This window comes from Danaus plexippus, chromosome 23, assembly GCF_018135715.1.
Source record: "Danaus plexippus chromosome 23, MEX_DaPlex, whole genome shotgun sequence".
In the NCBI taxonomy this organism is placed as follows: Eukaryota; Metazoa; Arthropoda; class Insecta; order Lepidoptera; family Nymphalidae; genus Danaus; species Danaus plexippus.
Window position 1 is genome coordinate 4,496,411 of NC_083551.1, and position 111,090 is coordinate 4,607,500.

A 111,090-nucleotide genomic window follows, 5' to 3' on the forward strand; every position below is an offset into this window, starting at 1 on the left:
TTTTAAATTAAAAGAAATTTATACAATCGGACTAGTGGTACTTGTCGCTTTGTAATCCATAAATTAATGTCAATTCCGTTTTAAAATGAGGTTTTAATGCGTTCTTGGCAGTATGCATTAAATCCTATTTCATTTGTTTTTTTTTATAACAAAAAAAAATATTTAGGCACATTGATTTATTTTTGAAGAATGTTTACTTTAGACAGGAACATCGAGTTAAGATATCATTTACAGCCAAAGAACATACAGATTACTTCTGGAGGAGAATACAAAAAAGTTGAGGCTATGTCTTAATTCGAGATGTAATTATATATTATTTTATGAAGGGCTCTTTAGAATATTACCTTTTAAAACTGTAATCACTTCTTAAATGATATGTATAATAATATTAAATAGCTTTCTATATAATATGTTATATTTATATAATGTATAAAACGCTATCAATGTAGGTTATTTTTCTCTTTGTAACTTCACCGTATCAGATAATCAGACCTTCAAATGATCAAGAACTTCTTAATTTTGCTTCTATGTAAAGAGCAATTACTTATTTTTTCAAACTAACAACTTTTCGTTCGATTACTACATTTTTCATGTGATTAAGATTTAATAGTGATGGATTTAGTTATTGTAAATAAAAATAACGTAAAAATTAAATGATTTGAAGCGACTTTTCTATTTCAGACTATCCATATTATTCCAGAACTTCTTATTTTTATGTAATGTATGTATAATTGTAATATTTATCGCCAGAAATAAGTTATTTTTTAAATCAACAAAAAAAAAAATAAAGTATTTATCTCATGTAACGTTTTTCCAAATTTACAAAGTGTCTTATTTTAAATTTCATCACACTTTCCCTGACAGTGTTTCCCTGACAAAGCCATATTTTGTGATGTTAGTGTATCACAGTACTAAAAAACTTAAATCTAGAGTCCCCAATCCCTTTCAAACATCTGACTCTTCATTTTACGAGTTAAAAATAGGTAAAAACTTATTTTTATATTAAATATTTAGTCCATTTACAGTAAAAAATATATACAGTACATAATATCCACAGCAAATAATATATCACAACCCTAGATTCAAGCTTTCAATATTAATTATTCCAATTAATTACTTATCTAAACATCACGCTAAACGACGACACCGCAAGCTCCCGCCATACGATACGAACACTGATGACAGAGTTCCCGCGCGCAATATGTCATGTTTTTTTTTCAGGCGGGGTTCGATACAAACAGCCAATGTTGGACACAAACAGCCAATTAACGTGGGGGCGGGTGCACTAACAGATAGTCAGTCACCAGCATTAGTCTGTAAGGGCTCGACGAAAATGCATTAAAATATAACCAGTGTTGCCATTCTTTGAACGTTTAATTTAATTAGTGAACAAATGTATTGTGATACAGTGATTTTGTGATGTGTTTTATTATATTCTTAGTTAAAAACTGTCGGATTATATTGGATTGTTTTTTAAGGAAGGTTAGTCTTTTATGTTTATATTAATATATAATACGTTTGGTGAACATACAACGTAAATAAATAATCAATACGACATTGGCTGATCATCGCTACATAGTTAAAAATAAAACTGAATTAAAGTATTCCATACAAAATTACAGATAATTTTTCTTGTTTTTATTTCAATAAAAAGTATTTTTTTATAAATTTTGTGGAGTGAAACTAAAAATTATTAGGATTAAAAATAAAGATAACTTCAAAAAAACATCTAAGATATTTATTATTTATTTTAAAACGATGGATCACTATCACTTTCAACACCTCTCTAACTTAATTTATGAAAATAAAGTAAAATAACAAAACCCTTAAAAACTGTTTTGCTAAGAAATTGAACAGATTATATTTATACATTAAATACTATATGAAAGTTAAATAAAAATAAAAAAATTATTCGAAAATTTTCCATATACTTATATTAAGAATATTAGAACTGATATATATTACATATCAGTAACGCCGAACTCTTTTTATAATTAATAATACAAATTTTACTTTATTACCTACAACATTTTTAATTTTTTAACATTACTAACACAACTTTTAAATCTTTTGTTTTTATTTTATTTATTATTATTATAATTTAACTCAAAGATACCGAAATATATACATATATAAATAATGTTGTGAAAAACTCTAAATGTGACATACTAAATATTAATTGCAAATTTTTAACACATTAATAAATATAATTTTATAATATATTATTAACATTTTATTATTATTATTTAATATTAACAATACCATTTTAGTTCTTATTGGTATCGTCTTAGTAAAATCAATCTGAATGACAGTTTGAAATAATATCGTAAAGTTTTTTCTTTTTGATTGATTTAATTGCAATTTAAAAAATGTAAAGACAAATATTTTTACAGTCTGTATCGATTTATGACGACACAGAGTATAAAATACTAGAGAATATGCCACAGAGGTACATAATCTAGTTAACAATCAGCTGATTACTGTTTTAAGCGATATTAATCAGGTCACCAAGGGGATTACAGACTGGAACTATGACTGTGTGTGAAATAATAATTTGAAAAACATAATCCGCCTTTACGCTCTTCGGCAAAAGTCGATGAATATGAACAGTCATAAGATAATATGAGAAGAGATAATTACTTAGAATATGATGTTACTAACGTTTTTAAAAATTCAAGTATGGCTGACAATAAGGAAATAGATTCTACTTTTAGTTTTTCTAATTATATAACAACCAAATAACTGTCGACATTAAATTTATAATGACTAGTAGGTAATGTATCAAATTGTTATATAATATTAAATCTGGTAAAGGGTTCTAGTACACAATATAAATGATTTGGTGATACGTCAATAAAACCTCTTTTATTACCTTTTAACATTTTTCTTTTTCATAATTTGATACATCACATCATAGTTTTACCTTGTCTTCAATTCCAGTGCGTACTTTTTTCATTTAGATGTATAAATTCTTTTTCAGACAAAATAATTTGGAGTACTGTAATACGCTTGTTTTGAATGATTTAAATAATAATGAGGTTTACTTATTGCATTCTAAAAAAAAAAAAAACAAAAATATAGATGGCTGTTGATGATTTATATCTGGCTTTCATTCGTGCAAAAAAATATTGATAAAAGTATATATCATTTTATTGCTTATGTTTATATATATGGAAATATTAATATCTAATGTCAAATTTTATTTTTAGTAACAAAGTAAATGTCGTTTCCGACATTTAATAACAAAAGGAAATAAAAGTGTTGTCTATGACAAAGAATAATAATAAACAAAGTTATAACACAAGTTATTGATTGGTTATCTTGAACGTATTTCTTCGTATAATAAAATTTTTGACGTTATAGCCAGGGATGATTCTTCTTGTTTGCATGAAATTTATATAGCAGTAGTAAGAGTATTATTCTGCAATAGTACTGCATTGCATTATTTCTAAGTATTTTTTCTCTGAGTATTAGTGAAAATACATCTGTTTTGTTAACTGTAACTTTTCCGGAAACAACTGTCGACTGTCATAAAATATTTTCTATATTTGTTAGTGATGGAACAAAAGTGATGGAAAAAAATAAATGGTTAAAAAGTTACTTATTCTCATATTAGGTTACGTGTTTCACTAAAGAGGTTTTAGTTAATTTAAACCGCATGTTTTCCGACAGGACATCCGCCGGAATCCATCCGACGGGAAGCGCTTTATCCTCAAAGCCTTTACAAATTTAATTTAATAATATAATGGGATAAATATATGTTAATTTTCTCTTATACAATATTTAGATTTTTTTTGTAAATAACTAACAATTTTATGGAGGATAGGTATTAGACGTATAATGTTACCATATGAGTTATTATTGAAACATATTTTAAACCACTATAAAGTCGAAATTTAAAATTGATTTTTCTTGTATTTGCTGTAGTTATTTAATATTAAGATACAATAAATTAGATATTTCCATAATTTAGGGTTAGGTGGATAAAGCTTACATAGCAATTTAAAAGGAATTTATGATCCGCATCAATAAACATATTTATTGATAGGATTTAACTTTGTAATAATTTTAAGAAAAAAAATATATAAACACACATACCCACACATTAAATCTTTTTTTTTTAACTGTTTTTTTTTTTATGTTAATTCATTAAATTTCTGAACACTAACTTCCTGATAGATAAATCACAAACATAATATACGACACAATATTTCAGTTATGATAACAAGCCAAGTTAAGTGTTCACTAGTACTGTATACAGTAGGAGGGGCTACAGATCTTTCGGTTGCTGTGATCCCGCCTACACGAGGGGCAATAGAAACATTATTTCCGCTTTATCATTTATAATGTAAAAAAAAAATGAATACTACATATAAGAATTGATCACTACATTCCTCGTTTTGCTGAAAGTCGGTTAAGAGGAACATTGATAATGGACAGCTTTTCTGCTTCATTGAATCACAGAATAGTGGACATTTCAACATGAATAGGTAGTATATATTTGTTGGCTATGGGAGTGGCTTCTAGAAACATCGGTACAACCCCGTCAAGGGGAGACGCTCAAACGATTTGCCTTGTGTTCATACATTATAAAATAACATAATACGTAACATCAGAATGCCTGAAAATTTCATATAAATCAAAGTATCATAACTAGATTCTTCACTTGACTCCGCTTGTCTTCTCCTGGATTTTGAGAACAATAACGATATTACGTAAATTTATTGTAAAGCCTTTGTCATTGAATAAATATTAGGTACATACAAACTGTCGCATCAATCATTATGATTATTAGAATGAGATTATTTTATGAAACGAAATTTATAAAAACCGATTAACCAACACGAAAATGCAAGCGATATTTGTTATATATGTATATTGTTCTGTTTGTGTGTCGGTAGGAGTGGCCAGCTATGACGAAACGTCGAAGGTGAGGCTGATCATGCGCCATGGATTGCTACGTGCCCAACAACCCTCAGTATCTCGGATGCTGTGGGTGCTGCGACCCGCTGCAGTGCGCCTGCCAGATACGACTACCGGAGGACTGCTGTCAGGTAAAATAGAGCATACAACACACAACATATACAAACTCTTTGCAAAGGATGACATCGCGTCAAGTTAATAGAAATAGACGAACTTTTTGGAGGTGAAAACTTTTTAATATTCATTCTATAAAACATATGTAGTATACCTCAAGGATTTATTTTCTTAGTGATGGTTCGCTTCATTCGTTCTTGGACTGAAGGTTTATTCAGGAACTACATCTTACTTAAAAATCTTAGAATTTAATCAAGTCAATCAAAGTCACACATCTATATTTGTTTTTGTTGTGTTGATAAGAATTATCGGGTATCTATTGTAATTGTATACGTACATATATATCTTTACGTTATGCAAACGATGTCTTACGTTTTTGCAATCACGTGGAAACTATCGATATTTTTCAATTCGTTTATAAAAATCTCCTATTTTTGGGAAACCGTATCGTATTATGTAAGCAGTTCAAAGTTCAAGTTAACACAATCCTGTAATCATTCTAATGATGCCGTTGTTTTACATCTATATCTCTTGAATAGATGACTCTGTGTTAGTTTCTCGTTAAAACAGTTTCCGTGGTTATATAAAGTGTCTCAGACGGCGTACAAACTTCAATCTTGGCAAATCAAACTGTAATCACATTCCATTAATTTTTTACAACAGTAGACAATATTTTAGTAAAATTTCTATATTCATGAGAAATTATTTAGTAGAGACTACAAGGAAGAATATGTATTTTTTTCTTTTTCATAAAATATAATGGAAGAAATAAATAAATAGGTATTGAGTTCTGAATTTAAAATATTATGAAAGTTTTCACATTTAAAACCTTCATGGAACTCGTGAGTAAGATTACGTCTGTTTTGATCGAAAAAATATATAATATGTTAGAATAATTTGTATTATTCTGAATTTTTTTTTCACTTCACAGCAGATAAACATTCAAATGTGGGCCGTTTTAGGAACGTTTCCACGCCTACATGGAGGTTCCATATCATCGTATAAACAGTTTAATTTATTTTTGTAATTGGAATTTAAGTTGTGAATATGTCAAAATATTCTCAAAGAAGTTCTATTTATAACGAGTCTAGAATTAAAGACAAGTCTTGGCTTAAAAAAAAAAAAAAGAAAATTTATGACAATTAACGTTAATGTTTATATTAAAAAGTACAAGACAAACTACATTATCAGTATCTACAGGATACTTTATTTTGTTATAAAGTTAAACTGTTCACATAACACTTGTTAATGTTTTTTAAGTATTGTTATTATCGATTTTATTTTCCGCTTTATTTTGGTGTGATGCGGAAATTTAAGTTATAATATTCTTGTATTGTTTTTGATTACAAATCATAGGAAAGTGGAGATTTATAGCGAATTAACTCTGAAACTACAATTCACTATTTTGTATGATATTCATATATTGATTTGTGTTTTTTATTAAGTTATATAAGCTGTCCTCCAAACATGTCTATTCATCAATGATCAATCTGCTACAACCGAAATTATATCCACTTTATACCAATTTTTATAATAAAAATTTAATAAATTTTCCTTTACTATGGGTAAGAGTTTTCAAATATAATGTTTGAGTAACATTATATATACAAACGAGTTACGTACCTATAACTTATTTAAGAAACCTTAATACATTTGTAAGTAATGTCTTTGTACAGTGTCTTTACTCAGATTATTTATCGATTATCAAATAGAGGTATCAACAAACTAACATTTTATAAAAGCAGCTACGCTTATTGCTTTTTTATATATTTGCATGGGCTCCCTTAAATAAATACTAAAAACTATTTCTAAAAGACCCAATAATAATAGTCAATTGATCTTTATTAAACCAAATTTCATGTTATCGGCACGAAATGTGGATTTCTGCTTATACATTTAGAATACCTACTTATTAGAAAATAAAGTAATGATATGTAAATATACGTTCCATTAATCTTATGTATGAAATGCTCCGAAACAGCTTGACCTATTTATATGAGATTTTATATTCATATTTAGTAGATCTGAGAATCGGCTAATATCTATTTTTCACATAAATGAAACTAGTATTATTCGGATTTACTACGCGGATTTTATTGTTTAAAAACTACATAATCCCCACACACATGAGACACACCTCGTCTGCCCGTGATCACGGTTGCTGCAAAGTAACCGAAACGTCGGGATTATGTAGTTTTTAAATAATAAAATCCGCGTAGTAAATCCGAATAATACTAGTTTCATTTAAATGAATACTCGCGAAAATCTTAGATCTCATTATATTTTTCACATACCCAAGTGATAAAGGTTGTCCATCCCTAGAAATTATTATTCCGATATTTTGATGAAAATTTATTTTTGTTGTATTTTATCATAATGAGGCATTAAAATACACGTACAGCCCTACTTTTTGACGATTCTATCACCGACTCCCTTTTCGTTTAAAAGTCATTCTAGTAATCAAGCATTTTTGACTCCGGCCAATAATCACGTGATAAGGTATCTCATAGAAACAGATGATTAAAACCAAATTGTCTTCTTTTTTTTAAGAATGTTTTTTGGATAATTTTTTTTTTGTTTACACTTATAAGAGCTCTAATTTCCATAGAATTTTTCCACAGGTTGAGATCTTACCACGTTTTTCACACGAACAATTATACGTGATATGCTCTCGGGAGGATAAACTATACAGTTTGTTTGTGTTAGTTAAAGGTCTCACAAAACACATTATTCACGCGGGCACTAAAGGATTGAAAGAGAGATAATTAATTAATGATATTAATTATACATTTAAGGAATAATTTAATAAAAAATAATTTAAAATGTGTGTTGTGTTGGAGTTGTTTTTTTTTTAATATTCGCTCATCTTTTGATGTTTCATTCCTTAACGTATCATACAGTAAACACTTAGAATATATTTTTTTTCTTGAATACAAATTCCCTACAAATAATTTATATGGTAAACCAAAGTTAGCCGGGTCAGCTAGTAGGAACATTAAAGGTTGCAACTTCCAGTTATTTTCAATATTAACAATTATTAATAACTATATGAGTACATTTTATTTCATAACGTATTTAGTATTTAATAATGCTCGGCTCTCTGTCTCTCATTTTTTGTTATAGAATAATTGAATACATCTCGTTCTTTAAAGGCTAATTTTTACAAATAAGTTTTTGTCTTCCAAATATTAAAGGATTTGAGCAATTAAAATTAATCTTAAAAAGGAGTTTTTATATGTCCACCCTCTTAGCAGAAGTTTTTAAGTCAGACTGTTTATGTTGTGTTCTATAAACATAATATAAAATGAAAATTTATGATTACAATTTGTGTCGAAGACTTCAACTTTACATTTTGCAACGTTTCCAAAAAATCTACATCGTTTAACACGATAGTATAATATTAACAAAAAAAACATTTATCCAAGAGAATATCAGATCCAGATATGAAAATAAAATTTAATTACAGTTTAGATTAATTTGGACTTAGAAGAAGACAATAGGTACTATTATTAATTGTATGTACAAGTGATTTTCACTTTACATACTGTCAATTGTCAAATATGCATGACGTCATTATAAACATCGTAATCGTCAGATAAATTAAAATTTAAATAAAAACCCCCAGATATATATATAAGTTATATATCTTACATTATTAAAAAAATACAGATTTTACTTAATAATTGATTTTCATATAAAGCCCGCCATGATATCGACGCGTTCAAGATAAAAAAAGTATATTGAAATGTTTTGACCGCGATTGCGGTATTCATTATGTTTCTTATTTTAAACTCAATTACCGGTAATCGATATTTCATGTAAACAAAGATCCGTCATGAGTTATTGAAAACATCTTTAAGAAATATAGAGAATAATTTGGTTCAAATAAATAAAACTAAATTCTTAAATGAATATGAGGTGTTGAGAGGAAATGAATCAACATGTTTCCAAAGAATATCAAATATTTGCATGTCCCTAAATATGTTGTCAAAAGTAGCTCATGAACACGTATGTTTCTGAAGGCATTTATTATAACCTCCAAGAAGAATTGGTCGATTGGCAACATTCCAGATTCTTCGACGACAATGTATGTCTTTGTCATCCTTATGAGCTCCAGATCCCGGTTATCTATTACCCAGAGAGGCTGGCTTTTTGTCGACAAAGATCGTTGTTTAACTTCCGATCCTCACTGCTACTGAACTAGAAGGAGGCAAGACATATTACATTCAAAAACAGTTCCAAAGCGAGTAATGGTTTAATCTGAATCCTGCCCCACTTGCCTGGTCTGCTAGTTTATAGATTTCTAGGGACGCGTTAAATATGCACCCTTGAGCTTAGTTTGTATACCTGGGACCTGCATGGGAGTGCAAAAACCATCGCTACTTAGATTTAGTGGATTTGGTCCTCAAAGAAACCTTTTGTAATTATTTTATTGAGGAGTAGAGAAGTCTTGAACAACAAACTATCTTTTGCACATCAGACATCAGTATTCGCAAATTAATTAAAGTATCTGAAACGTGATATTCTGCAGGTCGCGGGTTTGAATCCTGCAAGTGTCGATCAGTTTTCCATTGTATATTTTCTTGGCCTTTTTAACTTAAGTATAAACTCAATATTGTTTTAAAACTAAAAACGTATATATGCGAATACAATAAAATGAAACTAAGTTTTCCAGATTTTACGCGATTTTAATTATTTTTTAAACTACATAATCCCGACGTTTCGGTTACTTTAACCGTGTTCACGGTCAGACGAGATGAAAGCGTCTGTCAGTTAGTATTGTTATTTGTCATCTACCGCCAACGATTTCTTAATTTTCTCGCGTACCGCTCATGACGCACGCAGAATGCGCTCAGTGTTCTGTGATCTAAGTTTCTTTTAAAGATAAAATACACGCCTTAATCCTAGATATCATTAATATGATAAAACATTATCATCACAGCAAGAATCCGAGAACTGCTGTCCGGAAAATGGCGAGGAATTGAACACTCTAGGGGAGTCCATAGCGACCTGCGATGTGGGGCTCGATGTGAACGAGCCTGGCTGGCCGGCCGAGGACATGGGCTCCTTCTCCCTGCCGCCCCTCGACCTGGATCCCCTACCATCGTTATTCCCATTCTCACCCTGCTCCGGATACAAGTGAGTTTAATTCTAATATATCTAGTACACCGCGGTTATAAGTAATTATTTTAGCCACTGCAGTAAACTTTTCTGGTTAGGTATTCTGAGAAGTAAGTAGTAGTTATTTATGGTCATGGTCATGGTCATGGTATATTATATATGACCAAAAATATATCAACAATAACTGACCTAACGACATTCTCATACAGTTTTTTTTATGTTCCTTTCAAAGATTATATTATATAGTTTTGTTAGCATACGTTCAAACTGACAGGTTTTTAAATAATTATTATTCATACAAAAAGTATTCAAGTAAGACGGTATATTATACAAAATAAAATAATTAATAGGTACTAACATAATAAGATTCACTTATTTTGAAAAGGTATAAATAAGATTTTTTTTTATTTTTCTTTCACCAAAGTTTTTTGTACCCAGTGATCCTAATATATATAAATGTCAATGTTTAAAACACTTACATGCCATTACTCGTATGTTATTGTAAAGATTTAGTTTGTTCTAATAAAATTATTAAGTTATATGAAGTAACCAATTTTTAAAAACGTTATTCCTTTCTAAAAACCTTCCGAGAAAAGTAAATATTTTTTCCGTTGAAGTATTTTATAATTTTCTTTTATAATTAAAACACTTGATTTGAAATATTTAAAACTGATTACTCTTATTATAATTTTATAATAAATTTATTGAACTAATAATTTCTTCTATAACATTGTTTCCTGTTTCCGCTTGTCTACCTCGTATATTCTAAGGAGGTTATATATTTTCGGTTAAGGTGGACAAAACATAGCTATATTAAGAGGTCAAATTATACAAGATATACTTATACTAAATCCGTGTTTTTTATTTCTTCTGACAAGGTGTTTGGTGAATTTACTATTTACATATTTATTTACTATATACATATGTAAATAGAAAAACATCCTTTCAGCTGTCTTCGACAGGGGTGTGTGTAAATATTTCGTATAAAATAACAATGTGTATGTAAAAAATATCTATGTAAGTAGATACATATAGATGTAAAGTAGCTAGCATAAGTGTTAAGTTGAAAATAATAGATATATTTACCATATTCCTACATTATCAGATATGAATCGGAGGTTAACCGAACAACTTATATGCTGTGTAGTGGAGGCAAGGTATATAGGTACAAAAGTTCCCCATTAAAAAATATCGATTTAATTAAAGTTTGTCTGGTTGAGACAGACTTGATCTATGATCAATCAGAGACAGAAATATTAAATATAAGTTCCTTATAGGCACTTCTAATCCATAACTCAGGCAGACTCATTATAAGAGACGAGAACCAAAAATGGCTTCCGTGTACTAATAATTTCGTTTCTTACAGCCGGAACAATGGGGGGGAATGTCGGGAGAGGGGGGGAGGGGAGGCCGCGGATGTGCTGCTCTCTCTGAAACATGCCGTGGTTCATGGAGACTGCGCAGGGGACGCCGTACATCCTCAGGTATCCCTTTCACACATACACCATAAGTAATACGAAGAACAGAGACAGATGATACTTACATTACTGTTTAATAGAGGGGTAAGTGTATAAGGGCGGTTATGGTGTAGTAATTATTGTGAGGGATTAATAAGTTGTATAGGAATACTTAGATGTACAATCAGGTATTTTATAGTTCTTATTCTGAACGAAATAAGGTTTAGATTGAGTTGCTTTTCAACTGTCCTTTGATACGGACATCGAAAACGAGCGGCTTTAATTTCGATTGGCAGATTATTGATAATTAAAAAGAGAATTATAATCAAAGATAAAAGGACGTAATAAATTTTGTATCTATTTATTTAAACCAAAATAATTAATGATAATAATGATCATTTCATTAAAGGAATGTAGATATGAAACGAAAATATTTTTTTCCAAATCTCTTTAATGCTCCTTATACAACATTTAAGCATATATTATACGTTGGAATATTTAACTAGTATTAGTTAATTTTAACTTATAAGGATATATCTGTGTTCACTCGACTTAGACTCGAACTGAGCTTTTAATTATTTCAACAATAAGGAATGCTGATACTGTATAAGCCTTGTGTATACCGCACCGTTATACACAAATTTCAATCTTCGTGGATAAAATCGAGGGCGTTTCATGTATAATATTAATGTTTATATTAATTTGTCACTATAAACGTCATGTATTTATTTTGTTACATAGTGTTACCTGTATGAAAATTTTCGCGGTCTGAATGAATATTTCAGCTTTTTTTTTCTTTGATATTAAAATGAAAAAATTGTTGAAAATATCCTTCTTATTGGCAACATATTTAATCAATAATCCGCGGTGAAGTGGTTGCGTGTAGTCTGTATAATGGTACACAGACTATAAATTTACTAGATTAGTATGCTGTCTAACACCGAAAGGATTTATGAAGTGCGAGGAGCACATTCCTTTGATTACCGTTTTAAATGAAATATCAGTCTTATAAAATACTCACAAATATACAGTCCTATAAAATAATATGTAGTTTTTTACCGCCCAATATTATGTCAAGTAGACTATTCAACTAAATATAAGTTTTAAAATTTTTAATAAAACCTTAAATACTATTAATTCCCGGTATATACGTATGTGTGAAGAACGACATCATTTTACAAATATGTAGTAGATTTTTATTTAATAAAGAAGTAAATAGTCCTTTTTTCTTCTTCGTTTTAGTTGGTGGCCTTTTCTTATGGATATCGCCGATGTCATAAGCCGATATTATACTGAACTATAGTCCTTTTTAGTCCTACCTACTTAATATATTCTATCAATGTCAAACAAATCTCAATTTTTTTTTTTTTAAATAGCATTGACTGATAATACCGAGAGGTCACATAAGATGTTACTTATATAGATCTCCTCCCTTTAATTTCATTTTCAATTAAGAATGACTTTAAAATTATACGACTTAGATCTCCTTTATAAATATATTGATGTGAAAATATGCGAGTAAAAAGTTTCATAGGTCTGTCTGTAAGCTAAATGCTTAAAGAATAGCATTTCAAGTAATCTGGAAAACTCGTAACTTCATATTATAGGTTATTATTGGCAAACTAAGATCTTGTTGAAAAATAATACATATGTTTCGGTAACTAATTTCCATAGTGTAGATTATATCCGTATAAATATATAATACTTTGGCTAATCATTTAGAATTTCGTGTTTCGTGTTCGGGGGGTCATGGGTTCCAAATCTACTCGTTTGGGTAAACTCTTCATACTTTATTTTCCATTTGAATTTCGATTTAAGTATGAAACATTTATACCTTATAAAAATAATGGCTACTTTAATAAAAAAAAAGAAACATTATTCCCAATAGAATGAAAAATTTTACTAATATAGACTTGTATTGTAAATGGAACTAAGGTTTTTATTTCTATATTTTAAAACTACATAATCCTGACGTTTCTGTTACTTTGCATCAACCGTCGAGACGGGCAGACGAAATGAAAATGTCTGTCAGTCCGTCTTGTTGTTTGTCATCAACCGCCAACGATTTCTTAATTTCCTTGCTTACAGCTCTGGATGAGCTTTATTCTGAGGTGTTTATGACGTCACGGGTTAACAACCTAAACCTATTTTCTTCAGATGGTGGTGAACAGCGGCGGTGGCTATCCCTACTATGAGCACTACGGCACCGCTCCTCTCTTCCCCACTATGAGTGTCAACGTCTCCATGAACATGACCATGCACGGCTGTCCCTCAGACCAACTCTGTTCTCAGGTATTGGAATAAACACTGATATTCTCAACTATGGTTACCATGATACAGCATTATATTTTTCATTGATCATTGCACGTAAATCTAAATAATTCAAGCCAATAATAATATATTCGTCGTTTCAATGATTTCAAGTTCAACTCTTTTCGTACATTATAATCCTTGTGAGACGAAACCTCTTAGCTTTCAATGGATTCACCGTGCGGGTGCCGGGTCCATCGCGTTGCAGGGAGAGGAGCCGCAACAGTGCCTGGGACTTGCGACCAAGGTGTACGTTTAAGGGGCCTCTAACTAACGCGCGTTAAATGCTTACATCCACTGTCCAAGCTCCTCTCTCTACCTAACGAAATTTGAAATTAAGAACTTATACGGAAGTAACGTAAATAATAAGTTGAGTGATCTCCACCAGGTACAATGGAATCAAAACGCCTCGGCCCCTTCAGTGAACGTAGTGTACCCTCAAACACAGAGCGTCATACCGGTGTCCTATCCATCAGCGACGTACTCGTTCACAGCTGACTTCAGGGCACCGAATCAATCCGATCCTCTCATCACCGCGAGCTCAACCTTCAAACCATTACAACTCCAAAACACTCAGAAACCCAATCCGAACTACTTGTTCCAACAAAAGCCAAATTTTTCGAATCAAAAGAACTTGGGAACTGTGCTAAAACGATCCCCATCCAAAATATATATGCCAGAGAGTCCAAAGGAACAAATGGGGAACGGTTACGTTTTGAACCATCAAGGACAACTGCATCAGGACTTCGGATATACCACGTGCGTTAATTCTTCGGGAAAAGTGCAAGTAAGTTAACAAATTTAAAAATTCTGACATTTCATGTTTTATATGAATAACATAAGTAAATTAACAGATTTTTGAAATGTTTTATAACGCCACTTTTTTGCGTATCTATAATAAACAGCTCATTCAAAAATATTAAAGTTCCAAAATGTTTAAAAATTTCCAAGGTAATTCGTTAATATAAAGTACCATTTTCGTATTCTTACTCCTTAATTAGATTCCAATTACATTGACATAGGGCCATTGAGTGACATCTCTAAAAAGATTAAAAAACAAATAAAAATCCTTATATGCCAGTATCACTTACTGGAGTCAACAAGCATGAAGTTTCCACGAGAGACTAAAATCTTCATCATAATCTTCCCTCAGGTGGGTGCTCTAAGCGCGTGTTCCGAGGACGATGAACAGAAGCCCAACCTGTGTCGCATCTGTGGCAAGACGTACGCCAGACCAAGCACGTTAAAAACTCACCTCAGGACTCACTCTGGTGAACGACCGTACAGATGTGGAGACTGTAATAAAAGCTTCTCTCAAGCTGCCAACTTAACGGCACACGTTCGAACTCACACTGGCCAGAAACCATTTAGGTATGTAGAATTTAGAAATATAAAAACTATTACAAAGTTACTTTTTATATCCAAGAAAAATAGTAGACGTAGCAGGTTAATGTATTTGTATATTTAGAACTTATTATATATATAAGATGGGTTTTAGATGTTGTATTTATCTATATGTTATAGGCCTACATATATATACTTATTTGCGTCGATTTATATTGACTCTTATTAACAGTAATGTCAAGCAATACGAACTGACGCCTTTTTTATTTGACAGTAAGGTGTAGACTTGTGTAGTCTAAAATATTCAGCTTACCAAACAAAAAATCTTAGAATGATTATTAAAAATTATTCTATTTCTAGATGTCCAATTTGTGACCGACGATTCAGCCAGAGTTCCAGTGTTACCACACATATGAGAACACATTCGGGAGAAAGGCCTTACCAGTGGGTACCAGCATAATGAATAGTATATTCATAATTAAAAAGCATTTATTTGATATTTCACAAACAATTGAAATAAATCCCAAAAAAAAAATGTTACGATATGAAAACAAACAATAGCTATAGTTATAAAATTAAAAAATTCCTCATCTATAAACAGCAATTTAATCTCAATGATATTTAATAAGCAATAAATAATCTCAACTCTTAAACTAATTTTACGTTGGGGAGTTCATACAATTTTTATTTTACAGATGTCGATCCTGCAAAAAGGCATTTTCTGACAGCTCTACGTTGACAAAGCATCTGCGCATACATTCTGGCGAAAAACCATACCAGTGCAAACTATGCCTATTAAGGTAAAGAAAAATCATGACATAAAATATACTGTGAAATTATGCATAAATTAATATATTTTCATGTCATATAAATTTCACTAATCAAGTTATATTTCACACTAATATAATTTTTTAATTAGTTCGATAATTTTTACAAATTATTTAAGTTGTTTATATTATCCAACAGGTTTTCTCAATCCGGCAATTTGAATAGACATATGCGTGTACACGGCAACATGTCAGGCGGGATGCTTGGCTGACACACGAACTACGTTCCCGCCATTTTTGACTTTGGCATTTATTGAAGTCCGTAAAACGAACTTAGTGTACTGCAACAAAATGGAATTTAAATTAAAAAAATTGTGCTTAAGACGATAAAATTACACCAAATATTTAATTCGTAGGAAAAGTTACTGAAACTGGTAGCGTATTAAAATTTAATTTTCTGTGAAACTTTACATAGATCTCATGAATTAGCATTTACGAATATTATGTATCATCTTTTTTATTGTAAATATTTCTAGTAATAGTATTGTAAATATTTAATGTAAATTTATTTATTGCAATCTAGTCACTCTAATGAATTTTATCACGTTGCGATAAAATTCTCTCTATCACACATATGGATATTTATATTTGTAGAAATGAGAGAGATGTATATACAATATGAAGTAGCCGTTTTGATTTTATAGTGATGTAGTGTAAGAATGAAACAACATGTAGTTTACGAAATATTTTAAATATAAACGACGCTTTCAGTATTATTAAACATAGAATGTTTTAAGTAGAATAAATGTTAAATAATAATAAAAAATTGAAATGCGTACGTCTTAACTTTATTTTTGAACTTATAAACCTTGACAAATGCCTCAGAGATTAGTAATGGAACAGATTAAAATAATTTATTAAAAAAAGTATTTCAGATAAATATATATATTTTTTATTGTTCTGCCAGATTCTTAAAAATATACTTTATTATTATGAAGCATAAAATAAATTAGTTTACCATATTTTTAATGTCCAAGAATGTGAGTGTCAATGCCACGAGATAAAAGATAATTTGAAAAGACTACTAAATTTCATTCCACGTATTTTCACGTAACTACTTTCATTGCGATCACTCCTTTAATATGTTAACATATGTTTGTCTTGACAGCCATACTAAGTTTAATTGACTTTGTTTTTATTTAAATCATTAGCAGAAGCTGGGATTGTAGTAAAATATATTTTTTACAGTTTTCTAAAAAAAATTACCATGTATGCTACCTTATGGTTGTGAGGAAGGCGCATAAAAATTTTGGAAGAAAAGAAAGAAAGAAAAGAATTCATAGAAAAAATAATATATTTTTCAAGTCTCATTATGCAGAGGAATTACGTTCAAATACCCAACGGTTCTGAATCTCAGCTTTATGTTCATTACATTAGCCCTATACATAAAAATGGTTATTTTCAATTTTTGCCCCTATTTTTTATTGTTTTGCTCTTTATAATAGAACATTGCTATATTTACTACTGCTGAGCAGTCAACGTGAAAAAATTAACAGGGACAGTTGTTTTAGCCTCATAATATTTATAATACAAAAACGTGATAAGTAATTATTAAGTAAGTTTAAGTTGTAAAAACTATTTTTATAATGATACAAATTAATACATAGTTTATTTTAAAATATATATCATCAATTCCAAAATATCAAAAGGAAATACATAAGATAAATTATATTTTTGGAAGATTTTATTTTTTACTAGTCTCTGTCTTTTAAGAAAAACCGAAAGAAATTCGAATTATATTGTTTTTCAAATTATTATATTTTCGTTTACACAAATGTATTGAATTTGAGTTTTATAAATTATTTAATTAAATTACATACGAATCTTATTTAAATTTTGAACATAGGCGTTGAATTTCTTTTTTCAATATATAGACTATGGTATTCACTACATATGAACATATTATAAGACTCTATGGTTCTTCTATGTTTCAAGTTTGACACATCATAATCAATCTAATTCTTGGTTTTAAATTATAATAATGTCTAAGGATCAACTGGTCTATTAGCGGTATACGTCTTATTTCTGTTATTGACGTCTTCGCCGGCTGAACCGGTACCCATAACCGTAATATTAATCACATTGAACGTGTTTGTCATTCAGTTACGGACATTGTCTAGGCATTTGGTACAGATAGTGTTTGACGAAATATTCTTTTATTTTACACTTTCCTTTTCCGAGCAAATAATCTATTAAAATGTCTGAAAGTTCACCAGATGAGTTGAATTCCATGCGCAAGGATTTCATTTGCGGCGTCGTCGAAGGTATGTTTATTTTCGGAAAGACTTAGACATTTGCAGACTTAGTACTTAATTATATACAGTATCTAGGTATGTGTGATTAGAAGTGAATGACCTGATATCCATTACAGGCTTTTACGGCCGGCCTTGGACGACGGAGCAGAGGAAAGATTTATTTCAAAAGTAAGTATATTTTTAACTATCAATATTCTTATCAGATCTCTATATAAATAAATAAAACAAAGCTTAATCACCAATTGTTTACTTTACTTAGTAACGCAAAACAAATAGATTTCTTTCATTGAAAATACTTAACTAAACAACAGTTGTGTTCACTATCAAAGACATGCTGAATTATTTTGATGCAAATAAATTTTTAACCATAATATGCATTTTTAGATTGAAAAAATGGGGACTAGACATGTATGTTTACGCTCCCAAAGACGACTACAAGCACAGAGCCTACTGGAGGGAGCTGTACACAGTGGAAGAAGCAGAACATCTGACATCACTAATATCGGAAGCTAAGTCTCACGGTATTACTTTCTGTTACGCCTTGTCTCCCGGACTGGACATCACATACAGCAGCCAAAAGGAAATAACAACATTGAAACGGAAACTAGAGCAGGTAAGAATTATTATCATCGTTAGGTCAGCTAGGTTATATCAAACTGTGTCTCGTTATGTTAATAATAAGATAAAGAACATTTACTGTGTAATTGCTATACTGAAGTAGAAGTTTTTTTTAATGTTGGCTGATATTCATTGTACCCACTGTGACTTGTTTATCTTGTAAATTTCTCTATAACAATATATGTATATAGTAATTGCCTATATATTATATATATAAATAATATAGGTCATAACTATGTTACTTAAAAGGTATTCCTTATAATCCCGAAACAAAGTGAACTCACACAAGTCAAAAAATTATTCTTATATCATTACTGAGATGTAAGTAGTAGTTTGTGTAGTGAATTGTCTGATTTAAAGGCTATACTATGTAGAAATTTTAAAAATGTTATTTCTCTTAGTAATTATTTATAAAAATTTTGTCCATAGTTATGAATATAATGGATTCCACAATGGGCAAATGAATAAACAAATTTCTCAAATTGCTACTATCAAGTAAACCAAATTGATTACTTTAATGAGCACTAGCAATATTTATATCACATCATAATAAGAATAAAGAGGACTTGTGTACCTTGCCTTATAGAATAATTTTGAAAAGTAATAAATTGTCTCTGGTAAAGAATACATCTAATATATTTTACTCTGTATAAAACCTAATCAATGAAACGTAAATACTATCCACTTTTTTAAGGCCATAGTAAATTTAAATAAATAATTTTATGTACAACACATTTAGCTTATTACAAGTATTTTAAACATATTTATAGGTATCTCAATTTGGGTGTACATGTTTTGCTCTGCTGTTTGACGACATCGAGCCGGAAATGAGCGAAGCTGACAAGCAAATATTCCAGAGTTTTGCACATGCTCAGGTTTGTTTAGAAACTGAGTCTTTATAACTGTTTAACTGCTATACTCTTAATTACTCAGTGTACTTTTAATTACTTGACATACTCTTAATTACTCAGTGTGGTAACTAACAGTGACTGTATAACTCTTAATTGTTCAGTATAATTAAATATTTTTTTCAATACTCGTTTCATATTAAAGTACATTTGTTTTTTATTTTCTTGAATCAATACAAAGAATTTAGAATTTAACAGTTTTTTATTAAGTAGAATGAAAGAGTTATAACAAATTTTCTGACCTTAGTGATTATTGTTATATAATCTTTTTTTTTTTCAAATAATATAGTCTACATACTGAATGACACATATTTTAATTTTAATTCATAAATTATTGTACAAACTGAAGAAGGTTTTATATAATTACATGGAGTCTTATGGATTAAGGTGTATTAAGGAATTGTATTTTGTAACATCTCAGGTATCTGTTACAAATGAGATCCACCAGCATCTCGGCAGCCCCAAGTTCCTCCTTTGCCCGACTCAGTACTGTTCCACGAGGGCTGTACCAACTGTGCACACATCGGAGTATCTCAATACATTGGGCACTAAACTCTCCCAGGAAATTGACATCATGTGGACGGGTGAGTTAAATATATCTTTATAACAATGAAAACAATGTGAACCCACCAACCCATATCAGACAGGATCGTGGGTTATGCTCTAAAATCTATCTATATTTGTGAAATAACTGCTGAAACACTAAAGCAAGATATAACATCTGATTATGGCTGAATAGCTGATGGCGGATAAAAAAAAATAAATTGTGGATTTTTGTCTTTAAAATTAAGACTATCAGGCTATTTTCTCGTTTAAACTATAATTTTATTAATATTTTTATAGAAGTCCCTTACCTACGAACCTTTGCTTCGGTGAGGTTGTTATTTATACTTACATTATTTTCTTTACTTTTATGTACTTACTTATATATATGTAGATATAAAGTGTGTGTATGTCCATTGAAACTTTAATCCTAAACATTTGAGCTACTAATGTTGAATTTCGTGTATATATATCAAATAAATGCATATAACAACTCATGTATTAGGGTAGTAAATTTAATAGATATTTGTATGAAGATGTAACGTTATCTGTTATACTAATATATTAAAAGAAACCTTTCTTAATACAATTAAATAAAACATAATTATCAAAGTATTATGTGTTAGTATTTAATAAAAAAATGATAATTAATTGAGTATTTTTCTTGTTTTTTTTTATCTCTTATTAAAACGAAGTTGATTCAAATTACTTGTATGTGTTGTCTGAATGTAGATCAACCAACGGAATAAAAAATGATTCAATAATTCTCTTATGAAATTAATTAAAATACATAGATATTGGGTGTGTAAGAAAATAGTTGCTTGTTTCTAAGAGCACCGTGTGTATAAGGACTTCGTTACTCTTAATACGTTTTTACTGAAATAAATGACAGAAATAAACAGCCGTTGAAAATATAGAATATATATATTTATGCCAAAAAAAATATAATTTGCATAAAATTATTCTTTTTTTTTAAATAATTTAAAAGCTAAATTTGCTGAAAAACTTGTATAATTTTCAGGTAACCTACGTGATCCTTTAATTCTCATATGTGTATAGTCTCTCTACTAAATTCTCTTATAAGCGTCGTAAGCGCAGTCAATGACCTTGGCCGGATATAATTTTTCCGTCGTACATTTTACATGCCATTGTCTAAACGGTTGTTGCCATCGTAGTGTTAATTAAACTTATCACGTATAAATAAAAACCTATATGCGGTTTTTATGTTTATTTTAATTAATACAAGAGTATTTTTTAATATAACCGTTTTTTACTAGATACACACACACACACACACACACACACACACACACACACACACACACACACACACACACACACACACACACACACACACACACACACACACACACACACACACACACACGCATATATATATATATATATCTATGATTCTTCCCTTATATAATATATTAACTCTTATAGTAGGTTTGGTAACATTATTTCATTGATCAATTTTAATAAGTGTATTAGACATATTCTTTATACAACAAGAAACAAATAATATTTATATATTATAATATTTTTTTTCAGGACCCAAAGTTATAAGTAAGACTCTAACCACAGAGTGCATTGGAGAGATAACGCAAGTGCTACGAAGACCTCCTGTTATTTGGGACAATTTACACGCCAATGACTACGACCAGAAGAGGATATTCTTAGGTACACTAATATAACAATAATCTTATCAATGAAAAGGAAAAAATATTTATACAATGACATTAAATAGGAGAATCATATAGGATTATATACTATATATGTATATATGTTTAGGTGCTGATGTACAGAAAAGATATTAGATGTTTTTTTAAATAGAAATTTATATATTAAGTAGCTTGTATAAAACTAGAAATAATAAAGAGAAATTTAAATTTGTATATATGGACACTTACTATTCAATTTCACAATAAAATTAATAATTATGTACATCACAAATTCACGCGATTGTTTGTGATTATATATGAGTTTATGCTCTCTCTACCCCCCTCCCTCTCCCCTCCCCCTACCTCTCACCCTCTCTCATTAAATTTTACATATTAATATGATTAATATAACTCATAATAATTCTCAGGTCCATACTGCGGCCGCTCCCCCGAGCTGATCCCTCTCCTCCGGGGAGTGTTATCTAACCCCAACTGCGAGTACAACGCCAACATGATACCGATATGGACCCTCGCACACTGGGCCAGGTGCAGCCTGGATGCACCAGCACATAGTAATATATACATACTCGTTATGACTTTAATTTGCAAGAAAATGTTATTTCTAAGGGTGCATTCACACTATCATGAAACAAATCTCACGGCCTGTGTGAATTGATCCTATATGTGTATATTGTCAATATAGAAAACAGTCCAAGCAATGGCAAGGTTGAATTAGTTAAGATAAATATTCAATATTACAGCAAATATTATATATATTTATATATAAGTAACAGAAATACAATTAAATAGTCTATTATTTATTGTTGTATATATTAAAAGATTTTAATACAAGTTAAATATAATATAGAATAATGATTCTCAAACTTGTCAAAGTGGGATTTTAGGACATAGCAATGTGAGTGGTGCATTAGAAAACCAGCTAAATTTTGTATGTGACATAACAAAAGTTTGGGAATCTCTGATTTGTAAGTAATTTTACAGTGGAAGCTGTGTCGTGGGACATTAAGCTGGAACGTGAGAGCGAGCAAGGTATATGTGAAGATGAAGTGCCTCTCACTCTCGGTAAACACGTGTACCACCACAGACAAGCGCTGAGGTGAGTCATATTGTCTATGACTGTCGTCTTAGCCAAAGTTAATTTCATCAAATATTTTTATTAATTTTTGTATATTGTATAGCCTTTCCTGCTATTGTTCAGTTACAATAGATACAAAAATATAAGAAAATTTTCCTTTTTTTAGATAATATAAATTTAAAATACCCAATTAATCAATGACATTAATTTCAGACAAGCCATAAACGAGTGGCTCCCAGAGTTTTCTATACCCAAAACAGCCCAAGGTCCAGTCATTAAACCTCAACCGCAGGTGGCCGGTAAGATTAAGGAATTGTAAATATACTGCGTCCTACAAAATATACATATTAATACTATTAGTGAAGAAATAAAAAAAATCAAACGCATAGTACAGTAACTTATGGCTACTGAAATTATTAATGTTATTACGTCTATATGAAGCCGTGATTCATAAGGTTCAGCATAGCGAGGCATTTAGTCAATGCTGTGTAGTAGTTATACCTGCTCGGTGTGGGTAAATAATAATATGTGAACTTTAATGTGGGTAGATCGCTCTTATAATATGTTCTGTCTAATATAGTTATTAATATTCTCTCATATATTGTGCTCAGCTCCTCCGGTACCTATCCTGCCGATCCTGCCGTCGGTGAACACGTGTATGTCGCTGACGGCCACCACCACGACCAGCTCGCGCGCCCCGGACCTGCCCATACCCACCGTCACCACCAGTCAGCTGCAGGCGCTGGCTGACCGGCCAGCACTCGCCACCGCTGTCAGTACCACCTTAGAATAATATTATATACATTATAAGCATGTTATTTATCTTCATGACAAGGATACTAAAAATGTATGTCATATATATATGTATATGTATACATGCATTTATGTACGTATTAGTACCAAAACTCAAACATAGTCTTTGACTTCGTTTAATTTACAACAATAACTGTGAACACTAATAAGTTTTTATAACAATTGATGACAGCAACAAGTTATGTTATGTTGCGTCCATCACTGCAGCTGATAGCGCCGATATATATATATATATATATATATATATATATATATATATATATATATATATGTATATGTATATGTGTGTGTGCTTTTATATCAAATTTCGATAACTTCCAGGTGACGTCAATCGAGCCATTCAATCCTGTCCCCAACCCTGTGATGAATTCCTTAGTATCACCGACTAAGGTGATCCTCAACGAGTCCATCCCAAACCCCATCATACCCATGGCCAGTTCCATCGCTCTGCCGCCCGAGCTGCCGGTGTCCACGCTGCCGGTACCCATAATGGGCATCAAGGCGATCGATGGTGACAAAATCGATTCGGAAATGGATAAAATCGATATCAACGAATCGAATGATAGTCTACTGACGCAGAGCTTCATAGACGATATGAAAAAGGACAAAGAGGACGACGACACTATCATAGTTGATGATCTGGAGCAGTCTGAACAGCAGCGGAACGGTGACATGAGTGTTGGAGGTTAGACATTATATACATTCATTCGGTATTCGGTTTTGATTTTCATACTGAAAGAAAGCTTATATCTTATACGTATCAATTGTATACACTAGTTCTAAATTTCATTGTGTGTGTGTGTGTGTGTGTGTGTGGAGGGGTTTTACTCGTCTGTGGGCGTGTGTTTATAAATCGAAAATAGTAGGAAACCAGATCCAAGATTAGGATAATATATATTAAAAGTACATATGTATACAGATGTATATATATATATATATATATATATATATATAGATAGCTTATATTATATATAAGTGGTGTTAGTATAGCACTAGCTTTTAATCTTTCAAGGATATATCATTAAATTACAAATAAAAACTATTTCCACTTTTCAATTCACACAAGCCCAGATTATCCATGGTGTTATTAAATCATAAGTGAAGGACATGTGGCATTTAACTAATTTCCGTTCAACTCAGAAACTTAATGATTCCGGTGTCACGTCTGTACTCAGCCTAACCAATCTGTATCAGTAGTGTGTAGTGGGCCTCATTTCAAGTTATTTGCTCCCAGACACGCCCCAGACGTTGAGTCCGAGCCGCGTCCCCGAGGGTGTGGAACCCCTCGACGTGGACCCTCCATCAACCGCAGCTGATTCTGATGTTGTCATGAACGATCAGCTCAGCGAGGTAAACAAAGACATAGTAACATTAAGAATAAAATATATACATTATTGCTTATATCCTTCTCTACCGGCGTGAAAAGGTAGCAGACAGACAGACAGAGCTACTTTGGCATTTATAATATGAGTCAGAAAAAAACACTCTTCCATGATATTAAATCTATTGTTCTTGTTTCAAAAGTTATATCATAATTTGTTTAATCTCTAAAACCGCTTCAACCTAATATATATTTTTATATGTTATGTAATTTCAGAACGGTTCTATGCAAGTTGAGCCTAGCAGCAGTCCGTTGAGCGGGGACATGATAGTTGAACAAGCCGAGGCCATCGATGAGTGAGTTACTTAATACTTATAGCGTATGTTTGTAGCAGATATTTTATATATAAAAATTATTATTATTTTTATGAGAAAGATGGCAAAAGATAAGACGACCTACTTGATGGGCAGTAGTCACAGTCACCCATGGACATCAAGCTAGGTTATTTAGGGAGAGGGAGAAGTGGGAAAGAGAAAGGACAACCGGCTCTCTCTCTCTCATCGGATGAAACGCAGCCATTAAAGACTACCTCACGCCGATCTGCTGTGAGAGGGTGGTACTTAACCAATTGAACCAGCCCATGTTCGAGCTGTAGTCACTTTACCAAAGCTAGGCTCTACTGCCTAAAAAACATTTATAACTTCTCTATTTTGATACCAAACCAAATTATTTTATTTACTTTTTGTGTCATAAATCCTTAATTTTGTTTAATTTTCTTGTACACATATATATATATATTGCGCTATAAATCAACGAAAGTGCTTTCAAAACCTTTTGATAATTTACAGAACACATTGCCAGACATACCATAAAATAATAACATAATATGCTATTTTTAATATTAGTATTTAGGCAAACATCTTTAACCCAACATCAAAGACTTTGTATAGTCCTGAGAGAGTAAAGTAATTGGGGGTAGAAATAAATTTTTAAGGAATCTTTAGTGTTTCTTTAAGACAAAATTTATTAACATTGCTTGCAAGTCACAATTGATTGCCCGCATGCGTTCGAGCGCCATGTATCCTCTCTCGCTCTGTCTCTTATTATACCCCCCGCCCCTCCCCCTCCCCCAAGCGTTAAATGTTTAACGCAACCTTCTTGGATGACCCATACGAAGTTTCACTTACAAAAACCTTGTATATTTTGTTTATGAGTTTTAATTCAATATTTCTATATAAAAAACTTATTTACGAATTATTTACCAGGTTTTTTTTCATAAATACATATATTCGATATGTAAATATTCATTATCTACAGTATATGTGTTTCTTCCACAGCAGTGACTCTCGGCTGTCTCAAGATGATCTGCTGTTGCTCTGCGAGCTGTTCTACCTACCATTCAGCCACGGTGGTAGAGGTCTCAGACTATTGCACGACTACCACTGGCTCACCACCCACGCCACCAGCTGCCTAGCAAGAGGGAATAAACCGGAAGTAGGTTACATACATGTATAATATATTGTTGAAGACAACACTGGGCTATACAAGTTAATTTAGAACTCTTTAGTATTTAAATGTCACCTGCCAATCCTTATTGGAGAGTCATGTTCCTGTTTCATATGATACAGAACCCTCATCTCCAAGAGAAATGATCAAAATCCCTCTGACTCGCTGGTACACCTGGGTTCTGCCATCCTGTCAATATAAGAGCGACAACCTGTAAAGTTGTATGGATACTTATTCATCCAAAACCTACTGGACTGCTTTTGATGCAACTACATTAAAGTAGCTTAGACATCCGTAAAACACATGCGTTATAATTTATCGTAGTTTAAAACAAAATAGTATGAAGTCACGTGACGCTAGTTATAGATGGCGCTGACGGTTATGTCTATCGATGTAGCACACTACATTTAACACGAAGTCAAGTTCTAAAGTCTACATCAGTGGCATTCAAGAACGAGTCTATACTATCTGTATAGCCATATATAACCTGTGTGTGTGTGTGTGTGTCCCAGCCCAGCGAGTGGCGTCGTCGTCTGCGTCGCTTCTCGTGGTGGTCGTGTCGCGCGCGCCGCTTGTCCCGCCGCCTGTCCTTGTGCGCCAACCGGGAGCTACACGCGGAGCTGCACCCCTACCTATGGGACCTGTGCGCTGTGCTCGCTCTACTACAGGCCTTCCTACGGTGGCTGGGTGAGATAATGGCTTCACATTAAGATACTTGTTAACTAATTTCGACTCGCTATAGTGATACTCGAAATCCTGGATATAGCTGATCAACCGACCCACCTGCAGAACAAGAAGAGACGGAGGATTGGTGTGTATCGGGATATGTTACAAGTGGCGCCATCTGTGCCGTACTCATAACAACATACTATAATCCTTAGAATTATTTTTATGACTGATTATAATTAATTATAACACTGAGCCATTGTCATTTAGTAATGGCGACATTTAAGTATCGATTTGTTTTTGAAAACTATAAGTAAGTACTGGCTTCAGCCATCTTGTAGGACATTAGCGAAAGTAACGCTGAACATTGAAGAACAGATCTGAAACTGTACCTGGAACACCAGGTTATAAAAGAAAATAGTGTGCAACTCCCTTGATATAAATTATAAAAATATAAACAATAAAATGTATTTGGTCAGGCCTCAAACAATAATTAATTATTTTCAGAAATGGGTAAATTCCCGCCGAACATCACTACCAACATTCATGGGTCATATTCATGTAAGTTCAAACAAGCGACAAATTATTATTGCAATATATATATACAGATATATATATGATGTCAAACAATTAAACTATTTTTGTGTGAATAATCCATTGAAGGAAAAACGTACTCTTATCCAACATATCGTTAACCAGGGTTCTCCAAAGGCTGGAGGGAAGCCTTCGAAAGCGGCACCCAAGAGCCGTGGGTGTTCCGAGGAGGTCTGACCGCGGACCTGCGGAGACTACTGCCCGTGGAGTGCAGCGGGGACGCTCTCAGACCCCAGTGTATACCCAACAGCCTGCCGCTCACCGTGAGACCCTACACACTCGCAGACGAAGACGCGGTACGTACTACGTATAGAATCAAATTAAACCGTAAAAAAAAAATGGTGTGTGTACTTATGTACACGCGTTAGAAGTTATACTTCTTTGGCGTATGGAAAAAAAATAACTAAAATGCAGTAGTGATTAACGATAAATATTAAAATTAATCAAAAATTTCAATAAATCAAATTTTAACAAATAGTTAAAATCAAAGATAGAATAAACACTCAGCATTTAAGGTTAATATAAACAAGTATTGAAAAATTTATTTTTTTTTTTTATTTATACATAAAATTTTGTTAATATATCAGAAATAAAACAAAACGAAAAAAATAATAAAAACACCAAAATAATATTTATTTATTCATAAATAAATGTTTAATTGTACTGTTATGAAACACGTGTTCTCAATATGAAAATACTAGAATATACAACTTGAACATAGTTATCAATTTTCATACCACCTAGAACTAACTTCACGATGTAGAATTTATCTGTCGGTGTGCGCGCGCATCGTAAAAATTCACTCTCATCATTTTTCTCCAACGCGCCAAAAGAAGTATAACTTCAATAATGTTCTATTCATGTACTACCTCAACATCGCTCTGTCGGTAAAAAAATAAAATTAAAAATCTAACCGCAATGTCCTGTTTTATATTCTTAAAAAAACGCATACGACTACTACAAAGTATGTAAATTTAATTTAATATAAACATACTCTATCAAAGTCGCTCTTAGTGTCCAGTCGCGACGCTATTCATTGACCAATTCATCATTACATAGTTCAGTATAGTATTGACTCATGACATAGGCGAAATCTATAAGGAAACGAGAGTAACTAAAAGAGGGAGAGAGAGAGAGAGAGAGAGAGAGCGACTTTGCTGCTGAGTTTAATAATGTGGTATGATATCTGTGATAACATTTTTGTCTCCAGGTGTGTAATTTGTGCCAGAAAACCTGCCGGGACGGTTTGGACTGCAGTCACTTGTTCCCTGGGGAATTAATGTCGCTCCCCGTGGACAGGTAGGAGGTTCATTGATATAAAAACTATCACACACATTCTGTAATCTATTAATTGTAATTATCAGAATCAGGTTTTTAATCTTTTGTTAAATTGTTCTCAGACTGATCGCTCCATACTTGACGCTGTCCCCCGAGCTGTGTATGGTGATAGAGGATGATGGTGACATCATCAATGATGATGATGATGACAAGCCGGGCATCAATAACAACGGTAAACACACGTGTGTGTGCTTGCATGCGTGCGCGTGTGTGTGTGTGTGCGAATTTCTGAAACACAAATATATTATGACTATATACAGTAAATACAATTCAAGCATCTCAAATTGTTTTCTGATTAAAAAATATTTTGTTAAATAAATATTATATATATATTATAATTTAACGCCACCAAAAGGCTATTATGTCTTTTCACCGCCAAGCGGAGTTCGTTCACCTCGACTCCAATTTTCAGATTATATCCTTGGAATAGTCCGTCCGTCTTTAGATATTAGGTATTGGTCAATCCTCGAGCCTTAACTTTGGGCGGTTCATTGAGTCCAAAGCTAAAACAGCTGCAAGAAAATTCATTGACCTTGCGGAAATGCTTCAGAACTCCATTATTTTGTTAGCAATAATTCATTAATTGGATTGATTGTTCAGCCATTGTAATATATGTGTTTATCTCCATACATTATTGCAGACGCTAAACCGGAAATAGTCGGTTACGTGTGCGCGGCCGTCAACAGCGTGGACTTCTATAGGAAACAGGAAATAGCCTGGATACCGGAAATGTGTCTCAAATATCCCAAGGAGTTACTCGACAAAGACGACTTGAGTGATGCGGCCAAGGTAACATTTGTACAGAGTGTTCACAAACTAGAAATTTATTTACAGGTCACTCATAGACCTCAAAATTAGAATCTGAACATAATTATGACCAAAATAAATAAAATACTACATTTGTTTCATTTCACTGATATATTGTAAATTGTTCTTAATATAATATAAAATAAATGCACGGAATGGTTCACAGCTCTCCCCTGCCAAACATACTTTCGTGTAAATTTATCACATATATGCGCTTAACACTAACAAGTAATGAAACGACGTAAGTGCTTGGCAGTTGGCGCAGACTAAAAATATATTTTATATATTTTATTTGTTATAGACTTAACAGCAAAATGATAATAGTTAACAGGACTAAACTAGAGGGCGCTGGTGGCACAAATTAAGTATTATGTTGATACAATTACAACAACAGGATGTAGCTAATAATTGTATATACATATCTGCAGGACTGCATCCGCTACTTCCACTCGTACTCCGCGGAGTCCATCATCACTTCCTCTTCCGGCGTCTACTCCTCTCACCCGTCCTTGATATCGATGGCTGCTGTGCCACGGTCCGACCCGCTGGCAACCTCGCGTCTGCTCACGTGTCTACTGGCTGCTCTCAGGGCTTACGGTAAGTTTATACACATACATGCATATAGTGTTGCTATATCACGTATAAACCGTATACTTAGTTTATTATACCAAACAAAAACATCACGCACGTACGCACAAGTATTGACACACACACATACACACATACAATGTCATATATATTATCATTATGTTATTGTTTCACACATACACAGTCACACACAGACACACGGTCACATTCAGGCGTTCTATATGAATAAAGGCGTTCTAATATATTCTATAGGAATATCGTGCCATACATACAACACACGTACATAACCATCGCGTATTATATATGTTAATATGATGATTATTGTATACACCAGGTGTTAACGGCGTCCACACCTGTGTGGCCATCAACGACCAGCACCTGCTGCAGTTCTACAGCAAGTTCGGCTTCACGGAGCACTCGCGTAACGAGGTCCACGTGTTCATGGCTAAACTGTTCTAGCAGAACGAATGAGACGCACGCAAGAAACGAAGCACCGTGAACATGTGGGACGGAAATAAACTATAAGTGATTATGTGTTTTAATACAAAAAAAAAAATGAATGGTTATACAAAAAAGTGAAATTGTGGTTCAAGAAAAAATAATACGTACTAAAATAACAGTTGATTTGAAATAAGAAAAAACGTCGTCAAGAAGATAACGTGTTGGAGTGAGTCGGGAAACGCGTTTGAATAAAAAAAATAATTAAAATAACTGTTTCATCTGTATGTTAATATATATTTTGGTGTTTATTCATACTCCGTAATAAAAACCGATCTGTGTATAAGTATTCTCCCTTTTACTCAGATCGATTTTTTACTAGTTTTTTTTACTAGAAACGTTTTTAAAGCATTTTTTGTTTAACGAAATTTTTCTAGGACATTATATGAAAATAGTCGAGCTGAGATATTTATAATCATTAATACATTAACATAATGAATAATGACAATGTTTCTTGATGTCTCTCACAAGATTGTGTTCTATGTCAAGTCTCTCCTTGTCCGCTACTAAAGAAAACCATTTACTTGTATAAATTGGTGCTTGTTTATGTAAAGAATATATGTATATATAATATATTTAAAGCGTCAACTTGTCTGTTTGTGTTAATCAATAAATAAAACGTATTTTTTACTTTAACATTATTAAAATTCATCTCAAATTTTATATATATATATAATTTAAATTTCATCTAATTTGCATAATTAAGTAATTTATAAAATAAAAGTTTGATAGAACCCATTGTATTGTTTCCAAAAACTATTTTTCAAATAATTATTTGTGATAAAATATATATATAAATATAAGATTTCTTCCTTCCATAATTAAATCCTAGGTGTTAGCTACATAGATAACAGTATTGTGTCATAAGATCTTATGTCTATATAAAGCACTTTAAAATATTAAGAATTGTAAGTGTACCATTTCTATTGGTTGTCAAAAATTTTATAAATGTCGGTAGCTACAGACCATATAGCTGGGTCCAGTCACATATATATTGTTTAGTATATACCTGACCGTATAGTAATACAATAATTGTACACAAATTATTCATAAACTAAATTTATCATAGCATCAGATTTATTAAGTCTATGTGAAGGCATACCAACACCCTGTATAAAAGAAGTAACTTTAGTTGAGGACTCAGTTATGTGATTTGGCTCCAATAATCATGATATGGAAGTGAATGTCTCAATGAATACAAAGGATTTGAAAATGGAATTAAACTATAGCTAGTAAGCTGAATGAAAGTTAGAAAAAAGTTTACACTCAACAAAAGCTTGTAGCAGCCGAGTATAAAAAAATAAGGTAGTTCTGAAATAGTATGTAATAATAGTTATATTAAAGGCAAAAATCACATTAAATTTCACTTTGTACTTCTGTAAGAGTGAAATTTATACTTAGATGTGGTTTACGTATTAAATATGGCATTTGCAGTAGCTATACAATTCTATAGTAATAAAGTTGACTGACATATTTGTCTTTACATTGATATCTTCTCAACAGAACTGTTTTTCACAAATGGTTTGTTTTAGCAAAAAAATAATATGAAATAAATAATTAAATCTTATCTATGGTTTGATATTTGAGGCTAGTCAAGAATGTAAAGACTGAATACTATAGGAATGTGTTATAAAAGGAAGCTAGCCGTGGTTTGGACCTAGATATAAACTATGTACTATCTGACTAACTAACTTACTTTATAGCTCACTGAGTCGCCAAATGAGCATAGGCTTGATTACAATAGCTATGTAAATATTTCTTCCCCGAATCTGTATATTAAATTTTAATCCCATATTTTAATAATCACAATTAAGAAAATATTGGATTATTATTTATAATGTATGTGAAATACGAAAGACATTGTTTTATCTCAACACTAGATCTTCAAAAGCTCGCTTAATTAATATAGGCATATAAGTATAATAAACATATATATTTTTTTTTATATACATTAAATTTCAATTGAAATATTCCTAACAGTGGAGATTTTCTATTGTAAAGAAAATATTCTTCTGAGACATATTAGGCGGGCCAGGAATAAATTTTTTTTATTTCTTTGATATGAAGCCTTCAGCTAGTTAAGATGTTGCTTGTAGCTTTAGCATTCCATGTCGCATGAATGAATATTATAGCGTTAGAAGTAAGGACTTACAGTATTTATGATTAGCAATAATTAAGGAAGGAGTTTTATTGAAATTATAAATTTTGTATCATCCATTCACACATGTATATTTAGTTTTTAACATATTTTCTATTAGCCAGTTATATCTGCTTGGTATGTATACATATTATGTCTAAGTATCTCGATTGACGTTAACTTAAAATTCACAATAACAGTGATACATTTGAAAATGGTGCTAATTCTTTTGTCTACATGACATTATTCATGAAACAAAAAATAATTATAAATATAATATCTCATTAAAACTACACAAACAATTTTCTTAATAATAGCACAAGAGAATCTGAACCATTTTAAACAAAAATTAATTCAACGGTCCCGGTACAACAATCATATAATTTTTTTTACTTTTATTGTATAAAATATTATTTAGTCGTTTTTTTTCTGTTATATATTAATCATACAATAAAGATTACAAACTGCATGTTGTAGTTATTTCAAATATAATCCTATAAATAGTACAGTAATATAAATTATGTATATAATAAAGAGATTTTTATATAATTTAATCTGTGGTCACCGATTGTGTATTTGTTGTTGACAGTTCCATCAATTTCTGTTTAATTTCTGATATCTGGAATTTAACAGCCATCTTTAGTAAGTTAAACTTGTTAATAATTTCATTGCTATATAAGTCTTTGTTACCTTTTGTATTTCTCCCAGTAATATTTTCTGTTCCGTTCTAGGTGACATGGTCTCTCTGTTCAGGTCTAGAGCTTCCAAGTTTTCAAATAACTGCTTTATCTTCATGGCCAAATGTACATCATTACTTCTCTTTCTTGGCACAGTCGGTTTAGCCTTTCTATACAATCTCTTTTTATATTTGTTAGGCAGATCTTTTTCTATGTCTTCCCGGTTTAAAAATGTCATATATTCGGGATCAGTGTCATACGGGAATTTCTTGGCTGTGAGCTTATAAGAATCGGGATCCAAAGGCAAGTTGGACTGTTTATTGCGGTACGTTTTACGCCAGTTTCTTAATAATTCAACGTTCCTTCATTATAAATATAATATTTTTAATTAAAACAGTACAAGAGAAGCTCATTTTTATTTACATGTGATTATCATCAAGTTATCCGGTAAAAGTTTATATTTAACGAATTTATTGAGTATTTTTAAAATTTGTGTTTTATTCAAGACAAAATTGTAAAACTTGTGTAATGTGTGTGGAGAAAGTACTTACTTTTTACCTTGGAGTATTTTTTCCGTCTTCACAACAAAATCCTTGTGTTTCTTGAGAGCTATGTCTTGAAAGTAACTCTGCTTCATTTTCTCGTTAACTTGTTCGAGTGAAATTATAGGTCGTTTCAAATATTTTGAACTCTGACAGTGAGGCGGCAGTGTCTTTGTTCTACTTTTATGTAGTTTTGGACACTTTCCCTTTATTTTGGAGTAGTAATCCTCATCGGAATCATAATTATCCCTTTCACTGAATTGTACTGAAAGTGTTTTGTGGTTCTGCAATTTCTCTTCATCCAACACGGAGTTGTAGCTCCGAGCCCGATTAATAATTTTGTCAATATCACTTGCACTTGTTTTATCGGATAAAACAGAACCATTTTCAGCCTCATACATAGCTAACAGGAATGACAAAATTTTTGCAGTTCCCGCGTTAATGACGTCTCTTGGCGGATAAATAAGAGGATTTCCGCTTAACTGGAGTACTTTTAAACATTTAACTGTCCCCAGTTCGTTAGGTAAGGATATAAGTTTATTATTTTGCATAAGTAAATGGGTAAGTGACTTATGACCTTTAATTGTTATTGGAATATCAGTTAATTCATTATCCCTTAAATCGAGCCACATTAAATTTGGCAGAAGGAGAAATAAATCTTCAGGTAATAATTTCAATTTATTATTTTGTAAATAAAGAACCTAAAAATTAAAAAAAAAATTACCTAGTGTTATACAAACTATAAAAGATACCAAGTTAAACTTACGCAAACCAAATTGTTTTGTAGATGTGGAACTTCAGATAATGATTGGGATGATAAATCGATAATATTTTCATCGCTCAAATTTTCTTCGTACAGATTTAAAGTATATGGAGTGGATGTCTCCCAAGACATTGTCATATTGCTTTTAGAAAATATTATACAAGTGTCTTCTTATGGAAAGAGTGACTCCGTAGAAACATGATTTCGTTATATCAATAAATGTATTTGAAAATGGCGGGCAGTTAAAAAACAACAGATACCCTTCATTTGTAGATTATAATAATAAATGTATAGATTATAATATATATAAGAAATAAAATAAAAATATTCAGAAAAATACTATACAATAGGCAAAAATATCGTTTTAATGTGATAGAATATTAAAAAAGCACCTGTTTGCGGGGATTGTCAATCTTTAAGAATAATTAACTTAATATTTCAGCTTCATTGTAATTGTCATCAAACCTTAATAATTATCGTTTTTTACTTATGATACGTCCGGATAACGGTATATTGCAATGCTTAATAAACGCTTTACATATTTTGTATTGCTATTTTAAAAAATGTTAAAATATTTATTGTCATTTGTGTTAAAAAAATTATATATACTTTTTGCTTACCTCTGAAAATTTGTATTTTTTGTTATCTTATATAACCTAGGCTAGATTTACAAATCTACAGAAAAGTACAGTATAACACATTATGTATAACATCAATTTTATTCTTGATATTTTTGAAATAATACGATATTTCTTTTACTTTAAGATTTTCACATAGTTCTTGACAACCTATTTAGAGATTTATGAATTACTTTCAAATATTTTTATAAAATGTTTAATGAAAATAAAAATAAAATAAAATTTAGATTTGTTATTTTTATTACCCAATTTAAATTATACGATGTCAAATTTGTTAGCTACTTGTTAAAAAAAAATAAAACTTGGTACCAGAGACAACAAATCTAATTTCAAACGCACGCCACTTACACACATTACTGAAACGTCACTTTCTCAGTTGCAAGATGGCGAACGTTCGGGATAGTGACACATCGTTGTGGCTCCACAATAAACTCGGAACGTCGAATGATTCGTGGACAACTGGGTCTATTTGTACACAATTAAACGCCGAAGTTTTAAAAAACATCAAGGATTGTTTTCCTGATTTGCAAACTCAAGTGAAACTAAAATTATTGTTAAGTTTCTTTCATATCCCGCGCAGAAATGTTGAAGAGGTAACTTTTCTCTCATGTTCTATGGTTTTGCGTAACTGTAACATGTATGTCTCTTTCATATCTAATCCGGGTGCTATACGATGAAAAGAGACATAGTATATTAACGCAGTATGTATTGCTATTATTTGTTGTCATAAAATAATTGATAGAAATATTGGAATGTTATGGTTTAAAACTGTTTATTAAACAAAATACAAGTTTGTGTACGTCGAGGTAAGTGTGATTGGTGTTCCTAAATATATTTAAAGACATTCTATGTAGGTGTAAATGTTTATTAAAAAAGTATGTGAAATTATTATTTTATAATTTCACATTGTTTTAATAATCATTTTTTGTTGTTGTTAAAATCTCTTGTTTCTTATCCGAGATCACATACAATTGTATTTTATTAACAAAAAATGTTAACGCATGTTTTAATCTAGAATAATAGGTTATGAGTTTGATCCTATTGATTGAAAATTAACTTCATTTCTATAGGAAACAAAAATTGTGGTATTCTTCATTCGATATAGATTATATATTTATGATAATGTACATGTTTGTTTTAGTGGAGAAATGAATTGGAGGAGATTATTGAAGTGGCAGCTGTCGACTCGGATTTGTGGGTGGCAATGCTCGCGGAGGTCCTCAAGACATTTCCATCTCAAGGCACACTTAACACTGAGATAGCAGAGTTTGATGAAACAAGACCAATATTCAGTGATATGATTGGTGAACTCAGGCGGGCTCTTGCAAAACATTCTGACCTGGGTTTACTGCCACTCGAGTGCCTATATTTAAATAAAAATGCCTTAGTATCTGTGGTAAGTTAATTATTATATTTATTATAATATTCATTTCTCAGCTAAGATTTATAAAACTTATTTAGATATTATTGCTTATATAGAAAAGTTTTTTCTTATAAAATTTTATTATTGAAGATTTTTTTTTTAACTACAATTTTCTATTTGCAATTATTATAATCCATAAATATAGATTCAAATCGGGTTTTTTGTCTCAAACATGAATTTATTTTTCAGGTTGGTCAGCAACCGAATCCGGTGAAGCACTTTACATTAAAAAGGAAACCGAAATCTGTGTCATTACGTAGTGAACTACTGGCCAAGGCTGCTGAAGTTCAGGCCAATCAGAAGAAAGCTCAGGCACCGACGGTTCCTGTTAGGAGTAGGGGGATGCCTCGTAAAATGACTGATACAAGTAAATGTTTATATTGTTTTTTTGAGGGAAAAATCATCTAATGATCGCTCTGAAATGGGAAAGAGGGAGTGTCAGACTTCTACTGACTAAAAACTCCCAGTACCTCCTAGAGCTCCGAGCCAGGCCATGGTAATTCTAGCACTCGCAACCGCAACCCAGCTCCTCGTCTATGGTGGTCTGATGGCTCTTAAGTGCTTACATTGTTACTCATTCAATTATGATAGTACGAAATGAAACTAAGGTTTCCGATACTACTTGCTATTATTACTTTAACAACAACATAATCCCAATGTTGATGAAAATGTAGGACATTTTCATCTCGTCTTTGAGATCACGGTTGCTGTAAAGGAACCGAAAGTTAGAGAAGAAAATTATAATTGTGGTATCTATCTATACATTATGTAGACAGCAGTTATTCTAATTTTACAAACAGACATTCAAATTTTATTATTTTTATTTTTTATATGTCATATAAATTATTTAGCGTTATGAAAAACAGCTTCTATAATAATAAAAAGACATTAAACCTCAAAGCCTTGAGTACTTTTGCTACTAATGTTTTCTGTATAAATTACTCTGATAGAAAAGTCCCCTTACTATCGGCAGATATATTTTATACCTACCCTCAAATTACTATGAATTTTATATCTCGTATTCCTAGTAATATGTATGTGTTTCCCAGCGCCCCTCAAAGGTCTTCCCTCTAGATGGTCGTCCCGTGGAGGAGCTCGTCCTCCTGTGACGCCTCGGCCGCCGCCACGCTCTGGTATCAAACTCCTGGATATAGCTGATCAACCGACCCACCTACAGAACAAGAAGAGACGGAAGATTGGTGTGTATCGGGATATGTTACAAGTGGCGCCATCTGTGCCGTACTCATAACAACACACTATAAACCTTAGAATTACTTTATGACTGATTATAATTAATTATAACACTGAACCATTGTCATTTTGTAATGGCGACATCTAAGTATCGACTTGTGTTTGAAAACCATAAGTAAGTACTGCCTTCAGCCATCTTGTAGGACATTAGCGGAAGTAGTGCTGAACATTGAAGAACAGATCTGAAACTGTACCTGGAACAGAAGCAACATAACCTGTGTTTTCTTATAGTATCTCTAATTGGTTACTGAGGGTTACTGAGTCATTTATAAGATATATGTGTTAGATAAGCAGTTTTTTAGTGTAAAAATTTTCCTCAGACATTTCTTTATATATCATATTGGTAAAATAACTTTTTTATTTCTGATAAAATGTATTATAAAATTTTATGTTAACTGCTTAAAATTTCGGTAGTATTTTTGTTTACGGGTTCATTTTAAATATTCAAATATATTAAAACGAAAAATAAATCAGTTCTACAAATTCAATAAACATGACCAGAAATAATCAATGGGGAAGTCTTTGTAAGAAGTATATTTTTAATAATCTATGCTTATTAATATTATATCCTGTGTAATAAGGAATAACTTGAATATCTGATATTTCCAGAAATGGAGGAAGGTGCAAAGAAAGCTCCCCCTGTCCCTCCGTCGTCACCACCACCAGACTACGCCAAAGGACTCAATTACCAAATGCCAAAAGCTGATGAACCACCGCCTCGTTAGTAACAAATGATATCATTCTAGTCTCTATGAATATATAGTAAATATATAGTAAATATTAGTTTCGAAGGTCAATGACCTTTAATCTTGCCTGTATACTGTTTTAATTATATTCAGACTTTTTGTTTCAACTAACACTTTTCATAAATTATTACTAATTTCTTTTTTTTTTATCTATCGTTATACCAATTTGAAACTGCCTTACGTTTATACGATCACCTTAGGTATTCACTTTAATTACCAACAAACACTCGGCAAGGTATGATTAAAACTAACAATCTATATGATTCGTATTATGTTTTCCCAAGCGAGTTCTACGGAACCTTCAGCGGAGCCCCCGTCAAGCGAAGAGCCGCCCGAGGCGCCCTCGCCGCCGCCGCCGCCATCCGCGCCCGCCACTTCACACACCACGCCGCTGCTGGTGCACCAGGTGCCAAATTTATCGTCATTAGTCCTGTCGTACTATATACCACACTCACCCACACTAGCACTGTGTCTCACCCTATATCACACTCACCCTCATTAGTACTGTTTACTTACGTCTCTAACTTGCAGGGCGGCAGTACCAAACCCCTGTTACTGAGTCAACCGAAGCTGATGTTGGGCGGCAAGCCGGTGTTGTTGTCCGCGCCGGGTCTGGCCTCGGCGGTGTTGTTGCAGCAGGGGAAGGCCGTGTTGTTACAGAATATAAAACCGGTTGGTGACTTTAGCTTAGAATTCAGAGAGGTCGTATATATTATATAATTTCTACAGCTCTCAATTCTGACACGGATCATTGAAACGATGGTATTTCATAGTTTTTCTATAATAAGGATGAAGAGATTTTGTTAGTGATATGTTTAATAGTTACATTATATTCTGTCACCAGATGCCGCAGCAGGTGGTCCAGCAGACCACACCACCCATACAACAGATAACACATCCGGTACGTTAAGAAATATAATAGAAATAAATTAAAATAACATAATATTTTCTTATAATCTGTTCACCCACAGATCTCTTTTGACATGTATTATATTAATTTATTTCTATGTATTGCCAATAGGTAGGACATGCTTCCGAACGAAACTCACTAACAGCCTGTTCAGACTTTAGTACGACTAAAGGTTTTGTATTATGTATGTATAACATTTTCCAGGTGCAATTATCTTCTCCTCCGTCGGTCCCCGCGGCCCAGGCCCCCGCTCCTGTCTCGGCCTCCGCCCCCGCTGCCCCCGCGGCCCCGGCGGCGCCCTCACAGCCGCTCCTACCAAGAAGAGGATTGTCGCTTACGGTAGGAGAATTTATTGAACGACTTAAAAAATAATTAAAATTCGAAACATTTTTTACTATTACTTGTGTGTAATTTATGTTACTTGTAATAAGTGGTAGCGTTGAAAATCGCCCTACAAATGAAAGTTTATAAGCATATAATGAAGGTATAATGGAGACTTAACATTTTAAATTTATTATAAAATTAAATTAGAATTATTTGCTATGAAACCATATAAAAATGTTGGCTGATTACAAAACCATTCAGGTGAAGTCGTTGTAAACACCTAGTATGTATAAACTTTTTCAGCGTGAACAAATGATGGAAGCTCAAGATATGTTCCGGAACGCTAATCGCGTCACCAGGCCGGAGAAAGCTCTCATACTTGGCTTTATGGCTGGCTCTAGAGGTATGGACTATATATATTACTAACCGATTGCATCATTAAGAGTTGTATATGTGACATTTGATACAACGATATCCCCAATTGATGTTGGTTCACTCTGTGGTAATAAAGCTCTCTCTCCTATATTTCCAGACAACCCGTGTCCCAACCTCGGCAACATAGTGACGATAAAACTATCAGAGAACATCGAGAACGTCCTGCAGACGGACGACACATACCTCACTATGCTGTCCGAGATGCACTTCCAGATGAACTACAACAACGGCCAGTGGACGCGCCTCAAGAAGTACAGACACATCGACGGCATGGTGCCGCAGAAGATCCCGCCCGGCTCCACCGTCATCTCCTCCAACAACCAGCAACCCGTCGTCTCCATCGCCAACCAGAGCTAGTACACGTACAGCGCCATCTGTGTTCTTTATCTGTTTAAACCAAGTATACACACAGCGCCATCTAGGTTTTTTGTTTGTGTAACTCAGGTGTTGTCGACTTGTGCTGTGAGGCGACTGCTGTCATTTACAGCGCCATCTATGTTTTGTCTTTGTAAATCAAGTATACATACAGCGCGATCTGTCTTGTTTATATGAATCAGATGTACTCATGTGTGCTGTAAGCCGACCTCTGTCATTTATTCAGTCCGTGTTTATGTTGTTGTTGAAACAGAGATTTATATTTTTTTATGTATAAAACTAGCTTATAACCGCGGCGCCGTTCGGGTTCTCGTAATAACTGTCCGTGACATGAGATTTTGGTGCGAGAGTGATAGGTTAGAGGAATTTAATATAATATAAACGATGAACGAGTGCGGCAGACGGTGTGAGATAACGCAGTTTCTCGCTGCCGTGTTGAAATGTGAGATTTATAGTGTGCGAGCGGCCTTATATCCTTCAGTGAACATTCGCTTCTTATTATTTAATTTTTACATCGTATACTAAGGCCGCCCGCATGCTCTTGTTACGTTATGGTGTTCTAAACCTCGATTTCTAGTGTAATACTTGATATAATATATTCCGAGCTGCTCGCTGTCCTTTGAATGTACATTGTATTTGTTTTGTGTAATATCTTAGTTGTACGGAGACGGTTTGTTTGATCTCAGATGTTTAATTTTTGGCTTGTTCTGATTCTGTGCCAAAATATGTCTTAAATAAGAGGAGTGAAGTGGAAAAAATAAGCGGAAGATATAATAATTGCTTTGGAACTCTCCGTTGGCTTGGAGTCTTGTGAAGATGGTTCAGAGCCGTTGGTTCACAGACATTATTATAAATACTATATCTCTTATAACATTTAACTGCTTTACTTATATTTTCCTTATTTTATTTCTACAGTATGATAAATTTCGGCTGAAATTCTCTATGTTTTACGACGACTGTATCGTAGACTATGTCGTTTACACAGACTTGTCTAGTCTAAGACTTTGTGTTTCTAATATCGTCTTTTTTATCTTTATCATAAATATCTATTCCCACTAGACACGAAGCGTTTCGCGTCTCACATTCAATAACTTACATTAACACTATAATGTGTCGAGATTTATGAGCGAGTTACTGCTAACGCTCCGTATGTAGTGTGATGGAAACTAATAGTAAAAGTACTGAGTCATCTGGGTTAGAGTTTGAAATGTGTATTGATCTAAAATATGACAACTAACATATTTTTTGTTTCATGCCAAGGAAATGAAACGACTGAATGAACATTGATAATATTGTAGGAGGAACACGAGACAAGCGACCAATAATATAATAATATAGACACGGCCTTCCTAGTATAATGTTGTTATAAAGAATGAGGCGAGACATACTCCCTCGCGCAGACGGCTTGTGTGTGGACCCACAGGCGGCTGTGATGTGGAACTTGCGTGAAGCAGAGAATATTTTGTAACTTTATAATAGATTCACGATAATGTCTACATCACATGTTGTCTATGGACGTGTTTTTTTTTTATTTTTTTTTTTCATTTCAATTCAGTTTTTCGAGACGACGGAAACATTACAAACGTTTTATATATGAAGATAGACTTATTGTAAATATATTATGATTTGATCGGCTTCTAGAGTTGTTTCCGCGCGGGAGGCGAGTTGTTTGTATGTAGTAAATAATTTAGCGTTACGTTTGTTATACGTTTTTCTATAGATATTTAATATTCACTTGTATATAGTAGATAGTACAAAAATATTAAACCGAAAGCGACTACTATAAAACAAGAAGGCACTTTTATTGATCACCCTTTAGTTTTATTTGAAATTATAAAATGAAAAACTACCTTAAAATGGAATCTGATAAGACTGGTCGTTATTAAATACTAAGAGATGAATTCTGTCTCCGATCGAAAAAAAGCTCTCGATGCAGAAGACTGAGGCGAGCTTCGCGTTTCGGTACTGAACCGTTTTTTGGACATTGCAGATCCTATCCAATATTTTTGATAATAACCACCCTGTACAATTGGGTTATCGAACAAAAAATCTCTGTTGAGCAATTGATTCACAAAATAACTGTAGGCACCCAAAAAGGTTTTTAAAGATGCATGTTCTTTATTCTTACAGACCTTACGCTACCTGCGATTCAATTAAAATATAAGTTATGTGTTTTTTTCATTAAAAGTATTTTTTCGCAGACATGTCAATATATGGAGGTACTATCGAGTTAAAATTGGAATTTGTTCAAGAAAATTATGATAATTAAAGCATTGATACTATTCTTCGTTTATAGAACATTATTATTAGTAAGTCGTGGCGGCCTGGAGGTTAAAAGGCCCGCCTTTCATACGTGAAGGCGCGGGTTCGAAACCTGGCAAGTACCAATATGATCTTTTCCCAGTCATATGTACTTTCTAAGAGTATTTAGACACCACTGAGAGACGGTCGCGGCGAGCAGTGGTTAGATAACCACATTCCAGCCGGGAAAACTGGCTGGAAGAGGTTACAGCAAGCCTTGGGGTCTAAATAAATAGCCCCAAAAAGTGCTGGTGCAGAAGGCACGGGGAAACCACTGCAACTATCTTCCCATGAAAGTCATCATGTATACGGATCATTGATACGTGATGATCACGACGCGTCTGCAAAGACTCTTGCGACGATGATGAGAACATTATTTAATTGCAAAACATTGAAATAAAATAGTTTGTAGGATAATAAATAAAACAACATAGACTTGAGACGGCTGTTTAGCTTATAGTTTTTTAACTCGCCACTAGATGGCAAAAAATCTATAGAAAGACAAAACATTAAATCACTACAGTTAATGACGGTAGATGGCGCTAGTCTCTTTAAAATGTATGGTTATAAAATACCCAGTTATTAAAAGTTTTGAAGAATAATATGTTTAAAACTATAAAGTAATAAATACATTTGATCGATACCAAATATATATATACCAAAATTGAATGTCAGTTTTTGATAGAAGTTTGTTTCATTATATATTACAATGAGTTACTAAACTCCTTCCAATCCTTTCTTGTAGCTGTCCACCAGAGGGAGACACTGAAATATAACTGAAATAGAATTGTTGTATTATTACTTTAATCAAAATTATAATATATTTATTCCTAAACATGTATGTTACGTGTTAAAAATATAATAACAAAGGTAATAAGGCCGTACCGAATAGAAAAGTGACCTCGGTTACAAAAGTTATGAAACTCCAGACACCTTCATTTTTAAGTCGGAAGCAAAGATCTAATATGGCGACCACCAGACCCACGATCACAAAGCTCAACATGTACCACAAATATATTTTGAGTAATAACGCACTCTCCTGAAATATCCACATTGTTGCTTAATACGAATAATTTTTTTATGTCTTATATGAAGTTATTTAAATTAATTACATTTAATTTTCGGTGTTATAGAAGTAGGGAGGAGAGGTTATATAAAAAACAGGTTTAACTTGAGTGATTAGTGAAGCCTTAATTAGGGAAATATGATAAAGAATGTTCAAACATACAACTATTGAACCCAGAAGTAGCAGCATGTTAGCCATCTGGAACAACGTCTGCAGCACGTTACGCAGGGACTGAACATGCTGCCAACCGTCGCAGCACGAGTCTAGACTAACGTCGCTAGACAACACGTCGATGAGGCATCCAGTCTGAAGTTATATTAAATATTTATACCTTCTATTTCATATAAAACTCTTTTTTTCATGGATTCATAGAGCCAGGCCAAAATTATGTTTGTCAATACTCAATATATTTTACCACGAAAGTAAATTAACTTCGTAATTATTACATGTTGCGACTCTTCATAAAATTGTTCTGTTCAAGCCAAATCTTAAATATAGGTTTAGTCGTAGAGAAAATTGAAATACTTTTAAATATAACGCTAAAAAAGTCATCGTCAGAAATTTGTTGTTTGTTAGCAACTTACAAGGCTTACAACAGATATCAGAATCGACGTTCCGCGGGGTGACAGACAACAATATGAATTATCTGAACATAGAAACGAATTTAGGACATCCATGTTAAATAATGAAGACACTTAAACAACACACCACGAAACGTCCAAAAAAGTGCATCTTACAGACACGGTTGTCGTTAATCTAGAATAGGAGATCATAAAAAAATTATATTATTACCGTAAGTAAAATTAACTAATAATTTTAAGAGACATAAAATTATTGTATGAAAAACACATGTTTTCATACAATAACATATAAATACAGTATAATATTTTATTTAGCATTAATTAATAAAAAAATACTGGCCGAATATTTCAGTTTTCTGTTGGTATAAAAATGTAAAGTCTTAGGCGTGTGACATTGGACAATATCGGCTGTAAGTATAACTTCTAGAATGAACCCCTTATTGATCTTTTTATTGTTTCTGGGATTTACTGCAGGTGACGACGTGATAGACGGTATGCTTAAGATTTTAAATATTATGCAAATACAATTTCAATAGCAAATGTTTACAATAGTTTATAATTTCAGCAACGAAAGGTCAAGCTAAACTTGGCAATGAAAAAACAACTCCATTGCCAGAGATTGAGGATAGCGCTGGTCCTGAAGTTGCTAATGCCATAGAAAAAATTGAGCTGATCGCTGCTTCAGCTGAGAAGTCGCGGAGGGAGGGAATTCTCCCGGAAGAACATTCAGAAGAACTGTACGATGTGATGGTCGACTCTCTGGTAGATCTTATAGAAATTGTGAAAAATCCCCAAAACACGTACAGATTCTTAAACAAAAAAGGCGTCGACCGAATAATTACTCCAATAATTGGTATTAATTACGATCCTCTGAAGAAACAGTTCCTGTTACTGATCAAAACACTATTTAAAGTGACTCCAACGACAACCAAGGCTTTGATGCCAGCGAGTGTTGTGGATAAATTGTTGGATATTTTCGTAAATGACGATAATCTATCATTAAAGGCGCACGCGGTTGATATCATGGACGTGTGGTTACCGGAGAACCCTAAACTACAAGCCAGGGTGATGAGGTTGCAGGGTTTGGAACCGTTCTATCACCAGGTGTCGAAGCTGGACAACTCGGTCGTAGAGACATTGCTGGGCCTGTTCAATAAGATACTTTCAGAACATGTGAACGCTAGAAGTAACAGAGCACAGAAAACTAAAGGCGATTTTGAGGAATTAAGACTCTATGAAATGATCGGTCTCATTGAAAGAATGTCTACTCCGACCGTCTGCTACGGTCTTTTGAACATTATCGAAGCTTTCTCACCGTTGGATGAAGATCAACCATTCCCTTTAACAATATTTGAACTCTTGAAGAATATAAAACCGTTTTGCCTCAATACTTACAGGGGCAGAGCTCAAGCGATCAAAGTGTTCGGAGATTTGGCAAATTTTATTTCAAACAGAAAAGAATCGTTTAGAAACTTAACAGATTTTAGGATCTTGTTAGAGGATTACGTTAAATATATTAGAGTTAAAGACGAATTCTGATTTCATATTAATTATATGAATACTTTTTCGTTGCGTTTTTTATTTCATTCGGACGCTTGTAGTTTGTAAATCCAATAAAGCCTATTTGTGTTCAGTTATTTTTTAATATAATATCAATCTCACATCTTGGACTGATTTGATATGGACATTTTATATTAAGTATGAGAGACTCTGATCAAAATAACCATGTACAAGCGACCCGTGGTATCTGAATAATACGATTATATACATCAGATTGTAGGAACCCCAATATATGCGATTACGAGACCCTACACTGTGCTGTCCTACATTGTGCAAGGGGCCCCAGACCACAATGGCGTGGAGCGATTGTGCCAATTGATTTATAGCGTCGAATGCTTGCGGTCAAAATTTTGGTTTCGCGATTTTGATTATCACAATAAAATATTATTATTCTGTGTCAATTGTAAAGAATATAAAGGCTTCTTTGAAATCTTATAGTTTAAAAAATTATGATGACGTTTAGTTGGTTAATATTTAATGTTCCCGGTTCCTTGACGAGCCTTTTTTGAGACTAGATTTTCCAAGGGGTTTTAACTGTTGGTAGTCAACGAAATAAAAGTACTATACTATTGGTTTATATTAAATTAAGTAGTTTTTTCAATACTACGGCTTCATTCACACCTGGATCGTTTAATATTTTGCTAATGTAAAATTAAGTAGTTGTTGCTTGTCACAACTCGGAAAGAGTATGTTATAGTATTACTACAATGTATGTTTAAAATGTATGTAAAATATAACTAATATTACTTTTGTAGTTTTCTTTGTGAACGGGTATCAAAGAATTGTTTATGTTTTCTGTTTTCATATTATCTGTATCTTTGTTCTTTAGACAGTTGTCATTTTTCTATGGTAAGTTATAGATAATAAAACAAAGTAAACAAATAACACACGAACAAATGCCATTATAAATTTTCATTTCTGTACATCGCTCCTTTCGGTTAAGCCAAACCTGCCTATTAACTACCGAATTTGTCTCCTTTCATTCCCAGCCATAATTGAACAATCTATTTATATTTACTATAATGAAACTTAAAAGCAACGTCACTTTAAATTATATCACAATGTAGAATTTCTTAAAGTTATAAATGGTGTGAGAAAATACGAGAATAACGTATCAATCGATCTGTGGCTTACGTTAAAGGTGAAGTCATTAGCGGAATGACAAATATCTCGATGGGTGGCATCTTTGACTCTCGACAGGAAATCCACAATCGTGAACCGAATTCAACCTTCTTTGTTATACAAAAGACGGTAATTATAACGTACGAATTATATACATAAAAAAATATACTTAATAGAATAATTATTACCTATTTACACCAAATTTATTCTCTGAAGACCACGTGGTTTTAATAATTCAGTGCATTTTTATTAATTTTCATTGAAAAATGCGATAGACGTATTGTTTTTTAATTCCATAAACATATTCTTCACATATTTACTGAAGACAGATAAAATATGTTTTAATAATATCTGTCTTTCATATATTATTAAATGAAAACGATCTTCGGAGGTAACATTATTTAGGTTATATTAAAGGTTGTCTTTCCATTGCTGGTTCATAGATAAAAACTATATGTACTTACCTTTTTGCAAGTTATAGTTACTCAAGCATTACTTAAAACCATTCACAAAAAGAAAAAAAATGCGTGGGAGTTTAAATACTCGCATTCAACCCGCGAGTGGCAAAAGTCAGTACGGTTGAGTACACGTGGAAAAAAAACGTGGCAAATCGATCATTTTTTGAGTAAAAAATCCGAGTGACGCAAGACTCGACCTGTCCTGTGACAGTCCAAAAAAATCCTTTACGCAAGAATAATATTGTAAGTCGCTACTTGAATGAGTATTGTAATGACCGCTGTAAGTAATACTATTTGTATTGTATACCCAATACTTAGGACTGTAGGGGGACCATGATTATTATTGATTTGTTTCAAAACGAAATACAATACAACTTTCCGTTATCAAACATACGATTACAATAAAATTTTATCATCCTTAACCTGAACTTATACAACATATTAACCTGACTGTATACACAGTGTATAAAAAAAAATTATGAGAAAAAATGCCATAATATTTCTTGAGATTTATTTATTAAGATACATACATTTATCACAACATTTTATTTCGTAAGATTAAAACGATTTGCAGGAACAGTTTCAACTATAATTTTAACATCTATGTATAACATAAAAATAGCTTAGTTCAAGTGAAAATACAAAATGAGAGTCACCCTACGAAAAGTTTCATAGTAGTGGCCAGGTAGTAAAAAGTGCGAGGGCGTGACACCTGACTTTAGTTCCCAGGACTTTGTACGATAAAGTACGATTGTTACAATATTAAGGTTAATAAATATCATCCTTCAAATATTTTTTAAATTAATTATGAAATAAGAGCAATCTGGAAACGTAGAGACGGCAACGTTGTTCAGAATCAATTTGTTTCAGTGCAATAATTTTATGGTGATCAGAATCTTAATTAAATATGTAAGAATTATGAAAAAGTCGCGAGACAATCACCGCAAGTAGAAATTAAAAAAAAATATTTTATATACAAGTTAGGTTACAATGGACAAGACTGTATCCTAATGGGCAAGGGCTGTTCAGAAATTATACTAGCTTAATAGCGAGCACAAGAGAAAAAATACATAAACTTTATTATATAATATATTAATTTCAAAAAATTGCAAATATTCCTTAAAAAAAAAAATAAAAAATCCCAAATAAATAAATGTAAAAAAAAAATAATCACAAAATTATACTTTTTATATTTTCTGCTCAAAAAATCAGTTGCTGCAAAAAAGATGAATGGTGTTTGAACCAGCCCACAGACAATAAATGTTAGCATTCGGTCATTTACATTCACAAAAACTTCATTCAACCCGATTCACCTGTCTGGAGTCCAAACATTTTTTCTTATAAAACAAACCAATAAATTTGATAAACGCTATAAATTATCTTTTCAACTCATTTGTTGAATTTGTAGGCGGGTTGAGAATTCGGGGGTTATGATATTTTTTCCCAGGGACACGAAGCGTTCTTTACTACTACACACTTTTGTTGGATATTAAAAATTAGAAAACTTTTTTTATGAATCTAAATTTAGATTTTAAATAACCTAAAAATTAAAAAAAAATAATCGGTGAATATCTAGGTAATAAAATATAAAACAGATTTTATATTTATATATATTATACAATAAGTGTATTTGATATATACTATATACTTCGATACTTACGGTTACTTACGTTACTTACGGTACTTCGATTTTTTTTAATCAATTTATATTACTAAGCCTTGCATAAAGGGTTGTATGTATCGTTGTTAAATTATTTTAAAAAATATTCGGTCAATTTTATAAATTATAAATTTTTATTATATATTAGATCAAACGGATTTTTTTGTTATATTTACGTCATAAGTATTTTTGTTACTCTCCCAACATAAGGCAAGGAGATTGTAATATATTTTCTTTACTCAAATATGTTCCTACAGCAATTATTCCACAATAAATATAGTCGCCATTTACAAATCAGTTATAAAGACGTCACTGACAACACGTTCTGAATTTAAAAGTCAAATTAAAAGCAAAATTGTCGCAAATGCGGCGCCATGCTGTGAACTTCCGAATATTATTGTGTAAGTAATGGACGTGGGAAAATCTTCTTTACTTTTATTGCACTATATTCTGTAAATTATAAGAAATAGGCACCAATTTTAGGTAATTCGTTTATTTTTAATATAATTTCATTAATTACAGACACATGTTGTATGTCATTCAGCCAATGTCAGATGCTTCAACATGTACGATTAACAAACTTATTAATTTATATTAAAGTAATTCAAATATTGTATAAAAACAAAACAAATCTTGTTATCTTTTTATTATATATATATATATTTATAAATGAAATGTCATAACGAATTGCTAATAACTTTTATATTTCTTAAAAATCTTTTATGTCTGCAAGTGTCCGTACAATGAAAGTCAAAATATTTATACTGGGCCTAATTGTGTTATTCAAGATGGCCGGAAGTCCGTACTCTTGTATTACGTAATATGTATTCTGTGAATGCGAGTGATTTATCGATGTTTGTATACATATTGTTGCAAAATTAATAGTTCGATTCAATATCTGTTGTAATATTATACGCCCTTACGTTTTATAGAAATCCTAGTGACGTTTTTATATGAGATCTTATAAAGGAAACTTAGATGGAATTGAAACAAATATCTCATATTTTTACCGAAAAGACGAAACCTCTCAGCATTCCATGAATTCACCGTGCAGGTGCCGAGTACATCGCGTTGCACGGAGAGGAGCTTCAACAGTGTCTGGGACTTGCGACTCAGGTGTAAACCCTCACCTCCACCGTCCAAGCTCCTCTCTCTACCTCGCCAAATTTGAAACGAACCTACTAGGGCTGCCTTCGATACACGTTCCAAGAATGAACTGATGTTAGTTCTTAACAGGCCCAAGTCTTTTAGAAGGTTGTAGAGAGATTTTGCTATCATACCTCTAGCTCCCACTTCTCCCGCGTACAAATCCACTACGAACCTATTTCGAGTGAGTTCGTTTGTGAACTCGTAATATTTATTGACCTTGATGGCATGGTCTTTGGGATGTTGGTCTCCTAAGGAACCGCAAGCTCTTTTATGACAACGTGCTTTAAAATTCGCGAATACATATGTCTGCTCTGGAGGACAACGCAAAAACATCCTCTGGGATTTTGTATTGTTTCTCATACGTATCCATCATTATAGTCCAAACCGAAGCCGCTTTAATGATAGAGTAAGACTTGACGTTTCATTTTGTAGCCCTAGTGCCTTCTCTCACAAATCCTATTGATCGTTGGTTCGTGGTTATTTCTTTTTGCGCTCTTGCTACCGATAGACTAACCGCTTCACGTATGATTTCTAAAACCTCATCGTAACGACGCGTGTATTGATCGCTATCCAGGAGTACCCTACATCCCACCAGCAAATGCTTAGCAGTTCCAACTCCCTCCCCGCAGATGTAGCAAGTTTTTTCGGTACCTTTACCCATCTTCCCCATCTTACTCAATTACTCTGATCGGGGAGAGTCATATAGAACACATTGAAATAAAATTTTAGCAGTGCTGGTAACCAATCATGAATTAGTAATCTCTACTCCATCCCAAAAAACCATAAATAGATGTCAAATAGAAGAATAGAAGAAGAAGTCTTCTGGGTTACCTAAAATGAGGTTTTACTTTCATTACTAACTGTATCTTTAGAGCATTCGCTGATAATTCTATCATCATCACAGAATATTATAAATTTATCATTCAATAACCTACGATAGATTATGTGCGAAGATTTAATTAAGAATTATGAGTGAAAAACAATAAACGCTTTGTTTGTAGTGTGACCCTGCGAACTCGTGCTAAGGGTGCTGCTTTAAGATGTAATCGTATAATTAATGTCAGTCATAACATTATTAAAACTTAATACAGAACTCAAGATTATATTAAGTCCAACAAATAAAAACGTTGACATTGGCAGAATATTCCACGAATCCAGTGCGAATTAAGGGATAGCATAAAAAGCTTAACATTTATTACGGTATTTTTATAATATTTAAAAAATAGATAAAACAAGTTCCTATATATAACACCTACAGCTTTACCGCGCTTTCTGAACAAACTAAAAGCAGACAGATATCCGTGTTTCAGTCTTGTTCAATAATATAAGATTTATTCTTGACAAAGAGGAAATTTTCTATTTGGTTTTAACCAGAAATTAGTCAGACTACATGCGGAGCGTTACCAAGTTTTCATTCGTAAACATTATCGACGAATTATTAATGAAAATAGCAAACGGTGTGCAGTTTTACCATAAAACATGATGATGATACAGTTAGATGCTGTGTGTGTTACGGTCAAATAAAATATACACCAAAAATATGCTCTATTAAGAAATTACGTCTGTGAGTTTCAAGACGCCAAGAAACATTCTTTATTTTGAATAGTTATGTAAGTTACCAGTGTTTTGAGATCTATGACTTTCGCGAGTTTCATTCGTTTAAATGAAACTAATATTTTTCGGATTAACTACGCTTGCTTAATTTTTTGTTAATGACCGCGGGCAAACGCGATCACGGTCGCTGAAAAGTAACCGAAACGTCGGGTGTACGTAGTTTTAGCAAAAAATAATGCACGCGTAGTATATACGAAAAATATTAGTTGCTTTAAATAACAGTGTTTTTTTACGAAACAGACAAATGAAACAACTCGCCTTACGATTCCAATACAGTAGTTAGCTATGTTGTTTTTATATACTTTCTGTGAAAGCCTTAGGTTACTCTACGAAATCAATTACCCAATCGAGTATTTCAAATTTAACAACAAAAATGTATTTACACAACTGTTTGGATAAACTGAATGTAAAATGTAAAATTCTGACATATACATATACAAAAGAAGGACTTATGTAAGTTATATATATATATATATATATATATATATATATATATATATATATAGAGCTATGTTACTATTTATTGAAGCATCCATCGGCATATTATAAAGTATATATGTTACTGTAAAAGCTCTAACTACGGTATTTTTTAAGATTTTCCAGTAAAACTCAGGATTTACCGATATGAATAGGTAAATGTTGATAATAGGACGATTCTTTCGGATTTTTACCATTTCACTTCAGTGCATGCTAGGTGTTACTGCTTTTAGCTGCTAGATGTTGGCTTCAGGAACGAAACAGTGAGGATTTACCTAACCTAAACTAAACTAATACCTTTTTGAACATTCACAATCAAAATAGGTAAATCTTAGGTTTCATTCGATAATTTTAAGATTTATCGCATTTCGATATTTTACAGTAACATATATACCTACAAATACTGATTAGTCATACTCAAATAATATTAAAGCAATGATTAAATTTTGTGGTTGTTTAGAAATACAGTAAAAAATCTATTTGTAACAAACAAAAACAGTGTTAGATTAAGATATAATATTTTTTATTTCTGTAACGAGCTGACGAAACACAAATAAGTTATAACTATCAACATTTTGATTAGACATGTATAAAAATTGTTATAGGAATTTCATATAGTATACAAAAATTTGTTACGAACAAGGAATATATGTGCTTGAGTGTGAGTTTTGCTCTAAAAGATCAGAATCTATTTAAATTTAATACAATCTATTAAGTTCATATGCGATAAAGACATATGCATGTCAACATGCTATTATGCGTGCTATGCGTGCATCCTATATATGCGTGTATGTATTGCGATCAGCTTGTAGACGCTAATCAGTAAAAAGGGTTGGTTTTAGAAAAACGACATGAATATTCATATAAAATACTTTATTTTCATTTGTATAAAAATACTATACTATTCTACTTACGTATATTTACAAGCAAAAAACTAATTGATGTTGTTCCGATTATCGTAATACTTTTTACTTGGTTTCTATCTAATACCCATATAAGTATGGGAATCCTGCGACGTGTTGGACGGCCGTCAGAGGTACGAACACTGGCATCATTCTCTCGGCTTGCATGTAGTGAGTTCTTGTGTGTTTCTTCAAATGATCACGCCTTCCGAACTTCTTCCCACAAGTGGGACACGGGTATGGACGAACTCCTGAATGTATCCTCTTATGACGCGTCAATTCCTCGTTCCTCGTGAAGGTCTTGCCGCAGTTCTTCTCGTCACACTTGTAAGGCCTCTCTCCTGTGTGGATCCGTATGTGACCTTTCAGCTGGCCGTTGTTGGAGAAGCCGACTTGGCAGTGCGGACATTTGTATTTCTTTGGTCTCTGTTTCCTGGCGTTCAGGAGCTTCGCTTCGTTTTCTTGTTGGAGTATTCTGGCGTATTCTAATTCCATCGCGTATCCTTGTGCCAGTGATTCCAGTAATAGGGGATCGGTTGGAGGCACGCCGAGTGTTTGGGCTATGTCTGATGTTACATAATCAGGTATGTATCCGGGATTATACATATTTGATGACACTATACTTTGAGGGAATAAGTTTTGCGGATATACATTGTCTGGTGTTTTTGGGATATCTCTGATTTTATCTGTTTTTGACATTTTCTCTGGTTCTTGGAGTAATCTATCGCAACATAAGCTTAAGCTGGCTACAGGAGAATCTGATAAATCAGTGGGTTCATTGGGAACACCTTCGACTTTAAGCGTTCTCTCTTCATCATCAGCGGTTGTCGTGGAGACTGTAGCGTCTTGGTTGACATCGTTTCTTTTGAAGACGCCCCGTATTTTCCTCAACCTGCTCTCGCGTTTCATATCTTTCTTTATCTTAACTGCAGCATCTCGTAACTCTGTTTGTTCACTTGTTTTTGTTTCAATGTCTTCGCTTTCACTCACATCCCAAGGTCTGAACAGCCTGGAGTAGTTCTGTTTAACAGTAAACATTTCTACGAGCCTCGAGTAGATCTCACACGCAATCGACTAACAGACTGGGACCCTTTCCCAATGCTACAAATTTATATACATTGCTTTAACAATAAATTTAATAAAAGCGACCAGAAGTAGAGGGATAACCGATGCCATTGATCTGACGAAAGAGATGCAATATTTTTCAATTGTTGCACACTTGAAATGGTTCAATATTTTTTCTAAGTATCATCATCAGAACGATTTAAACGTAGCCAACTCTATTGATATGGACGTAGAATTGAAGTTTGTTTGTGTTTTTTGTTTATTATAGATCTTTTCGCTTCAAGTGGAATGTCACGTCTTTGAGATAGGGGTGTGTGGTGTTATTTATGTTGACTTTTGTGCGTACTCCGGAGGCGGGCTCGGGGGCAGAGCATCTCGCTTCACTGGCCGCCCTTGCAGCTGTTAGCGTGTTTGTTTTAATGTTTTTTTTTATTTGTTGCGGTTCAGAATACGGTTTTGTTATATACAGCAACAATAGGTGCATATATATATATATATATATATATAAAAAACAGTTACAGTGGACTTGAAAGTTGAAATTAATTTTAACTTAGTTAATAGGGATTTTTAGCGTATATTTTAACAGATATACAACGATATAATTGAATTAATTCATAAATTCAGTGGCTCTTCCTATATCGGAAATAAAATGACATGAAGACTCATTACCCGAAAAAAAAACCTTAATAAATAGTTTTTTAATCATTAATTTAAAAATTTTGTTAAAAATATCATTCATATATAATAACACAATAAAAGAGTATTAAAAAACGATGAAAGCTTTTTACTCGTTATTTAAAATAGCTAAGTAAATGAAGTTTTAAGACTATTATATAGCACTTATTAAAAATATTAAAAGTACTTCAATATTTTATCTTAAACTATTCTCCAGGATTTAAAATAATATGTTTTTCTTTTTTTATTTAAATATCAGATACAACTTCTTTTACACTAAGATATTTATTATCTGTATTTAAATTTTTTTCTTGCATATGTTTAATTAAGGTAAAATTTACCATTTAAATTTATGTATTATTTAATCTGTTTCAATAATATGTTAAAACATTTTACTTATATTCTATTATATCAATCTGTGGTCAATTTAAAAAGCTGAAGTGAATATTTCGTCCGCGACATTTCCTAGTTCATACAAAACGATTCATCCACAAAATTGATTGAATCTATCAAACTAAAAATAACATTATATTTATTCTGTTACAATACTCTTGATTGCGAGCCTTTTCATGTTTTTTGATAAAAATTTTGTAACGAATGTGGATTCCGCTCCATCTGTCAAATTTTGTACCATTTGACGGATTGGTGTAGATTATATTGATATTGGAACAGTCTAGAAGAAAAAAAACTTCTAAAATTAAAATGATTATATTATAGTGTTTGTTCTGTTAGAAATCTATATGAATGTAGATAAAGATAACATTTTTAATTATACTTTTTTAAGTAAATTGTAAATAAAAAAAAAATATTTTTTTTTTCTTCTTAACAATTTTACTATATCTAATCGAAACTAATTATTCGGATACATCAGTCTCATATATTTAATTTACGTACAGTTACAAAGGGAGCTATTTCTTGAAAACATTAAAAACATTGCTATTTAGAACAACACTGTCAAATTGTAAATATAAAGGTTTTGGTTCAGTTGGCATTATAGACTATAAGGGTCTACGTAATATCAATGTTATAACAGAAAGTATATCAAGAAAAAAACATTAAGTTAAATCCTTCATAATATTCATTGTATTAAGGTCGTTAATGATCATCCAATCTCATTATAACTTCTAAACCTAAAGGTTTGTTTTAATTTGAACGCAGCCGCACCGCAGAACGCAATTAATTTGAATTTATATTAGTTATAAAATGTGTTAAAATTTAGATATTCCAAATAATTTTAAGGAAGATAGGTTATATATTTTTTTTTAATCTGTATCATTATAAGTTACATTTAAAGCTATCGATACATCACACGTCACGTGTGACAACGTCCTTATATTTCTTGAGTTCAACGTTTTTTGAACACGCCTTTGTAATGAGAAGTAAATCTTAAACTCCGAGAACGAAAAAGTCCGAATGATCGATCGTTTAAGATCATTGATACAGTTAAATATTATTTTTATCATGATTTTTTTTTTTAATTTGAACGCAACTTTAATGATTTCATTGGTGTACTTTTATGTTATAATCTATATTTGAAAGCCCATCCAAACTATTATACCTACTTAGAATTTATTAGTTATTTAGTACAAATATATTTAATTATCGACAGAAAAAATAAAAAAATATAGCATATTATATGGACGAATATATTTTATACTTTTTTATTACCCAGAAATGGGATAATTCTTTTATTGGTCGCTTCTTAATGTTTAAGGTTATCTTAATGAAGCAAAATTTAACAATTTCAAGTGCATTTGACCTCGATTCCGGGACTAGTGTTTTGGTTGTTGCATCTGCTGTTCATTCACGTATTTATTAGAGACCGGATTATATGCAACATAAAATATGTATTTATGCATGCAAATTCGCGTGAAAAATGCTTGAAGTATACGAAGATTATCAGAATATGCGTAGTTACATGATTACATTTATTAATTCCCAAAAAAGAGAAAAGTAAGTTTTCATTTTTATCAATTAGTAAATTGTTTTTTGATAGACTATATACATACGGTAACATTATGTGACTTTAAAATTTGTGCAAGCAACTGTTTTAATATATTTCCCGCGGTAACATAGTGTCTTTGAACAATTAGACTATTGGGAATTGACATCTAATGACAGCTAAGACCTTCGTGAGTATTCATTTAAATAAAACTAATATTTTCGTATGTGCTAAGCGTTTTCATTATTCTAGCAACACACTCCCGACGTTTCGGTTACTTTGCAGGAACCGTGATCACGGACACGCGAGATGTCATTCCCGTTTCTTGTGCCCGTGATCGTTCACAATAATAAAAAAAGTGTAGTAATACGAAAATATTAGGTTATTCATTGAGAATATTTTTGAAAGTGAGAAAGCTGTGCTGCACATTCTCTGAACAGAGTCCGTATATCCTGTTAAATTCAATTACTATTCAATATCCCTTATAGTGTCTATTAACATTGGTCGAATTCACGATATTATCGTATTTCCGAACGCAGTGTAAGTGCATTGTACTCTGAAAAATATTGTAATTGTACCGAAAATATGCTGTTACCGCTGAAAATAACTAAAATATAAAAAATTATAAGTATGGTGAAGACGTTAGTTACTGCAAAACTACTGAATATTAAGATCTTAAAGTTAAATTCATAGTATCAAGATACATATAAAATATTTTTGATTTTTTTGTCTGACTGTGGTAATCTTTGGGAAAGCCGAGCAAATTTTAATGGGACTTTTACTTCATAATAAAAGAGCTTGTGGACAGGATAAATGTGGGTGACGATAATCCAGGAAACATTTAAATTTCGAATCGAAATGACCTTAATTATTTTTCTTGACTAATAAGTAACACCTTAATATTAAGAAAGGACATAGCTGTTACACGCTAACAGTATAATACAGAGTAGAAATACAAATATATATGTATATAAGACACGAGCGAAGCCGTGGACGGAAACTAGTCAGTTATCATTCACAACACTATTAACACATTAGAATGAAACAAACTTGAATGATAACAAAAAAACATTTTCATTCATAACTTCACATCTAATACAACCTCACTGATAATAGGCACATATTTAATTTCTTTATAAAAATCATATAAATCTTTTGTTAAGTATAATTTAATGTACCTTTTAGTGGAATTCTGTACAACCGTGACTATATAATATTTATTTGGTTCGACATTTTTTTCATACTATTCTTGATTGCCGTATCTGTTTAGTGAAGTTGTCAATGGATTATACAGGGTGTTTGTAAATATTTTACGATAATTCAAAAAAAAAAAAATGTTTAAATATAATCATTAACAGCAATATAGAAATGTCTATAAACTATAGGTTTAATGAAATTTTATTCATTAATACGGAAGAAATTAAATAATATATATTAAATGTCATTTTTCTAACTGTGTCATATAATAATTATAACATCCTGTATAATAGTGGTAATCTGTGTGGTCTCAGAGACCGCAATGGGTAAACTGCACTAAGAACAAAATGAGTCATAAATTTAAAATTGTTGACATCTCATTGTGCAACGTCTCCATTGAAATTACTCCCAAAGACTCACTGACGCCGGGTTTAAACGCTATTTACAATTATGATGTTAAGTTTTTAAACTCGTCGTTGTTAAATTTAAACGATTATTTAAATTATGAAATCGGTTTTAATTAAATGTAAATGAATTTAAAATTCTGAAAATATTTAGGTGACCTGCCATGCTATTGTATAGCAAAAATATTGTTAGGGATAATTTAATGTTCCGTTGCAATCCTCTTACTTAGATAATTAAATTAATGTATATGAGAATGGCGGTAGGTGACAAATAACAAGATCAACTGACAGACGCTTTCGTCTCGTCTGGCTGTCTTCGCGGTTGATGAAAAGTAACCGAAACGTGGGGATTATGTAGTTTAAAATTATTTAAAAAAGCGTGGTATATCCGAAAATATTAGTTTCATTTAAATGTCTGTTTGTCTGTCTGTTACATTATCACGGAAAACCATCGATTAAATTTGAATAAAATCTTGTAGAAACCCTTATATAGAATCTAATATTTAAAATGTTAAAAATGAAATTAATATATTTGAAGGACAGCAAGGATAGAATCTTGTGTAATTAATTTTTCTAACAATCAAATACAGTTGTAACAATGTGCATCACTAATGTGTACTTATTATAATTTTGTATAACTTCTTTCGATATTGTTCATCTTCGGTCCATAAGTCAAAATTTTTCGTCGTCGATTTTTCATAGTCTCATGTAGACGGTTTGCGGTCGAATGCGTTCAGGCTAATTGATTTAAAAAGCAATGTCAGGGAACTGCGTGACTGGGGGCTTAACTTGGGGTCATTTCTGGCTTGGGAGGGGTTTAAGTTAGGGGAGATGAGGGTAGAGTGGGGTAAAAATTATTATTAAGTACATTGGTGTACACAAATTGTAAGTATGTGTTGCCTGATTAAGGAAAATACGTTTTATTGTACTGTGTGTTTCGCAAAAAAAGCAATACAGTACAAATGATAAATCTTTAAAAAAAAGTGGAGATTGTTAATTCCTCTGTATTTTTTTTTACTTTATATATTTCGTTTAAATACGTATATTACGTTTTTAACAAAGTCTTATTGTTACGTAAGAGTTTCAAGTAGGCTGAATAATGAATACCTTGTGTTTACTAAAATATAAATTTTGACATTATTTCTTTTTTAAACGTAAAGGTAACTTTGTGATGGAATTTAAAATAAAGTTTTTAAATATCGTCACTTACGCCTACTTAATATATAAGTACATATCATCAACACATATTGTAAAAAAATCCTTCGCCGCATCTGTCTGTCTGTCTTCTCGCGATAAACGGAAAAACTACTGCACCGATTATCAAACAGTTATCACCACTCGATAGCGTGATTATCGAGGGAAGTTTTAGTATATAATTTGTAAAGTTTTTGTATTTACTTGTGTGTACATCAACGATATTTGTTGAAGATGTCGGGAAAACATGAGCCGTCTGAGAGCTTTTAAGAAAACGCCGCCTAGAGTCTTTGAGTTATAACAAAATAATATATGGTGGAATTATGTAACTTATATAGGTGTACAGACAAGTCCGCGGTGGCATATGTCTATACCTTAAGGATAACATATTATATCCCTTTTACAACTTTTAAAAATTGGCATTCCTAAAGCGTTTATTGGAAAGCTATTTACATAAATACGGTATTAAATCTTCTCAGAATAAATTACTTCGTTTTCAAGCCTATATCAGTATTTGAGAATTTTTTTTTAAATCATTTAAATCGTGCGTACAATTTGAAAGTTATCATAATATAAGTTTAATAATTCTCAAAATTAAATGGGCTATTTCATATTCTTTATAAAAAGTCCGTACGAAGCCGTGGCTGGCTCCTAGTCTACTAATAATATATGATAGAAAAAGTTTTATAAATGCGAAATAAATGTGACCATAAAATGAATGTTAAAATAAATATCTTATTTATTTACATGTAAGAATGATATATGTATTTGAAAGATTATATATAAATTATATTTGCAATGTCTTATCCAAATCTGAAACAGATGGGTGCCTAGTCAACTAGTTTATCAGTAGAATATATATATATATATAATGTGAACATAAACTTTAACATTGTAGGCTTTTAGCAAACAATGCCAACTCTTTCTAAAGATATAATTTCAGTTAATTACATATCAATCAGCATATTTTTTTTTTGAAGAACTAAACATCATTTACTTGGTCTCCATTTTGGTTTCAAATTAGCGTTGTAGATAATTTGAACCAATCAGCGAGAACATAATGTTTATTTGTATGTTTCTGATTGGTTGAATTCTGTTTTATCGATTACAATATCATAACTATTACTTAATTTATTTTTAGAATAGCTTCGACTGAAACTAAGGTTTTTATAATGAAAAAGTTAGATAGTTCGGTTTTGAACACTCACTGGCTACTGAATAAACGAATATTATACGTTTAATATTTTTGACATGTGATTTTTGAAGATATATCTTTTTAACAAAATAAAACTATTTAACGGATAATTAATTGATACATTTTAATTATTTTCTTAATAATTACATAAAAAATAATCGTTACTGCACCCTACGAATGATTTAAAATATTCACGAATTAAGTATATACATTTTGATTTTTCATAAAGAAAATGAAATAAACTTGTAAGGAGGAATTTGTGCTTTTGAAAAAGTTGAATGCAATATAAACGTTCTGAAATCACAGGAGACCTTATACTAAAGTATAACCGTTTTGGTTTTGTCGAGTAATAATATAGATAAGTCCTATATTATGTTATATAAGTTTATATTAATGGAACAATTTCAAAAGAATTTTATGAGACACTTGGTAGTAACAAAAAATATTGAGATTTTTACATTTAATACAAATTTACTGAAGAAACGACATTTTTTATAAGGCCTACGTGTTCAATGACGCGTTTTCCTTCTCATACGAAAACTTTCTTAACGTATACAATAAGAAGTATCTATAGAATGTGATTATATTTTTTAATAACATATTCAACAATTATATAAATATTTGACAAAACACTTGGTTGTTAGTGTGTAAAGTGATTTCAACGTAGCTTTTTATAGTGTCATATTAAAAAAAAAATGATCGTTGGACATGAAACCATAAACTATAAGTGTCTCTATAACACTTACCATAGACAAGCGGATGGCAAAGAGGCCGAAACTTTGAACTAACCGAATTCAATACAAAGACACAATGGCGTACACATTGAAAGGTGTAGATGATATTAACTTTGATGTGGCGAATTTTTGTTATGCCGACAATATGGCATTGTTACCTCTGACTTGTCACTTAGACATATTTATTTTCACTGAACTACTTATACATTTGAGATGACTTCTTCGACAGTATGATTATACATAAGCTAATTTGGATCTTATATGCATATGTGTATAAGATTAAAATTAGCTTACTTACGTGATGTGAAGCGTCTTTAAAGTAATTAGTACTAACATTTATAATAAATAATATTTGTACTTGATATTATTTCTCTCTAATTTCATATAAATCTCATTGAGTATGTTTTTGATTGATTGCAATAGTAAAAAGGTTCCCTAAAGTACATTTTGCGTATTGAATTTGATAATGGACAAGCCTCTTTACCGTAAAATTTCAAATTTCATTTTCGTGTTGACGTAAAAACGACGCTTGGCGCATGTTTGCGGCATAAGGCTATAGATATTTATTGTTGCTGTTTACTTTGAAGACTGCCGATTGTGACGATTTAAGCGACAAACAGTTTTGAAAATAGAATTTGAAAAAAAATATGTACACTTTCGTCGATACAGATAATAAAACTTTTTAATAAACAATAAATATAATATATGGATGTTTATAAGTATTATTGCATTTATATTGTATATAATTATAAATTTTATATATTAGTAAAATTTTCAATAATAATTTATATGGATAATCTAGTTGTTATAATATTATTATTGAGATTTCAAATATCAAGACCATTAAATCCTCCTTGTCGGGAACCTCTTCGAGTGCCGCTGGGGCGTGGTTAACTTTTGTCTGTATTTTCGCCGACAGATGTCACACAATCAGGAACCGACAAGGGTTAAAGCTTTGATGGGTAACACTTGCGAATTATATACAATAATTTAAACTCATACACACATACAAACATACATACATACAGATTATCACTTTATTATTAATACGATGGTATAACTTAAGACGATTTTTTTAAATAATTGTAATGTCCTCGAAAAAAATAATCGTTTCTTTTTATAAGATATTTAAAAAAACATTCTTTTTTACTTTTTTTTTTTATTTCATCATAAAAATAACTGCAATATACTAGCAATATGATATTCATAATTAAATATTTATTGTTATATATTGTGTATCGTTTGAGAAACTTAAACGCAGTGATCGATCACCGTATGTATTTCAAACCCCTGATGTTTAAAAAGCAACGTCGACATATTAAGACGGATAAGATCAACTCTTTGGCAATAAAATATTTTATCTCCGATTGTCTTATTTCGAAAAGAATCACAAGTTATAATGAGAACTGGGAATAATGTTAAAAAAATATATATTTTTCAACTGAATTTCGTTTTTAATATTAACATATCTTTGTAAATTGCGTATAATTGTTTTATAAAATTATCATATATCGTTTATCGTTCTATATGAAAACCATTGTAATACATTTTTAACGCAAGCCCTGTTTAGGACCGACTTAATATGAAATACACATATATAAAATGGACTTATATTATTGCTTCCAAAAACATCTATAGTTATTCGTATAAAACCAACAATTTAATTTATTACTATAGATTTTAATAGCTATACTTCTATAGTATATTATCATTATATTATATTTCGTAATACGTATTATATTTTACAAGGACACGTGCGTGGGATGACACCACTTCGTTTCGCTCCGTTGGATGATCTCTTGTATTCTATTCTTTACCATCAATATGACAAATATTATCCTCAAGAGTCAAAAGGTATTCGAATTGAGAAAACTCTTAAAACGTCTAGAAATATCTATCATTAAATCAGAATAAGTCTTATATTTGTTTGAATAAAAAAATATATTTACAATAATATAAATGAAGATCCTGTTTGTTTTAATTTGATTAAAAAAATAAAATTGTATTCTTTTTTTAAATAGTCATGTGTATTATTTAAATTGAATGCTTAAGAGAAATAAATGCTAATGCTTAGAAATCTTAACTTTTTTAGCACTGTAAACACGTACACCCTAATGTCTTATACATAGATTTATATTTATATTGCATTGTTATTTTGTATGTCACGGTGTCTGTGGTTAAACATCTATGTCATCTCCTTTCCGCACATCTGCCGCCAAAACCTCGGGTAAATGTAAAGAGCGTTTAAATTTCGTACACTTACATTCCAAATATAAACTACGGAATATTTCATATTATGAATATTGAATAAACACTATGAAATACTCTACTATAATAATACTAGTAATGCAATCAGAATTTCCTTTTCCTTAATGGCCACGTCATTTTATTATAGGTTACAATATCTGTCAGAATTAAACAATCATAACAGTGATATATGTCAATTTATATAAAACCTTCTTTAATTTTAAATGCCCGTGTAATTAACTTTTACTTTCATCAATATTTAGATATTTACCAGAATATAGATATCAGAATACGGTTACTTAAAATAACAGGAAGTAAGTCAATGTAGGTGAGTATTGTAAACATTTAATTAAGTTCACCGTTATTCCCTCTTAACTGTGTACGGAACACCTGTCTGTTGTAATATTAGTACAAGATAATCGGCTTAAGAACAAATATCTGTGAAGTGTCAACTTTTCTGACAATGTTAATACAATTTAGCGAACGCAACCAAAAGTTCTGTCATTGTTTGTTTACAAAATAATATATACACATACAAAGACCTTATTGCATTGTGATAGAGTATAATATTATATGTTCCAGCAGTTTGTTTGTTTGGTATCCTTTTCAAAATCGTTGACTTATGGCATCAACGTCTTTGTTGTGAAGCCACAATGGCTAATGTACTAACGTCATCTATACTAAGTGCTCGATATGATCGAATCCACTTCAACATCGGATATTAAGCCTTATGATAATATAAATAAGGTTAATAATAGTTAATTTCGATTTAAACATATTTGTTTTCGACATGGTAATTGAATATTTGACATTGTTAAGTCCTGTGAAGGGGCGATGCTCTGTGACGAATTCGATGACATCTCTATGTAGATAGCTTTCTATTACACGAGTTGTGAAGTTCTAATAATGCTGTCAGGAGTATTTGTGCAAAAAAATATATATCTTAATATTTCAAAGACATCTTAGAAAATAAACTGCAGATTTTGTATTGAAAACACTAATAAACTAATGCAGATATATACTTAAATAAAAGCTTGATATCAATATACATATATGTACATATATATATATATATATATATTATAAAACAAAGTCCTCCGCCGCGTCTGTCTGTCTGTCTGTTCGCGATCAACTGAAAAACTGCTGCACTGATTATCAAACAGTTATCACCACTCGATAGCGTGATTCTCCAGGAAGGTTTTAGTATATAATTTGTTAAGTGTTTGTATTTACTTGTATAATAAAAAGCTTTAAAATATAAAGGAGTGGCTGTTTTCACTAGCGCTGCCCTAGCTTTTCGACATGTTTACTTATTTCAAAGTAATATTTTATTTTCCAAAAACATCATTATACAGAAAACACAGGTTATCATATTTTTAAAATATTTTCGTTTTTCAAGAACGCAATCAAAATAAGGTATCTCTTTTTATGTATATCTATTATTTCATCATCATCATCAGCCTATCGGAGCCCACTGCTGAGCAAAGGCCTCTTCTCACATGGAGAAGGTTAGATAGAGCATTAATCACCACGCTTGCTCAAGACGGGTTGGCGATTTCCATCTTACAATTTGAAATTATAAGACCAGGTTTCCTCACGATGTTTTCCTCCACCATGTGTCAGCAGTGTCTAAATACTTTTAGAAAGTACATATGACTCAGAAAAGATCACATTGGTACTTGCCAGGTTTCGAACCCGCGCCCTCACGTGTGGGAGGCGGACCTTTAACCTCCAGGCCACCACGACTATCTATCTATTATTTATTTATAAAAATTATCTTTTAAATCACATTATAATATTTAACTAATTCTAAACTTTAAGTCGCACAAACAGACAAAAAACATACACATAAATTTATAAACTAATATAATCTTTCAAGAAAACAGTTATCCTTAAAACTGAGAAACTTCAATTTTTTCCACACGTAGAGAATATTATTTTCATTTCTTTTATTGATACATATATATATGGCATTCAATGGCTGAATACAAACTGAGCATAACTGATGGCATTAATTACGAACAACACGATGACGGGGTCTATCGGACCCCAATAAATGTGGTACAAAGCAAAACCGCATCTGTTACGGCACACCCATCCATTTAAAGAGACCCCACTTCAATATAACACTAGGAATATTATATAACCACTTACTTATAGAGTAAATCGTTACAACGAAACTAAATAATATATTTCTTGCAAGAAATCATAACAGACTTATAACGAGTACAAAGGAATAATTTCCAAAGATATTTAATTATTATGTACGTTAAAGTAATAATTTTTTTATGTTAAAGATAGTTCAATTTACATGATTTTACCTTTACTAAATTCTAAGATTCTAGAATTATCTGTGATAATTGCACACCTTTCTATCTACTAACTCTTTTGAGAGATTGTATCCATTCATGATAAGCGAAGTTATTTCATGACATATCCAAGGTAAGACAATCTTATCGCAACAAGTAATATAAAATTAATGTACATTTTCTTCTGTATTTCAAGGGTGTTATTCTTCTATGAACATTATTCTTTCATTTTTTTTATGCTACGGCTTCATTCGCGCTGGTATCGTGTAATATTCTGCCAATGTCAACGTTTTTATTTGTTTGACGAATTATAATCTTGAGTACTGTTTGGAGGAAACACGAAGGAGTTTGTCTAATGTAATAAAGGCTTTAATACCTTCTCGTTACATATATTTATACATCTATACGAATTTAGGAGCTGTCATGTTTTCTTTCCTTAAAATCAAACACAAACTGTCTTAATAAATAAACACAATGTAATTATCAACAAACATGATGTGAACTAACTTTTAATACAATGTAGAAAATTTTAATTTAAATGTAAAAAAGAAAATGAAACTAATATTTTAGGATTATTTCGCGTATTTTATTATTTTTAAAACTACACACTCCCGACGTTTCTGTTACTTCGCAGCGACCGTGATCACAAAGACGAGATGAGATAAAGCATCATTTAAATGAATACTGAAGAAAGTCTTAGATCTCATTGAAAAGATAATTGTAATGTTGATAACATGAAATAAATTACTTTGATATAATAATAAGATGTTGACAGTACACGGACTTGCAAGTTTTACTAATATTTTGAGAGTTTGCTTTAAATTTTTCAACATATTACTTTAAGAATCCTGCGATTACTTGCGTGTGTCTTAGTTTCATTAACATGAAAGATGAGATGAGAGGCTTAAGGCTAGGCTAGAGGCTAATGAGACATGAGGCTTAAATAATGTGCTTAGCATTATATACGAGGGTACATTATAAAAATTAATGTGGGTTTTCGTATACCGACTTAGAAATATAAGATGAAATTGTGTAACACTTGTTCAGTGTTATATCAACCCATTAACATCAGAAAATTGGTTGTTACATATCTTTCTTGGTTGTTCATCTAAGTGAGGGTGGTATACAGGTGCGTATAGATGATTACTTTATTAATATATCTATGTATAATATATGCTACGGAGAATATCATTGTGAGCTTAATTCCCGCGTCCCCTTTTTATCATCGGACAACCGGATTCTTAGTGTGCCTCCATCCTTTCGTTGCACCCGGACGAAGCGATACGTTTGTTCCTTCCTCATGCCCACAGCGAGAGATTGGAACAGTTTGTGTTTCGCGTCTGTGTTTCCTTCGAGATATAATTTGGGTATCATCAAGAAAATTGTGAATAAACTGAATAATGTTATAGCTGCTTAATATTACCTGGAAAATCAGCGCCATCTATTTTTTAAAATTTCACCTTAATTATGCTACTGTGCAAAAGATGGCGCTGATATTAAAATTTTTCAAATAAGATGTGTAGACAAAATCGTATAAGATCGAGATTTCGGTATGATATTTCTTATGTGATATATAAAATGGTATTTTATGAAGCTTATACGAATCAGTATAAATCTGATAAGCGGTTTTATTAATTAAATGCGGGCAAAGTGTCCAAGTGGAGATATTTGGCAATCTGCCAACGTTTCTGGCGTCGCGACGCAAGAACAAACTTGGATAAACTATCGTTATAAATGCTTCCAGTTCTTCTATTATTATTTTTTGTTTTTATTAATTAAAATCATCTGAACTTAATACCGTTATCGTATATTATAAGTATCTAATAGTAAATTATGTGTGTCTTTTATTTAATTATTATTGTTTATTGGTAGCGTTCAAACGAAGGTTACGAGACCTATCATACGTCCCAAGAATATATCAAAATCGCGAGCAGAGCCATATGAGAGAACTAGTATAATAGTACAGTTTTTTAGAACTTTTTCTTTTATACGTCCCATATTATATAAGAAAAATAATTTCTTACAAATTTTCTATTTAAGTGAAATAAAAGTCACTTGACAGTTCAAAAATAAACTTATATTTATTCTTCATATTTCAAAAGTTTCCGTCAGAACTATATATAATAAGGTTAGAAAAACGATATCATTATCTTTGGTCGCAACGTAATAAATTAAATTTAAAAATTTTAATCCCATTTATCTGATACATTAATTGTAACGCGACACAAATAACATGTGTGACGATCTGTTTGATTTCAAATCAATAAATCCATTACTGAAGCCTGTAATCTCCCAGCGGTTTCGTTCTCGTAGCTGTGTGCTACGTGCGTAACGAGGCTACGGTATAACGTAGCGCGTAGCGGTAACAATGATGAGGTTAAATAATTTCGTTTGGGAAACAATTTGTAATGTTTATATCGTTATAAAATGTTATATTTATAATATATTTATATATATAATATTTATTTGATTAAAGTATTATGTTTAAAATCTTCTTATATTAAAATGATTTTGAGCCGCCATTTTTTATGTTTTACGTTTTTCGCTTCATCATAACCTCATTATAACCGTATCGTGAAATAAATACTTGAAATATTATATGACATGACGCCGGCGAGTCTGTCTTCAATACTGATAATGGGAACGTTATTTTTAATTTTCAGTGTATACATTTATGCTGAAATAGTCTTTATTTCCATGAAACTAAAGTCTTCTGCAGCTGCAAATTTTCAGGTTGAATTCCCCCAGCTAACGCATAGAATAATGGAAGTTAAACTCATACAATAAAGTTCAATTTCAATTGTGATTTATAAAAGTTAGAAGTGAAGTAACGCGCAGCCGCCTGTTTCCCGGTCAGTAGGCTTGGGGGCGCCACCGAGCACGGACGTGTCGCAGCCTGTAACCTGTCAATTGAGTACAAATAATTCCACAGTCAATTCCTGCCTTCCATTTAGTATAGTAACTTAATATTTGTTATGTAACATGTTTTAATGTTATGTGTTAGTTCCGGGCGCCATTGGCGTGTTACGTAACAGTTCCGTGAATCAATAGCGGCCTTAAATAGTTAGGGTTGAACAGCTGGCTTACGGCCAGGCGATGCAGCCCCCGGTGAGTACGGACTTTACGTTTTTGGGGCAGGGTAACGGAGATTTGCGGGGGTAAATGTAATTTGCAGAGGGTAACACCTGTTTGGTGATCCGACCTAATTGCTTATTGGATTGACTGAAACATGTTTCACGTAAATTTACAGAACAATTTAACTTATTCGCCATTGCGTTTTTTCGTTTTCAATTTACGTGAAATGCATTTTATAATTAAATAATTACTAACACGAATTAATTGGTGTAATGTCGTTATTGAACCGTAATAACTACACCTTAACCAGCTTACATTTTTATATTTTGCTTATGTAATAGGTATAGTTATTTATTTAATAATAAAAAAATACTCCTATAGTCACAAATATATGTTTATAGTACCTCGATTTAGTATATAATTACTTTTATACATTTAACATAGCTACAAGTTTCTTTTATAAATACTTTCAATAGAAAAATATCAAAAATATCACCCTCACATATAAAGTTGAAAGGTATTTTTTAACGATATTCTTATCAAATAAAATTTTTAATATTATTAAAACCGCGAAAATATGTACGCATATGAAACATCATATAGAATAATTATGTAACACATGCGAAAACATATAAAAAACAAACGGATCCGGCTGAAAAATTAAGAAAAATATATTCAACATTCAGAAGAGGTTTATTGCAAGATGACAAAAGAGCTTCCACGTCAATAAAAATGTATACGCGACTCGTTTATATGCCCTCTTGAATAATCAAAAAGCTTTATCGTCTCTTATAAATTTAAATCACGAAATCATTTTAAAGCCTTTCAGTCATCAAAGAGCAATTTATTGAAATAAATGGCTTCAATAATTTTATTATTAAAAATTTTATAAGAAACACGAATACCATATAATTGCAAACATACTTTATTCCTTTTAATATTTCTAATCGGCAGAAAGGTTAAAATTCATAGTGTGTCTGTATTTTTGACACTGGCAATTAAAACATAAAACAAAAATGGCGGACATGACGTCATCAAATGGTGACGTCGCCCCGGCTGAATTCTATCGATGTAAAGCCCCGTTTGCAGTGGGATTTACGCAAAATGTTCCATTTTAATTGATGTTATTTATCAGACGGATCGGTACATAAATTTTCTTGACAGTCTGATTCCATTTCATTAATGCTAATATTTTTCTCATTTTCACGGTCTCTATACTAATTTATTATGAAAATTACGAAACTTTTCCATTTATTATAAATATTGGTAAAAGTGAAAAGTTTGTATGTATTTCTAGGACTCTGTATAGATAAATTATATATTTAATAATATGATAACGTATATGATTAATCTTTAAGCATGCTAAACAATTGTAAATTTAAGGATATATTATATTTTATACGTATACAGTCAAATTACTTGATATGTAAATCACGGGCATAATTCATATTTCCCATCACATGTACGACAGTGGCGCCGCCACGTCGCTTTGTACTCAACGCGACCTACTTTATGGGCGCATCAATTTAGTACATTTGACATCATGTTTGATATACTCGTATTGTAAAACAATAATTACTCTACCAAATACAGATTAAGTATTATATTGTTTTAAACAACATTCGTCTGAGATCTTAGTATTTTGTTGCTTATTGTAAAAATTTTCATGAACTAAATAACTGAACGATTTGATTTTTCACGAATTTGCCTTTTTGTTTCTACAACTATATAAGCTGTTTACATATTTGATAGCTAGATTATCTTTAAAGTCTATTGAATTTAAATTATTATATGAGAAATGTGTTAATAAATAGTTTTGTGTAATAATAGACTGATGTAACAAAAATAATAGACTGATGCAAACTTAAATTAAAAAAAACAGTTAACAAAAAAGGTTAGATAACATTTTGTGTATGTCCATATTCAAATTACTTGTATAGTTGCTACTGTATAGTTGAATGGTTCATAGTTCTGAAATTATACTAAAGAATACACTAAAGAAAATATTATACATATAGTTTCGATACATAATATAAATGAAAATATTATTTTCATATAATACAGAATAAACGGAAAACTCTTTGATTGGATAAAAAAACATCTACTTCGTTCTGAGATTCTCACTTTGTATTCGTATAGACGCTTCGGTAGACTTCGATATAAATTGAATAAGAAAAGAGGTTACACTAAATAGGACGTAAACTTTTTAATCTTTTCCTTTGTCATAAAATTTTTAAGCATTCTTTTTTTAAACTGTTTTATGAAAATTAAACAACAACATATATTGTTGTTGATTCCTTATACATATTTATTAGTTATTCTACACAAACATTTCTTTAACATTACATCATATAAGTAAAGTAACTATTTTTTTTTAAACATGTATTTATAAAAAGAAAGAGATTTAAGTAATTATAAATACAAGAGTATAGTAGAATTATGAATTTTGTACGCTGTACCTACTCTGTTCTATTTTCTTTAAGAACATATCACGCCTCTTTTTAGACTTAAAAAATTTCTTCCTCACGTATTTATATGAGACAGTATTAATGAAACATAACCTGACCTAAAAGAAACATCTATATAATACAATAAAGTTATCGCCTCAAAATATATACTTCAGATATTTTTCTCTGTCTTCAATGGATTAATGTATGAAAAATAAGAATGTTTTATTTTTTTTTGTTTATCAAAAGAAATATATTTATATAGAATATAAAAGATTTTTGAAACATAATAATGTTTTTTCCGATCAATAGGAACTTTCGTTGAAATACGCTACTATTAATACGCCTTTGGAGATTATAAACCAGCAAAACTTGAACTCTACGTATCAACACATCGATGTTTTAGCATCACTTGATTTTGAACCTAAACGTTTTTACAACAAGAGCTAAATTTGATCAAAATAATAAATATCGATCAATACATACAGTTCCAAACCCAAAATGTACTACGGAAAATCAACAAGCATTAGAAAATGAATAAAACCTTTTAGTTAATATTTTTGAAGACAATTTTTCCGCTTTATATTAATAAGATGTTATAATAGAATTAAAAATAGCAAAAGCTTTCGAGGAAATGTGTCTGATAAAAGAAATTTACTTAATAAGAATAAGAAATTATAAAAAATCTAGGAGATTAAATTGTGCACTTTGAAATAAGAAAAGGTCGTAGTCTGGTTTATTAGATTAAAAAAAGAGATTGCTCCATTTTAAATATAAATTATCTTTGTAATGTATATTTTAATATAACAATCACAATTTTGATACGCAGTGTATACTGGGGTTGCCATGTACAGGACTGTATTTCACTTAATTCAGACATTTGACAGATATTAAGGCGCGTATATTGTTTAGAGCTGTCAGTTATTGTGTTAGCATTTAATTTCAGACATCTCATTAGCACCACAGAATAATCAAAATTAATTAATTAAAATATTTGTACAATACAGAATGTCGATTTTATTTAAATTATAATTCAATATTTTTTAGCAATAATACAGGTCGTACCATAAATTAAAATCTTGTCTTTCTAAACTATAGTACTCGTATTTATCAGCATAAAAATACGAATTACAATTTTGCGTTCAGATAAATAGGTCTTTCAAATGACATATATAAAATTATAATATATATGTATATATAAAAAATCGAAAACACTCATAATATTACGTTACAAAATTTTATGTTATTGCACTTATTTCTAGTAACTGTTTATTTGATAATTTTTCACTGGCATATCTTCCAAAAGGCACCCCTAATACTTCATCTCAGGCGACCTAAATCTCTAAAGAAATCGTTACTCATATTTATTGGCTGTATAAAAACTGACCATTGCCTTTTTGTGATGATTATCGTGATAAAAAAAAAAGATTCCGAAAACAATTTCTCCTTTCAAATAGTACAAATATATTTCAATGTAGAGTATATTCTAATGACTAATCCATTAATATTTGGTTCAAAGATACGTACAGTATCGACCTTTCGAGAAGACTGTGAAGTGCTTAAACCTACTACAAGTTGACTCTGCTAAAGGTTATGACACTTCAGCATTTTTTTTTTCTATTTATGTCAAGAATTATGACAGGTTGTTCGTTAAAACCTTTTTGGTTATTAAAAAAAATATTTAACCTGTATTATATTATGTGTTTTTCTTAGGTATTTATTGTTACATAATTACACGTTGGTTTTATAAAGAGTTTTTTGTTTTTTGTTTAAAGTTCTATGTCTTCAACCAAAACTTAATTATTTCCAAAACCAATTAATCTTCATATGAACCTTAACTCGTGAAAAGTTACAGATATAAATTACATCTTTTTTAAAAATTATAACAAGGATAACAAGAAAAAAAAAACTCGCGAAGAGTAAAATGTATCCGACATCAGCTGAGTAGTCGACCGGAAAATTAGGGCGTCACATAACAAAATATTACTCCCTTGAAAAGTTTCTATTAAATTTACAATAAAACATATCATTAAAAATTTAAATGAAACTAGTATTATTCGGATATACTACGCGGATTTTATTATTTAAAAACTACATAATCCCGACGTTTCGGTTACTTTGCAGCAACCGTGATCACGGGCAGACGAGAATCATTAAAAATCTTCTACTCTCATTTATACTTTGGGAATATGATACAAATTTTTTACTTACTATTATAATCATTGAACGTAAACATTGATAAGAGTCGTTGATGAAATAGGCAATATAAACCCGTTTTATTTATATAAAACTATTTAAAATTGGACGTCCGAAAAGACGTTTTCTTTAAAACAAATGTTCAGACACCCCGGGACACATTTATCAGCTCGGAATAAAATAAATCACTCCGTCTCAGAATCAACCCGTGATTGTTCAAAGTAATTTGATAAGGTCGGCGAAAGAGCAAACACTTGAAGGAAACCGTTTAAGATTAACTCACAGGCTTATATTTAAAAGTATTTGTTTCATTTTAACTGATAGTTTTTGTTTTACAAATAAAAGCAATACTTTTATTATATAAAATTCATGTTCTTTTTAAGAAACTGTTTTAAATTTTTAAATTAAATAAATTGTTGTTTTTTTTTCTCTTGGAAATTAAATAAACGGTTTGAAAAATATTTTTTTTACAAATATGAATTGATAAAATCAGTACTAATCTATATTTTATTAAATAAATAAATGACATATTAAAGTATAAATCTTCTTTTGAGATAAATATATAACAATTTATCGTGGCTTTGTCCATTTTTTTCAGCAGCTTAATTGTCAATCTCATTATAACATTGAGAGATCGAAAACCAAGTCTCTTCTTAAATATAAACTGATTCCTATTTCTACGATATAATCACACAAGCATCTCTGACGAGAGAAATCTTTAACAAATCGCTTGGTCTGTATAAATAATGCAATTCGTTACACAACATCCACTTTATAGGGATAATATTTATGACGGCTGCAGTAAAAGAGGTTTTATAGCTCACGATATGACTTTCGGAAGATTTATCAACAGATTTTTATCAGCAATAAAAGCGAGATTAATTTTATATTAAAATGTTTTTAAATTCGTATAAAAAAAACTTAAAATCTTTTGATTTAAGTATAAAGGTTATTCGAGAAGTTTCGTTGCTTCAATTTCATTGTTGTATTATTGTGTAACAAGTATAGTAACAATTTTATATACAATAGATCTTTTTAGGCGAAAGTAACAGATTCTATAATATGTTCTGAGTAAGCTTAAACAAATTTAACAAGGAAGTAACTAATTAAATAAAAGCACTGATTGATACCGGCGATTCGGCATTGTTTATTATATATAATAAAACTGTAATTATTTTTTTTTTGCTAAGGTTTCATTCGCACTGGGATCGCGGAATATTTTGCCAATGTCATATTATATTATATGAAGTCTGTGGAATGTTACGATTTGACAGGTGTCAGGGAGTTGTTTCAATAGATATGTCATTGCAGAGAATGCGTAAGCCGCGCCGGCATCGATGGCTGACGGTGTCTGTGTTCTTCATAGCCTACTCCGTTTTCCAAGCTGTGTTGAGCCATCCATCAGAACCTGCGAACCCCGAGGCTGACACTGCTAGGGTCTCCCAAGCCCCAGATATAAAAACGACTAGTGACCTTAAAGGTACGAGTACGTCCTAATAAGTAGATATAGACTATGTTAAAACCCATAGTTACAGATATTTCGCGATAAGCAATATCAAAATGGCACTATCTTAATTTTAGGAATTTATTTTAACCTGCCTCTTAATTTACATAATCATCCTCGAACTTTATTCAATTTATTTGTATTATATATTAAATTTTATAAAGGTTTTGGACTCGAAATTATCATAAATGTCTGAGACAATACTTAGAAAAACTCCTGCAGAATAGGACATAAACAGAAAAAAAAAATATTAAAATATTGGTATTAAGCGTTTTACCAGTTTATTTTCATAGAAATCAAAATTGATGATAAACTCCCTTTCCGAAATAGCTGGACCAATTGTCACTCCGAGTGCGGCAAGTAAGGAAGAAGTCACGAAACCAGAAGGCAAGAAAGCTATGAAAGGACTGATAGACGAAACAGAAGAAGGGGAGAAGAAAAAGCAAAAAGACGCCGGATATGAGGAGGTAGGAACATAGAATTTGGGGAAATCTTTAACAAAATTTTATGAGCTTTCTCACATTTTTCCTAGAACTTACGTAGCCAGCGTTATCGCATAATTTCTTTTTGTTGGTATATAGTTTTCAGGCGGCGTTAATACTTGGCCGACTGACCTTTCTTTTGATTTATTCAACCACTTTAACTACAAACAAAATATTTCGCATGTATCCGATAATGTCCTCTACCGACATTACTTTAAGTTCTGGTTTACGATGTCAGATACATTCGCTTTAAGTAATTTGCATCTAAAAATTTGAAACACGAGGTTCAGGTTCTAAGCATCTAGGTTGGCCCAATTTTCCTCATTAATGCAAACGACTTCCTTGTTCCGAAATGTCGAAAAGAAATAACAGCTTGAAAAGGTGGATAAATAAGTTTTTGAGATGTCTTTACTAATAGCTTTAAAGCATTGATAAAACAAACTTATATAGCACCCTGTTAATTTTAGTGACGTCTTGAAGGAGTCCATGTTTTCTTGAATTTAAGAAAAAGGTTCATGTTTGGTATGTTACAAGGCCAGTGACCCGAGTTGTGTACCTAACCTCTTATTTATACTGCAGAAGTTTCAAATGTTTTAAGTAGACAAAAGAATATATATTTTTTAATTACGGTCTGAAATACTACCGAATACAGCTTCGTTTTACCGGTTTTGCTCAAAAATCTTTCACAAAATAAAACGCATATAACGAAAGTGCACATAACTTATTAGTCCCAACAAGTAAAGTCAAATGCGCGTCTTTATCCTCGTGGTGTATTTTGCCAGGACACGGGCACGGTGGTGATAAGGAAGGAAGAAGAAAGGGAAGAGGAGACAGATGCAGTACCAACCGTGCATCCGCTGAGGAACTGCACGCCACCAGCCATAGAACAGGTTTAATAAAATATTTTGCATTTGAAATAAAGATACGAAAACGTGCTGTTATAAAATAGATGAAAATATATATCCAATAGAATTTTTTTTTATAAAAAAAAATATATATTTATATACACGAATAAAAACTTGTACTTATGTTTTGTCAAACTTTTTTCATTAGTTTTTATTCAAAATATTATGAAAGAAAATTTTGTAACGTAAATATAATTTGTGAAGATTTACGATGATATAATCTACCAACGCGTCTAGGGATTTCGTCTTTCTTGATATTATTGGCGCAACTGATTCGTCTTTTTTCGTTTCCTACAAATATTTCGCTGACATAGTCTGTGGGAAGGAAAACATGACTTGACCTTTCAATCGGATGTAACACTCGACAAACTGAATAAAACTCGCGAGAATCTTAGATCTCATTACACTCGACAAAACTTTTATAACTTTAAACGATGAGAATATTTGCTGTTCGATTTCAATCTACGACGAAACTTTTAATGTTCAGTTTATTTATAAAATAGTTTCCAGAACAGAAATACAAATAAACCAGCCCGTTTTCTATTTAATTAATGTTGAATATAACGAATTGGACTAATTATGCGTCCGTGGTATGAGTTTAAAACAAACTGAAAGCTGACGAAGTAAAATTTGGGGTCACGTTACTGAGATGATTATTTAAAATCACGTTTGAATTTTATATATGTATGTTATTTTAAGAAAAAACACTCCCTCTGTTACCTTGTTATGCAATTTTTGTTTAGCATTTATGAATAAGATTGGGTTATCAAAAAGGACCTACAAAATCTTACTTTCACAGATTACATACTACTTACTTTTAAAATGGTAAAGGCTCATTTCTTTAGATCACAATTCTATCTGAAGCAATGATGTGCAATGTCTTTATAATTACGTCAAATTATTGCCTCCATATGTATGTATTATTCTTAAAAATTGTCTAAACCGCCTGAATGTGAAATACATTTGTAGAATACCCACTAGGTAGGTGGCTTCTTTTTTCAAAATTTGATTTTAAATTTGAATCTTCCGTAATGAACCAAGCGCATTTTGTTAAGTTTTGAAACTAACTAAATATTATGAATAGTTCCCCAGACCTCTTATGGGTCAAACGGCTAGGAGACACGGAGGGCTGATAATCCACGTACTCGTGGCCGTGTTCACTTTCATTGGACTGGCGATTGTCTGCGACGAATACTTCGTTTCCAGTTTGGACAGGATTTGCGAAGGTATTGTTAGAAAAAAACATTTTTCTCCATTGACACAAAAGAATCCGATATAAAAAAAAACCTTTATACGTATTATAGTTAACAAAGACGAGATTAATAACCCTAAGATGGTATTGCGTAATAAGTTTGATCAAAAATCATTATATAAATATTTTTATTAGTATAGACTTTTAATTATAAAGTAGAGATTTCAACAAAGATATAAAATTCGAAAGTCGCGAGTTTTCTAATAGTTTTTTTTTTAATTCAATTCAGTTAAATTTAACCAATGTCACTGTCATATTTCTTTGGTGTTTAGAGCTGAAGCTGGCTCCGGACGTGGCCGGAGCGACCTTCATGGCGGCCGGCAGCTCGGCTCCCGAGCTGGCTACTGTTGTCATCGGCGTGTTCTGCGCTCAGGATGACATCGGTAAGACCGGAAATGATGCGGACTAACGGAAAGATCAAAAAGATTAACATTGCTTATTAAAAATATATAACGCAATGCTGTGAACAGACACACATGTATTGTCACATACTCGGTACTCTATATAACTTATCCACTCATAATATTTTTTTATTTCGTAAAAATGTTTTTTTAAGTAAATTGATGATAGAACAATGAAGGTGTGTTTTTTTTTGCATCAAAATTTATAGCTAACATCCTCCGCGTTGGCGATACAGAATATATCTGTATTAATATTGGCCCACAGACTAATCTATCGTGCACAGATTGTAACAAGTTATTTTTCAATGTTGTCAGGTTCTGAACAATATGGATCAGATTTTCCAAGTTGTTACGTTGTTTCTCAGTTGGAGCCTTTGAATAAGCCTGAATATAATAACATTGGATACTGGCCTCGCTTATATCTGTGCATTCGTAACTGTGCAATGTGCAGTTAATCGTGTGTGTGTGTGTGTGTAACCGTGACCCGTGGTTGGCGCAGGCGTCTCCGGTGTGATCGGTTCAGCTGTTTTCAACATAATGTTCGTGATCTCTGTGTGTGCTCTCTGCGCTGGGACCGTATCTCACCTGAACTGGTGGCCTCTGTGCCGCGACTGCTTCTTCTACGCCATATCCATACTCGTGATGCTCTGCACTATTGCAAACGGCTTTGTGTCCTGGTGAGTATAAGATCCGGCTCGTCTATATTCGGGTTTAGATATCGGTTTTATTTCGACCTCGTGAACTCGGACGATAAAGTTGATATCTTCTCGTTTATACAAAGTAATCGAAAAATTACTTATTCGCTGAAATTCTTAGAAATAATTTAATTCGTTTATTTTTGTAAATGTTTGTATAAAATTTAAATATTACGTTAAAATCTACATGATCGTGATTCACTCTATGTAAGATATCTTAAAACATCTTCAGTCGTATTTTTAATAATACCATATCCTATTTTAAAAAAATAATATGCAGCTTGGTACATAAAATGTATTAATTTAATTTCGAAAAATCTCATATGTTTTATCGTTTAATTTTTACTTTTACAATAATATGATAAATAAAGTATACATTTATTTTTATATATATAAAAAACTCCATATTTTTTTTAAAGAATAAATTCGGAAGTACCCGCTTTTTGAAATAACTAATACCATGAAAGCAATTAAAATGCTCGCCTCACAAACAAACGCCCGAGCAATTAGGACCGCAATTAATTACACCACTCTAAATATTTAAGGCTCTGTGTATCCAGGGATAAGTAGAGCTTTGTCTATTTCCACCGCTCATATAAACGCGGTTGTAGGCCCGAGGCCCTGTTCATGCTGATCATGTACGGCGTGTACTGTGTCGCTCTGCGTTTCAACACGGCCTTGGAGCGGTGGGCTCTGACGCTTCCGCTGCCTTTCAAACTGCCATCCAGAGAGGAACAGGCGGCGTTGGTCACTTACAAGTGAGACTTTATTCGATACTTATATTATGAATGCGATAATTTGTCAGTATGTATGTATCGTGCCTATCAGCAGACAGTTAATGAACAGATATCAATAAAACTACAGTTATGAAGTTGATGTAACAGAATAAGATTTGTGCCACAAAACGTAGTGGCATTTTTATTTTGTTTGAAGTCTCATGACACAGACTACAGACGTATTGGCTGTTGATGAGCACGTCTATTGTCTTAAAACGAAATGTATTGAAAGAAAACATGAGATTTATATTAAAATTAAATGATACAATTTTATAACATTTTCCGTGTGTATAAACTGCTATGCAAATTCAAAACACATAAATTAAAATGCCTTTTATTGCGAGTACTTAAAGTTTATATTCGTTTAAGCAGTCCAATCTATGTTTGTTTATCTTAATTTCTATGTATTTCATACAATAGGTATGTTAGAGCTTAGGTACATTATATCAGTATGGGAAATAATGTGATGATTACGAATAAGGAGCGCCGGTGCGACGGGGGCTGGTGGGTCTGCGGAGGCCCCGGCGGGTGAGGGTTCCGTGGGACAGTACGCGGAGGTCGGAGGCACCAACGAACAACCGCAGACAGGTGTGTGGGAACTAATTCTGTAATTCTGAGGTGTGAAGGGTCATTTTTGAATGAAGCTATCCACGGTGATGTTCTTGGCTAGTGAATGTCATCGAGTCGAGGTTACTTGTTCCATGGCCCAATTATACGGGGTGGTTAGTATCAAAAACAATTAGATAGGACTAACATCTTCCCTAGGGGGGGAACGGAACTCATGTCCCAACAAACGGCTCGGTACCGAAAAACTCAGGTCGCGTCCCTCAACATCCAGAGCGTTTGTTTCTAACGAAGCGAGAAGAAAATACGAAGCTGCATCTCCTAGTAACCGTCATAAATCCTAACACTCAAAGTTTGTTTACATAAAACGTGAATTAAAATTAAATTTTATATAGACAGATTAATCTACAAGACGAAGTCTTTGAAATAGCTAATTAAAAGTAATTTTAATTCAAACAACACTCCATCGTTCTGTATTTAAAACCCGGTTATATGATATGTGTTGTGTTGTGTTGTGTATGTGCCAAGTAGTCATTAAAATAGATTTCACCACTGTCATAACACTGAACGCAGATTATTCATGAAAAAGTACTACAATCGAACGAAGTTAGTACGAGAATCGTTCGGAAATTCAATTGGCAGTTGTGTTCAAATATTTACGTATGTAAATTCCTGAACGTAGCTTTCAGGAGAACGCAATAAAAATTTAATTTCGGTTCCCTTTCTGTCATTGGCGTGTGTCATATAATTTTATATCATATCGGTATAGCTACTGTCACCTTTGTCTAGTTTTCTCCTAACCCTTTCTGTCTGTCCACCCCACTGTATAAATACGGAACGTACGAACATATTACAAATAACATTCTCATCTCGTCCGCCCGTGATCGAGGTCGCCAGGTGACCGAAACCTCGGTATTATGTAGTCGAAATAATAAAAAAAAATATCAGTTTTATTTCAATGTACTTTTTCTATTCTGTCATTTATAATCCAAGTCCGCTCACAAAATAATACAAGTAAATTAGATTTTTAATCGCCTTAACTCCATAAATGAGTGTTATCGTACTTGATGGCTGTACATTGAATTCCAGCGTACAACCCTGACGGTGCTTACGACAACGCCGCGTACAACGCTGATCCCACACGCGGCTGGGACCCCAATGCCGTTTGGGACCCTGACCGCGCCTGGGATGAGACCTCCATGGTAAATAAAACATTTAAATACTTAATTTTTAGTGATATATATTTTTTTTTTGCGCATAAAGAATTGGCCTAATATTTAAAAGTTACTTAATCGGTTCAGTAAAAAAGATTATTTTTTAACTCAAGTCAAATGTCAATAGCTATCAAAGAAATATTACAATAGCCTTGCTTGTTGGAAAGAAAACCGAAAACCTAATATATATATATGTTTTTTTCAGCAACAACCACCAGTGACTCAGAACCAGTCCTGGGGAGACGTCGGCAACCAGATGCAGTCACCGGAGGTTCAGTCACCACAGCAACAGACCAGCCAACAGCAACAGAAAACGCAACAGGTGAGGCGGAGACCGTTGAGCTCGCCCAGCAACAAATACCACGGAACTTTCGTCTTCACCGAAAACTGTCCGCGATATGCACTTAGAATGTCTTTGAATTTTTGTTTAAAAACTTAAAATAGTCAATGTACCCACACAGTTACAATGTGACATCGCGTATACACTCCATGAGTCGCTTTGTTCCCTCCTCTGCACACAACACAGCCCCCAAATACTAATTCCATTTTATTTCTACTTCCAACATTCCGTCAGTGAAACACAAACCGGAAGTCTTATGTATGAATCAATCCCTCCGTCTAAACACAGTTCTATCAAACTGGTTCTTATATTTTCTTATGTTTTTGTTTATTATTATTATTATTATTTTCATTATTTTTCTCTGTCTTCGTGAGTTTCGTTCAAGCCATTATCAATTTTAATATGAATTTCGTTTTTGTTGGTCAATAAGCCTATTTACTTTTACTTATTCACTTGATACGACCCGTAACCTTATCGGCTGCATACTCCATGTATTCGTCTATTTAAAACCCTATCTTAATAGAGACTATCTGTCTTATCTTTAATATCTTTATATTTCAGGCGCCCCCCCAACCCGCCTACTACAAGGCCAAGGAGTACAACCCCGAGACAGCTGTAGACCCTCTCGTCAAACCCATCGGCGCCAGTGAGTTTGTTCACTTTGCAAAAAATATTTTTTTTTTACGATTTACACCTATATGCTTATCCTTTTATATTCAAGTCAGTAAAAAAATGAAAAAAAAATAATTGAAATACATATATTTTTAGCAATATTACATCGTGTCTGTGAGAATGCCAGTGTCGTCTACGTTTTAGACATTCTTTTCCTCAAAATATATACTAATCTAATTAACAATAGTTTTCCCTAAATTTTTTTTACCTAAAATTAGAGCCATATATTTGGTACCGTTCAATCACATTCTGTCAGACTGTGATGTGCCTTATATAATCATTACTGCAACATACCTGTAATTCACACACACACACATCCTGAAGGCAGCTATTGATTTTCGTCGGCCTCATACATCCAAAAGGTTACTACAAAGGACACTCCCAACATATGAATACCTTGTCATGCCTAGTCGCGGTGATTATGGCGGCATCAAGGCTGACTGGAGTCTGGACGGGTCGCCAGAACAACCAATATATCAGTAGCCCTGCGTATGATTCATTACTAAAATGGAATATGAATGGTTAATCGGAACCACAGACCCAACATCACTGGTCCTGTGTATATTTTCGTAAGCATGGAAAAGAAATCAGAACCACAGGCCCAACATCACTGGTCCCGTGTATATTTTCGTAAGCATGGAAAAGAAATCGGAACCACAGACCCAACATCACTGGTCCCGTGTATATTTTCGTAAGCATGGAAAAGAAATCGGAACCACAGACCCAACATCACTGGTCCTGTGTATATTTTCGTTAGCATGGAAAAGAAATCGGAACCACAGGCCCAACATCACTGGTCCTGTGTATATTTTCGTTAGCATGGAAAAGAAATCGGAACCACAGACCCAACATCACTGGTCCTGTGTATATTTTCGTTAGCATGGAAAAGAAATCGGAACCACAGACCCAACATCACTGGTCCTGTGTATATTTTTGTTAGCATGGAAAAGAAATCGGAACCACAGGCCCAACATCACTGGTCCCGTGTATATTTTCGTAAGCATGGAAAAGAAATCAGAACCACAGGCCCACAGCACTGGTCCCGTGTATATTTTCGTTAGCATGGAAAAGAAATCGGAACCACAGACCCAACATCACTGGTCCTGTGTATATTTTCGTTAGCATGGAAAAGAAATCGGAACCACAGGCCCAACATCACTGGTCCCGTGCGTGTATATTCTAATATCCAGTCTATATTTGTAGACCGCCTCCAGCTCGCGTGTTGGTACGTGGCGTTCCCCGTCCACTGGTCGTGTCGCCACACCATGCCTGACAGCCGCGGCCGCTGGTACCCGATCACCTTCATCATCTCCATGCTGTGGATATCCTTCTACTCTTATTTCATGGTCTGGATGATCACCATCATTGGTAAGTTTGGCGACCTTGGGAAGTTATGACGTAACTCTTAATTTTGGCAATTTTTTTTTTCATAAACAATTATCACCAATTAAATGAAACTAATAATTTTCGGATTACTGCGCGTATTTTATTCTTTTTAAAAACTACATACTCCCGACGTTTCGGTTACTTTGCAGCAACCGCGATCACGGGCAGACGAGGTGTGAATGTCTTGTCTCTCTCGTTTACATATGACCTCCTCTGTCCCGTCTGTAAACGCGTTACACCCCAGTGTTAATGTAACCACCTTCTCCGCAGGTTACACCCTGGGTATACCCGACACGGTCATGGGTCTGACCTTCGTGGCGGCGGGCGTGTCCGTGCCTGACGCGTTATCTTCTCTCGCCGTCATCAAGGAAGGGTAAATTTTAAGTGTTGATTTTCATTATTCTGTGAGAGCGCCATATTGTCGTGACGTAGTATAGTGTCAATAATTTACATATAAGCTCTGTGTTAGTCTTATTGATGAATTAATTTTTTTTATTTTCGACATCGTAATCTATAAAGCCACTAAAAATAATTAATTTTTTTATTCAAGAATTATTCTGTTATCGTAAATTCCGGCTAACAATGTTGAATAAATGTCACAAATAGTTTATACATAGCGAGCACATGTTTAAAGTGATTCAGTTCATTCTATTCAGCCTGGTTTTTTTTTAATGTAAAAAGTTTTTATACAATCCCCGCCACGTAAGGTACGGGGACATGGCCGTGTCCAACGCCGTGGGCTCCAACGTGTTCGACATCCTCGTGTGCCTCGGCCTGCCGTGGTTCATTCAGACGGCCATCATTCAGCCGGGGAGTCACGTCAATGTCATTAGCAAGGGTCAGTTTATTGTAGTTTAATCTAGTCCAGTCTAGAACGTTCACGTAAGAACTTTGAATTTTTGTATTAACAGTAGGTACATCTGCCTAAAAAAGGCTATAAGAATGGCCAGTCTGGAAAAATAATAGTTTAATAAATAAATAAAATTATTCCTCTAACATTTTAAATGAATCCCTCCTAGACAATATCTCAGCTATCTCACACCTACCTTATTGATTCATCCTATGTCTTACAATTATAAAATATAAATCTGTTTCGGACCCAAACAGGTTTGTTCCAAATTTAAATCCAACCCCGATGTCATTCAGCCGGCATTATCTAGTATTTTTTGAGGTGGTAGAGCCTAGCCTTGGTAAAATTGCTGCAGCTCGAACATGGGCTGGCTCGAACGGGGAAGTACCACTCTTACAGAAGGTCGGCGTGAAGCAGTCTTTAATGGCTGCGTTTCGTCCGATGAGTGGGAGAGCCGGTTGCCCTTTCCTTTTTCCCATCCTTTCCCATTTCCTTTTCCCTAACCTTTCCTCTCTCTCTCCCCCAAACAAAATTATTTTGCTGATGTCCATGGGCGACGGTGCTACCTCCATCAGGTAGGCCGTCTGCTCGTTTTCCCCCCTTTATCATAAAAAAAAATCTGTAGATAAAACCTCGTTGGTGCAGGTTTGATCTATTCGACCCTGTCCCTGTTCTCGACGGTGATATTCCTGGTCGTGGCGACTCACGCCAACGGCTGGAAGCTGGACCGTAAGTATGGCGCCGTCCTGATGGTTTGGTACCTGCTGTTCATCACCCTGGCCAGCCTGTACGAGCTGAACGTGTTCGGGAACTACCACCCGCCAGACTGCGAGTCCATCTATTAATATGTAACCTTCTTGGTCGACGATTTTATATTATGTTAAAGGAGTTCCCATTTTTTTAATATAGCAGACTTTTGATTGATGCAGATTTTTTATTTAGGTTATATGATACAGCCGATGTCGTTCTAGGTCTCAGGTCAAGTCTAATTTAATGGTTACTAATATTTGTTATATTTGTAAAAAAAAAAAAACAAAGGATTCTCTTCTTATAATATATATTATTATATTTAAATCTGTTCGAGTTGAATGTTTACAACTGTTGCATAAATATTAGAAAATGATCTCTTCGTGGCTGCGTGAATGTGTAAAAAAAATATATAAAAAATATTGAAAAAATATGTTTAAAATACTCAATATTTTCTGGCCTTCGTAGATATAGTGATCTAGCTATCTCTGTTACATAGATAAAAATATTATTTATTGCTAGAAGTGCTATCTTATGATTGATCTAACATCGAGTAGCGTCTTTAGGTAAGAGTATGTCAATGGCGTGTTGTAATTTTTTTTATTTTTGTAAATATTTTAAGGGATATAATTTTATTTTGTTAAACTTTTTACGTTTCGTGTATTTTCACGCACAATCGAATATATTTTCATTAAATTTACCAGAACCCCAGATTCTTTACGATGTTGTTGTTGTTGTCGTTGTTTTTTTTATTATCTGTCACATTCTATATGAAGTGAATATTCTATCTGTCATATTCTATCCGTGTATCTTTCTTGACGTGTATTGTGATACTTGTATGTATTTTAGACGCAAAGCGTTATATAAACTGTTTATAAATTTTAAAAACAATTCATCGAACCAAACGAGTATTAATATTGAGACAAATAATTGATTATTGTCAAAATTGATTTTAAAATTTATATAGTTTAAATTATATAGGGTTGCATGTAATCACATATATCTCCTTATATAGATATATTATGAATGTTTGTCTAGTTTTAGCGTGAATTACGTACATTTTTATAGCCGTTTAATATTATATAGTTATTCATGTCTCTGCGAGTTAAATTCACTGTTATGTCTATGTAGTCAAGATTTGGATTAGTGACTTAGACACTTCTAGGTTAGGACGTTCGAGATTCGGTCTTTGGTTTTTCGGAATTAAAAAAAAAAAAACAAAATGGCTACCGTTTAATGATTTGTCGTCGATCAGAATCACAGTAGAAGCTTTTCATTGAAGACTAAGCTCCCACAACACATAGTATAATTAAATAATAAATATGATACATCGACGTAAACGAATTAATATGGAAATAAACTATTGAACAAAATTTACACTATAGATTATCATCCGGTTTTAGAGACGATGTTTTTTTTGTACCTTCTTTAAGAATCTGTTGTAATAATATTGTCATTTGTATGCTTAGCACGAGTCTCCCTCGTCACACTACATACTATTGGTTGTCTCTCGTTCAGTAACCCACGTTAACATTAAATGTGTTAAGAATTATGAGTGAAATACTTTAAACGCTCCGTATGTAGTGCGATGGAAACTCATAGTAAGCAAGTGTATGATAAATGTTTTTCCATTTTCCCAGACTACCTCGTCATATCTTCCCTCTATCATTTAGTTGTATATTATTTTATTCGTTCTTGTAATGAATCACGGGTAACATTGACACAGTTTTCTATTAAATTATTAATAAAGTATTACATGTAGTGACAATAATAGCTTTATGTTATGAGTGCGAAAATAAAATTAGCTTCAATTATTCTGTGAAAGAGATACACAGAATAAAAATCGTTCGGAGTGATTATTTACGTCCCATTGGAACTCTCCTCTGTTATATTTGAACGTTGATGTCAAAGACGCCTCTGAATATAAAAAATAATAATAATAATGATAATAAAACAAATGAAATATAAACGAAATTAAAATCGACTTGTGAAAATCCTATTTTATTTAATCCCATAGAAGAATTTTTAATATTAAATGTATTTTAAATGAATGTGTTCGTATTTGATAAAACCCTGTTCCATTAACGAGTAAGGACTGTGAACTGTGTGTGCAATTAATAATGTCAAATTATTATTAATTATTGAAAACGGTAGTTTATTAATGTTAGTGACGTTTCTAGATCCGAGCTTGCTATGGATTTGAAATAATATCCGGCTCTTGCTCAGCGCAGATATTGGAATTGTAGAAAGACAATGTTTTTTGTTTAAATCCCATTGAGTTTTTATTTAATATATTTGAAAACAAGATGGCGTCTATGGAAATAAAGTTTTGTTGTTAGCTCGTCTCCTTTAATTGTTTGTAATGTATGGATTGGCTTATATAATATTGTGATGTACTTTTCCTCCGTGTAACAACAGTTTCATTAATCATCATTATATTAGTGTTGCCATATAAGCTTGATAATATTGTGGTTTGTGAAAAAACCTTAAGTATAATTAATAAATCTGTATACCCTGTTATGAGTGTTTTATAACATAATATCCTTTATATATAACCTCTTAAAGTATCCGTGATCATTAGTTTGTAAAATAAATAATCGCTTATAGTAAATATTATTTAAAATAGCAACACTGTTTGAAAGTTGCATGAAATACTCTTTATATGAGTCTATTGTAATATGTGTATTCTTCATATTGTTGTCATTCTTCTAGAATATTTGGAAATATAAAATTCTAGAAGATTTAATGGAGTCATACTATAATATAAAAGTCACAATCTCCTGTCTTTATGTTAATATCATTTATATGTATATGGAGTTATAATTTTCTTTCTGCATAAAACACGCTATCATTTTAGATGGTCTCAGGCACCAATAGGTTCTCATTCCACTCATACGATTTCTGAAGAATGATATCTGTGTTAATTCACGAAGCACGCGCTGATTACTTTATCTTTATTCTCTGTAACAATGACATCTATTGTCATTTTTTGACCATAAATATTCAAGATTTTCTCACTATATTTGTCATAAAATATGTATTATCTTTTTATAACTTTTTTTTATCAGTACATATTAATATTATTTTATTTTAATAATCGCTTATAAAACAGTATTATAATTATATCGGTCAATTGTTTGAATATTTCAGACTTAAAAAATAACAAAAAAAAAAATTAAAATCAGTAATATATATTATAATTTTTCGGTTGTTAAAATTAATTCGCAGTTTCAATGTTGTTAATGAGTGTGTTTTGTTGACATGAAAATTATAAGATTTCATTCATAGAGGAAATAACAATAATTAACTCTGAAAGCTTTGTTTTTTTTTTCATACAGTTACGTGTTTAAGGCGCAATAACTTTAGTACGGGTTTGAGTAGAAACAGCGATAGTATGCACGTTTTTTAATCATAAATAATCGTATGTATGGTATCAACAGACAGTATTACCGTAACCATATCGAGTACTGGGAAGAGAATTGTGGAATGTTCATTACATTATGTAACTTTCAGTCCGGATCATAATAAATAGAATGGTTAAGTATTTTTCAAGTCTGTCCAATAAACAGCATTCGTTTGGAACAAGTAACACGTTAAAATATTAGGTAGAAAAGCATTTATCACCCTATTTTAATATGTAAACGTATTTCCCTTCTCATTATGTGGAATATTGTTAATGCTATACTAGAAATATGTTAAATAAACTACAACAGATCATATAATAGTTTTATTTATCCTTATCCTCGAAAATAAAGGGCATTATGATCTATAGTACCTACTTAATTCTCAGACTTCTCAGACTTAACAAATGTGGCAAAAATACTATTTCTTTCATTTGACTTACAAATAAGGGAAAAATACTAAGCCGTACACACACGGACAGTGCTATCGAACTTTCTAAAGGCTGTAACCAGTGCCGGCGTTAGGGGGGGGCGTGATGGGGCGATGGCCCAGGGCGACAAATTCGGGGGGGCGCCAAGGTCTGAAGTTGGAGTCTCTTGCCTCTCCTGGTGCAAACCCTCAGAACTGTCCTCTACGCTCTGTGCATATGCATATTTTTTATTGAGATTTTTTTTAGATGGATTTTTTGAGGGTTTTGTGGTCGAGGTGTGACTCTAACGATATCGTTACGGAGCTTACGCTTACGATTGGTGCAATACTTCCACCGCCAAACCGATACGCGTGACACGTTGTAGATGGTGGGGATAACTGAACCTTCTACGTCCGCGTCGTTAGCTCTGGGTAACGCTAAAGGAAAGATGAAATTCTTAATATAATTTTACTTGGGATCAGCAAAAAACTAACACTTGAAATTGCTTCCCTCAAGTGGGCGCCACAATATTTTCGCCCGGGGTATCAGTGGCCCTTACGCCGGCACTGGCTGTAACTCTCGTGAGTTTCAAATGGTTTTGTCAATCAATACAAAAAAGTGTTTCTGGTAGAGATCTCTTTTAAGTGATAAGTTATCCTTTGTGCATCACATTTTTTTTTTGTAATAATATAAACGACAAAAAAAATTGATGCCATTTTGATTTTTTGACAAAAGCAAGTCGTTTTATGTGTAGCTTCCTACAATTAATGATATTAAGTAAAATTCACAGAAAACGATGCTATGATAATCATTTAATTATTATTAATAACCTTTCCTTTTGTTGTGTTTCAATCTTTTCTATTATATTACTAAGACATATTGCCCCATTTACTGTGAAATGGTTAATAGTTTTAAATATTTTTGCAGAATGTTAGAGCATTCAAAACGAACGACAACTGCAATGTTGCTTTGGACGGAGACACATAAAAAATCCTTTTTTTTTAGTTAATACAATTTTTAAGTGCAGTTTTTGACTGTTGAGTACTGAGTTCGGCTAAACTCCAACTTTTAGTAATGTAAGCTTGGTATTAACAAGCCATCAGTTATAAGGTCTTCAGATATTAAGCACCTAAAGGGTCTATCGCCTTTGCTAATTTATATCAATACTTTACTCCAGGACAAAGTTTCCTTTCCGTTTCGTTTACAAAGGTCCAATTACGTTAGATATAATAGGCAGATGCTATAAAATTGTTATACCTTTTAGTTTCAGACTTGGGGACACAAACAAAAAGCCTTATTGATGATTTGGTTGAGACCAATTTATTCAGCATTGAAGACAGGTGTAAAATAGCGCGTCTCAGTAATTTATCAAACTAACTTTGAATACTAGGCACAGGAGTAGCATGATAAAGGCACGTCTAACAACCAAAGATAGGTACAGCGGTTCGAATCCTTTCGTAAATTTTTCTCACATACGAAGGAAGCCATCGCACTCCTTCCTCCTGTATACAACAAAGGATTGGAAAATTTGCGAATATGTCCTTCCATTTCTAACTCCGAGGAAATAGTGAATATATTTTCCCTTTTTCATCTGATGTATAGACAATGTATATCCAATACAAATAAAAGTAATAATTATTAAGAATATGTTACCAATATTTTAGGATTTTTCCTTGTATACTAATATATAATATTTTATCGAGTAACTTTCTAGTTTTTTTTTTGCGGCATATTCAATAATAATGTAAATAATATTGAAAATTGAACAAAAGCAATACATATACAGTAATATTATATGGCATGTCGCTTGGTGTGCACACCATAAACGCAATAAATCTACACAAACAACAGATAAACCTAAAATGTTATACTCCGACCATACGTCACGCAATACCAATGTTTGCAGATTTGAGATTTAATTTAGATTTTTTAGAAGCGCCATCTATGGAAAAGAAACAAACATAGATCGGTCGCTACTAGCGCCACCTTCCAGTGTGACCGTAATCAGAACTACTCGTAAATTCCCCATACTATTACATCATATCAAAACTCCTGTCGTCTTGGATACAGAAAATATTTTTGTAGTGTAACATGCATAGGTTTAAAAGATACTACTTTTATCAACACAATTTGTTTAGTTCGTAGTAAAAGGACTATATATCAATAATTTTCTCCGGTTCACTGTTTAAAAAATTTTCTACTGTTTTCATTCATTCTGAGCCCAAGCAGTAAAATACAATTATCTTGTTAGATGCCATTAAAGAATTTGCAAAACTATATATGAGCACCAATTTGTGATGTTTTTTAAGGAACTTGTCAAATCTCTATTGACGCCTTTGACCCCATCTAGGACAAACCTCGAAAATTCTCTCAAATGCTTTCAGCTATCACAAGTTATATGTACTTTATTAAGTCAAAATTAATACACAAAATATATACAATAGGCATTTAATCGTAACACAGACAGACACACAGCGAGGTGTCTGAATAAAACGAACACATTACGTTTATTATTTATTAATATTAATTTAGTTAGAAGTGCTTTATAATGACCGTATTTTGTTGGGGACAAAAAAACTGCTGTCGTAAACGATATCCTTCCATGAACATTGAATATCGATATCCATACTAGCGTGAGGTAAAAAAAACTATCGTAATATACTCAACTAGTCCTATAGTCTCAGTACTTTTGTCCCAACTATTAAATCATTCAAAAAAAAAATAATGTTCAATATCACTTATAATTTACATCTCAACTACAAACCGAGTCTCGGATCCAGTCTGCCGACTGCGTTGGAGCTGTGAGGCGCGGTTAAAAAAATAGCGTCTTATGTATAATAGTTAAAACCGAACACTGCCTGTATTTACAATTTCCATACTTAAAATATCAGATACACTGTAATGTACCATCTCAACGAACGCCCCGACATTTTTATTATATACAATTTAATTCTAACAATTTTCATCGAACAACGAAACGTGACAGACGGAGCGCCCCGAAGATCAGTAAATATTACATATATATATATAATAATAATATTTTTTTTTTTAGTTATTTATATTTAATTTTATGTGATACAGAAAAACTATACAGTTTTCCGGTAGGTCGAAGCGTAACCGCATCGGGACGACATTAAACGATAATGAATCTACAAAAAAACATATCAAAATAATGTTCCAGTCACAACGACGAGCGGGTCTTTAACGGAAACATAATTAAAGCGACCGCCGTCAGTACAGCGTACAACTAATACGATAACACTAGGAAACTAAAGTTACTAACGTGGACATACTCAACGAACTGCCGACTTTCTGTTAGTTCAAAACGTTACAGCGAAAAATTTATGTCATAGTTATCTTTTAACACGAATTTTCAGATCGATATGTCGCGATCGGTCTTAAATTCAACATCTCCTGGGAGCGGGAGGGCGCGGGAGGGCGCTGACAGCTCGGGACAGGCGCTTCATGGCTGTACATCAATGTTAGTCATCGTTGTTTCACACTGCAGTTAAATGTCGACGTGTTAGAGCTACTCGAACGGCCTCTATACCTTAACACTGGTCCACATCATACGACACACGGAGAGTTTACAGTCTCAGATTTATAAACTATGTTGCATCGTGTGAGATTAATGGATGGTATACTGTTAACGCTCCGTATGTTGTGACCATCGACGAGTGGTAAGGATACTGCTGTATAAAAAATGTAATCTACCCTCCACGACCGTAGTGAAAACTCAACTTGTTGTTTATAAGAAATATTATTTGTATCCCGACGAGTCACCGGCAGTAGCGAGGGTCGAGCACACACAGGCACATACAACACACACAAGTACATGAACGCTCGGAGGCACAGTGCACAACACACGCACACAGTCATCCACACACACATCATCGCGCTTTCTTCTCCGCCGACCCGCCGTTGACTGCCAAACGTCGTGATCTCTTTCACTGAAAATAAAAAGAAAATACATGTCATTATTAATACTCGGGGACGAGCCGCGGGACGTCTACGGAGCGGTACGACACTAGTCAAATAAAAACACTGCAAACAATTTCTGTTACTTTTGTATTGAAACAATTCAAACATATCGGTCACTCCCAATCATTATATGTACAAAACACAAGGGCGTATCGGTTACAGCACCTCCGTACAAAACACTAAGGACTAGTTAAATTTATTCAATACATACTTAGCGCTCGGCTCGCGGCACGTGACAATGTACCTTGGGTAAACTAAAAGGTCGTTTTCAGTTATTTACCTTTACAGTATGAACGTTCTTGTGCCATGCTATTTATAATGTAATTAATAACACAAATTTTTAATATTTTTTTTTATATACTCCGTTGTATGTTTTTCAGATTAATGCTATATGTAAAATTAATAGACGTATTTTTTTTTAATCTTTATACATATATGACGTAATAATAAATCATTAAATTCTTATAATTGCGTCGACCGTAGGGGATCTGTAGCTGTCGTTAGCGGAAAACAAAAATATATTTTTTTTCTATAACATTATAATATCACTAATTATACTGTGAATTTAGTGTATTCATTTCAAATGTTCTATCTTGTTAGGATATTTCTGTTATATTCTTCTTCCATTGACTAACAGACTGGCGACCCTTCACGGCTTGTTTGGACTCGCCGACGGCGTTAATAGATTTCGCCTGAGGATAGTATGTCATATATACTACACTAGTTGTTACATGTATACTAACGACTAAGGTCTGAGCTAACTATAACTGCTACGACGATTTTGATAAAACTTTATAGTAATGTACATTAGCCATCCGAACGAGTGTTTAAATAAAATTGCATGGAGTTACGTGACACAAGCTGTGGCAGCGCTGCCTATTAACATCCACAAAACGTTTACTATATTTCTGAACAAAATTAAAAAACGCGGATAAGGGTCTCGGATCACAACTACACATGTGTACAGGGGAGTCACTGAAGAATTATACCGACTTTTTATAGTGAACTACGTATGTGTGTGTGTGTTTATGTGTGAGCGTGTGTGCGTGTGTGCGTGTGCATGCTCGTCACCTCGTTGTTGGCGGCCGGCTGCGGCGACTGCTGCGCGGCGCGGCGCTGCCCGGGCGGCGAGCGTCTTTCGGCGCCGGCGATGATCTCCAGCGACTGCTGCTTCCTCTGCCGCAGCACCGTCCAGTCGAAAGTGTAGTCGTACTGGTAGTTCATCGTGCGGAACAGGATGCGGAACAGCTGAGACAGACACACACGAATAATATCTTAGCATCGAGTATGGAACTATGATTATATATATATTAATATAATAGAGAGAATAAACAGTCAGACACTGTAAATACAAATACTATTGAATAAACAGTGTTTCCTTAAAAATATCTACACATATATAATTTAATGACTTTCCTTATAATAATAATAAAATAGGATTTGAATCATAAGGTGAAGTGAGGGTTCATTACTAACCTGTCTTAGATACATATAGTCGGGACACTCGTCGAACTGTAATCCGCGGCAGTAATTCAAATACATCGCGAACTCCGCCGGGAAACCCTGACCAATAATAATTATATAATAACTCACATATTTATATATTAGATATATATTATATGTACTATAATCAAATCCTCACCTTGCAAAGAACCTCGACCGGTGTAGACATCTTTTTCTCGCTGATTCGCTCGTATTTTTGCTTTTTCGTTATAGCTTTCAAACCTTGCCATGGCAGTGAACCCCTGGAATATAACACGGGTGTAACATATATGAGACAATCCTTCAGACAAGTGTCAAGCTTACATAAACTAAATAGTAAATATTTAAGTATTATTCATTAATTTTAAAGTTAGTTGAAAAATTTGTTGAAAAAAAAAAATTATTAATAATTTGTGACACTGCACGTACAGCGAGCGCGACGCACAATAAGTGTCAAAAGCATCCTCGTGTTTTGATGTGTATTTTAATTAATTTAATATTCTAAATATATATATATAAATTAAACTCGGCTAAGAACGGATTTCACGAAATTTCACGGTAGTGTCGACCGTGATTTCCCGTTTCCCGTATATATATAATTTTTTTTTGTATATTACCTGTTGAAATACATAAGTACATATCCTAGTGACTCCATGTCGTCTCTGCGGGACTGCTCAATGCCGAGGTGAGCGTTGATGGAAGCGTATCGTGCCGTGCCTGGAACACGTCACGCCGACGCTCATAAGAATATTAATTACGAAGCCTTACAACTTCAGCAGCTGAGGCGCACAAGTATAGTTGAAGCATGAATCATTCTGATATCTCTATACATTAAGCGTAATACTTATTTTCTGTTCCGCGCATGTCTATGCCCGCGAGGAGCACCGGCCCCGTATGTATATGTCATAATCATAATGTTATATACATTTTCTATGCAATGAACCCACCGGTAAGATTTTTGTCCTCGCGGTACGAGATGTGGGCCCTCGTGCGTAGATCTCTGAACTTTTTGGCCAGTCCGAAGTCTATCATGTACAGCTTGTTGCAGTGCCGCCCGATGCCCATCAGGAAGTTATCGGGTTTTATGTCGCGATGGATGAAGCATTTACAATGGATGTATTCCACTCGGCCCAGCATCTGGTCTGGATAACAACTATTACTATTAATATGTCGGCCGCAGACACAAAATAAGGATTAGCAGCGACGCACCCATTGTGAGACAAATTTTTACGACGAATAGTTACTAGCGAGAGCCCTGGCCGTTTGCATATAATTTGCATTTGCTCTGATAAATTCTTAAACTTAAGTTTAATTGCGTAATCACCCGGTTCAATGAGATTAATTTGTTGTGATAATTTATTAATAATGAAGTAGGGTATTGTTTTTGTATTTTTTTTAAGAGTAACCTCTCGGTTTCTAAGAATATATATATGTGACAGTATTATATGATAATGTCTGTTCTGCCAAACGCGGGTCTGCACTGTAGCGTGTAACATGAATTTACACAGAAAAGGTTATGAAAAACAGTTCCCAACAATTTATTATATAAAATTAATTTATTTTTAGAAAATCATATATTAGAAATTGCTATACAGATACTCCATACTAACCCGCAAGCATCAGTACAGTCTTTATAGTGAACTGGCGAGAGCAGAAGTTGAACAAATCCTCTAGAGACGGTCCCAGCAGGTCCATAACCAAGATATTGTAATCTTTTTCGAAACCAAACCATCTAAAACATATTTTATTATTGTTAAAAAATCATCTCCCATACATTACATCGATGGTCATAGCTTTAACAGCTCTATGTCATATGAATACAATCATCTAAATCTGTTCAAAAACGACGAAATTATCCGCAAACAAACATTAAAAAAATTCATCCTTTTTCAAGTCGGTTAAAACAATCACATTAATACATCTAATTTTAGACAATCATGTTTAAAAAGTCAGCAATGAATTAATTGAGACAAGTTATTTGTAACCGGTAACACATTGTTATGTGTATGAATTTCGTAAATCAGACGGGACCTTGTTAATTTTCACAATCTATGTAAATTCTTTGACGACCTTAATCCATAGTTTTCAAGGCATTGTAACGTTATATGTGATTGTTAGTGTATCGATGCAAGAAAGTGTTGCAGTAACCTAAACACGAATTTTAATAGCAAACCTAAAGACATGTAGTTTAGAGTAATTCATTCGGAAATTTATATAAATGATGTATATGAATGAAAAACTAAAAACTCAATGTGTAAAACTATCGGTACGGGTTACGGTACAATCAGACATATTGCATGTAATGGTATGCACACACTGTACCGCTGTCAATATTCTTGTTAGGTTTCCCTCTTAATGTGTTAATAGCCTTAGATTAACTCCGTTAAAAGCAGTACCAATAAATACTGACCCATTAATGATCTCATTTTTAACCTTAATACTTATAAAAAAATTTTATTAATATCAATACAAGAAAATTATTTGATAAAAACAATCCTATTGTAGTGTATGTGCCTATGTAATGATATGTGTCGGCCATCACATATGTATGATATATGTTTAAAACATAATTAACAGCCGCTAGTAATTAAAATTGTATTCTTAGAACCAGATCACTATAAATCCAATATTAATCTTTAATGTTTAATTAATTTGTATTTTACCTTATATGCGGTATACCAATCCCGCCTTGGAGCATTTTATAAACTCTGCTCTCATATAGAAGCTGTGGATGTCTAGCTTTTATAGATTCTACCTTCACAGCTACTTCCTGTAACAAAAATAACAGATTATATTATATATGCCACAATCATGTCCCATCTCACTTTCTGAATGACTTTGTTCTTGACCCAATTCTTAATTTAAAAATAGAAAAAAAAAAGAAAGTCCAACTAGAAACTACTTTTATAAATCAAATAGTTGAACATAAGGATAATAACTCATTTGAAATTGGAATCCTCTTAGACATTTTGATGGAAATGGTTTAATTTTGCAATTATAAGAATATTAAATAATAAATATAAGCTCAGGTCAAATTTCATTATTACATTGAATATGGTAACACACTCTGGGTAATGTTTAACTGAATCAACCGAATATTTTTTCAATCATTTTCAAACCTATTAACCTAAATACAATTTTTATTGACATGTTGATAGTAAAAAATAATGAAACAATTAGTGATTTTTTTATATGAATACTAAGTTATTAACGTACGTAGTATATATGTCTTGTAAATAACAGTGAAATTATTTCTAATATGTTACATGATACATTATGTTGCATTAATAGTAATTTAGATACAAGTTGAAATGTTTGTTTATGCTTGGCTCATTATAATCTTAAGAGATAATAGTATGAGTATGATATACAACTCATAACTGCACAATAGTGCAGACACTGATAAGCATAAGGGACACTGCGAAATTATGCCAAGTTACGAAATAGGAATAAACTTAGGTTAAGAACATAACAATTTTCATTTATACTCTGGCTGGTTATTGTGAAATCATTGAAAATGTACTAATTTTGATTTATAATGGTGTAGAGAACGCCATTTTAATACATAAGATTGAGGAGATCAACAACAAAGTTGGGGCATGGTTTTTATCACATATATCTTAACGGTGCCTCCGATACATACTTTGCCAAAATTGTCTTTAGCTAAAAAAATATCCCCAAAGCTTCCGCTGCCAAGTTTACGGACGAGCTTGTATTGTCCAAATGTTACGCTAATCTTGCGCGACAACCTCAATTCGAGGGAAGCCATTTTCTTTTGCCTTCGTCACTTTCTGACACTTAAATTATGTATAAACGTTTGTAATGCGCTACATAAACACGACGAATTCATAATTTTATTATTTTTGTTTATTAAAAAGCACGTAATCCATAATATATAAACGGAAAGCTACGTTATTGAAATCATTTCACTATGAAATAGACATCGTCAGCCTACATTGTGTGACGTCACAGTGGCATTCGAATCAGTGTTGCCATAACGAACTATATTACTACTACAGACTACTCAAAGTCTGTGAAGTAAGGAAAATGTAATGTATTAATAAAAATTTATATACATATTAAACAACACGTAGTTTTCTAACGTTAAGAAAATCAAAATCGTTATATAAAATACAGCGTTAACAATTACGAATACATTTTGTCTAAAAATGTAATGAGCGCCTCTAGCGGCAATATTTAGAGACTTGCTTAACGACAGTTGTTTTTGTCGAGGTTAAATGAACTGAAATAAAAATTTACCACAACTTTATAAACAGCCTAAAAAACTTGAAAGGTTTAAAGAAAATAATGTTATTTTGGACGAAAATTATTAAAATCGAAAAATACACGTGGGCAAACAAATTTCACCACAAACGATAGTTTGATCTACTTTTTTCACATTGACAAATATAATATTTTTTTACGTAAATAACAATACTTTATTATTGTTTATTATGGCGACAATTTTGACAAGTGTATACTAAAATATAAACCAGTATTCTAGCAGAGTAGTCATATAATTTTATGGAATCAATTTTATCACATTTGGCCTTATTTGGACCTACCTATTTAATATTTGGTAATCTATTACCTACTTTTTTATTAAAAAAAAACAGACACAAACAATGGTTGACACAACCAAAAGGTCACAGATAAATAAAAGTGATCATTCAAAAACAGTTCACACGAAAACTTTAGATTGGCACTTAAATACAAATAATGGTCATTTGGTATATACATATATAAAAAAAATGACACGAAAATATGCATAACTCACACTTTATGTAAAAGATCATAAAGTAGTTTGTCAAATGGAGCCTTATGATACAATATTCAAACATAACGTATATACTATTCTTAGATTGATTCAAATCTACTCGGACTTTCTAGCTTCTGTTAGTTAATAAAATGCAAATTTCTTTACTTTTAAGGCTTGAAAACATAGTTTATCAAATAAATATTGCATGGCAGAATAATTATCTGCCAAGCGACATAATATTATTTGTAAATAGCCTAAGTCACAAGTATCTTCATTGTTCACTTTGTTAATATTTAAAAATATTTAAATTACTTCACAGGGAACAACATATAATCTTCTCATCATCTATTTATGGAACCAAAGATAAATCGAAATAACTTTTTTTTAGCCTCGACTGTAGCTGTTAGGACTATTGGCTACAACAATGTCACCGGGTGGGTAGAAACCACAGCATTTATTAAACCCACGTACAAATTAATCTACAATAATGAATAAAATTTTAATGTCTGTTTGTAAGTCCAAATTTGCTGATATTCAATTTATGCATATGAGAGTATATTAATGTTGTATTTGTTTGGGCTAGTTTCTGGGCTGCACTGCTTTTAAAGGGAATTTTTATGTCAGGTATGGATTAAAATATTTTGCTTTTTAACCGATTTTAAGAAAAAGTTAGTTCTCAATTCACATATACATTTGTTATACTATGACTACATCATTTAAAGGCCAATTTTTAATGTAGTCTTTTAATTGAAAGGGCATAGGTGTAATTCAATAGTCAGCAAGTCAAAATCGGACAAGAGGACCTTGAAAAACTGAATGAAAACTCATAAGCATGACAGTGCATTGCTTAGAGGGATTAATATGTGGAGAAAGCCAAAGGCAACAGCCGGTGTAAGAGTTCAGGAAAATATTTCTAACATTTAAATTTTGTTTAAATTTCTTCATGATATATTTTATTATCAATTACAGCCAATCCAATGTCTATAGAAGTCGCAAATATCATTAGCTAATAAATAACAGACATAATTTTAATGAACAACTAAATACTTTTCTTATCTACAATACTGCAAAAAAATAATAACCAGAGATTGCATAAACATCAACATTTGTTTAAAATACAATAAAAACATTAAAAATTTCATTATGTTTATGATATAAAAAGAGTTTTGTCAATCTATATGAAATATTAATGTTTGAATGATAGACTTATAAGAAAATAGAATAACCTTCTATTTTGAATGACTTCCTGTTTCCTCTAAAAAAGTAAAAGCACAAACTGGTTGGTTATATTTTTAAAGAATAATCTAATATTTTATTAGTAAACACAAAATGACTTTTTAAACCATGCTGCTATATTTACATTTTGATAAATATATTTAACAATAGATTTGTTTAGTGTACTAGATTCAAGTTTTTCATTATATATGGAGGTCATAATAAAGAAACTACTGTAACCTTACAGACAGACAACTTAACTTTCCTCAAAAAGAATTAATAATATATAAATAAGTAAAAACTTCCAAATTATGACCATTATTATGTGTTTATGGCATAACATTTTAATAAAATTGCAACATAAGGAATATATTATAATAAACTATGTAGGCCGTATTTTAGTAGCACAAGTGGATAGGTGTGACTAATAGGGAGATAAAATGCAACTGAGGACGTATTTTATCTGTTCATTATGAATGAGATAATTTACTTCGAATGAAATTTTCGTAAAAATAATACAACAATAACATTACGCCACTGACACGGGACCCTGAATGATTACGAACGGGTCGCAAGTCGACACCAATGGCGGAATGCGTTATACACCTGTGTACATGAAAAGTTTTATGTTGAAAAAAATAGATACACATAAAACAGATATCGTACAGCCTTCGAATATGGGTGAGAAAGACAGATTTGAATTACCTCTCCAGTACCAATATTGATCGCCAAATATATGTCACCAAAAGAACCACCTCCGATTTTCCTTACAACCTTGTACTTTCCCGTTATCAACATTTCAAAACTTCGCATAAACCGTGATGAAGCCATGATTGCGTTTTTTATTAAACAACGATTGTAAAATTGAATCTAAACTCACAAAAATTCTTAGAAATAAGTTCTCAAATTAATAGAATCCCCACGAGTGACATTCTACGAAAATGTAGTAAATAATTTAACATCCACAGAGTACAGACGGAGAAAATTGCGCACTTCAATGTTGCCACTAAACCTCTTGGCTCTTACTTTTTTTTTAAATAGTAAAATTATTGTGGCCATCGACCATAGTTTTGAATAACATCCAAATAGATCTGTTAATAACTTAACTATAACTGCCAAGACATAATTACAAAATGTCACATATGGTAAAAATTCCGAAAACTGTCGTTAGAGATATTTAATGGAAATGCGTACAAATTAGATTATGAAATATTACATAATATAAGTAATTATTATTCATCTTGGTAAATAAGTCTATTCATATAACTATATATTAACATACATATTAAGCATGTATTACTTTTTTTGATTTAAACAAAAATATTTGATGAAAATCGATGGTGATATTTCATCTACAACTTTTTAATTAAAAAAAAATAAACAATATGATGTGTGTTCAATAAAATCAGAGTTCCCCAAAAGCTTTGATTTAATTCAGTTGGTTTTTAGCAAGTAATGTTAATTTCAATTTGCTTAAAAAAATATTTTACAAGGAAACTTACTACTTGAAAAACAAGGTACATATAACTTTTACAGATTAAGCACGTTGTGTGCCCGTAATTGCAACAAATATTACAGCAGTACTAGGAATAAGCCCGCTGAAATTCATTAAAACCATGTAGCAAAATAAATTAAATTAAAAAACTACTCGTTTCAAACGATATTTTACTTATAAAAACGATTATTTATATTATAATGCCATATTCTCTTATACGAAAAAAGGTACTATATCTAAATTAGTAGATGTAAAATATTTTTTGTAATTTTATTATAATAAATATAATAGTAATATTACAGAATCGAAATTTCTATATAGGTCTAAGACATACATTAATTTTATCCCGATAAAATATAGCATTTCTGCAGGATAATCAAGAAATTCTTACAATAATTTTGTCAAAATGAAAATGGTGTTCGCCTGGAAACTCTATGACAATACACAGAATTTAAAAACTTTAAATTTATCTTTAAAACATTTCATATGTAATTAAATCTCTTATGGTTTATTCACAAGAAGTGCTGTTAGGTTCTAGAATAAATAAAATCCAAGAGTTTTTGAACATCGTAAAGTACAAGTCTAATGTATAATGCATAGTAATCTTTGAAGGTTTTTCCCTATTGATCCAGTTACAGGCGATTGTTTCATTGAATTATAAAAAAAATACGAGTAGTTCCCTCGTCCAACGAATTTAAATGTCAATTAATTGTCATACTTTTCTGTCCGCGAAAGACACAGAATTGCCTTCACCAAAAAGAATGGTTGGAACGTTTTATCTGACTGGGTAACGAAGAAAATAATGGAACAGGCTATTTCACAGAGAGAAAGAAATATTTATTGACACAAACGACTATATTAAAAACATTAACAATGTTATGGTGGACCAAATTGTCAAGTGTTACCAATGCCTTATATATAATGGACCACGATTTATGCAGTATTAATTTCATCCTTAGAGTTTTAGATAAAAATAACTATGTATTGAATAAAGGCATATGTTACATACAAAGTGAACATATAAATTCATCTTCAAAGCAAAATGGTTTTACATTATTTATATAAATGTCCTGATTTAAGCATAAGGCAACAAAACGTCATGTAGATGTCAAAATGATATTTTTTTTTAATTCGGGCCATAATAAGCTTCGTTGATTGGTTGGCTATTATAAAAATGGCCTTCATCCACGCAAAGACATGCACACTTAGCTTCGATCAGATTCAATTCTTGGATTATGCTGCTAATGTCAAATAATTATATGAAGCGGTAATTTTTCACAAAGTATTATCTATATTCCCAACTGTAATGATATCTTTAGATAATCACACACGTATCATTTCGCGATTATTCTTATCCAGTTCCTTATAAATATGTACTTCGAAAACGTTACCTTATTTGATTATGTTCATTAAACTTAAAATTCTGTTAAATTTATGTAAATTCAATTTGATTTCTTTTATTATGCATTATTGTAAAATAATTGGTCTGTCTAAAGTTTTCAGGATGATATCTAAGGTCGTTAAAAAAAACGTATAATATCTCATAAATATACAGAAAATATACCTATATCAGTGGAGTTTTAGAAAATAGTACACAGAACTCGATATTTCCTACAGAGCACTGTTTTTTTTAGTTTAACATTTTTTTTATCTGAATTTTTTTAAAAATGTTATTAGGATAAGGGAATACGAGTTTAATTGACACTAATGGTATTTTTGTTTTGTACTCATATTGCCGAAGGTCAAGTATTTTTAAATGAAATACTTCGTTCAGGCAAAAAATACAAATAATTTATAACGAAATATGAAAATAACGGTTTTTTATGAGATTTCCTTATGATTTCCACATACTAATAAACTTTAAATAAAATAGACAGAAATGCGTTTAGAAAACCTTTCATTTATTTATTTATGTACAAAAAAAAAAAAAATTATTAAATGCAGTATTATAAAGAAATGTGATGCACAAAGGATAACTTATCTCTTAGAAGAGATCTTTACCAGAAACCCTTGTCATAGAGGAAACTAGAAATGTGTAGGAGGTACCATGAATAAAAAAAGGAAGGATGGGACGACTTAAATATGCATACAAACAAAATTACAATAAAAAAAATGGATATTGTTATGTACGATATGTATATATGTATATATATATATCGGCGCTAGCAGCTTCAATGACGGATACAACATGAAAATAACTCAAGGCTGGCATCAATTATTATAACAACTTATTGGTCGTCGTTACTATTGTTAAAAGTAAAACGAAATCAAAGAGAATAGAACTATGTTTGAATTCTGGGATAAATATGACGTCTGGACGCACGACAGCGGACTGCAGAGTTCAGCGAATGCGGATCATAGAGAATGTGATTATGAAGAACCTTCGAGAAATACAAGAACATTTAGAAGCATTGAAGTTTCATTTCAAAATATCCGGAACGTACTGAATCAAGTGACATTAGTGACGTCAGCGAAGCTGGCTCTCTTTAAAACAATGAATTTGTAATTAATCTGATATACATATTTACTATGAAATAGTGTAAATATTAAATTATTGTTTTAATACACCCAAAGTTTTAGTTTCAATGATTCGGGACAATTCTTCATAATTATATCAAAGCCATCAATGTTGCATCCTGTGAGGTAATCAAATTAATGAATCTCAACTGTTAAATGGAAACTTTAGTAGTTAGTGGAATACATTTTTCTCTCAAAGTTGAGCCTGTAATGAGTAACTTGATAAAATAGTTACAAGTATTTGATTAAAAAAAAATCAAGACAAATCTATGCATAATATATAAATATATGTAAACTTTATTTAAGAAAACTCGTTTATGTTGTTGTAGATACATTTATTATGTGGTATGAATAAAAATAGCTGTATATAAACAGAACATAAATAACAAACGGCGCATGTAAATGACGGAATATCTTCCATGATTACGCTTACATCTCTATGTATTAAATATAAAAAATAATAATAATAATAATTACAATTCTATCAATAGAATAACACTTTAGCACGGCAATACTTAATAAACATATAATGTATATAAAATAAAATGCATATTAAATTCGTTGAAAACAAATGTGTACAAGAGTGCATAATATGCTATATTTTTTTTTCTACTGGCAATATTTATTGTCTATGGCTTAAGGCGCAGGCATGCATTTCAGTCGCTCGAAGGCTGCCTTCTCGAGCGCTTCGCGATGATCCGGGTGAGCTATTTTAATGAGCTCGTATGCGCGTTGCCTTAATGTCTTACCGAACAAGTAAGCTATGCCCTGTTCAGTTACGACGTAATGGACGTGCGCCCTAGTAGTCACTACTCCAGCACCTGAAAAGTAAATATAGTTATGTTACACACATGTAATACATAGCTGGGGGATATCGTTGTATGGTAGTCCATGCAACTAGTGATGTTCCTGACTTTGAATAACTTAATGAAGTTAGAAATAGGCTTAGGTTTGGGTTATAAGTGTTAGTAAAAAGTTTTCATAGTTTTCCTTGAAATTATGGCTTTGTATGACATTTATCTATACGTATAAATAGGATACATGTCGCAGGCAATTTGTATATTATGTCCGTTTTCATATTGCCGAGACCAGATTGTAGATTGTCGTAATTTTATAAAATGTAATACTATTAATGTAATATTTTTTCACTTTCATAATTTGCCGCGGCATGTTCCTCGTGTCAGGTTAGGTTCATGTTTATAAAATGCCGAAGCCGTGTGTCAACGGACATATTATACAAATTGCCTGCGACATATATAACATTTAACTGTATTTGTCACTTTTGCAGTGCTCTACATGTGTAATTCCCATACTGACCGATCTTAAGCGTATACACAGGCTGTTCTACATGTGTAATTTCCATACTGACCGATCTTAAGCGTATACACAGGCTGCTCTACATGTGTAATTTCCATACTGACCGATCTTAAGCGTATACACAGGCTGCTCTACATGTGTAATTTCCATACTGACCGATCTTAAGCGTATACACAGGCTGCTCTACATGTGTAATTTCCATACTGACCGATCTTAAGCGTATACACAGGCTGTTCTACATGTGTAATTTCCATACTGACCGATCTTAAGCGTATACACAGGCTGCTCTACATGTGTAATTCCCATACTGACCGATCTTAAGCGTATACACAGGCTGCTCTACATGTGTAATTTCCATACTGACCGATCTTAAGCGTATACACAGGCTGCTCTACATGTGTAATTTCCATACTGACCGATCTTAAGCGTATACACAGGCTGCTCTACATGTGTAATTTCTATACTGACCGATCTTAAGCGTATACACAGGCTGCTCTACATGTGTAATTTCCATACTGACCGATCTTAAGCGTATACACAGGCTGCTCTACATGTGTAATTTCCATACTGACCGATCTTAAGCGTATACACAGGCTGTTCTACATGTGTAATTTCCTTACTGACCGATCTTAAGCGTATACACAGGCTGCTCTACATGTGTAATTTCCATACTGACCGATCTTAAGCGTATACACAGGCTGCTCTACATGTGTAATTTCCATACTGACCAATCTTAAGCGTGGGTACAATCTTGGACTCCCCCCTCTTGGTGTTTGAGACAAGCGCTATGATGGGTTTTCCTTTCCCATCGACAGACTCCGCCGCGCCTCGGATGAAGTCCACCTGACCACCGAAGCCGGAAAACATACGGGTACCTGGAAATTATACATTTTTCACTATCACATATTATACTAACTCCGCCCCGTCACTTCGTCTTCTCTGGATGTAATTTTTTATTAGTTATAAAATTTCTAAATACATATTTTATTGTATATCTTATAAAATCGTCTATATCACGCCGAGTCACGCCAAGATAGGTTTATCTGCTTCATAGTTTAGCTGAAATTCGTTACATTACAGCACCAGATATCACGGGCGGACGAGATGAAGATACATCACGTCTATCGAAACTATGGGATTATGTAAAACCATAGTTTGATTTAAATGTGTACAGTGTACGAAAATTTTAAACATAACTACTATAGCAATATATAAAGGGTTGTATATAAGGATTGTAATTCAGTTCACGACTGGGTTATTGTTTGAATTCAATCAAAACTATGTTGGAGCGTAGCTACGTATTAAAAAATAAATGAACATCGCCGGGCGACATCCTTGTATATGGTTAAAATATCATATAACGAGTGATGCCGCTGACTCCGCGGGACGAACACCAAGCCGTGTGAACCAGGAGATTCCTGATACCACACAAGCTATGGAATGGCATTGCTATCCTAACATCGGGGCAATCATGTAGTCTCAGGTATAGGTTATAAGTTATAATACGTAATTCTTATTATAATATACATATAAGTAAGTTTCGCAGTTTTCTGGAACCTCCGATTGCCACTCTATATAATTACTCTGTACATATTTGTATATTGAAAACATTTTATAACTCCCAAACAAACCGCATCAAGTAATAATACACTTTGGGAGTATTTTTATTTATAAAAATGTCATATAATTATTCTATAGTTATTAATTTTGTATTTACAACTATAATACCTATGGAATCGGCACATATCTGTCCGGTTAGATCGACTTCGATGCAGGAGTTGATCGCCGTCATAGTGGGCTGCAGAGACACTATGTGTGTGTTGTTCACGTAATCAATCTCCAACATCTCTGAAATCAAATAATATATATATAATTTTTATTTAATTAATATATAGCATAGTTACATTTACATGTACTTATAGAAGATAGCTGATATAAAATTCAGTATAAAATAACAATGTAGATTTAACAGGAATAAGTGATTACTTATGAATTATATATATTAAATATTGCATTGTACAAGCCTATATCGAGTAAGTCATACTCCATATATGAATATTAACCATTTTTTAATTACAATTAATATATATAGTTCAGAGTAGTTTTGTGGGTTTTCTTCGTTGTTCCGTCTGAATATATAGAAATATAATTTTAATTTAATACTATGAATAATCATAATCACCTATGAACGGATTGTTATCCACAAAGTCGTAAAGCTCCTTGTTACCAACAAGGAAACTGCCAACGATCCGACCTTTGTGATTTTTCTTCCTGTGAACAATATTGTAATATTATATGTGTAAATTAAACAAATATAGTCGAGATTTTCTTTAACAGGAAAAAGTTTTCTGTAAGGTAAACTAGATGGCAGCACTGTCCTAATATGACGGTTAAATATGTCATAACAGATGGCAGCACAATCAAGATGTGACAGAACATATGCTTAATATACAGGCTGCAGCCAGGTGATGGTTCAATCGAAAAAGCAACTGCACCGAGATATTCCAGAGGTCCAGAATCAAATACTACTCCTATCTATATATTTTAAATACTAGTTTCTTTTAAATTTAAGTATTTACTTATATAATGATATAGTAGTTGATATGTAAATTTTGTCAGCGTACCTTAAGCCAATATTGTGTATACGTGTTTAAGGATAATTACTAGTGAAATAGTTAATAGATACATGAATATCATTTTAAACGAGTCCATATACATCAAAAGATGCCCTAGTCTAGTCTAACCCTAAATTTATCTAATCTTCTTATAGCTGTTTTTTTAAATGTATAAATATCTTATGCCACAGTCACTGATCAGTCAGCAAGTTAGTGTTACAAGTGGCGCCATCTGTGCCGTACTAATTATAATATACTATAATACCTAGAATTACTTTTATGACTGCTCATAATCAAATATAACACTGAACCATTGTCATGTTGTAATGGCAACATTTAAGTATCGACTTGTATTTGAAAACTATAAGTAAGTACTGGCTTCAGCCATCTTGGAAGTAACACTAAACATTAAAAGTGAAGACTGAAACTGTACCTTGAACTTTAGATATGTGTTATAAACATTGTTAGGATTAAAAAATATATTTCTACCACAAATATAAATTGTACTGAGATGAACTAAGATTTATTTAAATATAATTTGTTTTAAGAGCTGTATCAAAAGGGAATTGTCATACTAATCATTGGTTAATTATGAAAACATATATGTATATAAAAACTAACTTGTTATTGGTGACACATCCCCTCCTCACGAGGTCAATGACACCCACACTGAACATCTCCGAATGTATTCCGAGATCTTTGTGATTCTTGAGAGCGGAGAGCACAGCATCAGGTATGTTACCGATACCTGTGAACATAGAAGCCGCGATTGTATAGCGCGTGAGGCGTAAGCTGAGCTTTGCATTTGTGTGAGTGCACAGACAGTGTAGGTGTGATGTCAAATCTGTGCGTGCCACGTGCTCTAGGTTTGAACCGGTTTATACCGCTTAAACCCCCCCCCCCCACCACCACCTTCCGCACCTCACCCTTTGTACTGACAGCAGCGTCACGTTATTTAGTACTTAAGATTCGTTTTTGTATTCAATTTCTTCCTGAAATGGTTTCTCA

The 111,090-nt window shown here is 32.3% G+C and overlaps 10 protein-coding genes across 13 annotated transcripts in view; 5 read left to right on the forward strand and 5 right to left on the reverse strand.

Moving 5' to 3' along the window:
* Window positions 1-4,931: 4,931 nt before the first annotated feature.
* On the forward strand, window positions 4,932-16,837 carry LOC116774905 (protein glass). Its single transcript, XM_032667685.2, has 9 exons — window positions 4,932-5,054; window positions 9,980-10,176; window positions 11,525-11,642; window positions 13,773-13,907; window positions 14,314-14,712; window positions 15,079-15,296; window positions 15,630-15,713; window positions 15,965-16,069; window positions 16,236-16,837. The coding sequence occupies exons 1-9, from the start codon at window positions 4,950-4,952 to the stop codon at window positions 16,306-16,308; spliced, it is 1,434 nt and encodes a 477-aa protein (XP_032523576.1). The 5' UTR covers window positions 4,932-4,949; the 3' UTR covers window positions 16,309-16,837.
* Window positions 16,838-18,031: 1,194 nt separating this feature from the next.
* On the forward strand, window positions 18,032-33,917 carry LOC116774663 (protein O-GlcNAcase). Of its 2 annotated transcripts, none has more exons than XM_061524058.1 (22): window positions 18,032-18,360; window positions 18,468-18,519; window positions 18,736-18,964; window positions 19,740-19,844; window positions 20,299-20,461; window positions 21,975-22,103; window positions 22,513-22,656; window positions 23,087-23,201; window positions 23,394-23,479; window positions 23,792-23,952; window positions 24,315-24,678; window positions 25,228-25,343; window positions 25,591-25,670; window positions 26,652-26,808; window positions 27,333-27,507; window positions 27,994-28,047; window positions 28,186-28,376; window positions 29,291-29,379; window positions 29,481-29,590; window positions 30,059-30,207; window positions 30,654-30,822; window positions 31,148-33,917. In XM_061524058.1, the coding sequence occupies exons 1-22, from the start codon at window positions 18,294-18,296 to the stop codon at window positions 31,270-31,272; spliced, it is 3,030 nt and encodes a 1,009-aa protein (XP_061380042.1). In that variant the 5' UTR covers window positions 18,032-18,293; the 3' UTR covers window positions 31,273-33,917. The 2 variants fall into 2 exon arrangements, with proteins under 2 accessions (XP_061380042.1, XP_061380043.1); XM_061524059.1 differs by having other exon boundaries at window positions 26,655-26,808.
* On the reverse strand, window positions 33,909-35,698 carry LOC116774944 (asporin-like). Its single transcript, XM_032667734.2, has 4 exons — window positions 35,434-35,698; window positions 34,677-35,368; window positions 34,139-34,487; window positions 33,909-34,067 (listed from the first exon to the last, which is right to left on the reverse strand). Exons 1-4 carry the CDS (start codon window positions 35,566-35,568, stop codon window positions 33,999-34,001), a joined length of 1,245 nt encoding a protein of 414 aa, XP_032523625.2. The 5' UTR covers window positions 35,569-35,698; the 3' UTR covers window positions 33,909-33,998.
* A 733-nt stretch (window positions 35,699-36,431) lies between these two features.
* Window positions 36,432-43,326, forward strand: LOC116774717 (negative elongation factor A). Its single transcript, XM_032667449.2, has 11 exons — window positions 36,432-36,661; window positions 37,210-37,464; window positions 37,681-37,858; window positions 38,541-38,690; window positions 39,352-39,462; window positions 39,773-39,894; window positions 40,020-40,160; window positions 40,333-40,389; window positions 40,603-40,737; window positions 41,026-41,125; window positions 41,255-43,326. The coding sequence occupies exons 1-11, from the start codon at window positions 36,452-36,454 to the stop codon at window positions 41,512-41,514; spliced, it is 1,719 nt and encodes a 572-aa protein (XP_032523340.2). The 5' UTR covers window positions 36,432-36,451; the 3' UTR covers window positions 41,515-43,326.
* Window positions 43,327-44,389: 1,063 nt separating this feature from the next.
* Window positions 44,390-45,597, reverse strand: LOC116774877 (uncharacterized). Its single transcript, XM_032667658.2, has 4 exons — window positions 45,484-45,597; window positions 45,062-45,205; window positions 44,719-44,872; window positions 44,390-44,609 (listed from the first exon to the last, which is right to left on the reverse strand). Exons 1-4 carry the CDS (start codon window positions 45,574-45,576, stop codon window positions 44,551-44,553), a joined length of 450 nt encoding a protein of 149 aa, XP_032523549.1. The 5' UTR covers window positions 45,577-45,597; the 3' UTR covers window positions 44,390-44,550.
* A 263-nt stretch (window positions 45,598-45,860) lies between these two features.
* On the forward strand, window positions 45,861-47,128 carry LOC116774808 (uncharacterized). Its single transcript, XM_032667571.2, has 2 exons — window positions 45,861-45,972; window positions 46,046-47,128. Exons 1-2 carry the CDS (start codon window positions 45,909-45,911, stop codon window positions 47,017-47,019), a joined length of 1,038 nt encoding a protein of 345 aa, XP_032523462.2. The 5' UTR covers window positions 45,861-45,908; the 3' UTR covers window positions 47,020-47,128.
* A 7,373-nt stretch (window positions 47,129-54,501) lies between these two features.
* LOC116774881 (zinc finger protein 624) lies at window positions 54,502-55,460 on the reverse strand. The gene has a single exon (XM_032667661.2). It carries the CDS (start codon window positions 55,458-55,460, stop codon window positions 54,504-54,506), a length of 957 nt encoding a protein of 318 aa, XP_032523552.1. The 3' UTR covers window positions 54,502-54,503.
* A 14,796-nt stretch (window positions 55,461-70,256) lies between these two features.
* Window positions 70,257-89,410, forward strand: LOC116774632 (probable sodium/potassium/calcium exchanger CG1090). The gene is made up of 16 exons (XM_061524158.1): window positions 70,257-70,492; window positions 76,414-76,582; window positions 76,937-77,073; window positions 77,871-77,978; window positions 79,078-79,219; window positions 79,518-79,628; window positions 80,146-80,323; window positions 80,953-81,099; window positions 81,599-81,705; window positions 82,771-82,883; window positions 83,101-83,217; window positions 83,797-83,881; window positions 85,111-85,275; window positions 85,564-85,666; window positions 86,001-86,131; window positions 86,789-89,410. The coding sequence occupies exons 1-16, from the start codon at window positions 70,481-70,483 to the stop codon at window positions 86,986-86,988; spliced, it is 2,025 nt and encodes a 674-aa protein (XP_061380142.1). The 5' UTR covers window positions 70,257-70,480; the 3' UTR covers window positions 86,989-89,410.
* Window positions 89,411-93,202: 3,792 nt separating this feature from the next.
* Window positions 93,203-103,123, reverse strand: LOC116774638 (casein kinase I-like). 3 transcript variants are annotated; one of them, XM_032667336.2, is made up of 9 exons: window positions 102,844-103,121; window positions 98,828-98,934; window positions 97,775-97,896; window positions 97,112-97,306; window positions 96,782-96,881; window positions 96,325-96,427; window positions 96,159-96,245; window positions 95,754-95,930; window positions 93,203-94,651 (listed from the first exon to the last, which is right to left on the reverse strand). In XM_032667336.2, exons 1-9 carry the CDS (start codon window positions 102,967-102,969, stop codon window positions 94,649-94,651), a joined length of 1,020 nt encoding a protein of 339 aa, XP_032523227.1. In that variant the 5' UTR covers window positions 102,970-103,121; the 3' UTR covers window positions 93,203-94,648. The 3 variants fall into 3 exon arrangements, with proteins under 3 accessions (XP_032523227.1, XP_032523225.1, XP_032523226.1); XM_032667334.2 differs by lacking the exon at window positions 93,203-94,651 and adding an exon at window positions 94,756-95,374 and having other exon boundaries at window positions 102,844-103,123; XM_032667335.2 differs by lacking the exons at window positions 93,203-94,651; window positions 102,844-103,121 and adding exons at window positions 94,756-95,374; window positions 99,808-100,147.
* Window positions 103,124-106,464: 3,341 nt separating this feature from the next.
* Window positions 106,465-111,090, reverse strand: part of LOC116774997 (4-hydroxybutyrate coenzyme A transferase) — a 13,899-nt gene continuing 9,273 nt past the window's right edge. The window contains exons 6-10 of the mRNA XM_061524004.1: window positions 110,704-110,830; window positions 109,650-109,738; window positions 109,196-109,315; window positions 108,196-108,342; window positions 106,465-106,971 (exon numbers count right to left, since the gene is read on the reverse strand). Of these exons, the coding sequence (XP_061379988.1) occupies window positions 106,787-106,971; window positions 108,196-108,342; window positions 109,196-109,315; window positions 109,650-109,738; window positions 110,704-110,830 (668 nt within the window). The 3' untranslated portion in view covers window positions 106,465-106,786. The remainder of the gene's footprint in view (window positions 106,972-108,195; window positions 108,343-109,195; window positions 109,316-109,649; window positions 109,739-110,703; window positions 110,831-111,090) is intronic.

Coding starts and splice junctions, on each gene's coding strand:
- LOC116774905 (XM_032667685.2), top strand. CDS start 4,950: ATGGATTGCTACGTGCCCAACAACCCTCAGTATCTCGGATGCTGTGGG. Junction 5,055..9,979: donor TACCGGAGGACTGCTGTCAG/GTAAAATAGAGC, acceptor TTATCATCACAG/CAAGAATCCGAGAACTGCTG. Junction 10,177..11,524: donor TCACCCTGCTCCGGATACAA/GTGAGTTTAATT, acceptor CGTTTCTTACAG/CCGGAACAATGGGGGGGAAT.
- LOC116774663 (XM_061524058.1), top strand. CDS start 18,294: ATGTCTGAAAGTTCACCAGATGAGTTGAATTCCATGCGCAAGGATTTC. Junction 22,657..23,086: donor CCTGGATGCACCAGCACATA/GTAATATATACA, acceptor GTAATTTTACAG/TGGAAGCTGTGTCGTGGGAC. Junction 25,671..26,651: donor CAAGCCGAGGCCATCGATGA/GTGAGTTACTTA, acceptor TTTCTTCCACAG/CAGTGACTCTCGGCTGTCTC.
- LOC116774944 (XM_032667734.2), bottom strand. CDS start 35,568: ATGACAATGTCTTGGGAGACATCCACTCCATATACTTTAAATCTGTAC. Junction 35,369..35,433: donor TACAAAACAATTTGGTTTGC/GTAAGTTTAACT, acceptor TTTAATTTTTAG/GTTCTTTATTTACAAAATAA. Junction 34,068..34,138: donor TACTGGGAGAAATACAAAAG/GTAACAAAGACT, acceptor GTTAAATTCCAG/ATATCAGAAATTAAACAGAA.
- LOC116774717 (XM_032667449.2), top strand. CDS start 36,452: ATGGCGAACGTTCGGGATAGTGACACATCGTTGTGGCTCCACAATAAA. Junction 39,895..40,019: donor CGCCGCTGCTGGTGCACCAG/GTGCCAAATTTA, acceptor TCTAACTTGCAG/GGCGGCAGTACCAAACCCCT. Junction 40,390..40,602: donor TACAACAGATAACACATCCG/GTACGTTAAGAA, acceptor AACATTTTCCAG/GTGCAATTATCTTCTCCTCC.
- LOC116774877 (XM_032667658.2), bottom strand. CDS start 45,576: ATGGATGTCCTAAATTCGTTTCTATGTTCAGATAATTCATATTGTTGT. Junction 45,206..45,483: donor TGATATCTGTTGTAAGCCTT/GTAAGTTGCTAA, acceptor ATATAACTTCAG/ACTGGATGCCTCATCGACGT. Junction 44,610..44,718: donor CGAGGTCACTTTTCTATTCG/GTACGGCCTTAT, acceptor ATTCTATTTCAG/TTATATTTCAGTGTCTCCCT.
- LOC116774808 (XM_032667571.2), top strand. CDS start 45,909: ATGAACCCCTTATTGATCTTTTTATTGTTTCTGGGATTTACTGCAGGT. Junction 45,973..46,045: donor AGGTGACGACGTGATAGACG/GTATGCTTAAGA, acceptor TTATAATTTCAG/CAACGAAAGGTCAAGCTAAA.
- LOC116774881 (XM_032667661.2), bottom strand. CDS start 55,460: ATGTTTACTGTTAAACAGAACTACTCCAGGCTGTTCAGACCTTGGGAT.
- LOC116774632 (XM_061524158.1), top strand. Junction 77,979..79,077: donor CGCCACCAGCCATAGAACAG/GTTTAATAAAAT, acceptor TATTATGAATAG/TTCCCCAGACCTCTTATGGG. Junction 81,706..82,770: donor CAACGAACAACCGCAGACAG/GTGTGTGGGAAC, acceptor ATTGAATTCCAG/CGTACAACCCTGACGGTGCT.
- LOC116774638 (XM_032667334.2), bottom strand. CDS start 102,969: ATGGCTTCATCACGGTTTATGCGAAGTTTTGAAATGTTGATAACGGGA. Junction 97,307..97,774: donor GACTGTACTGATGCTTGCGG/GTTAGTATGGAG, acceptor GTTGTTATCCAG/ACCAGATGCTGGGCCGAGTG. Junction 95,931..96,158: donor ACTATATGTATCTAAGACAG/GTTAGTAATGAA, acceptor TGTCTGTCTCAG/CTGTTCCGCATCCTGTTCCG.